At 43.5% G+C, this 144,179-nt stretch overlaps 4 protein-coding genes across 6 annotated transcripts; 2 read left to right on the top strand and 2 right to left on the bottom strand.

The window, feature by feature from the left end:
* Positions 1–24,663: 24,663 nt before the first annotated feature.
* Positions 24,664–43,904, bottom strand: LOC115164241 (patatin-like phospholipase domain-containing protein 7). Of its 2 annotated transcripts, none has more exons than XM_029716520.1 (35): positions 43,827–43,904; positions 41,557–41,609; positions 41,312–41,398; positions 40,938–41,034; positions 40,671–40,744; positions 40,237–40,334; positions 39,952–40,092; positions 39,474–39,633; positions 39,156–39,236; positions 38,779–38,907; positions 37,548–37,628; positions 37,291–37,417; positions 36,803–36,895; positions 36,471–36,574; positions 35,626–35,784; positions 35,131–35,208; positions 33,097–33,302; positions 32,771–32,902; positions 32,305–32,428; positions 31,885–32,074; positions 30,937–31,086; positions 30,715–30,778; positions 30,427–30,595; positions 29,710–29,892; positions 28,980–29,098; positions 28,291–28,447; positions 27,965–28,081; positions 27,629–27,698; positions 27,226–27,342; positions 26,887–27,035; positions 26,460–26,612; positions 26,126–26,242; positions 25,782–25,866; positions 25,556–25,680; positions 24,664–25,199 (listed from the first exon to the last, which is right to left on the bottom strand). In XM_029716520.1, the coding sequence occupies exons 1-35, from the start codon at positions 43,828–43,830 to the stop codon at positions 25,155–25,157; spliced, it is 4,038 nt and encodes a 1,345-aa protein (XP_029572380.1). In that variant the 5' UTR covers positions 43,831–43,904; the 3' UTR covers positions 24,664–25,154. The 2 variants fall into 2 exon arrangements, with proteins under 2 accessions (XP_029572380.1, XP_029572381.1); XM_029716521.1 differs by lacking the exon at positions 43,827–43,904 and adding an exon at positions 42,637–42,726.
* On the top strand, positions 42,766–44,493 carry LOC115164242 (39S ribosomal protein L41, mitochondrial). Its single transcript, XM_029716522.1, has 2 exons — positions 42,766–42,837; positions 43,849–44,493. Exon 2 carries the CDS (start codon positions 43,887–43,889, stop codon positions 44,292–44,294), a length of 408 nt encoding a protein of 135 aa, XP_029572382.1. The 5' UTR covers positions 42,766–42,837; positions 43,849–43,886; the 3' UTR covers positions 44,295–44,493.
* An 11,079-nt stretch (positions 44,494–55,572) lies between these two features.
* hsd17b3 (hydroxysteroid (17-beta) dehydrogenase 3) lies at positions 55,573–90,372 on the top strand. Of its 2 annotated transcripts, XM_029716518.1 has the most exons (12): positions 55,573–55,837; positions 81,301–81,347; positions 83,118–83,193; positions 83,629–83,736; positions 83,854–83,921; positions 86,054–86,104; positions 86,944–86,988; positions 88,601–88,635; positions 88,828–88,909; positions 89,044–89,109; positions 89,547–89,696; positions 89,924–90,372. In XM_029716518.1, the coding sequence occupies exons 1-12, from the start codon at positions 55,687–55,689 to the stop codon at positions 90,017–90,019; spliced, it is 975 nt and encodes a 324-aa protein (XP_029572378.1). In that variant the 5' UTR covers positions 55,573–55,686; the 3' UTR covers positions 90,020–90,372. The 2 variants fall into 2 exon arrangements, with proteins under 2 accessions (XP_029572378.1, XP_029572379.1); XM_029716519.1 differs by lacking the exon at positions 86,054–86,104 and having other exon boundaries at positions 55,574–55,837.
* A 21,062-nt stretch (positions 90,373–111,434) lies between these two features.
* ercc6l2 (excision repair cross-complementation group 6-like 2) lies at positions 111,435–129,958 on the bottom strand. The gene is made up of 20 exons (XM_029716516.1): positions 129,644–129,958; positions 126,980–127,298; positions 126,776–126,884; positions 126,532–126,648; positions 126,180–126,373; positions 125,880–126,041; positions 125,470–125,677; positions 125,048–125,188; positions 124,702–124,818; positions 124,490–124,609; positions 124,294–124,365; positions 122,197–122,342; positions 121,873–121,968; positions 120,366–120,465; positions 119,397–119,549; positions 119,198–119,275; positions 115,689–116,778; positions 115,320–115,474; positions 114,997–115,169; positions 111,435–113,063 (listed from the first exon to the last, which is right to left on the bottom strand). The coding sequence occupies exons 1-20, from the start codon at positions 129,675–129,677 to the stop codon at positions 111,902–111,904; spliced, it is 4,746 nt and encodes a 1,581-aa protein (XP_029572376.1). The 5' UTR covers positions 129,678–129,958; the 3' UTR covers positions 111,435–111,901.
* Between the last annotated feature and the right edge of the window lie 14,221 nt (positions 129,959–144,179).

Genomic DNA, 144,179 nt, shown 5'->3' with positions numbered 1-144,179 from the left:
CTGATTGGCCAGCGGTAGGCTTGTAGGTGCACTTGATTTGCTCTCTGGGCCTCCCGGGTAGGCGGAGTTCTACCTTTAGACACATAAAATGGTTCAAAATGTGAACACTTGCCTTCCCGGCAGGGATGCTGAATCAAGTAAAAAATGGAAGACTTGGCGATCACAATCGACAGGTTGGTGAACACTGAATTAGATCATGTTCTCTGGAAACTAGATGCTATTATTAGAACCAGCCAGTGCTTCATAATCAGATATCAAATGTATTTTTGTTGGCAAGGTGGGAAGTTTCCCAAAATTCCCAGGTTTTCCCAGAAATCCTGTTGGGAGGATTCCCAGATTTCATGCTTATTTCCTTCCTATTCCGGGAATCTTTCAACAAGGATTTATAGAAAACCTGGGAATTTTCTGGAGAGTTACCAGAATTTTGCAACCTTACTGCGAACCAACCAATCACTCAAAGGAATCAGGAGAACATAGCCCAGGGTTTATAAAGAGAGAGGTATTGATGTTGATTTGGGAGTAAAATGCAGGGATGCAACTTTCACTTGGGACGGGGGGACTTGACCCCCCATCACATTATAACATTTTATTTTTGTCCTCTCCAGTTTTATCATTGTACTGTGATACAAAACGCAGCACCGGTGTGTTTTAGGACCATGCGGATGCCTCAGAGCGGTCGGGTAGGATGTTTTCCGGTTTCATCTGACTGGATTCAGGGCCATATGAATACCACAGAGTGTGCAAACAGACTGTGTGAAGGCAAAGCTTCTGAAAGGCTTGTGTATAGGATCAACACTGGAAAGATGAGCAGAGGCAACTGCTGTCTGTGTGTGTTGAGCTTTTTCTCAGAGTTGTAAAAGCAAACAGAGCAGAAACTGGCTACTCTTTATTTGACTGATCTAGCTGGCAAGGTAACTGCTGTTTGACAGAAAAAAAGGTTGTATTCCTAGTGCTGAGCTAGGGGTGTAACTAACATGTTACGTTAGATAATGTTTCACCCCTCTCGACTGAAGTGAATGAACTACTAGCAGCTACTTAGCTAGCTAGTAGCTACCACACCCAGTTCATCTCTAGCTATCTATCTGTCAGGTAGCTGTTGTGTGTATGGAAATGTTTTGTAGCCTTTGTTTTGTCCTGTTTCAACAGAACTACATTTGATGATGTACCAGTGTACCATTAGCTAGAGCTAGCCAAAAATTGGCTAATGTTAGCTTGCTAACTAGCGCACTAACTTTAGCTATTATTTTCATCTTAATCATACTAAACCTGAATCAAACGATGTGTCAGACAGCCAGGGAAGACCAGTCTAAGGAGCGCAGGTTAATTTTGCAGTATATTATAATAATCAGTGTATGGATACAAAGTTCCATCTTGAGGTGATGGGTAGGCTACAGTCTGGGATCTGAGAAAAATGGTACTTTCAATTATTGAACCATTGATTCTATTCTTGGATTATATAATGTAGAAATGTACACCAAGGTAATTCTTTGACATGCCTCATCTGAGCAGGATCGGATGGTGACAGGTGTCCCTGCAGGGTCAGGCATCCAGGGAAGACCAGTCCGTTACGGCGCAGAGGTGAACTTTTGCAGATACAACACTTTATTATCTCTGTGCAGCAAACACTGGACAAGCAAGAAGCTTCTAAGATTGAAACTATTTCAAGGCAGTCTGATAAACCTCTAAAGTTGATTTCCAAACCGTATCAAGGGTTGATAGAGGCTTTTCCCAGTGACACAAAACATCTCAAACTAAAATAGGAGGAAGATCTGGGAGACGCTATTGACGACGACGGTGATGAATGGATACAGATATGTTAGAATGTCCAGTCATGTTCATATAATCTCAGACATAAATTACTGCCGTTTAAGAGCATCCACAGAACGTACTGTGAAACGCACTGTCATCTGCCAGTGAAACTGAATATCATGCACTCAGAAGTGTTATTCCTCTGCTGGAGGTGTAAAACAGAAAACAGGACATATTTGCATATGTTATGGTCTTGTGAAGGCTGGCTGAATTCTGGCAAAGAGTATGTTATTTTATCTCAGCATGTCTACAGATTCTCCCTTCTCCCTGTTTATGTTTGTTTGAAAATGTTGATACTGGAGACTGTTATCAGAAGAAACTGTGTAACCTAGCATTTATAGCGGCTAAGAAATGCATTGCCATTAATTGGAAGTTTGGTTACCCTCCCACAATGGATGGTAGAAATGTCAAGTAATGTATCACTAGATTTGATTTATTACAAGATTAAGGGTATACTGTGCAATTTCATAAGGTCTGGATGCCTTATATGGAATACTTTACGACAAAAGGAGTCTGTATTGAAAACATGCCCACGTCAGGGGAGATACCTATTAAGGCAATCCCTAGCTGCTGGGCTGCTCAGTCCTGGCCCCGGGGGTCTGCCGTACTGTTGGTCGTCACTCTGGCCTTGGCCTAACACACCTGCAACCAATAATGAACGTTTCACTAAGATCCTAAAGCTGAGTGGGGTGAGTTGGGGTGGGGCGCTGCAGGTCGGTGGACCGCTAGGGACAGGACAGGGTGACACAGCTATATTGTGTGCAAACAAAAGAGCTCTACAGTACTATTAGACATATGATATGAATTATATGGAGGATGTGCTGTTTCTATGTGTTAATTTTTAATAAACTTTTGTTTTCTAAACCTTTCCCTTGAGACATAAAAAAAAGTGGGAAGGAAATTGTGTTGGGGAGAGAGTTGAGCTATTGACTAGACTGGTGGGGGTCGGGCATCCAGGCGGCTCGGGCTGCATGACATGTTACATAAAGGATGTCTTAATAAAGACAATCTAAAGTTAAGTCTTTGTACTTTATTTGAAAGCGTTCTTCATTTGTTAGGCTATTGGTTAAAGGTGCAACACAATATTGATTATTGAATTACCTTTGATCTAGTTCAGTCTCACTTAAACATATTTAATATTGACCTCTTACTTCGCTTGATGACTGTGGGCATTTTTGCTTACTTTTTGTTGTTCTAAATAGAGATGGCTAAAAGGGCCATAGGTCATATTAGATTGTGTAGGAATGCAGGAAATGAGCTTCATATAAATAACAAATATTATGCGGGAGGACCCCAGACCCCCCGCCAGGTTATGTCCCCCCCCACACTTATAAAACCAAAGTTTCGCACTTAGTAAAATGTATGGCTGAGACACTCTTCAGCTTGGCAGACGGCCTATCTAATTAGCCATTCCAGTAATCCAGTTAACTGCCTACACATGATCTGCAGCCTAATCACTGTCTAACCCCCCAACGCAACACAGCCAATGCTGCCAAACATCACCTGATGATACTGACACTATTCCCTCTCCACCTCCTCTCTACCTCCTCTCATCACTCCCTCTATACCTCCTCCCCTGCATCTCTCAATCTCTCCTCTCCGTCTGTCTACTGCCTCTCCTTCATTGCTTCAACGTGCATGTCTTCTTCTCTCCTCCTTCGCTCTCTTCCAGCCCTCCTCCTCGTCCTCCCTCTTTCCTCCTCCTCCTCCTCCATCCCTTCACCTCTACCTCCACCCCTCATCTCCTCTTTCATCCCTCCTCCACCAGCTCACCATCCAATATCACCCCATGTGATCGTTAAACAGCAAAATAACTATCTCACCAGGACTGTCATCTCATTGGAGGCAGCTGAATGTTTGTATTGTCAGTCGCCCTCTGATGCCATATTTAAATGGCTTCTCATTACATTGCCGCTGGTGAATTATGGGAATCTTGCTATATATTTTGAGCAAGGTCGGAATACTAATGAGCAATATTGCAAACCTGCTTGAATGTGCAAATGATACGACAGCTTTGCAAAGTTATCATAATACCATATGGTAATTACCATAGTGGGCAGTAAATGGATTCAAGGTCAAGATTATACATGATTTATATTCTCCTATATATAACTGACAATGGTTAAAGTGAGTGTGCATGTGTATTTGTGCGTGTGATTGTATCTGTGCAATTTTTCTCTGTGTGTACGGTGCTGGTTTATTGGCTCTCCAGCGTGCGTTTGGCAGGCACGGACAGTGAGTCACAGAGCTGAGTCATGTCATTGCTGCTACTGTACACTGCCCTCCAACACACACACAAATAAAGTGTCAGTCCCCCAGAGTGCAATGACGGCTGCTCTGCTGATGTCAGACATTACTGTTAGGGTGATAGATGTGTGTGTGTGTCTTGGCTCATGTTGGACAGTGCTGTTAGCGTGATGGATGAACAGTAGCACATGTCCAATGGACACACTGGCTGCATGCTAAACAACACAGAGCCCGAGCCAGCCATAACGGAGGAGCTTATCTAGTATGCACACAGAGTACTGCCGGGGACTAATGTATACTAGACCTGTGTTCAAACACTCCTGGGAACCATTTCAAATACTTTAGCTGGGTTTGACTGGTGCAATGGAACGAATACAATAGTTGCTAAAACTGCAAACCCTGCACATCTGTCACTCCAGGCAGTCAAAATCAAATGCTAAAAGTATTTGAAAGATTTCAAATAGTGTTTGAACACTGGTCTGGTATGTAAAGAGAAAGCAGGGAGCAGATCATGTTCCATCCTACCTCTATTCTAATTGGGTCTGTCTCCATCCATCACCCCTGCTCATTACTGGTACTTACAACCTGTTGGGTGGCACACAAACCCTACTCAGTAACAGCTGACCAGCTGGTCAGCAGTATTACAGTATAATTGATCCTCAAAGTGCATTTCACAGCTAAACGTGTGGTACACTCACTGCTCTATCCTCAAGTTTTGAGGAAGTGTGCATTCTAGTGATGCACAAACAAACACTCTTATTGTTGTCGTTTAGTTTACTCCAATTAGGGGAGGGGTGGTAGAGTTATGGGAAAAAGAAGGAAAATCTGTTCAAAACAAATATTTAAAAAACATATATGGGGGATTGGAAATGACGCAGACAATTACATTGATATAATCCGCAATATATGTGCAATATTAAAGCTGATCTACCCTCTAAAAACAAAAAACACTAATGTACTTTTTGTGTATTGTGACCTGATCATGTGCTAGGTCTGTCAGTACAGTACAATATTGTCATACTTTTCGTTTACTGGAGTTATCTTCTCATCCACACGTGATGGAGATGGGCACATCTAGGCAGGCTTGCTAGCTTATGCATAGACCTCTTCTCATGGATATAAGATACTCACACGGAGACTTGGACCACTCACGACACAACAGTTTGGATTTCCGAACTCCCGGTTTAATCTCTGTAGTTATTGATTAAAGTTGTAGGTGTAGTCTAGCTCAGACCAGAAGGGGAATATCTTGACCGTCCTGACAAGCCAACTTAAGTGTGCATCATACAAACCTATAACAAACCGGATATTATACAATACATCCTTATATACTCTCGGCTAATAGGAAACGGTTACCAGTAACCATAGTAACCCAAACTAACCCTTGTTACAATGCTAAACACTACAGTAGGTCCGTCCTTTCCAACACAAACTGAAGACATTAAATCAGAATATAATTGAAATATTATTGAGAAGATAAAAATATAAATGAAAAGGAAACGTATATTTTCAAACTATGATCATTATTTCGTAAATCCTTAATCCTTCTCTGAAGGTGTAGAAGGTCCTTACGATTCCCCACTGCCCTAGAGGATTCCAAAGCTTGCCAAGGGGCATTGAAATGGAGCCATTTTCCCTTAAATGGCAGGTTTCTCGGAAAGAGAGGGTCACGGTCACCTCGACTCCACTGTATTCTGCAACAACTGAGGGGAAAAGGTAAACAAAAGTCATTCAGGTCTACGCATCTGTAGAATTTGATTGAATTCATTCTATCCGACATTGAAGTGAGTTCAGTTCCGGATGTATTTAAATGCACCTTTATAGTCACAAAGTGAGAGAGAGAAATAGGGATTCTGTAAACAAAAAAAGGAGAGGAACCAGAGAGCGTAACTTTATTGTTTATAAACTGTAGAATAACCTGCCAAAATGTCTTCGTCCCGTACATACATTTGAATGCTTGGATTACTGAGACGCAGTTCTGACTGCAGTATGAGTATTACACTCATTCTCCATTTCCAATGAAAGCATATGAGAAGGCATGAAGGACATTTCCCACAGCACACAACCTTGAGAGTGACAGGGAAGTTGTGGAGCCGCGGAGAGTACATAGGAGAGAGAGAATGTCAGCGGTGTGGAAGAAGGACACTGCAAATCAGCGTGAGAGACGGTGAGAAAGGACGGAGGAGAGGAGGAAGAGGAGCGCGAGGACGACACAGTATGACCTTTTGAACTTCCATCAAGACCCACGACAATGAATGTAGAGAAAACTAGCCATATGTTGAGATTTGTAAATGTCATGGATTGTGTCTCCTAAATGTCACCCTATTCGCTAGATAGTTCACTACTTTTGACAAGAGCACTATGGGCCTTGGTGTAAGGTAATGCACTATGAAGGGAATAGGGCATCATTTTGGACGCATCCAAAGAGAAATGTGAAGAAACGGCTGCAGGGTGCAATGAGGAGGAAGAGGATTCCTCCCGGCATATAGTGTAGATGTCTACATTACGTGCCATTGCCCACTAATCAGTATGAGGGTGAGTGTTCACTCATGTGTTGATCACATGGTCCAGTGGGTATATCACATCCTCTTCCCATCATTAAGCACAACGAGAGCACAACTTGGCCGTGTGCCATCACAGAACAGAATCCATCTAACCAGAAGAGAATCACATAAACACACACACATCTACACACACATACGCACACTGGAACACCATCACAGGGCAGAATGATCTCTCTACCATAACATAATCTATCAAACCAACCTTTCCAAACCATTCATCACTCAAACTAGGATATATTTCAGAACCTGTTCTATAAAATTGGTTCTGGGATTCTGAGATTAATAACACGCCAATCCCATATGGGCCTTTCTCGAAATTTAACACACATATTAAGCGCATTATCATAGGGGTTCCATCCTAATTATCTGTACTGTTGTGCGGTAGTATGCACATTGCTCATAGTTTTTACTGGACTTGTAGGGGTGTAAAGCTCAGCACCCTCCCGGAGTGCAAGAGCTGTTTTTAGAAGCTTCACTGCTTGCTGGCACACATCAGAGGTACATTAACATATACCCTACCACTCAGCAAACAGCAGCAGACAGAAATAGCTGCACAACGGAACTTATGTTTGCACAAAATGGCACGCTATTCCCTACATAGCGCACTACTTTTGACCAGAGCCCGACAGGCCCAGTCCAAAAGCAGTGCACTATATATAGAGAATAGGGTGCCATTCGGGATGCAGCCTCAGTAGGTGCTATTCTTACCTGCAGATCCCTCCATCATCACTCCCTAATACTGGACCAATCAGACCAGCTCCCTTACTGTCAACAAGAGGCCAAGGCTCAGGCCCAAATAGCAACCTACAGTTTTTAAGAAAAAAATGTGCTCTCTAGAACCTAAAAGGGTTGTTCGGCTGTTCCTTTAGGAGAACCCTTTGATGTAACTATTTTTGGTTCCAGGTAGAACCATTTTGGTTCCAGGTAGAATCATTTTGAGTTCCATGTAGAACCCTTTCCATAGAGGGTTCTATAGAGGTCTACCTTGAACCAAAAAGGGTTATCCTATGGGAACAGCCTAGGAACCCTTTTTTCTAAGAGTGTATTCCCTAGTGCACTACTTTTTACCAGGAAACTTAGTAAGTAGTGCGCTATATAGGGAATTAGGGTGCCGTTTCAGACACAGCCTCTCTGGCTCTAATTATAGTATCCAGCATCATCACCTGCCATAGCATTCCATCTGCACTCCATAACTAGAACATCTGCCTTTCATATTCTGGGAATGTATGTGTGTGGACACCTAATTCAAGGCTAAATCTCTATGAATGTATTTATTTCTATATACGGTATGGAAAATGCTGGATCAAAATGGATAATCAACTGCGCTTGCTTCGTATTCCCCAAGTCAAGTTCAATAATAGATATTTCAGATTGGTGTTGTCCTTGAACTCCTTATTGATTCTTGAAACATACGATTTTGTGTAGACGGTCCGCACTTAAAATCAAGTTTTCAAAAGGTCCTTAAATACTCCATCAAAGAAAAAACGTTTTCTTGGTCAAAAGTACTATGGAAAACACTCTTAGGTTATTTTACCTTTATTTAACTAGGCAAGTCAGTTAAGAACACATTCCCCTAACCCGGACGACGCTGGGCCAGTTGTGCGCCGCCCTTTGGGACTCCCGATCACGGCCGGGATCAAACCAGGGTCTCTAGTGACACCTCTAGCACTGAGGTGCAGTGCATTAGACCGCTGCGCCACTCGGGATCCGACTCGAGAGCCTCGGGAGCCCCTGAAACTACACCCTTAGAAGAAAAAGTTGCTATCTAGAACCTAAAAGGGTTCTTTGGCTGTCCCCATAGAAGAACACTTTGAATAACTATTTTTGATTCCAGGTAGAACCCATTTGGTTCCAGGTAGAGAGCTTTTTTGAGTTCCATGTGGAACCCTCTATGGTAAGGGTTCCTTTTATTCCTAAGAGTGTAGTTCTAAAACAAAGACTTTGTTGAAGGGCGTCCTTGTCCTCTCCTCCCTGGATGTCACTGAGAATCATTATGAGCAGCGTGGAAACATAAAACTGCACTTACGTAGAAAATAAAAAGATTGTAAGCTGACTCCATCGTAGCCCAAATTTGTTTTTGTTCATGTCTGAATTACCAACATGATCTCAAACATAAAAATTTAATTTGGGTCACAACAAAATCTCAAGAAGATTCCAACTTTGCCAACTTACACTCAAATTAACCCAACACATGAATTATCCATATGTAGCAGCAGACATGATAATTCATCAAATATAAACGTTCTATCCAACTATCTTGATTCCCACTATGCAATTTAGATTATCCTAATATTTTCATATTTGTTATTTAAAGGGGTAAGGGATTCAAAAACACAACAGAGCAGTCTGTTGTTTTTCGAATCCCAATCAAAACATTGTTTGATCTCGACATTTTCACTCATCAAAAACCCACTAAAGAGAGTTGAAGAATGATTCATCAGAGGTCCACAGGGTCCTCTCTCTTCCAATTGTTTAATATATCACATGTCAATCAACCAGCATGTGCACCGGGGTGAAATGTCTATCCCTAGTCAGTCTCAGAGGTGTCTGGCTCATTACTATGTAAATCCTCTTTATTGTCATAGATTCCCTCTTCCCCACTGTCTGCTTGAAATTCAAAACAACAACAGACTTCTACACATTCTGTAATGGCTCTCAATTCAACTCTAAAGAGAGCCCACATTGCTGTCTTTGCCGACAAGATCTTACAGTGCCCCTTCTAAATTGGATGTATTATGGATGAACGTCTATTTTTGATGCATTCATTCCGCGTGGTTACAGGGTTCATTCCGCGTGGTTACAGGGTTAAAACAGAAGCGACTCAAAGGTTAACAGTTTAGGTATTAATTCAGAGTGGTTAAGGTTAGGGCTATGGTTCGGGGATGGCTAAACACAATAAAAATGTTGTTTCCCTCAACTATCGTCAAGTATTCTCACGGCTTGTGACAGCACTGTGAATTGTGGTGGTACGGTAGTCTAAGCAGAACACTCCAGCTCTGAGCATAACAAGTTTGCGCCCGGTGCGGGGCAATCATTTAAATTTAATTTTTGTGAGTGCCAAGGAAGGCATATATCAATGTTTTCAGGACCTTTTTAAAACATCAGAAAATGTACATTTCTAGCGATCAGGCTGGTCTGTGCACTCTATTCATCATGTACAGGATTGCTCTACTTTCTACTTTTTATTTTTGGTTGAAATGACATGGAAACAACGTTGATTCAACCAGCAGAAGATGGCAGCTGGCTACACACAAGACTTAAGATCAGCCAACTCAGTGACACCTTCTCAATCTGGTGACCAAAATATAATTTATATTGTTAATTAAATATATACAAGATCAAGTCAAAAGACTGGTTGGAATGAATTCACCACGGTTCACCAAGTGTTAAGAAAGGTCACCTTGCTCTCACTGCACTCTATTCATCATCACAGTCTTTTGGCTTGATCTTGTATACATTTAATTAACAATATAAATCATATTTTGGTCACCAGATTGAGCAGGCGTCACTGAGTTGGCTGATCTTAAGTCTTGTGTGTAGCCAGCTGCCATCTTCTGCTGTTCACTCCAAGAAGCCAGGAAATCAAGGCTTCCTGCCTCTGAATAGGTCAACCCAGGTAGTATTAAAGGGGACACAATCACCTAACCAGATCTGCGTACCAGGCAGTAGAATGCACAGGCATTTATAAAGAAAAACCCAATTTTGCCGCTCAATCATTCTCGCTCTGATCCACCAACATGCCACCTGATGTCGTGTGTGTGTGTGTGTGTGTGTGTGTGTGTGTGTGTGTGTGTGCGCGCGGTGGCATGCTCAGCTGCCTCTCACTCTAACCTGCTGTCAGCGGGTTATTTTCCCCATCAACAAGGCTTTATTACTGAACTGTCCCCTAGCCGTCTGGGGACTTGGGCCCTGACCTAGGTGGATGTCATTATCATTACCCATAGACAGACACACACAGACACACACATGCACACGCATACACACACACACACACACACACACACACACACACAGTCCTACTGTATTCTCCTCCACATCGCACTGTTACACAGAGGACCTTACCATGTACAGCAGGTAGGAGACTGCCCCATACCTGAGAAAAGAATTACGTTTTACTGCGGGATGCATCCTAAATGGTACCCTATTCCCTATATAGTGCACTACTTTTGACCAGGGCCCATAGGGCTCAAAAGCATAGGAAATAGCGTTCCCTTTGAGATGCAAGCCTGCATGATTTATACAGTATCTGACACATTATGTCAACTTTGTGTGACCTGTCCAAAGTATTAGTTAGTTCAGAAAAGTGAGAAAATCTGGCAAGATGTGGGTGTGATGAATCTGTAATGCTGCACACTGAGTCAGGTCTTCACTGTTCATCATTCAGACAAAAGCGTTTTGAAGAAGAGACATAGATCAGCATTCATTACATCTATGATTTGAGTAATCAGTACATTGTGTTTTCTGCATACACTTGATTAGGTCAGTCTCTCAAATGGCATCCTATTCCCTATATAGTGCACTACTGTACTTTTGACCACAGAGGGCTCTGGTCAAAAGTAATGCACTATTAGGGAATAGGATGCCATTAGAGACACTGCATACCGTAACCTTGGCTCATTGATTTGATTGTGTGGCCTGATTGACTGAAGCATGATATGTTTTGAGAGACTAGTCAAGGATCATATCACCTCCACCCTACCTGACACCCTAGACCCACTCCAATTTGCTTACCGCCCCAATAGGTCCACAGACGACGCAATCGCAATCACACTGCACACTGCCCTAACCCATCTGGACAAGAGGAATACCTACGTAAGAATGCTGTTCATCGACTACAGCTCAGCATTTAACACCATAGTATCTTCCAAACTCGTCATTAAGCTGGGTCTCGACCCCGCCCTGTGCAACTGGGTCCTGGACTTCGTGACAGGCCGCCCCCAGGTGGTGAGGGTAGCTAACAACATCTCCACCCTGCTGATCCTCAACACTGGGGCCCCACAAGGGTGCGTTCTCAACCCTCTCCTGTACTCCCTGTTTACCCACGACTGCATGGCCACGCATGCCTCCAACTCAATCATCAAGTTTGCAGACGACACTATAGTGGTAGGCTTGATTACCAACAATGATGAGATGGCCTACAGGGAGGAAGTGAGGGCCCCCGGAGTGTAGTGCCAGGAAAATAACCTCACACTCAATGTCAACAAAACAAAGGAGATGATCGTGGACTTCAGGAATCAGCAGAGGGAGCAGCCCCCTATCCACATCGACGGGACAGTAGTGGAGAAGGTGGAAAGTTTTCAGTTCCTCCGCGTACACATCACGGACAAACTGAAATGGTCCACCCACACAGACAGCGTGGTGAAGAAGGCGCAGCAGCGCCTCTTCAACCTCAGGAGGCTGAAGAAATTCGGCTTGTCACCAAAAACATTCACAAACTTTTACAGATGCACAATCGAGAGCATCCTGTCGGGCTGTATCACCGCCTGGTACGGCAACTGCTCTGCCCATAACCATAAGGCTCTCCAGAGGGTAGTGAGGTCTGCACAACACATCACCGGGGACAAACTACCTGCCCTCCAGGACACCTACACCACCCGATATCACAGGAAGGCCAAATAGATCATCAAGGACAACAACCACCCGAGCCACTGCCTGTTCACTCTGCTATCATCCAGAAGGCGAGGTCAGTACAGGTGCATCAAAGCAGGGACCGGGAGACTGAAAAACAGCTTCTATCTCAAGGCCATCAGACTGTTAAACAGCCATCACTAACATTGAGTGGCTGCTGCCAACATACTGACTCAACTCCAGCCACTTTAATAATGAAAAAATGATGTAATAAATATATCACTAGCCACTTTAAACAATGGCACTTTATATAATGTTTACATACCCTACATTACTCATCTCATATGTATATACTGTACTCTATACCATCTACTGCATCTTGCCATCTTGATGTAATAAATGTATCACTAACCACTTTATACAATGCCACTTTATATAATGTTTACATACCCTACATTACTCATCCCATATGTATATACTGTACTGTATACAATCTACTGCATCTTGCCTATGCCGTTCGGCCATCGCTCATCCATATATTTTTATGTACATATTCTTATTAATTCCTTTACACTAGTGTGTATAAGGTAGTTGTTGTGAAATTGTTAGGTTAGGTTAGATTACTTGTTAGATATTACTGCATGGTCGGAACTAGAAGCACAAGTATTTCGCTACACTCACATTAACATCTGCTAACCATGTGTATGCGACAAATACAATTTGATTTGATTTGAGCAGCGTGCCACCGTCATCACCACATCTTAATTACTCAGGGGCCAATTGGCCATTTATGCTGCACATATCGCATGTGAGCCAGAGGGGCTCTCTGACTGGAGCTGCTTACCGCTGTGCTGTGACCCACATACCTGCCTGGCTGCCTGAGGGAACTGCTTTGTTTTCCCCTTAAAAATTTATGATATGGGAGGCTGTGATTTGGAGGAGAAGGTGGAGGAGGGACGGGGGATGAGGAAAAAGAGGAGAGTGCTGTGGTGAGTGAGGATGGGGGGGTGGCACATCAGATAAATAATCATTTGAAAATGGGAGGAAGGCGGGCCACAAAAAAAAAAAGTAATATTGCTAGCTATCGCTACTGCTCTCTCAATCATTATTTTTGACTTTCTCTACCAGGGGTTCTGTATGGACTTTATATACTTTATGATCGAGTGTGTTTCTCTTTCTTGTGAAGGCTGACATACAGTATTCACACCCCTTTTACTTTTTTCACATTTTGTGTCACAGATCTACAGAGATCTGATCCCGATGCAGCTGCATCTCAGTGCTATAGGCGTCACTACAGCCCCTGGTTCGGTCCCGGGCTGTATCACAACCGAATGTGAGAGGCTGGTCTGAGGGCTTGTAGGCCTGTTGTAAGGCAGGTCCTCACCAGACATCACCGGCAACAACGTTTTGTCTCACCAGGGGTGATGGTCGAATTTGCATTTATCGTCGAAGGAATGAGGGTTACACCGAGGCCTGTACTCTGGAGCGAGATCGATTTGGAGGTGGAGGGTCCGTCATGGTCTGGGGCGGTGTGTCACAGCATCATCGGACTGAGATTATTGTCATTAAAGGCAATCTCAATGCTGTGTGTTACAGGGAAGACATCCTCCTCCCTCATGTGGTACCCTTCCTGCAGGCTCATCCTGACATGACCCTCCAGCATGACAATGCCACCAGCCATACAAATCAAATCAAAGTTTATTTGTCACGTGCGCCGAATACAACAGTGAATTGCTTACTTACAAGCCCTAACCAACAAGTGACCTGTTGCACCCTCTATAACCACCTTGATTATCTATGAACGCTTGAACATCTTGGCCATGTACTCTTATAATCTCCACCCGGCACAGCCAGAAGAACACTGGCCACCTTTTAGAGCCTGGTTCCACTCTAGCTTTCTTCCTAGGTTCCTGCCTTCCTAGGGAGTTTTTCCTAGCCAGTGTGCTTCTACATCTGCATTGCTTTCTGTTTGGGGTTTTAAGATGGGTTTCTGTAGAAGCACTTTGTGACATCTGCTGATGTAAAAAGGGCTTTATAAATACATCTGATTTGAGTCAGTCTATGCCCTGGATAGAGAAGGTGCTCCTAATGTTATGTACACTCAGTGTATATATGCAGTTAAAGAAAATTACTTTTTACTCCAAACATTTTCCCTGACACCCAAAAGTACTCGTTACATTTTCAATGCTTAGCAAGACAGGAAAATGGTCCAATTCACGCACCTATCAAGAGAATATCCCTGGTCATCCCTACTGCCTCTGATCTGGCAGACTCACTAAACACAAATGCTTAGTTTGTAAATTATGTCTGAGTGTTGGCTGCCTGTAAATAAATAAAAACTAGAAAAATTGTGCCGTCTGGTTTGCTTAATATAAGGAATGTGAAATTATTTCTACTTGTACTTTGATACTTCAGTATATTTTAGCAATTCCATTTACTTTTGATACTTAAGTACATTTGAAACCAAATACTTTTAGACTTTCACTCAAGTAGTATTTTGCTAGGTGGCTCACTTTTACTTGAGTCATTTTCTATTAAAGTATCTTTACTTTTCCTCAAGTATGACAATTGGGTACTTCTTTCACCACTGGCAGCGTGTGGATTTACTTTTTGTTCAGAGAGAGACTATCAGGTCAGGTACCAGGCCTAGGGTGTGCATGAATACCTTTGTATTTTCTGTAATGTAACACGTACCGTAAGTGTTCTAATATATTATATATAATACAAACTACAACACCCCAGTGTGGTTAGATATTACTGCAACATAACTCAACAAAATTAAACAACTACATCAATGTGTCATGGGAAATAACAAAGGGCTGTTTGCAACAGTGGCTTACATTAAAACGTTAGATTAATGATAGGTAACACGTTGCTTATTAGAGTGCTTATTAGAAGTTGCATATAATAGGGCTAAATGATCCACGTGGGCCACCATACCTGAAGATCAGTGCAGCTGAGGGCTTCTCTCAGAGCATCAATATCCTCCACCAGTTTGAAGACGGACTGTGTAGTAATGGGGGCCGCGACGGTCTGCTGGGCTGCAGGAGGAGAACACAACACAGACACACATCATTTCAGCATCAATCCCAATGCTGAACATGGGGAAATAAAATGTGAGCACATGAAAACCGGCAACACGATGAACATGGATATCATTACATATTGCCTTTGCTCATGCAAAGTTATGTATGATTCAGAATACTACTGTCTTCAAGATAGAGTACTATTTGGACATCGGCGAACTGATATTTACTGTATTTATTTGAATACATAAGTGTCTGTGGTGTAAGATCATCTGATGTAATACCTCTGATAGGGGCTGTATCTTCAGCCAGTCCCTCTCTGGCAGACGACCCTCTCCAACCCTATAAAACAACAACACTCACTGACTGCAATAGGCATTTAAGTGTCCCTCTTGACTAACATGTTCACTTTCAATATTTTCTTACATTCTCCTGTTCTCTCGTTGTTTCCCACAGGTCCATCCCTCTCACTCTTTATGTGTCTCTCTCTCTTTCTCTTTCTTTCTTGTTCTATTTTGTAATAGCCCAGTTGTACATGCCAACTTGTATATAATATGCCAGTGTGTGTGTGTGTGTGTGTGTGTGTGTGTGTGTGTGTGTGTGTGTGTGTGTGTGTGTGTGTGTGTGTGTGTGTGTGTGTGTGTGTGTGTGTGTGTGTGTGTGTGTGTGTGTGTGTGTATATATAGAGTGTTGTGGAGTGAGAGAAGTGTCGACAGTGTACTCTGATAGAGCAGCACACCAGGCTGCAGTTTGCTGTCAGGGCCAAGGAGTCACAGCTGCTGGAGATGGAGCCGGATATGAAGGTCCTGGAGCTGGACTCCATAGCGGATGATGATGAGCAGCACTACGACCAGGTGACACTATATAGGGGACAGGGTGCCTTTTGCGACATCCCCTTTAAAGAGCTAGCTTCGCACAGACTCAATTGTCCCCAAAAACCTACTGTGGAAAATAGCAGTGTGAACTTTCAGGACCATGGACAGCACCACACACAGTTTTAACTGCTTAGTGGAGTTAGGGTGTGAATGGCCTTGTCCATGGTGCTGAAAGTTGACATTGAGTGACCTTGACTTATTACAAGACTCAAGTGAATGATGTCTAGGATCTAGGATCCAAGCTTTTAAACTGCTCAGTCTCAGTCTCAGACTGAGCAGTTTAAAAGCTTGGATCCTAGATCCTAGACATCATGTTTAAGGTTTTTCTTGTGTGTTGACGTTTCTGTGCTATTGTCCCTTGGTAGCGTGTGAGACAGCTGGAGAACAGCCTAGAAAAGATGACCATCAAAATCACAGAGGCTGAGAGGATAAAAAAAAACCTACCTGCGAGTCTGCGACCACCTACATCCCTCCCTATTTCTCTCTTCCTCCGTCTCCCCCTCTGTCTCTCCCTCCAGCTCCCCCTCCGTCTCTCTCTCCGTATCTTCCTCTCTCACCTGCTCTTTCAACTTCTGAGCTACTCTGCTGCTCCATCGCTCTCCCTCCCTCTCTCTCTCCAGCCGACCGTCTACCTCCTTCTCTTTCGCTCCCCTCCTTCCAGTCAACTCTTTCTCCATCATTCTGAGTTCCACCATTAGCTGCCTCTCCACATGAACCAGCTGACTCTGGTGGCGACAGACAGACAGACAGACAGACAGACAGACAGACAGACAGACAGACAGACAGACAGACAGACAGACAGACAGACAGACAGACAGACAGACAGACAGACAGACAGACAGACAGACAGACAGATCATACAATTGTAGTGGGAAAATACATACTAGAATTCATGATGAGTCATGGCTGGTATTCAGATGAGCCTGACCTTTTTTCTCTTATTATCTTCCCAATCATACAAAGACATGTAGCCAATGTGTGTAATAAAATTGATAGCACTTACAAGTAAACAACACACAATAGGCAAGTGGGAGCTAAAAGTTAACGGTCCCCCAGATTTGCCTTACCTTAGTGCAGTCCACTGCAGCCACTGCGATGTAAGGTGCACCACCTTTCCTAGCTCTGACTGCCCGCCGACCACTGAGTTCTGCAGCTGATCCAGAGCCATGGGCATCTCACACACCTCCTGAACCAGGAACAAATGACCCAAGCACGGGTCATAGTGGAACTAGATTTGTCTGCTTCCCAAATGGATTATATTCCCTATATAGTGCACTACTTTTGACCAGGGCTCATAGGGCTCTTGTCAATAGTAGAGGGGGCCCATTTGAGACACAACTCTGCCAGTCCTACGTAGTCACACTGACTGCAGCATATCTCCCAAGGGAGACTTGAATTCAATGTTGACAATTTAATTAGATTTAATGTGCGCAAAGAAGGGCTGATATCTGTTAATGTGTAAGTGTTACACACCCGATGTAGGTGGTCGCAGACTCGCAGGTAGGTTTTTTTGGATCCTCTCAGCCTCTGTGATTTTGATGGTCATCTTTTCTAGGCTGTTCTCCAGCTGTCTCACACGCTACCAAGGGACAATAGCACAGAAACGTCAAAACACAAGAAAAACCTTAAACATGATGTCTAGGATCTAGGATCCAAGCTTTTAAACTGCTCAGTCTGAGACTGAGACTGAGCAGTTTAAAAGCTTGGATCCTAGATCCTAGACATCATTCACTTGAGTCTTGTAATAAGTCAAGGTCACTCAATGTCAACTTTCAGCACCATGGACAAGGCCATTCACACCCTAACTCCACTAAGCAGTTAAAACTGTGTGTGGTGCTGTCCATGGTCCTGAAAGTTCACACTGCTATTTTCCACAGTAGGTTTTTGGGGACAATTGAGTCTGTGCGAAGCTAGCTCTTTAAAGGGGATGTCGCAAAAGGCACCCTGTCCCCTATATAGTGTCACCTGGTCGTAGTGCTGCTCATCATCATCCGCTATGGAGTCCAGCTCCAGGACCTTCATATCCGGCTCCATCTCCAGCAGCTGTGACTCCTTGGCCCTGACTGCAAACTGCAGCCTGGTGTGCTGCTCTATCAGAGTACAGTGTCGACGCTTCTCCCACTCTACACACACACACACACACACACACACACACACACACACACACACACACACACGCTGGCATATTATATACAAGTTGGCATGTACAATTGGGCTAAAACAAAATTAGATGCCTTCACAAAGCTAATATTGTCTATGCACGGGTCGCTACAAGCTTGCCACCTCTCTCTCTCTGCCTGAGCTCAAGTTATGTAGGCCTACCTCCATTGATGGTCCCGGCTTGGGCAGTGACCTGCCCAGGGTGCTTCCACCGTGTGGAGCTTTCTGATCATTCTCTAAGATCTCATTTGCAGCATTGTACTCTGCCTGGGTCTGCAGCTCTGAACCCGGGTGGATATCATGTACAGGGAAAAGTAATCAAACAACATACACAAGAGGGGTGATAAATACAATCACTGCAATCTATAGAGTATTTCATGGGCAATGGAGTACATTTTATGTATCATATATTCTGCAATACAATTATGTCAAGGTGGGACTGATAGCCATTCTCTCTCATATATATATACAGTTGAAGTCGGAAGTTTACATACACTTAGGTTGGAGTCATTTAAAATCGTTTTTCAACCACTCCACAAATCTCTTGTTAACAAACTATAGTTTTGCCAAGTCGGTTAGGACATCTACTTTGTGCATGACACAAGTCATTTCTCCAACAATTGTTTGCAGACAGATTATTTAATTTATAATTCACTATATCACAATTCCAGTGGGTCAGAAGTTCATATAAACTAAGTTGTCTGTGCCTTTAAACAGCTTGGAAAATTCCTGAAAAGGATGTAATGCCTTTAGAAGCTTCTGATAGGCTAATTGACATCATTTGAGTCAATTGGAGGTGTACCTGTGGATGTATTTCAAGGCCTACCTTCAAACTCAGTGCCTCTTTGCTTGACATCATGGGAAAATCAAAAGAAATCAGCCAAGACCTCAGAAAAACAATTGTAGACCTCCACAAGTCTGGTTCATCCTTGGGAGCAATTTCCAAACACCTGAAGGTACCACGTTCATCTGTACAAACAATAGTACGCAAGTATAAACGTCATGGGACCACGCAGCTGTTATACTGCTCAGGAAGGAGACGCGTTCTGTCTCCTAGAGATGAACGTACTTTGGTGCGAAAAGTGCAAATCAATCCCAGAACAACAGCAAAGGACCTTGTGAAGATGCTGAAGGAAACAGGTACAAAAGTATCTATATCCACAGTAAAACAAGTCCTATATCGACATAACCTGAAAGGCCACTCAGCAGGGGAAGAAGCCACTGCTCCAAAACCGCCATAAAAAAGCCATACTATGGTTTGCAACTGCACATGGGGACAAAGATCGCACTTTTTGGAGAAATGTCCTCTGGTCTGATGAAACAAAAATAAAACTGTTTGGCCATAATGACCTTCGTTATGGTTGGAGGGAAAAGGGGGAGGCTTGCAAGCCGAAGAACACCATCCCAACCGTGAAGCACAGGGGTGGCAGCATCATGTTGTGGGGGTGCTTTGCTGCAAGAGGCACTGGTGCCCTTCACAAAATAGATGGCATCATGAGGTAGGAAAATTATGTGGATATATTGAAGCAACATCTCAAGACATCAGTCAGGAAGTTAAAGCTTGGTCACAACTGGGTCTTCCAAATGGACAATGACCCCAAGTATACTTCCAAAGTTGTGGCAAATGGCTGAAGGACAACAAAGTCAAGGTATTGGAGTGGCCATCACAAAGCCCTGACCTCAGTCCTATAGAAAATGTGTGGGCAGAACTGAAAAAGCATGTGCGAGCAAGGAGGCCTACAAACTTGACTCAGTTACACCAGCTCTGTCAGGAGGAATGGGTGAAAATTCACCCAATTTATTGTGGGAAGCTTGTGGAAGGATACCGGAAACGTTTGACCCAAGTTAAACAATTTAAAGGCAATCCTACCAAATACTAATTGAGTGTATGTAAACTTCTGACCCACTGGGAATGTGATGAAAGAAATGAAAGCTGAAATAAATATTTCTCTCTATTATTATTCTGACATTTCACATTCTTAAATAAAGTGGTGATCCTAACTGACCTAAGACGGGCCATTTTTACTCAGACTAAATGTCAAGAATTGTGAAAAACTGAGTTTAATTGTATTTGGCAAAGGTGTATGTAAACTTCTGACTTCAACTGTATATATACACAATACCAGTCAAGGGTTTTTCTTTATTTGTACTATTTTCTACATAGTAGAATAATAGTGAAGACATCAAAACTATGAAATAACACATATGATATCATGTAGTAACCAAAATAGTGTTCAACAAATCAAAATATATTTTATATTTGAGATTCTTCAAAGTAGCCACCCTTTGCCTTGATGACAGCTTTGCACACTCTTGGCATTCTCTCAACCAGCTTCACCTGGAATGCTTTTCCAACAGTCTTGAAGGAGTTCCCACATATGCTGAGCACTTGTTAGCTGCTTTTCCTTCACTGTGCAGTCCAACTCATCACAAACCATCTCAATTGGGTTGAGGTCGGGTGATTGTGGAGGTCAGATCATCTGATGCAGCACTCCATCAATCTCCTTCTTGGTCAAATAGCCCTTACACAGCCTGGAGGTGTGTTGGGTCATTGTCCTGTTGAAAAACAAATGATAGTCCCACTAAGCGCAAACCAGATGGGATGGCGTATCACTGCAAAATGCTGTGGTTGCCATGCTGGTTAAGTGTGCCTTGAATTCTAAGTAAATCAGACAGTGTCACCAGCAAAGCACCCCCACACCATCACACCTCCTACTTCATGCTTCACGGTGGGAACCACGCATGCAGAGATTATCCGTTCACCTACTCTGCGTCTCACAAAGACACTGCAGTTAGAACCAAAAATCTCAAATTTGGACTCATCAGACCAAAGGACAGATTTCCATCAGTCTAATGTCCATTTCTCGTGTTTCTTAGCCCAAGCAAGTCTCTTATTATTGGTGTCCTTTAGTAGTGGTTTCTTTGCAGCAATTTGACCATTAAGTCCTGATTCACACAGTCTCCTCTGAACAGTTGATGTTGAAATGTGTCTATTACTTGAACTCTGTGAAGCATTTATTTGGGCTGCAATTTCTGAGGCTGGTAACTCTAATGAACTCATCCCTTGTAGCAGAGATAACTCTGGGTCTTCCTTTCCTGTGACGGTCCTCCTGAGAGCCAGTTTCATCATAGCACTTGATGGTTTTTGCAACTGCACTTGAGGAAACTTTAAAATTCTTGAAGTTTTCCGTATTGGCTCAACTGATTGGATCAAACACATTAAGAAGGAAAGCAATTCCACAAATTAACTTTTGCATTCCATGTGACTACCTCATGAAGCTGGTTGAGAGAATGCCAAGAGTGTGCAAAGCTGTCATCAAGGCAAAGGGTAGCTACTTTGAAGAATCTCAAATATAAAATATATTTCGATTTGTTTAACCCTTTTTTGGTTACTACATGATTCCATATGTGTTATTTCATAGTTTTGATGTCTTCATTATTATTCTACAATGTAGAAAATAGTAAAATAAAGAAAAAGCCTTGAATGAGTAGGTGTGTCCAAACTTTTGACGGGTACTGTATATATACAGTATTTAGGCTACAGTGGTTTGTGATAGGACTTCACGACTAGTAGAGTAGGCCTGTTATATTTTCAATGTGGAATATTACATTACTAATTATTCATTCTATTATATGTACACTAAACGTGTACATTTATAGAACTATTAGAAATACCGGTGGACATAACTAGCTTACCTAATTGTTGTACGCAGAGCCGCTGCGATTGCAGGGTCTGTATCTTTGCCTTTGTATCCGCCGACTGCAAACTGTCTTGCCTTTCGTTGTAATATGCATTTTTGTTTTATCGGCGCTTTTCAATAGATTTTTTGCCACGCATAGAATAACCCTGTCATAGATTGATATAATTCTATTTCGACGTCATAATAAAACAGAGATAAGGCAAGTGAGGTAATAATGTAAGGGAAACAGTAGACTATCTTTAAATTGTATTATTTATCAGCATGTGACTAAATCTTGAGCACTAATAGGAATCGGATAAGTAGAAGTCAGTGCAATTTATTAGTCATTACATATCTCACACATCAATACTAAATAGGCTACTGACCGCATAATCTCGTTCCCATACACCTTTTCCCAAATGCGCAATAGCCTGAGGACGAGGTTACTGACAGCATAACATAGTGAAAAGGCTTTACTGAGAAACAACAGCCTATCGGCCGACATATATTGTTAACTCATTTTTGTCGCTAATATATCAAGGTTTTATTATTAGTTAGTCTGTCTTGTACCCTTTCGCAGCTAAAAGCTGAATTGCAGTAGACAAAAAAAGGAGATAACAGTTATTTGAAGAAGAATATTAGGTCGCCCATTCAGTCAACAAGTAATTCATTCGTAATGTAATTCATTCAGAATCAAGTCATTATTATTTTAAATCGGTTTTCAAATCATAAAAGACAAAACCCACTGGTCACAGACGTCAATTCAACCTCTATTCCATGTTGTTTCAATATAATTTCAGTGAAATTACGTGGACATATTGTTGATTCAACCAGGGTGTGCTCAGTGGGAACAGTGTCAATAAAATAATATCAAAGTATGATCTATTTTCTGATACTCCTCCACCTTTTCTTCTTAGTAGTGTACCACAGATATTCCATAACCCTGACTAAAATCTCATTAAAACTTCTACCCTGCTAAGGGAAGGTAGTCTAAAAAAGCGAAGAAGAAAAAAACACATACAGTATGGTATCACTGACATCCCTGCTAATAAGGCGCTCAAGTTTCCTCCTAACAATGCAAATAGCAATACTTCTGCTACATTCCTTAAAGTGATAACTAGGGCTGTCAGAGTTAATCAGTTATAACTGATAACATTTACTAATCTAGTGCTTAAAGTGATGAGGACATACATACACTCTGAACAACAATGACATCATAATACTATACAATATGATTGTTTTGCAACCCACTCTAATGAGATTGATTGTAATAAGGAAATATGCAATCAAATCAATCACTATCAATCAGTCAGTCAAAAAAAGGAGCTGTTCTGTAAAAACCATACATTTGAAAGGCACATATGGCAACTGAAAAAAGAGAGTATAAAGATGCATTGATATGCTTGCGTGACAATGATAATCTGGACTTAGTTCATATAGTTTCATGATGTAACCACAGTATACTGAATGAAATGTAAATGCAATGACCTTGATCATAATACAACCTAACCATAACGGCTGAGAAATTATAAATAGTGTAGTGACCTTAACCCGACACCTAGAGGCTACCCCCGAATTCGCTACAATAGGGTTTTGATCAACAGCATGTTGGATCTGTGCAAATAGCAGCACATTAGAGAAGTGCTCTCACTGTGTATGTGCAGGTGAGTTTGTAAGGATTATTATGGTATAATACAGTTGAAGTAGGAAGTTTACATGCACTTAGGTTGGAGTCATTAAAACTAGTTTTTCAACCACAACAGACATTTCTTGTTAACAAACTATAGTTTTGGTAAGTTGGTTAGGACATAAAAAGAAAATGAGCCAAGACCACAGAAAACAAATTGTAGACCTCTACAAGTCTGGTTCATCCTTGGGAGCAATTTCCAAACGCCTGAAGGTACCACGTTCATCTGTACAAACAATAGTACGCAAGTATAATCAGCATGGGACCACGTAGCCATCATACCGCTCAGGAAGGAGACGCATTCTGAACAACAGCAAAGGACCTTGTAAAGATGCTGGAGGAAACAGGTACAAAAGTATCTATATCCACAGTAAAAGCAGTCCTATATTGACATAACCTGAAAGGCCGCTCAGCAAGAAAGAAGCCACTGCTCCAAAACCGCCATAAAAAAGTCAGACTACGGTTTGCAACTGCACATGGGGACAAAGATCGTACTTTTTCGAGAAATGTCCTCTGGTCTGATGAAACAAAAATAGAACTGTTTGGCCATAATGACCATCGTTATGTTTGGAGGAAAAAGGGGGAGGCTTGCAAGCCGAAGAACACCATCCCAACCGTGAAGCACGTGGGTGGCAGCATCATGTTGTGGGGGTGCTTTGCTGCAGGAGGGACTGGTGCACTTCACAATATAGATGGCATCATGAGAATGGAAAATTATGTAGATATATTGAAGCAACATCTCAAGACATCAGTAAGGAAGTTAAAGCTTGTTCGCAAATGGGTCTCCCAAATGGACAATGACCCCAAGCATACTTCCAAAGTTGTGGCAAAATGGCTTAAGGACAACAAAGTCAAGGTATTGGAGTGGCCATCACAAAGCCCTCACCTCAGTCCTATAAAACATTTGTGGGCAGAACTGAAAAAGCGTGTGCGAGCAAGGAAGTCTACAAACCTGACTCAGTTACACCAGTTTCTGTTTATATGAACTTCTGGTCCACTGAAATTGTGATACAGTGAATTATAAGTGAAATAATCTGTCTGTACACGATTGTTGGAAAAATTTATTGTTTCAAGCACAAAGTAGATGTCCTAACCGACTTGCCAAAACTATAGTTTGTTTACAAGAAATTTGTGGAGTGGTTGAAAAACAAGTTTTAAATGACTCCAACCTAAGTGTATGTAAACTTCCGACTTCAACTGTATGACTTGTGCTTATTTGGCTCCCTTACATGAACTCACAATTCACATTCCACACCTCCCCTCTGGGTGTGTATATGATACGATATTAGTGATATAATATAAATCTCTGCTCCCTGATTGGGAAAATCCTTTTTGATGTCAAAGAGGACAAAGTGTACATTTGTCCTTCATTCATGTTTGGACATACTGTAGAGCATCTCCTAAAATAATTTGAAAAAATAGTGCATTTTGAAAAGTCTAGACTGGCATTGAGGACCACTGCTAACCGGATGGAGAAACAGTGCGTCATGAATATGATGGATGTTATGCATCATCAACACTGTCTGGCGGTTTGGCGGTCATGCGGTTTGGTGACATCGGACCTTGATCTGAATCTCTTCATCCTGAGAAAGAAAGAGAAAGAGAGAGAGAGAAAGAGAGAGGTAGAAAGAGAGAGAGAGAGAGAGAGAGAGAGAGAGAGAGAGAGAGAGAGAGAGAGAGAGAGAGAGAAAAAGAGGTGAGTAGTTAAAGCAGCATGGTCTCTGTCTACTGTAGAAGATCAAACAACGCAAACATCGGTTGTGTAAAACTGATCTCTTGACTTTCGTTTTTTTTCATCTCTGGAAAATTCCTTGGTATATTGTTTATTTACTTGTTAGCATAATTTCCCTAAAGGCAATCCTGGATCCTGCTTCAGTGGGTATATGTGTGCGTCCCAAATGGGAATAGGGGGCCATTTGGACTTCAACCTTGTACATACTGTGTCTGCAGTCTCCTCCCCCTCTGTGTGTTCCGCTCCACTGTTGGGATTAGACATGTCAAAGTCAGAGAGAGCACTCTCTATAGCCTCCTCATCATAGTCTGTTTGGTATTCATCTGATAACTCTGAGGGAGAGAGGAAGACAGAGAAGGTGTAGAGAATAACACAGGAACCAGATAGGTACAGGAAGTGTGTGTGTGTGTGTGTGTGTGTGTGTCCCTCTCACCTTCCACCAGGACTGGTTTGACAGGCTCAATTCGAGAGACAATCTCTGCCAGGTCAGTGAAGGAGGCATTGGGACACGTGACCACCTGAAAAACACACACGCACACGCCAGTCAACAGTCTAAAGGGACATTTATTGGCAACTGTAAATTAGGAAACTGCCACAGTCCAGTTCATAACAGCTAGTATTGGAAGCAATCAGTCAAAAACGACACAAAAAAAAAATCATGAACCAGTGAGATGTGCAAACAAGGCTGAAGTGGGATTGGAATAGCTGCTGCAACATCTGAAATAGAAACAAGGTGTGGTGCAGTTAAGATCCGGTCTGTGTAACTAGGTAACTCACATTGCCGCTCTTCGTCTTATGAAATTCCTCTTGATGTCTGTCTTTCATCATCTTGTCCACAACCCCACTACGACTCCACATGTCAAACACTGTCTTACAGTGCTGGTAGCCCACTTCCTGAGACAGAGAGAGCGAGAGACAGAGGGAGAAGGGGGGGGATTAGGTGAGATTATGATGAGACGAGACAGATGGAGAGCCATGGAGACAGTGTCTGCGTCCCCAACGGCACCCTTTTCTCTATATAGCGCACCACTTTATGGGCTGTGGTCAAAAGCAGTGCACTTTATAGGGTGCCATTTGGGATGCAGCCGGTGAGAAACAGAGGGCGACTCACGGCGATCTCGTCGAACTTGCCAAACTCTAAGGTGCCGTAGTGATCAATGGGCGGCCGGATGTACTCGCAGTACTCGCTGTCTTTAACTAACTCCAGCTGACGAACGCAGCACACATAAGCAAGCCTGGTCTGGATCTCAGCCATGTTCAGGACCTTATAGAGGATTAGAAGAATACAGAAATAGATCTGAGTTCAGGTAGGCCTCCGTGCCTCAGCAAACAAAGGAAAGTAGCAGGGGTCCTCAACAACAATAGGCCTTATCCAGGAAAAACATCCAAAAAGGACTAATATGGTCAACAGGAGTTGGAGCACTCTAAAACAGGCTAGGTAGATCTGTTGTGATCAGCAGATATGAATCATTGTGAACTAAATGACCACAAGGTATTCTAGGTTGTGAGCATTATGTTTTTACATCCTCCTGACTCACCTGGACTTTCTCTGCCAGGGGGTTGAAGCGTTTCCATAGCAGCCACCAGCCAGACAGTGAGTCACCGTAGTTGGTGAGGTTAGTCTCGTCCTGGCTGCCCACATCGATGGCTATTACTACTTTGGCTCCCATGGAGCGAGCTACATCAGCTATACATATATATCAAGTGAAGGTGAGAGAGAGATAGAGAGTGACAAACACTGACCAATAGCCATGGCATCTACTGTGTACATCACATGCAAGGTAATGTCTCTAACTTGTACAGTATAACTATACATGTATGCTGATTTTTTACGTCATGTTTTATAGTTGTTTGAGACATGGCATATAAATACTGACCAGGTAGGTTATTTATGTAGCCACCGTCCATGAGTAAGTGTCCGTCTTTGGGGTCACAGAGAGGTGGCAGGTACCCAGACAGTGACATGCTGGCGCGCACATACCTCCATAGGGAACCTACAAGAGGAGGGCATGCTGAGGTTCAATACTTCAACAGAGTCAAAGGTCCCAAATGGCAACATATTCCCTACATTTGTAAGTCGCTCTGGATAAGAGCGTCTGCTAAATGACTTAAATGTAAAATGTACATAGTGCACTACTTTTGACCAGTATCAAATGGCCTCCTTTTCCCTGTATAGTACACTAGTTTTAACCTGAGCCCTATGGGCCCTGGTCAAAAGTAGTATACTATATATAGGGAATAGGGTGCCATTTTCCACAATGAGAATAAAGCCAGACAGACCGTCAGTGTGAACCCTCATGGACGAAGCAGTGATATCTGTTGTGATGTTGAAGTAGGGGATCCACAGGTCCTAGGAGAGTAGGAGGAGCACGCGGGGAAAAGAGAGAGGAGAAGAAATGTTTAGCTGATGAAAATAAAACTATTAGCTGACCTGGTATTGTCGAGATCATGTTAAATGGCTGTCATAAGCCAGCAGTCATAAGTATGGGTCAAATCTAGGGATGAATAAATAATCCAGATTTTAAACTTGATCATGGAGGCGTAATTTAAACCATCACTATTCGACAATGGGATCCTGTCAAGTGGAGTGTGGACTACAACCCCCTGTCCTCTCACCTCGATCTGTTTGCCCTTAAATACAGCGCTGACGCTGTTGTTAAAGGAAGCCCCAGAGAACATGGAGGTCACAGGGTACGTCAGGTCGAACACCTTCTTGAAGATGGACCTCATGTCCTGGTGTTGGAGAGAGGTGGAGAGATACCTTACGATCAATTTCTCTGGAGCCAAAGACAGCGGCTACGTCTTAAACCCTATCCCCTATTTAGTGAGCTACTTCTGACTAGTGGTCAAAAGTAGTGCACTATATGGGGAATAGGGTACCATTTGGGATTAGGACAACATCCTCTTATACACTGAGCTTCAGCCGTCCTGTATCTTCTCACCATGGCCCACTCGCGAGCGCGGACCCTCATACGGCTGTTGCTCTTCTCCTCAGCGTACAGCGCCCCCATCAGGGAGCCGATGGAGGTGCCGCCCACCATGTCCACAGGGATGCCCGCCTCATTGAGCGCCCGCAGGATGCCAACCTGACAGCAACCCCTGGAGGGACACGGACCACAGGTAGGTTACACACAGTCCAAAACATGACACTGGACAATAAGCACAGTCAGTGTGTGAGTAAAAGAGGGGGGACGTTTAGCCTAAGGAAGCGTTTTAGTGGACAGTCAGAGGGAGCAGTGTTGACGGGACTAGAGAATATACCCACCGTGACCCAGCTCCTGGACATGCCAGAGCAAAAGGGAACAAGAACAGAAAGCAGAAAAGAAAGACAGAAAAGCCATTATCGAAAGACAGAGGCCTCATAGCAAGGTAGACAGAGGAAAGAGGCAATGACACAAACAGCCATACACTCTCTATCCTAGAAATATTACAATTATTTAAAGTTGGGCAAAAAAACAGGAAAACCATAACCAGGGACTATAATCCTAAAAGAATGGTGTTTGAATAATTGCAGTTGTAAAAATCGCAATGTGACGACTACAGATGTCAGATCTAATCAGCTAAAAAAAGTACTACTGATAGCGCAGCATGCTACATTGGAGTGTGAGGTCTAGAAAGAGATTCGCAGTACCTTGCACCCCCTCCCCCCAGCACCAGGGCGATGGTGTTGCCTGTCAGGACTCTGGCCAGACGGCTGAAGTCAGAGTGGCGGTCTGGAAGCTTCTGGAACACACGCTGGTACATCTCTCTCTGAGGACAACCACAGCAGGGGCACAGGAGCACAGGAGCACAGCACCACAGGAGCACAGCACCACAGGAGCACCACAGCACCACAGGAGCACAGCACCACAGGAGCACAGCACCACAGGAGCACAGCACCACAGGAGCACAGCACCACAGGAGCACAGCACCACAGGAGCAGAGGTAGAGGGGAAGAGTCAGCAAAATGTGTGATTCGTTCCAATTGGCACCCTATTCCCTAGTGCCCTACTTTTGACCAGAGCGCTATACATTACATAGGAAATAGGGTGCCATTTGGGAAGCAGCCTAGGTCACGATTGTTTCCGGAAAGCTCAGTAATGTTATCTGAATGCTTCCTTCTGAGACGTGCATCATACGAGCAGTGAGGCAGAGTGAACCAAGCTGCAGGTCAAAAGCCAAGATTGAAAAAGTAGGTTGAATACTGTCTAGTCAGTGAGAGGAGCTATGACTATTCTGGCTGAGGTGTGTGTGTGTACTAGCATGGACAGGCTACTACTGGAAAATACCACATTTGGGCAGGACAGGGGTGTATGTGTATGTATGGGTGCCTTCCTGCCCACGTGTGTGCGTGCCTGTGTATGTGTGTGTATATAGGGTACCAGTTTGGGCAGGCTCCTCTTGGAGAAGACCCTGTGTGGACAGGAGAGGTGCAGGTGTCTGGAGATCCAGCTCCTCATGTTGAGCCACTCCACAGTGCCCTGAGGCGGGGGACCGTCCTCCCTGTGCAGCAGGATCAGCTGCTTCTGGGCCCGCACTGCACTGCCCTCCAGCATCCGCTCCAACTAGGGGACAGAGGCCACAGCACAGGGACAACAGCGTCACACCCACAGTGGAGGAGACCTAAGTTAAGGTGTGAGTCCCAAATGGCACGCTATTCTCAATGTAGGCCACTACTTTTGACCAGGGCCCATAGGTAGTAGTGGACTATAGAGGGAATAGGGTACCTTTAGGATGCATGCCAAATGATGTCCTATTTCTTATGTAATGTACAGTGCCTTGCGAAAGTATTCTGCCCTAATAAACTGTCTGACTAATACGGGTTCATCCTAGCAAAGCTAATTAAGAAGCCATTTCGACTTCACTAATCACCACATACACTTCATAGAGACTGCATAAAACAAAGTAAGCCCTCGACCTTCCTAATACCCATTAGGCAGATCGGGTTCTATAGGTATATGTTGTTTCTTATTGAGTTGCCCTTGTTGGCCAGGTCTCCCTTGTAAAAGAGGTCTCCTGACCTCAATGGGACTTCCCAGATGAAATAAAGGTTCAAGAAAAAAAGGCAGAGGTGTTGGTACGCATTTTTTCTTTTATACCTCGCCCACGGTCGGCTCGGCCTCTCCCAGTCCCACAATGATGATGCAGTCGGCCTGGCGGATGCAGCGCTGGGTCCAGGGGGTCAAGGTATCGTCTGATTGGTAGAGAACGATGCGGTGGATATCCTCCTGCTGCCCCAGCCAGCTGGACAGACGGTACTCATGCACACTACAGAGGAGAGGGTTGAGATGTGTGTATCCTGTAACTATGACAACCGGCTGATCTTGACACAAATATGCTAACGCAGACAAGAGCGCGCATGCCTGAAATGGTTACGTCATTCCTACCTGTCCAGTGCGGCAGCACCCAGTCGCTGTTTGATGATGTCACTGGTCAAGAGTAAGGTGGGACCTAAAAGTCCAACAGAAATAAAATGGTACATACTGAATGTAGACCAGCAAGCTATAGTGAAAAATAATGAGTAGTCGTAGTTCACTTTTAAGTTCGATGACATCTGCTGTTTGTGCCAACGGGAGTGGTGAAGCAGGACTAGTAGTAATGATATGTACCAATGGCACTGAGTGCATGCTGCAGCTCCAGTGTGAAGGCTGTAAGAGGCACCTCCTCTGACACAGGCAGGATGGTCACAGTGGACAGGTTAGAGGCCGGGCTCCCTGAATCCCACTTACTGCTGGGGGGTTGTAGCGTCAGACCACGGGCTACAACAGAGGAAGGAAGTCAGAGGCATCGCTGACACACACACACACACACACACACACACACACACACACACACACACACACACACACACACACACACACACACACACACACACACACACACACACACTCTATCCCCCTGACACATACATTTTAAATCTACACCACCGTTCAAAAGATTTGGGTCACTTAGAAGTGTCCTTGTTTTTGAAAGAAAAGTAAATTTTTTGTCCATTAAAATAACAGAAAATTGATCTGAAATACAGTGTAGACATTGTTAATGTTGTGAAGGACTATTGTAGCTGGACATAGCTGATTTTTATGGAATATCTACATAGGTGTACAGAGGCCCATTATCAGCAACCATCACTCCTGTGTTCCAATGGCACGTTGTGTTAGCTAATCTAAGTTTATCATTTTTAAAGACTAATTGATTATTAGAAAACCCTTTTTCAATTATGTTAGCACAGCTAAAAACTGTTGTTCTGATTAAAGAAGCGATAAAATTGTCCTTTAGACTAGTTAAGTATCTGGAGCATCAGCATTTGTGGGTTCAATTACAGGCTCAAAATTGCCAGAAACAAAGACCTTTCTTCTGAAACTCGTCAGTCTATTCTTGTTCTGAGAAATAAAGGCTATTCCATGCGAGAAATTGCCAAGAAACTGAAGATCTTGTAAAACGCTGTGTACTACTCCCTTCACAGAACAGTGCAAACTGGACAAAAAAATATGATTTTCTTTCCAAAACAAGGACATTTCCAAGTGACCCCAATCTTTTGAACGTTATTGTACACTAACCTGCCAAGGGTCCGTGAACCTGCTGCATATTTCCAAGGATCTTCTGTCCCAGCAGATGGATGAGTCTGGTCACTACCTGTGGATACCTCCTCTTGATGGAGCTGAGGGCCCCCTCAGGCAGCTTGGCTAGCTCAGAGTCCCTGATGGCGTGCACTGTAGTGGCTCGGTTCATGTGGGTCAGGGCCTCCACCTGAGGACACCACACAAGTTCTATGAATAACTTGTAATCAAGGGTTCCTTCTCTTTAAGTTAAATTAGCCTGGTCCCAGATTTGTTTGTGCTCTTCCCAACTCATTGTCACTCTTTGTCAAGCCATGACAATGGGTGACAAGGAATTGACATGATAGCACAAACATATCTGGGACCAGGCTAGAGTTAAATACATAAACCATAAAGAATATGGGATTATAGAGCACTTACCACCCCTATGAGGTCACCGCGACCATACTCTCCGGTCAACTCCTTCTTCCCATCATCCTTTGCGATGACAGAACGCAGGCGGCCACTGAGGACGATGAAGGTACTGTCCGACTTGTCTCCCTGCCTAGGAACGGTTGGATGCAGCAGTTAGACAGAGAAACAGATAGACCAGTGTATTCAAATCTTACCCTACGAGGTCCAGAGCCTGCTGGTTTTCTGTTCTACCTGATAATTAATTGCATCCACCTGGTATTCCAGGTCTAAAATCAGTCCCTCATTAGAGGGGAAGAATTTTTAAAAAGCAGTGGAACTGGTTTCGAGGTCCAGATTTGAATTTGAGGGAGATAGAGGATATGAGACCATTCAGCATAGAGATCCTATAATTCCCTGACCAAGATGGATGTTGCTAGGATGCCTATGTCCATTCTAGTGTTCTATATGTACTTCTATGCTATTCAGCAGGTACCTGTAGACAGTGCGGCCAGCCTCCACAGCCATCCAGTCCAGAGCAAAGTCTATCTGCCTGACGAAGCCTGACACTCTCTTCACCACGGTGTGAGCCACATTCAGCACCACCTTTGGCTCTTCGCGCATGATCCTACATAGACCCACATTCACATATTCAGACAGCAACTACTGTGCACAAAAACATGCACACCAACAGGGTGTGGGACAAATATGAGAATTACAGTAACAATACTGTCATCAGACGTCGAGTGTGTGTGTGCGTGTGTGTGTGTCTCTGTGCCTGCATCTGTGTGTCTGTGTCTATACACAAGGAAAATGGCATACTCATAGAAGGCAGCTTTAGAGATAGACAGGAAGGAGCAGTCCCTGTGTGCTCGGACGCTGAAGATGAGGGGTTCACCAGTCAGCACGGCCAGATGACCCACCATCTCCCCTGGGTGGGTCAGAAACAGCAGGGTGTCCTCCTCCCGGTCGATCGTCCGCTGGTACACATGGAGCGCCCCCGAGATCACAAACTGCACACTTGCATCCTACCAGAGGGAACAGACGGCACAGGGAGATACAGCTATGCAGTGAGAGGAAAAAGTATTTGATCCCCTGCTGATTTTGTACATTTGCCCACTGACAAATAAATGATCAGTCTATAATTTTAATGGTAGGTTTATTTGAACAGTGAGAGACAGAATAACAACAAACAAATCCAGAAAAACACATGTCAAAAATGTTATAAATTGATTTGCATTTTAATGAGGGAAATAAGTATTTGACCCCCTCTCAATCAGAAAGAATTCTGGCTCCCAGGTGTCTTTTATACAGGTAACGACCTGAGATTAGGAGCACACTCTTAAAGGGAGTGCTCCTAATCTCAGTTTGTTACCTGTATAGAAGACACCTGTCCACAGAAGCAATCAATCAATCAGATTCCAAACTCTCCACCATGGCCAAGACCAAAGAGCTCTCCAAGGATGTCAGGGACAAGATTGGAATGGGCTACAAGACCATCGCCAAGCAGCTTGGTGAGAATGTGACAACAGTTGGTGTGATTATTCGCAAATGGAAGAAACACAAAATAACTGTCAATCTCCCTCAGCCTGGGGCTCCATGCAAGATCTCACCTCGTGGAGTTGCAATGATCATGAGAACGGTGAGGAATCAGCCCAGAACTACACGGGAGGATCTTGTCAATGATCTCAAGGCAGCTGGGACCATAGTCATCAAGAAAACAATTGGTAACACACTACGCCGTGAAGGACTGAAATCCTGCAGCACCCGCAAGGTCCCCCTGCTCAAGAAAGCACATATACATGCCCGTCTGAAGTTTGCCAAAGAACATCTGAATGATTCAGAGGACAACTGGGTGAAAGTGTTGTGGTCAGATGAGACCAAAAACATGGAGGTGAAAACATTATGCTTTGGGGGTATTTTTCTGCTAAGGGGACAAGACAACTTCACCGCATCAAAGAGACGATGGACGGGGCCATGTACTGTCAAATCTTGGGTGAGAACCTCCTTCCCTCAGCAAGGGCATTGAAAATGGGTCGTGGATGGGTATTCCAGCATGACAATGACCCAAAACACACGGCCAAGGCAACAAAGGAGTGGCTCAAGAAGAAGCATATTAAGGTCCTGGAGTGGCCTAGCCAGTCTCCAGACCTTAATCCCATAGAAAATCTGTGGAGGGAGCTGAAGGTTCGAGTTGGCAAAAGTCAGCCTCGAAACCTTATTGACTTGGAGAAGATCTGTAAAGAGGAGTGGGACAAAATCCCTCCTGAGATGTGTGCAAACCTGGTGGTCAACTACAAGAAACGTCTGACCTCTGTGATTGCCAACAAGGGTTTTGCTACCAAGTACTATGTCATGTTTTGCAGAGGGGTCAAATACTTATTTCCCTCATTAAAATGCAAATCAATTTATAACATTTTTGACATGCGTTTTTCTGGATTTTTTTTGTGGTTATTCTGTCTCTCACTGTTCAAATAAACATACCATTAAAATTATAGACTGATCATTTCTTTGTCAGTGCGCAAACGTACAAAATCAGCAGGGGATCAAATACTTTTTTCCCCTCACTGTACATAATGTCAATGGGTGAGTCCCAAATGGCCCCCTACTCTCTATACAGTGCACTACGTTTGACTAGAGCCCTGGTCAGAAGCAGTCCACTCTATAGGGAATAGTGCCTTTTGACACACATCAATGAACCACTTGTAAAATGCAGTTATAAGACAAATGACGTTGACCGTTTCTGCCCGTGCTGCTGACAGAGAAGAAGCAGATGTTTTACTGAGGTGAGCTCTAGCCTCAGGGCTAAAGGCTATGTCTACCACTACCAGGCAGCATGCAGACAGACTGACTGACCTGGTCCCCCTGGCTGTTCAACACACAGCCAGCTTTGACCTGACGCAGAGTCACCCTGCCCTCCAACAGACTGGGGTCCTGACAGAAAGAGGGAGAGAGATAGGGAGGTAAGAGGGTCAGAAAATTTGGCAGGAATGTCCAAACTCCTGCAGTGTGTGCAGCTTCTGTTCCAGCCCAGTACTGTACTGTACTGTATGTGTGTTTATAGTTTTGTTTAATGTTGTGTTAGTGTGTGCAAGTTGTTTTGTCTGAAACGTTGTTCCCTCTGCTGCTATTGGACCAGGTCTCTCTTGGAAAAGAGATGTTATCTCAATGAGAAAAAAACCTGTATAAATAAAGGTAATTTAAAAAAATAATAATAATCTGGACTGTGATTAGTTGAATCAGGTGTTAGTTCTGGACTGAACAAAAGCCTGCACATACAGTGGCTCTCCGGGGCCAGCCTGCTGGATGTGTTCTAGTTTATACTGAGACCCAGAGAGAGCTATCCAGTACCTGTAGTTGTATGAGGCGCTGCAGGTCCTTCTTGGCAGCCTGGAAGATGGCGTTGACCTTGTTGTGGTGGATGTGACCTGACTGACCTCCTCCAGCCTCAGAGTAGTGAAACACAGCAGAGGGAGTGTGCACCATGGTCACACTCTTCTTCAGAATGGACTGAAGAATGAAAGGGAGAAAGGGGAGGGGGGAGAGAGAGGGGGGGGGTGAGTATGGCCTTGCTATCGAGAGAGGCTGCCATAGCCCATCTTCTCTTGAGAGCCAAGTCTGCCTATGTGCCCACTGCCCACACACTGATGTGGAAACTGAGCTGAACTTCCTAAGCTTCTGTCAAGTGTATGACCAGATTAGGCACACATATTTCCCTCAGATTACACAGACCCCCAAAGAATTTGAGGACAAATCCAATATTGATAAACTCCCATGTCTATTATGTGAAATAACACAGTTGTGCCACCATAGCAGCAAGATTTGTGACCTATAAATACATAAACTGTACGTATCTCCTTATTTATTGTTACAACACTGTTACATAGCCAATAATATAACGTTTGAAATGTCTATATTATTTGTAACTTTCGTGAGTTTAATGTTTACTGTTCATTTCTGATTAATTAATTTCCCTTGTGCATTTCCCTTTTGTTTAATTGTCTATTTCACTTGCTTCGGCAATGTAGACATTTTTTTCCCATACCAATAAAGCCCGTTGAATTGAACTGAATTGAGAGAGGGGGCGAGAGGAAGAGTCAGAGAGAGAGTCAGAGACATAACTAGGAATGTCTCTGACTATGTATCTTATGGACGTTGTTACACTGACATGTGTAAATCTGCAGTGCATCACAGACCTTGTGTGGGACCTGGGGGCTTGGTGGTGGTGTGTCTGCTTTAGCTGCTTCTTCTCTTATTCTGGCTCGCTGATATGCCATGTTGAGGTCAGCCGATGTGGCACCTCAAGAGTGTGAGGAGAGAGACAAAAAGCATTCAGACACACGGACCAGGGCGTGCCGGATTCACAAAACACTACTTACACAAAAACTTAAGAAGCTTCTTAAGAAAAAAAGTAAGTGCAATTCATCTACAATATCTTAAGATTTACAGTACAGTACAGGTCACTACTATGTGGTCTGACCTGTGTGTGTGTGTGTGTGTGTGTGTGTGTGTGGTAATGTATGCTTACTTGACACTGCCATAGGAGTGGACTGGGAGCGAGACCTTTTTCCTTTAGTGGTTGGGCTGCTGTTTGAAAGACAGGACTTCCTCTCTCCAATTTCTGAAACAACACCATACAGCTATACCATGAGCATGTCCTGCTTCCAGCAAGCCACCATTCTTCATAGTGACATAACATAACAACCTCCACACTTATCCATCTGGATTCATATTTTCATGATATGGTAATCCAAATTTAATCCAGACATAATGCAGACTAGAGTTGCACATTTCCAGTAACTTTCCCCAAATTGGCAGGTTTTCCAGAAACCCCACTTGGAGGATTCCCAGACATCCTGTTAATTCCCTCCTGATTCCAGGAATCTTCCAAATGGGATTTGTTTTTTGTGGAAAGTTAACAGAATGTTTGGAACCGCATGCAAAACCAAAACTAGAATTAACATTGTTTTCTATGCTGGCATTTACCAGTGAGATGACCATCCCATAATAACTGACCTGTGTCGCTGGGCCCCTTCTCATGGCCAGACTCATCAGACCGAGATTGATGTCTGTCTCGACCCCTGTTCGGGTTGGCTTCACCTATCACACTGTGCACTGCCACCAGAGGGATCGCCTGTCTCTCCTGAAAGACACACATGGAACACACACACAGAACCATCAGGAGTATACATCCCCTTCAAAGATGAAATACCCAGTCGTGTGTGTGTGTGTGTGTGTGTGTGTGTGTGTGTGTGTGTGTGTGTGTGTCATACCGCATTGAAGAGCTCGGTGGTAAGGCCTAGGTAGTTGTGAAGGGCTAGGAAGGTCACTCTCTGCAGGCGTACCATGATGATCTAGAAAGGACAATAACAAAAAAGCAACAAATGACTCTCCACTGTTTTAGTAAAGAGAGCAGAACCCTGAAAATGTCTGAAAATACAAAATCCTCAGTGATTTCGTTTTTGGGGTTTAGCTGTGTAACTACAGAATAATGTCACAGTTGTCTACAAACCAGGCAGGAGGTGTAATCTCCAGTATTTGAGTGATATTATATAATGGCTGATTTCCCTGTGTACAGACCACATCCTAAATGGCACTCTATTCCCTTTTTAGTACATTACTTTTGACCAGAACTATATGGGCCCTGGTCAAAATGTGTGCACTTTACAGTTCTTATAGAAAGTCTACACCCCCTTGAACTTTTTGCTGCCTTAAAATTCAATCTAAAAAGGGATTAAAACAGATTTATTTTCTACAGATCTACACAACCTACTGCAAGACAACACGGCAAATAAACAAACCTTTTGGTTTAAATTTAAAACTACAGGGTTGGGTCAAATCCAATATTGTGGTGGTGGCAGCAACATGTTATGGGTACGCTTGTCATGGGCAGGGGAGTTTGTTAGGATCAAAATAAATATGAAAGGAGAACAATTACACAAATTTGAATGCAAAAAATACACACCAGAATGGCTTTCCAAGAGGTGTTGAGTGATTAAGTCTCAGTCCTGAATTAAATCTGCTTAAAGAAAAAAATCAGAGACAAGGTTTGAATGTTACTGTCCATCAGTGATTCCCAACCAAATATTATGAGCTTCAGCAATTTCGACAAAAACAATGGATATATGTTGCCCTAAGAGTTGTGCAAAGTTGGCCAAATCTTATTCAAAATGATTCACAGATGTAATGGCTGCTTAAGGTGCATCAACCGAAGAAGTAACTCAGGGGGGCGGAGATTTATACAATTACGCCATTTCATTTATTTATTTTTTATCAATTTGAAAAAAATTCAATAACTTTCTTTCACTTTGAAAATGTGGAGTAAGTTGTGTAGATCTGTAAGAAAAAAATCGAATTGAATATGTTTTTAGATTACATTTTAAGGCAGCAAAATGTGAAGAGAAGAAGTTCAAGGGGGTCTAGACTTTCTATAGGCACTATACAGGGAATAGTGCGCTACTTGGGATGTATCCTAGGTCAGTCTGTCACTGACAGTACCAGTACCTGGATAACACGGACCAGGGTCTCTGGGTATTTCTCAAACACAGAGTGGAAGGCAGCAGCTGGAAGACGCAGGATGGTAGAAGGGGCTGCAGCTCTGGCAGATACAGTCTTGTAGGGGGCTGAGTGACCCTAGGATGCATAGGGGGGTAGAGGACGAGAAGTGGTGGCTGGTCTCACTTTAAATCGGAGGACAGGCTCATTGTAATGGCTGGAATGGAATGGTCTAAAAAACACATGGTTTTCCATTCCAGCCATTACTACGAATCGTCCGCCCCTCACCGGCCTCCTGTGTCTTAGGTACTTATCAGAGTGCAGTGGATACATAAACATGCGCTAGCTGAATCAGAGGGTAAATGAGAGTGGAAAGCGTAACGTACAGTGATGACATCCAGGATACTGAGCAGACTGTGGACACTGTCTCCTGGAAACACCTCCTTTACCACCACATCTGTCCCATCCTATAACAACAAAATACATGTTACTTGCATTTCACTATCAAACTTTAGGTACATAATACAAGTAGTTGTAAATGCAGCGTAATGGGTGAGACCACATCCCCTCATGATCTATGGGCAAAACTTTTGTCAAAGATGGAAAACAATTTCCTTTCTATCTGAGTGCGGACCTTCTTCATTTTCCTATTCATGATGAGGTTGCTTCAGCAACAGATAGATATAGCATGTAGGGGATCTTACACTCTCATGTATGCAGAGCTCCAGACGGCCATCTTGCACCACGTAGATGCTGTCGTCGATGTCCCCGGGACGAAAGAGTGTCTCCATCTCGTGGAGCTGCACAAACACCATGTGACGGCACAGCTCCAGGAACAGAGGCTTCTCAAAGTGGCCCAGGACCCTGGACACAGCACACAGACCATAGTGGGATGGATTACACAGGGCTTGCTAAAACAACTGTTGGTAATGCAGCGCCTTACAACATGACATCCCATCATTTACTCAGTCTAGGTGAGGGACGCTCAAATCTGAACCTCGGGTCCAGTTACACTTCTGGTTTTAGTTTTTACCTGGTAGTTAATTGCACTCACCAGGTACCCTGGGTCTAAATCAGTCCCTGACTAAAGGGTAAGAAGTAAAAATCATCAGTGGAACTAGACTGGAGGTCCATATTTGAGTGTCGCTAGTCTAGGTGTTTACGTGTTTGCGGTTCCCTTACCTGACGTTCTTAAGCATGTAGAGCACCTCAGAGGGCAGGTGAGAGTTCTGCACGTCAAACTCTGTGAGGTCAGCCTCCAACAAAGAGGGAGGGGGTTCCTTAGCCACCAGGGTGGGGGGCTCCCTCCTGATGCGCAGTATTCTGGGACACAAAGTGTTAGGGTTCGTGCACGGTGTTTAAACGTATCCTTAAAAGATGCAAAATTCGTACAAACTGTCCACCATCAGAAAAAGAGAGTTTATCACTACAGGTGTCATCGGAATACACAGTGTAGTCATGACTCACTTTCGCGCTATAGACAGGACTTTAGTTCTCTTCCTGATTCGCTGCTTCTGTGACTCTGTGGTAGAGGTAGGGGTTGAGGTAGAGGACAAGGTCTGCACCTGGTACGGTAAAAAACAGGGAGAGATGTTTTCATTTAAATCAATTCAGTATAGCTAGCCTTGTGATCTCGTGATAGCTCACATTCTAACAAGTGAAGTGAAATGAAACCTGTCTGCTTGAGTGGTCAGTCTGCTTGACCAGTGGTCGGTCTGCTTGACCAGTGGTCGGTCTGCTTAACCAGTGGTCGGTCTGCTTGACGAGGCTACAGTAGAGCCTAACATACAGGTAATTTACTGTATCTCTATGTGCTATTTATATTGAAAACGACACAAAACAATTATGGGAGACACTCTAGACAAAATGTGCGAGGGATTGCCTGATGGTGTGGGACTGACCTTTCTCATGATCTTTCTGCCATAAAACATAACTTTGTCTCTTTTCCTGAAGCGATAGTGAGGCTGCTGCTCCTCTGAAAAAAAAACATACAGCACATACTAGCATGAACACAAAGGCCTATAATGGCTATTAAAGCTACATTACTTTCTTTGTTTTATTACAACTTGAACAATGTTCACTATTTTACTGATTTGAAATATTTGCCTGTATATATTTTTATCAAATAGTTCTTCATTTATGAGAGAATGGAGGCAGGAAGTACTGACTGTACTGTTTGTATCTTCTGTAGAATAAAAAAACAACCATGCCGATGAGAGACACTGCCAACACAGCCAGTACAGCTACGACCAGCACACCAGTCCACTGGGAGGGCAAAAGAAAATGATTACTAGACGTGGACCAAACCACAGCCACACTGACATCTAATATATTGGCTAGGAGTTTGTCCCAGATGGCACCCTATTCCCTATATAATGCACTGCTTTGGACCAGAGCCTTAGTAGACCTACACTTTATAGGGAATAGAGTGCCATTTTGGATGCAGCCTCAGTAGGCTGCTGCCATGGTGATCTAAGAACAGTCACAACAGCACTGTTCACAGAGTCAGTGCTGGAGAGGAGAGTGCTGGGTAGCTACCTACCAATGGCAATGGTATAGCAGTCTCTGTTCTGTCCTCCATCCAATGTTGCATCCTGACCTTAATTTCACTGCCAAGTGGCAGCAGGCTCTACAAAACAAGCAGGAAACCAACATTCAACAGATGTCTATTCATGACCAGGCATCAAGAAGGTTAAGCCTAGGCAGAGAAATGGAATCGGACACTGTGTAATAGACAGGGTAGTAGACCTATTGAATTGGTGGGAGACTTAGAACTGGTTTTATTACCGGGTATATACTGCAGCTGTCCTCATCTTTGTCATCCACCTTGTCATCCATTCCTAGCCAAAAAAGGCAAACAGTGTACATGCATTTTCCAAGTCACAGTGGAAGAGACTGTAAAAAAATGAAATAAAGTATTCTTCACACGGTTTGAGAAAAGGAACCAGAGGGAAATGTCCTAATCATTCTGCACACTGATAGGCCTAATCAAAAGGAGCACTATGTGAAGTCTTCAAACCCTAAAACCATTATGCCAAAACATCCCCTAACAAAACAGACACAAATGAGAAGAAAAAAAAGATTACAAATGAGAACACTGGATCACTCACTGACTGTAGTCACAGAGTGTACTGCCAGTGTGTCTGTCTGCACCTGGTCTGCACTCTGTAACCAGAGACACCCACTGGCCACTGCACACGCATACTTGAATAGACTCACCCACAAGCAAGTAGAAAGTCTAGGCTACTACACTACATACCCTGAACCTGTATCTGTGCGCGTTAGAGACCTCTAGCACAGATACAAGTTCATACACACCCCAGTAAACAGATTGTTCATGACAGGAATCAAATAGGGCCTAGTATCCTGAGTATATCAAATTTGCCTGATCTAACCTAGATAATTAAATACTGAGCAGGTGCATGGCCGGCTTGATTTCAAGATCTGGATGTATGGTATTTCCCTCTAACTGTGCCCTTATATTGATAAACAAACCCATCACGGACAGACACACAGTCAATTCGCACAGGTATGACATTCTACTAACGTCGCCCTTGCCTTAAATAGCTATAATGTATCTACGACATAAATATGGAAGAATACGAACACATTTCCAATTAGTTACGTTTAATCCCAGTTATTAAATTGGTGCTCATAGGTTCAGGCAGTCGACGGTTATATGGCCAGATTTGTATCACTGTCACACAGAGCTAAATGGGCTGACAGGCAAACAGACAAAGTCCCGTTATGCCGACTTGCCCAATGCCCATTGACACCCCGTCTGTAGCCATGCAGTCAAATAAACACAAAATATTTACACTGCACTACATGGTTAAATGAAAATATTAGCTACAATAATATACTTACTGGCTCGTATTACCTAACGTTCCACTATCTCCACTGTCAAAGTTTTATGTACACATGTATGTCTTTCAATCCCCGATGACTCGCTGCCAGTATCTAGAATTCCAATTGGCTACCACTGACTCAATCAAACCAATCACAAAACGTTTTGTTCTGACATCTGGGTCTTCGAATGTGTCTGTCTTGCGGTTGGCGATGTTCAAGGTGAGTGTAAGCTATAGATTTGACACATATTATCGCTAAAGTGATATTAATCGCCATGTAGTGCTTATCTTGCTTTCAACTTCAACAATGACGGTACAGCTATTTAGAAACGGGGAGTCAAAGTGTCGTTGACCCGTGTGTTTTGCTAGCTAGCGAACTACTGTAGTGCTAGCAAAACACATGGGTCCAAAACCAAGCAAAATAACGTTAGCTAGCTAACAACAGCTACCAACAAAGCTATGCGTAGACAACAATGCCCAGACGTTTTTCGCAATGAATATGTCTTCAGGTAGCAACAATTACAATATGGAACGTGTTAATGTGTCATGTTTACAATACTGTTGTATATAAACCCTGGCTTGTTAATGCTATATATTGACCAGTAATAGGCTTTGAAATGACCGTATTGGTACTCTCCAGAAGAAGCCCATGTTGACTCCAATGCACCCTCCATAGGAATTAATGTAATTCAACAGTATTTCAATTAGTGGAAATATGTAATTTTTCGGTCGACCTGGTCAAATTTGCATAGACATTTTAGTTTTAGATCAATCATTCTACTTGAAAGCAAGTCTAAGAAGCGGTAAAGCTGTTCTATGTTCAGTATTTCTATGCTACCGTTAAGTTTTGTTTTTGCTCTTTTACTTTTGTAAACCAGCTTCAAACAGCTAAAACAATGTTTTTGGTTATGGAAACTACATTTCACAGCGGTTTAACTGGTACAATGATTATCTACACTGTACTAGTTTATGTCGTGATGTGTGTGTTGTCCAATATTTTTATACAAAAATATTTTAATCCGTACACAGGGGCTTCAAACGGTCAATAGTTAAAATGCTTATTTTAATCTGTTTCTTCATCCCAGTCTCATTTTACTTGATTTAAACTAATGTGAAAGAACTGATAGAGGTAGGTTCCTAGCAGTGAGGAAATAGTGAGTTAGCTATGTTTACTGTTGTTAGCTACCAAAGTACCCATTGTAATCTCACCCATTTCATTGACTCCATACAGATTTGCCCAACAGTTTGAGTCCAAAACTCTTCGATGCGATGGGCGTATTGAATGCTCTTCGACGGGGCATTGTGAGAGGAGCCGATCGTATGGCTGAATTCACCAGCAAACGTGGCTCAAGGACTCACTACAAAGGCAGAGGGGCACAGCCAACAGGAGTACTAACCTCCAGCAGAAAATTTGTTCCAGTACAGGCAATGATCCCCCAGTTTGTGGTGCCTGACTTGGAGGGATTCAGACTCGAGCCCTACGTGTCGTACCGCACCCCGGCTGGAACAGAGCCCGCTGTCACCCCTGAGGGTCTGTTCTCCGAGGCTGTGGCCCAGCAGATCCAGAAAGACTTTGAGGAAGGCTCCTTTGATAAGGAACAGCTGGAGAAATACGGATTTGAGCCCACGCAGGAGGGAAAGTTATTCAAACTATACCCAAAGAACTTTATACAATAAAAAAGGCCACCCAATCTGATCTATCTGGAACTCTGACTTAGTATCAAGGATCGTTAACTAATTTTGTTTGCGTTGGGAGGTCAAGTAGTTGCTAACCATTTGAGACCGCTGATCATATGTTTCTGGACCGTGGTGTATTGTGAATGTGCTTGCTGAAAGTACTAGTATGTGCTATTCTAATTAAAACAAATGTATTATATGGCGTTTTACTACTTTATTTATTATATCTTTATTTTTAAACAATCAATACACATGTTGGATACAGATTATTAGGATGGGTTTTGCACTAAGCAAAATCATTATGGTCACATCCAACTAAGCTTTGATGTCTACCAAATAGGCTTTCACAATGTTAACAGAACAAGAGAAGCCTGGTGATCCAAATACAGTAAATGTCTTGTTCAAAAATATATACAGTGCATTTGGAAAGTATTCAGACCACTTGACTTTTTACACATTTTGTTAAGTTACAGCCTGATTCTAAAATGGATGAAATAGTTTTTTCCCTCATCAATCTACACACAATACCTCATTATGGCAAAGCAAAAACAGGTTTTTTGATCATTTTACAAATTCATAAAAACATTTTAAAACAGAAATATAACGTTTACATAAGTATTCAGACCATTTACTTCAGGCTTGGAGAAAGGCTGGCCGAATACGGCCCGCGGAATCATGCTCTGATCACAAAATTCATTTGTCATGGTAATGTTTTGAAAAACACATTTGTTATTCAAATTAAAAGCCCAATTAATACTTGCCTTTGTGTAATGATTTAACTCCCACTGCTGTGGAGACATTTATTTTGAAGGCATGTAAAAATAACTGCACAAGGGACACAGTCACAGTTACAAATAGCTAGCTACAAATTGCACCAAAAATTGTTTTTCAAAGAAAATGAAAGTAGACAATGAATGTAGGGTGTTCCAGCAAGAGTTTGAAATGTCTTTATTTGAGGTATCAGGGAAAGCTGTGTGCTTACTGTGCAAAGAGAGCATCGCTGTCTTGAAAGACTACAACTTGTCCCGACACTTCCAGACGAAGCATGCAGAGAAATATAGGAATATGTCTTCTGAGCAGAGGGCGAGTGCATCGAAAGAGTTGCTTTCTCAGTTACAAAAGCAGCAAGGACTTTTCACAACACTGCATTCAGCAAACAACGGAATTGCGAGAGCTAGCTATGTACTGTCCCACAAAATTGCTAGACATAGCAAGCCATTCAATGAGGGCGAATTCATTAAAGAATGTTTAATTGACTGCAGCAATACTTTGCCCCGACAAGAAAGAGCGTGTTGAGGACATCGCAGAGAATATGGAACAACAGTTGAAAGACATGGTAAAGGATTTCACCTATTTCTCTTTGGCCCTGGATGAGAGCAATGATGCACATGACATGGAGTAGTCGATATTCTTACGAGGCATAACCCCAGACTTTGAAATTACAGAGGAGGTTGCCCAAACTTGACAGGAAAAAACATTGGCCTTTTGAAAAAGATACAAGATCAAGTAGCTGAGCTGAACCCAGATCAGAATATTTTTTTTCCTGCATAGCATTATTCATCAGGAGGTGCTCTATTAATGTGTTCTGAAAATGAGCCATGTTGTGGATACAGGCACTAAAGTTGTAAACTTCATTAGAAAAATCTTTTAACCACAGACAGTTTGTCTCACTGTTGGAAGAGACTGAGTCGGCTTATGCAGATCTCCTCTACTACACAAACGTGAGATGGCTGAGTTTGGGCAAGGTGCTTAAAAGAGTGGGGGACCTGAAGTCAGAGATTGCTGAGTTTTTGCAAAAAAATATGTGAATTTCCCTCAACTGCGAGATATTATTCGCTCAGGCCTGCTTCACTTAGTACTTTGTTGAAGCACCTTTGGCAGCGATTACAGCCTTGGGTCGTCTTGGGTATGACGCTACAAGCTTGGCACGCATGTATTTGGGGAGTTTCTCCCATTCTTCTCTGCAGATCCTCTCAAGTGCTGGCAGGTTGGACAGGGCTCGTCGCTGCTCAGCTATTTTCAGGTCTCCAGAGATGTTCGATCAGGTTTAAGTCCAGGCTCAAGGACATTCAGAGACTTGTCCCAAAGCCACTCCTGCGTTGTTTTGGCTGTATGCTTAGGGTTATTGTCCTGTTGGAAGGTGAACCTTCGTCCCCAGTCTAAGGTTCTGAGCACCCTGGAGAAGGTTTTCATCAAGGATCTCTCTGTACTTTTCTCCATTCATCTTTGCCTCGACCCTGACTAGTCTCCCAGTCCCTGCCGCTGAAAAACATCTCCACAGCATGATGCTGCCACCACCATGTTTCACTGCAGGGGTGGTGCCAGGTATCCTCCAGGCGTGATGCTTAGCATTCAGACCAAAGAATTCAATCTTAGTTTCATCAGACCAGAGAATCTTGTTTCTCATGGTCTGAGAGTCCTTTAAGTGCCTTTTGGCAAACTCCAAGCGGGCTGTCATGTGCCTTTTACTGAGGAGTGGCTTCCGTCTGGCCACTCTACCACTCCACAAAGGAACTCTGGAGCTCTGTCAGCTCTGTGACCATTGGGCTCCTCGTCACCTCCCTGACCAAGGCCCTTCTCCCCCGATTGCTCAGTTTGGCCGGGCGGCCGGTTCCAAACTTCTTCCATTTTAAGAATGATGGAGGCCACTGTGTTCTTGGAGACCTTCAATGCTGCAAAAATGTTTTGGTACCCTTCCCCAGATCTGTGCCTAGACACAATCCTGTCTCGAAGCGCTACCGACAATTCCTTCAACCTCTTGGCTTGATTTTTGCTCTGACATGCATTGGCAACTGTGGGACCTTTATATAGACAGGTGTTTGTGCCTTTCCAAATCATGTCCAATCAATTCACGACTGGACTGCCGATGTTATCTGCCCGAGGGAGTTATCCAACAGGCCCCTCCGTCGCGACGTAACCTGAACGCCAATCTGCGGCCCGCTAATCGTTAGCGGTCTTATCGGCTGCTATCTTAATAGGTCTATCGGACAATTTTCTTGGGCCACTATAACTATAACTATTTTGCCAATTGAACAGGTCCTCCCTACCACACGGAACCCCACTAATCTACAGACGGAAACGCACGAGGTGGCTAAAAACAGACCTCCCTCCATCTTCTGCCAGCTTGCTACCTATGGCCCGGCTAGCTGTCTGAATCTCACTTGGACATTTATGATCACTCGGCTAAGCATGCCTCTCCTTAATGTCAATATGCCTTGTCCATTGCTGTTCTGGTTAGTGTTTATTGGCTTATTTCACTGTAGAGCCTCTAGCCCTGCTCATTATACCTTATCCAACCTTTCAGTTCCACCACCCACACATGCTATGACATCTTCTGGTTTCAAGGATGTTTCTAGAGACAATATCTCTCTCATCATCACTCAATGCCTAGGTTTACCTCCACTGTATTCACATCCTACCATACCTTTGTCTGTACATTATACCTTGAAGCTATTTTATCGCCCCCCAGAAACCTACTTCTTTTACTCTCTATTCCGGACGTCATAAATGACCAATTCTCATAGCTTTTAGCCGTACCCTTATCCTACTCCTCCTCTATTCCTCTGGTGATGTAGCGGGTGAATCCAGGCCCTGCAGTACCTAGCTCCACTCCTATTCCCCAGGCGCTCTCTTTTGATGACTTCTGTAACCACAATAGCCTTGTTTTCATGCATGTTAACATTAGAAGACTCCTCCCTAAGTTTGTTTTATTCACTGCTTTAGCACACTCTGCCAACCCGGATGTCCTACCCGTGTCTGAATCCTGGCTGAGGAAGTCCACCAAAAACTCTGAAATATTCATCCCTAACTACAACATTTTCAGACAAGATAGAACATCCAAAGGGGGTGGTGTTGCAATCTACTGCAGAGTTCTGTCCTACTATCCAGGTCTGTACCCAAACAATTTGAACTTCTACTTTTAAAAATCCATCTCTCTAAAAACAAGTCTCTCACTGTTGCCGCCTGCTATAGACCACCCTCTGCCCCCAGCTGTGCTCTGGACACCATATGTGAACTGATTGCCCCCCATCTATCTTCAGAGCTCGTGCTGCTAGGTGACCTAAACTGGGACATGCTTAACACCCCAGTCATCCTACAATCTAAGCTTGATGCCCTCAAACTCACACAAATTATCAATGAACCTACCAGGTACCACCCCAAAGGCGTAAACACGGGCACCCTCATAGATATCATCCTAACCAACTTGCCCTCTAAATACACCTCTGCTGTTTTCAACCAAGATCTCAGCGATCACTGCCTCATTGCCTGCATCCGTAATAGGTCAGTGGTCAAATGACCTCCACTCATCACTGTCAAATGCTCCCTGAAACATTTCAGTGAGCAAGCCTTTCTAATCGACCTGGCCAGGGTATCCTGGAAGGATATTGACCTCATCCCGTCAGTAGAGGATGCCTGGTTATTTAAAAAAAATGCCTTCCTCACCATCTTAAATAAGCATGCCCCATTCAAGAAATGTAGAACCAGGAACAGATATAGCCCTTGGTTCTCTCCAGATCTGACTGCCCTTAACCAACACAAAAACATCCTGTGGTGTTCTGCATTAGCATCGAACAGCCCCCGTGACATACAACTTTTCAGGGAAGTTAGAAACTAATATACACAGGCAGTTAGAAAAGCCAAGGCTAGCTTTTTCAAGCAGAAATTTGCTTCCTGCAACACAAACTCAAAAAAGTTCTGGGACACTGTAAAGTCTATGGAGAATAAGAACACCTCCTCCCAGCTGCCCACTGCACTGAGGATAGGAAACTCTGTCACCTCTGATAAATCCACTATAATTGAGAATTTCAATAAGCATTTTTCTACAGCTGGCCATGCTTTCCACCTGGCTACCCCTACCGCGGTCAACAGCACTGCACCCCCCACAGATACTCGCCCAAGCCTTCCCCATTTCTCCTTCTCCCAAATCCAGCCAGCTGATGTTCTGAAAGAGCTGTAAAATCTGGACCCCTACAAATCAGCCGGGCTAGACATCTGGACCTTCTTTCTAAAATGATCTGCCGAAATTGTTGCTACCCCTATTACTAGCCTGTTCAACCTCTCTTTCGTGTCGTCTGAGATTCCAAAAGATGTGAAAGCAGCTGCTGTCATCCCCCCTCTTCAAAGGAGGGGACGCTCTTGACCCAAACTGCTACAGACCTATATCTATCCTACCCTGTCTTTCTAAGGTCTTCGAAAGCCAAGTTAACAAACAGATTACCGACCATTTCGAATCCCACCGCACCTTCTCCGCTATGCAATCTGGTTTCAGAGCTGGTCATGGGTGCACCTCAGCCACGCTCAAGGTCCTAAACGATATCGTAACCGCCATCGATAAGAAACAATACTGTGCTGCCATATTCATTGACCAGGCCAAGGCTTTCAACTCTGTCAATCACCACATCCTCATCGGCAGACTCAATAGCCTTGGTTTTTCAAATGATTGCCTCGCCTGGTTCACCAACTACTTCTCTGATAGAGTTCAATGTGTCAAATCGGATGGCCTGTTATCCAGGCCTCTGGTAGTCTCTATGGGGGTGCCACAGGGTTCAATTCTTGGGCCAACTCTTTTCTCCGTATACATCAATGATGTCGCTCTTGCTGCTGGTGAGTCTCTGATCCACCTCTACGCAGACGACACCATTCTGTATACTTCTGGCCCTTGTTTGGACACTGTGTTAACAACCCTCCGGACGAGCTTCGATGCCATACAACTCTTCTTCCATGGCCTCCAACTGCTCTTAAATACAAGTAAAACTAAATGCATGCTCTTCAACCGATCGCTGCCTGCACCTGCCCGCCCGTCCAGCATCAGTACTTTGGATGGTTCTGACTTAGAATATGTGGACAACTACAAATACCTAGGTGTCTGGTTAGACTGTAAGCTCTCCTTCCAGACTCACATCAAACATCTCCAATCCAAAGTTAAATCTAGAATTGGCTTCCTATTTCGCAACAAAGCATCCTTCACTCATGCTGCCAAACATACCCTCGTAAAACTGACCATCCTACCGATCCTCGACTTCGGCGATGTCATTTACAAAATAGCCTCCAATACCCTACTTAATAAACTGGATGCAGTCTATCACAGTGCCATCTGTTTTGTCACCAAAGCCCCATATACTACCCACCACTGCGACCTGTACCCTCTCGTTGGCTGGCCATTGCTTCATACTCGTCGCCAAACCCACTGGCTCCAGGTCATCTACAAGAACCTGCTAGGTAAAGTCCCCCCTTATCTCCACTCACTGGTCACCATAGCAGCACCCACCTGTAGCACGCGCTCCATCAGGTATATCCCTCTGGTCACCCCCAAAGCCAATTCCTCCTTTGGCCGTCTCTCCTTCCAGTTCTCTGCTGCCAATGACTGGAACGAACTCCAAAAATCTCTGAAACTGGAAACGCTTATCTCCCTCACTAGCTTTAAGCACCAGCTGTCAGAGCAGCTCACAGATCACTGCACCTGTACATAGTCCATCTATAATTTTGCCCAAACAACTACCGCTTCCCCTACTGTATTTATTTATGTATTTAGCTCCTTTGCACCCCATTATTTCAATTTCTACTTTGCACTTTCTTCCACTGCAAATCTACCATTCCAGTGTTTTACTTGCTATATTGTATTTACTTTGCCACCATGGCCTTTTTTGCCTTTACCTCCCTTATCTCACCTCATTTGCTCACATTGTATATAGACTTATTTTTCTACTGCATCATTGATTGCATGTTGTTTTACTCCATGTGTAACTCTGTGTTGTTGTATGTGTCGAACTGCTTTGCTTTATCTTGGCCAGGTCACAATTGTAAATGAGAACTTGTTCTCAACTTGCCTACCTGGTTAAATAAAGGTGAAATAAAAAAAGTACAAATTGAATTCACCACAGGTAGACTCCAAGTTGTAGAAACATCTCAATGATGATCAATGGGAACAGGATGCACCTGAACTCAATTTCGAGTCTCATAGCATACTTATGTAAATAAGAATTTTCTGTTTTTTATTTGTCATACATTTGCAAATATTTCAAAACCTGTTTTTGCTTTGTCGTTATGGGGTATTGTATGTAGATTGATGAGGAGAAAAATGTATTTAATCCATTTTAGAATAAGGCTGTAATGTAACAAAATGTGGAAAAAGGTAAGGAGGTCTGAATACTTTCCGAATACAAATGCTTTTCCTGGAACATAATTTCTCAGCACAACAGTTGTAACATATCCATGATGCACTCATCAGGGAAGCATAAGTTAAAGGGATAGTTCACTCAAACATATTTTAGTATTTTGTTCATTAGTCCACTGTTGATATGGTTGCCAACAATGGGGACATGTCGGAAGTAAAGTCTCCAAGATATAACACTTTCAGTAAAAATCTACATGTGAATATGTATTTTCATCACTCTTTGCTTTTTACCAAAAGTGTTCCATCTTGAAGATTTGACATTTTCAAAAAAGCCCCAAAAAAGAATTGGTGCTGGTTGTTTTGTGTTTTTTGTTTTGAACATTGAAATAAGTGAGGCAGGTACGGTCGTGTGAAATATAATATGCATTCCTTTGCCTCTGCCTCCAGAGGGATATACTACAAAATGGGATCAATGAGTTAGCCAGCTAACTTGAATAAATATTCTGAAATCACTTTTTATTTTTTGAAAACTAACTTGATATGGCCATGGTCTAATTGACCCATCCAAAAGCACATACAGTGCCGTCAAAGTATTCAGACCCCTTGACTTAGCCCACATTTTGTTGCCTTACAGCATGAATTATAGATTCATTAAATATATTTTTGTATCACCAATGTACACACAATAACCCATAATGAGAAAGTGAAAATATGTTTTTAGAAATGTTAGGAAATTTCTCGAAAAATAAATACAGAACTCTCATTTACATAAGTATTCACACCCGAGCCACTACTTTCTGGGTAAGTCTCTAAAGAGCTTTCCACACCTGGATTGTGCAACATTTGCCCGTTTGTTATTTAAAATTTCTTCAAGTGCTGTCAAGTTGGTTGTTGATCATTGCAAGACAACCATTTTAATTTCTTGGTAAACTGCTCCAGTGTAGATTTGGCCTTGTTTTTAGGTTATTGTCCTGCTGAAAGGTGAATTAATCTCCCAGTGTCTGATGGAAAACAGACCAGGTATTCGTCTAGGATTTTGCCTGTGCTTAACTTCATTCCGTTTCTTTTGTTATCATTAACGATTCCAAGCATTATTTGGGCTTGCCATAACAAAGGGGTTGAATACTGTTTACTTTGTAAAAACATAATTCTATATTGTGTTTGTGTAGGCCAGTGACAAAAACATCTACATTTAATACATTTTAAATTATGGCTGTAACACAACAAAATGTGGAAAAAGTCAAGGTGTGAACACTTTCTGAAGGCACTAAGTTTAACTTAATGAACCAGAAAATCGATGTTTGTCAAAGTTAGCTGGCTAACTCATTGATCCTGTGTTTATTATACCCCTTTGATTTTGTGGGCTTGACCAATGAAACAAAACAAGTCTCAAAATAAACCTGGTGGTGGTGCTCCTGTCTGGCAACCATCGCCCTCGTCCGTTGCTCCTCTCCCATCCCCTGGGCCTTCACGGTGCAGGCCACCTCCTTTTGGGGTCCAGTCCCAGCGCCATACATGAAGCATGTGGTCATAGAATGAGCAGCTGGCTATTAGGCAGGACACTGCAGTGCTGTCTTCTGAAGGGTTGGAATAAGGAGGTGGGCCTCCCACAGAGCTAGCAGGTGGCGGGGATAAGCGCCCAGGTATGTAACGTCCTGCGTCATCCTCCAAGGAGGTGTTAAAGCTGGTAGCTGGAGATTCATACCTAATCCTCATGGCTCTCTGTCTTTGCTCTGTGGTCTACAGATGGGAGCAGGGAGGAGGCTGTTCCAGGGACAAGTGGGACCAGTCTGCCCCATAGGCCAGGTAGTTGTGTAGGAGGCTAGGACGGAACATGCTCTTCCGCTGCCCTCTAAAGGAACAAGTGAAAAATACAGGTTTGACACAATGACAAAACATTACCAGCTCTTAAATTACAATTAGTACTATAAACCTTTTCTGTTGATTTTTAAAGGGGCAATCCAATCAGACATGGTAGTTGTAAAGGGTTAAGTTTTCATGTGAGCATCATGTCACTGTCTAGCCTCAGCTCTCACGCTTCGCTCGATTGTGTGGTGAAAGCCTGTGCAGGCTAGCCCCATTCAGACTCCCCAGGGCTTGCTTGCCTGGCAGTGAAGGATGTGGCAGTTGCCAGTGCTCATGGGTAGTATGCCACTTCAGTCACCACACTCCTCCACCCAGGGCATTCTCACTGAGAGGCTGGCACGTGTTCCTCTCATCCCACAGCAACACCTGCTTGTCATAGATAAAAAAAAAAAAAATGTAAAAAATGTTTACCTTTATTTATACAGGTTTTTTCTCATTGAGATAACATCTCTTTTCCAAGAGCGACCTGGTCCAATAGCTGGTGTTTTCGTCCGGGACCTTTCGCATGTCAAGCAAAGTGATTACCACTACACTACAGAAACTACCACTACACTAGATAGATACAGATACAAGATCATAGAGTACTATAAGCCCCCCGCCATCAGAACAGCCTGATTTCGTTGGGCCATGGAATCTACAAGGTGTCAAGAGTTCCACAAGGAAGCTAGCCCATGTTGACTGTATTGCTTCCCACAGTTGTGTCAAGATGACTGGATGTCCTTTGGGTGGTGGACCATTTTTTTGATACACACGGGAAACTGTTGAGTTTGGAAATACCCAGCAGTGTTGCACAAGGCGGTGTGCCTGGCTACCATACCCCGTCCAAAGGCACTTCAATCTTTTGTCTTGCCCATTCACCTTCTGAATGGCACATATACTCAATCCATGTCTCAAGGCTTATAAATCATTATTTAACCTGTTTCCTCCCCTTCATCTACACTGATTGAAGTGGATTTAACAAGTGACATCAATAAGGAAGCATACTGTAGCTTTCACCTGGATTCACCTGGTCAGTCTGTCATGGAAAGAGTGTTCTTAATGTTTTGTACACTCAGTGTATAGTTTCCTATAGGAATCCCATAGTGCTTTTTCGTAAGGGAAGTTGCATTTTGATGAAATAGCATATTTTGTTGCCACCAGCAGCTACCTTATGAATGAAGACAATAGTATTTAACCACAAGATTGAGATAATTAACTATTTCCCATTTTAGAAATACTGATATGTATTTTGCAAGTACAGTAATTAGTACTGCATGTACTTACCATCTTCAGTATAGAGTAGTGTAATTGTTTTATTGTTTGTTTTTTTGCCTACAAAAATACATTACAGGTGGGCTATTGTCAAAATGGTCCCTTACATTGATAAGACACAAGCACACAAACCCCAGCCACCTGGCTTGATCAAGCACTTCCCAACTCAAGTTCTCCCATTGACCTACCATACTCTGCCTTTTTATGAACTGTGGTTCAGGGTGACAAAATGCCACAATATTCCCTGTTATCCCTGGATAAAATGGTTCCACAAGGAAAGATGTCAAAAGATCAGTGAATCAACTGTCATATGATGTGATCTGTGTGGGAATGTTGGGAGAGTGTGTGAGAGTCAGAATAGATTATTCCCAGATGTTAGGTCACCTGTAAACTTATTTTCTTGTTTGTGTCTGCTGCATACAAGCACTTGCATTGGGCAAATGCGTGGGTTTGTCTCCATTTTTTTCCATTTACTATAGTCTCCTTGATGCATTCTTAAGAAGGCCAACATGCATTTTCGAACAGTACAAATAAAAAAGTTCAAGTCTGTGCCTGTGCACAGCAGTGTGTCTTCTTCAATGTGCTGGTGAAACTGAGTCTCCAAGACACCTAGCACAGAATATTGCATCCATTAGACTCGTCTTATACCCAGTTGTGATTCCTGGCAGTCATGGCTGTTTTATTTTTGTGTAACTCATGTCAAAATATCTTAGATACAGTCCCTACCATATGGGTAGCACTAAGGCTTTTCCCAGAAAGTTGTCTTGATTCAGCAAGAAGGCAGCTGGTAGGAAATGCACAAGAGCCTTTCTACACTAACTCAGTAATCGGAGTTTGATACAGAGAGGCAGAGACTACATCTGACAAATTGCATGCTTGGTACTAAACTGAAAGGGGAGGTGTAGCTTGATTTGATGTGTGTATGTGTGTGTGTGTGTGTGTGTGTGTGTGTGTGTGTTTGGTTTGTGTAGCCTACAGGAGAGGTGGGGGGGGGGGGGGGGGGGGGGAGTGGCTATGGATTGTCTATTCCCCCTGACACTACCCAGTGTGTATGTCTGGGCTGAGGAATTGTGTTGGGGTCAGAGCAGACATACACATTCTCACACACAGGCCGAGTTTGTTGTTGCAGCCAGACAATCTTAAAGAGCCAGTGGGTCTGCCATGGATTTAATAGAGCTGTTCTTTGTCTGCCTTGGTGCTGCAGTCGTAGTCTTTTATGGAGTGAAAATGGTCTGCTTCGCTAAGATGCTTTACCCCAGAGTTTGCTTTCCGCAGCCAGATTCCTTCTTTACATCAATGGGAGAGTGGGCAGGTGAGCTCTCGCTGTGTGTGTATGTGTGTGTGTGTGTGTGTGTGTGTGTGTTTACCCAGAATAAATAACTGACATGCGCTGAAGTTACATTACTGATTATAAGTAACTTATTAGGAAGACAAATCTGTAAACACGTTTCATGAGGTTTTAAAAAACAAATTATGTAAATTCAGTCTTTGTATGAGCACTACATGACCAAGTCCTACTTCAGTCCCTGTTCCACTTGTGGTCTCAACTTGCTTCTAAGGTATTGTACTGGATGTAATGAAATGTGGCAACTTGTGACCCCACTGTGCAAATTATACTGAAGAACAAAGAATTCCATCTGGAATGGGATTAAAGCCCATTATTAGATTTTTCTCCAGATCTTTAAATGTCTGGGAAACACTCTATAAGGTCACTCACAGCTAGGTGGATCAGTAAGGAGGCTTTATAGAATATAGGTGGGCAAATGAAGGTTGTTTTTTTACACCACAGCTATCAATGCCATTTTATTATCACGTCGATGTCATGTTGACACATTGTATTATCTGGTGGGGATGAAGTGTGTCATCTGACAGGGTCACCTGGGGGAGATTATCGGGCTGACTGACATGGAGCCCAGGAAAAACAAGCATGACGTCTACACACTGTTTAGATACTTTAAACTAAGTGTAAACGGTGTATGGCAGGGGTCTTCAACCTTTTCCTACCCAGGCAAACCGGCGATCCAGGGACCCCCATCATATTATCCGGTGAATGATGATGACAAGTAATCGATATTTTAAAATGAAATTGGTCATTAGTTTTTCATTATTTTGACCTGCCCACATTAACATTGAAAGAAGTGTAAACTCTAACATACCCTATTAGCTAGAAAGGTAATTCCAAACTAGGGCTGTGATGATTATGGATTTTTGGGTAATGCTTAATTGTCATGTAAATGCAACAACAACAAAAAAATATGGAGCTTGTAATGCATCTTTGAAAGACATACCTAATGAATACAACACAGCTTTGGTGACACCCCTGTCTCAAAAAAGGAATGGTTTGGACTGTTTATAGAACTTTTGGAAATGAAGCTTCTCCTTCAACTGTATGTAAAAATGAAAAACTGCTATTGGGTAAACGATATCTACTTGAATATAATGTTGAATCTCCCTTCTCCTAAAATTCATGTATTAAGATAATTATTATACAATAATTGTGCCAGCTCTACTCCAAACACGTTCGCTAATTGCAGCTGTTTAGCTGGTTTAACAAAGGTTAGCAATATGTTGGCAAACATGTAATTCCAAGTCAAGAAAGAGTGCCAGCAGACAGTGTAATTTGCCATGACTGGTACTCACGGGTACTTTTTCAAAGCCTATGTCAGATACTCCAGTGAGTGTAATTTGCTCAATATTAGGAGGTGAAACAAAGCTAACATCATTAGAAAGAAGATATTCCCCTCCTTTCTACTGTTGGCAGAGAGGAATAGGCGAAGGGAGAGGTTTCACTCTCGCCAAAATCTGTCCAAAATAAACCCAATGTGTTTTTATGGGCTTATTTTGGACCTAATCTTGTAGTCTGTCTTTCCGACAATGACTCTCATTGTTAGGGTGGAGGCATAAGCATCTCGCCATTATATTATACTTTTTTTATGTATACAGTACCAGTCAAAGGTTTGGACACCTACTCATTCAAGGGGTTTTCTACATTGTAGGATAATAGTGAAGACAAACTATGAAATAACACATATGGAATCATGTAGTAGCCAAAAAAAGTGTAAGACAAATCAAAATATATTTTACAAATGACAGATTTCCACCGGTCTAATGTCCATTGCTCGTGTTTCTTGGGCCAAGCAAGTCTTCTTTTAATTGGGGTCCCTTTTAGTAGTGGTTTCTTTGCAGCAATTCAACCATGAAGGCCTGATTCACCTAGTCTCCTCTGAACAGTTGATGTTGTCCTAAAACATTAGGATCACCTTCCTACTATTGAGTCGCACCCCCTATTACCCTCAAAACAGCCTCAATTCATTTGGGGCAAGGACTACAAGGTGTCGAAAGCGTTCCACAGGGATGCTGGCCCATGTTGACTCCAATGCTTCCCACAGTTGAGTCAAGTTGGCACAAGAAACTGTTGAACGTGAAAAACCTAGCAGCGTTGCCGTTCCTGACACACTCAAACCAGTGCGCCTGGCACCTACTACCATATCCCGGTCAAAGGCAGTGAAATCTTTTGTCTTGCCCGTTCACCCTCTGAATGGTACACATACACAATCCATGTCTTAATTGGCTCTCGGCTTAAAAACCCTTATTTAACCTGTCTTCTCTCCTTCATCTACACTGATTGAAGTGGATTTAACCGGTGACATCAATAAGGAAATCATAGCTTTCACCTGGATTCACCTGGTCAGTCTATGTCATGGAAAGAGCATGTTCCTAATGTTTTGTACACTCAGTGTATATTTTCGCAGACCCCCTGCAGGATCCCCGGCTGAATACCCCTGGTGTATTGTCCTTTCCTATCACATGTAATTGTATACTGTATACCCTATATCCCTCAAATTCAAATCTGGACCTCGAAACCAGTCCGACTGCTTTTTGTCATTCTTCCCCTCCAAGGAATGGATCGAAATTTACAGAATGGTTACCTAGAGGAAAATGGGGGAGGGTTAGTAGGCTATAATATTAAGTGTGCCCGATGCCACCCCTCATCTCTGATTCTGGCGGCTCCGGGCTGGCGGGCGACCCTGGCGGCTCCGGGCTGGCGGGCGACCCTGGCGGCTCCGGGCTGGCAGGTGACCCTGGGGCGACCCTGGGGGCTCCGGGCTGGCGGGCGGCTCTGGCCCAGGATTCACCAGGCTGGGGAGACATGTAGGAAGCCTGGCCCTGGGCGCAGGCACAGGAGTCACCAGGCTGGGGAGACATGAAGGAGGCCTGGCCCTGGGCGCAGGCACAGGACTCACCAGGCTGGCGGGCGGCTCTGGCAGTTCCGGACAGGCGGGCGGCTCTGGCGGCTCCGGACAGGCGGGCGGCTCTGGCGGCTCCGGACAGGCGGGCGGCTCTGGCGGCTCCGGACAGGCGGGCGGCTCTGGCGGCTCCGGACAGGCGGGCGGCTCTGGCGGCTCCGGACAGGCGGGCGGCTCTGGCGGCTCCGGACTGGCGGGCGGCTCTGGCGGCTCCGGACTGGCGGGCGGCTCTGGCGGCTCCGGACTGGCGGGTGGCTCTGGCGGCTCCGGACTGGCGGGCGGCTCCGGACTGGCGAGACCCACTGGAGGCCTGGTCCTAGGAGGAGGCACATGACGGACCAGGATGGGGAGACCCACTGGAGGCCTGGTCCTAGGAGGAGGCACAGGACGGACCAGGATGGGGAGACCCACTGGAGGCCTGGACCGAGGTGGCACAGGATAAACCGGGCTGTGGGGGAGCACTGGAGTTCTGGTACTTAGGCTATTTACCCACACTCCAGGCTGAATGCCCACTTTGGCCCGGCACGGGCGGAGCGCAGGCATTGGGCGAACTGGACCCTCCCAGCGCCCTGGAGACACAGTGCGCAGAGCCGGTGCAGGATAACCTGGACCGAAAAGGCGCACTGGTGACCAGACGCGCTGAGCCGGCACAATCCGTCCTGGCTCGATGCCTGCACTCGCATGGCACTTGCGAGAGGCTGGCCTATAGCGCACCGGGCTATGCACGCGCACTGGAGACACCGTGCGCTTCACAGCGTAACACGGTGCCTTACCAGTACCACGCTGCCTGCCGTAAGCATGGGGAGTTGGCCCAGAATTCCTTCCTGGTTCCGCCACACTCCCCGTGTGCCCCCTGCCTCTCGTGCCTGTTGCGCTCCCTCGCTTCGTACCAGCGCCTCTCAGCTATCGCCGCCTCGATCTCCCACTGCGGGCGGCGATACTCCCCAGCCTGAGCCCACCTCCGTTGAGCAATTCCTCCCATCTCCAGGAATCCTGAACGCACCTCTCCTGGCGCTTCTCCTTCCTCCGCTGCTTGGTCCGTTGTTGGTGGGTGATTCTGTAACGGCTGTCTGAAGAGAGAGTAGACCAAGGTGCAGCGGAGTTAGTGTTCATCTTCAGGAATTTATTAATGACGAAAGAACACTATATAAAAAAACAAGAAAACCGACAGCCAAAAAGTACTGTCAGGTGCAAACACGAACGAGACAGAAAACAATCACCCACAAAACCCAAAGGAAAAATAGGCTACTTATGTGTGACTCCCAATCAGCAACAACGAACTTCAGCTGGGCCTGATTGGGAGCCACACACGGACCAAAACAAAGAAATACAAAACATAGAAAAATTAACATAGAACGCCCACCCAATGTAACACCCTGGCCTAACCAAAAATAAAGAACAAAAACCCCTCTCTATGGCCAGGGCGTTACAGTAACTTACATTGTGCTGCTGAAACTTGAAGCAGCAGCCGCGGCACAATCAATCAGAAATGGACAGCTCATGGTGCTGAAAGTAGGTAAATTCAAGTATGCATAATTCATTTAAACCATCTTCATTTTAATTAGACTTTACTAACAACAACAGGCCTTTGTGTTGGAGCCTATTTCTTCCTATTTAAAAAAGAAGAGGTAGGCCTACCTGTTTGACAGATGAAATTAGGGCTGTTAAATTAAAACCAAGACTCAAATTCAAATAAAATGTTATTTGTCACTTGCGCCAAATACAAAAGGTGATTTTTTTACCGTGAAATGCTTACTTACAAGACCTTAACCAACAATGCAGTTCAAGAAGTAGAGTTAAGAAAATATTTACTAAATAAACTAAAGTGAAAAAAATAAACAAAATAAAAAAGTAACAACAAAATTACACAACAATAACTAGGCTAAATATAGGGGGTACCGGTACAGAGGCAATGTGCGGAGGTATAGGCTAGTCGAGGTAATTTGTAAAGTGACTATGCATAGATAATAAACAGTGAGTAGCAGCAGTGTAAAAACAAGGGGGGGGGTCAATGTAAATAGTCCAGGTGGCCATTTGATTCATTGTTCAGCAGTCTTATGGCTTGGGAGCCCTTTGGTCCTAGACTTGGTGCTCCGGTACTGCTTGCCGTGCAGTAGCAGAGAGTCTATGACTTGGGTGACTGGAGTCTTCGACAATTTTTTGGGCCTTCCTCTGACACCGCCTAGTATATACGTAGGTCCTGGATGTCAGGAAGCTTGGCCCAATGTACTGGGCCGTACACAATAGCCTCTGTAGCGCTTTACGGTCAGATGCCGAGCAGTTGCCACACCAGGCGGTGATGCAACCGGTCAGGATGCTCTTGATGGTGCAACTGTGAAGCTTTTTGAGGATCTGGGGACCCATGCCAAATCTTGAGGGGGCATGAGAGGGTATGCCATAGGCCTACCATTTTATTAAAGAAAAGGACACAAAGCACAGGCCTACCCCTTGTTAGCTTAACATTTTGAAGAAAATAAAACAGATCTGATTATATAAAGTGATCTATGACATTGCTCTGGTCCGCAATGCTTTATGCTAGAAACAAGCTGTAAAATACTTGGGAAAGACGTGACTGATGCATATGGGGATATCATTGTTTTGTTCTTTGACATTCAGAGGCTGAGCTACAACCTTCTATAGCCGGGAGACAAAAAGCGTACTTAGCTTGGAAGTTAAATAATTCTGTCACCTATCAATCGATTAAGCTATTCATTTTCTGTACAATATAAGATGTTTAAACCCAGACCGCTTTTGGGGAAACACTTTTCTCATTGGGTTAAGCAACGGAGAAGAGTAGCCAGCAGTTAAAGCTTACATTTCCCTGCGTCAGTAGGTCTACTCTGTCTGGGGTGGAAAGGTAGCCCTACATTTTTAAAGTACCATGCTCGGATTCCTAACTAAGTCTCAGATTGAATTATTTGCCAACTGGGACAGTTTCATTGCAAACAAGACACACTGATTTGGCATTAGAGAAATATGTTAAGATGAACACACAGGCCTATCTCTCTGTTCATTCTTAGCCTGTAATTTCTGTAATTTGTGTGGTATTAAAAAAAAATCTGTAAATATGTAAAATTATGGAGAATGGCATGAAATGTTTATAAAAGGCTATTTTATCTCAGACCTGCAAACACAATGATAGATTCATGCAATGCTTTAACGATAAAGGCGATATTTCCACCCCTACTCTTGTCCATGGTGGTCTGTGAACCCACAACCTAATGACTCGCAGCCCTGTGCACTATAAAAATTCCTGCGTTGCCATGTAAGGCTTACAGGACGAAGAACAGTTTCTAAAACTGCCTATCTAAGTCTGTCCAAGAAGTGAGGGTAAATGGTAGGCATGTTCTCTGCTATCCACTGTTTTAATTATTATTTTGGGTATAGGGGAGGGTCATTTATTTTTTTCTCTCCACCATTTAGGGAGCGTTTAGATCAAATATATTTTGCTGAAGGGAGGGCCATCCATTATCATTTCAGAGAGGTCTGATTTTCTCCCTTATTATAAATAACGTTCACTCCCTAATTTAGACCTGGAACACCAGGTGTGTGCCATTAATTATAGGTAGAACAGAAAACCAGCAGTACTCCGGACTTCATAAGGTTTTAATACCCCTGCCGTGTAGCCTACGTGTGACATTTTCTGTATCAAATAAAATAAATTCACATTTTAGAAGTCACATGCGCCGAATACAACAGGTGTAGGTAGACCTTACAGTGAAATGCTTACTTATGAGCCCCTAACCAACAATGCAGTTTAAAAAAAATATAGATAAAAGTTACAAGTAATTAAAGAGCAGCAGTAAAATAACAATAGCAAGACTATATACAGGGGGGTACCGATACAGAGTCAATATTTTTATTTTTATTTTTTATTTCACCTTTATTTAACCAGGTAGGCAAGTTGAGAACAAGTTCTCATTTACAATTGCGACCTGGCCAAGATAAAGCAAAGCAGTTCGACAACATACAAAAACACAGAGTTACACATGGAGTAAAACAACATACAATCAATGATGCAGTAGAAAAAAATAAGACTATATACAATGTGAGCAAATGATGTGAGATAATGGAGGTAAAGGCAAAAAAAATGCCATGGTGGCAAATTAAATAAAGTATGGCAAGAAAAACACTGGAATGGTAGATTTGTAGTTTGAAGAAAGTTAAAAGTTAAAATATAAATAATATGGTGCAAAGGAGCAAAATAAATAAAATAAATAAATACAGTAGGGGAAAAGGTAGTAGTTTGGGCTCAATTAAAGATGGGCTATGTACAGGTGCAGAGATCTGTGAGCTGCTCTGACAGCTGGTGCTTAAAGCTAGTGAGGGAGATAAGTGTTTCCAGTTTTAGAGATTTTTGTAGTTCGTTCCAGTCATTGGCAGCTGAGAACTGGAAGGAGAGACGACCAAAGGAGGAGTTGGCTTTAGGGGTGACCAGAGAGATATACCTGCTGGAGCGCGTGCTACAGGTGGGAGCTGCTATGGTGACCAGTGAGCGGAGATAAGGGGGGACTTTACCTAGCAGGGTCTTGTAGATGACCTGGAGCCAATGTGTTTGGCGACGATTATGAAGTGAAGGCCAGCCAACGAGAGCATACAGGTCGCAGTGGTGGGTTGTATATGGGGCTTTGGTGCCAAAACGGATGGCACTGTGATAGACTGCATCCAGCTTGTTGAGTAGGGTATTGGAGGCTATTTTGTAAATGACATCGCCGAAGTCGAGGATTGGTAGGATGGTCAGTTTTACGAGGGTATGTTTGGCAGCATGAGTGAAGGATGCTTTGTTGCGAAATAGGAAGCCAATTCTAGATTTCACTTTGGATTGGAGATGATTGATGTGAGTCTGGAAGGAGAGTTTACAGTCTAACCAGACACCAAGGTATTTGTAGTTGTCCACAAATTCTAAGTTAGAACCGTCCAGAGAAGTTATGCTGGATGGGCGGGCAGGTGCAGGCAGCGATCGGTTGAAGAGCATGCATTTAGTTTTACTTGTGTTTAGGAGCAGTTGGAGACCACGGAAGGAGAGTTGAATGGCATTGAAGCTCGTCTGGAGGGTTGTTAACACAGTGTCCAAAGAAGGGCCAGAAGTATACAGAATGGTGTCGTCTGCGTAGAGGTGGATCAGAGATTCACCAGCAGCAAGAGCGACATCATTTATGTATACAGAGAAAAGAGTTGGCCCAAGAATTGAACCCTGTGGTACCCCCATAGAGACTGCCAGAGGTCCAGACAGTAGGCCCTCCAATTTGACACACTGAACTCTGTCAGAGAAGTAGTTGGTGAACCAGGCGACGCAATCGTTTGAGAAACCAAGGCTACTAAGTCTGCCGATGAGGATGTGGTGATTAACAGAGTCAAAAGCTTTGGCCAGGTCAATGAATACGGCAGCACAGTAATGTTTCTTATCGATGGCGGTTACGATGTCGTTTAGGACCTTGAGCGTGGCTGAGGTGCACCCATGACCAGCTCATATGTATGCGGGGGAACCGGTGAGTTGAGGTAATATGTACATGTAGGTAGAGTTATTAAAGTGACTATGCATAGATGATAACAACAGAGAGTAGCAGCAGTGTAAAAGAGGGGGAGGGGGGGCAATGCAAATAGTCTGGGTAGCCATTTGACTAGATGTTCAGGAGTCTTATGGCTTGGGGGTAGAAGCTGTTTAGAAGCCTCTTGGACCTAGACTTGGCGCTCCGGTACCTCTTGTCATACAGTAGCAGAGAGAACAGTTGCCATACCAGGCAGTGATGTTGACACACCAGCATGACATTTAAACCGAGGTCATCAATGATGGCCAGCCCTCTATGGGAGGCTGAAAGCACAGATAAATGTGAAGCATGCGCTTAGCGTTTCCACTCACTAACAAATATGGTATTGAAAGGAAGCCCTCTGGCCGGCATTGGGAGAAGATGGAACGAGATGGATTTTTGCTGACATTCTGCACATTTTCTCATCAATAAAACATTTGATTTCAATAAAATGTGTTATGAACATAGTGGACTAAGTTTTGTAGACTTTAACCTTTGCGAAAGTTTTTAAAAATAGCGTTGCACAGGCGAAATGCACAGGTGATTTGAGTTATTGCACACACCGCACTTCAGAGTAGGTGTTCCCTAACGGAAATATGCAGATGTATGCTAGAATGTGCCAATAGGATCTCGCTAGCTCGTGCTTGGATCTGCCCACCTTCTTGCTTGTTCTGCCCACTATGACTAATTTGTTCCCATTGGATACAACAGACTGTGGTCAATCTTGGTTTAGTTATACAAGTCTTTACTAAAAAATCTCTGAGTCAGTTCCCTAACAGATCATCTTCTGGGCAACACAAACAAAACGCAGACACGGACACAAACACACACTGAAGGCTACGCAAACATAAACACAGACTGAAGGTTAAACAAACACACATCAACTTCCTGTGTTCCTGAGGCAGCAGTCTCCCGGTGTTACTAGGCCGTCTTCTCCTCTGAGCCGTTCCGCCTCCCACAGTGCTAGCTAATGCTGTGGTGTTCTCTTTCACCATAAAGGATCAACAATACCCAGCCTAACGGCCTCCTTTTTTCCCAAGCTCCACTTTCATTCCATTCCAATCAAGTACATGGGGAAAAAAGCCTTTAGAACAGTATGTTCCAGGGTGAATTATTCCTTTCTTTCCCCTTAACTTGGAGGAGTCTTTCCAGCTCATTGGAAATCAAATGAACATGAGTGTGTTTCTCTTTCCTTTCACCATCAAGCCTTTTTCAGTGTTAGGTTGGAGTGTGTGTAGCCTTCAGTCTGTGTGTGTGTGTGTGTGTGTGTGTGTGTGTGTATTTGGTTTGTGTTGTGTCCCATACCGTGTGATTTCTAATTTGACTGTGGGAGGTTTCTGGTGTGCTTTGCATCTGTTCTTACTTCAGCTCTCTGCCCTGAAGCGATGCAGGAGAAGACTAGCGTAAAGAGGAGAAGGACAGACATTCCTAACACTATACAGTCAGAGGCTAGATAACCACATCTTGCTATTGAGGGAGAAAGAGACACCGGCTAGCTTGGATAGCCCTGAGACCACTAGGCTCTAGCCAAACACCACAGCTTTCAGATGCTGCTGTCTTTGTTATAATAGGGTCACTAACCAAACGCTCCCTTCAACACCCCTCCCTTCCCCTCAGAGAAGAACATTCCGGGCTTTCGTGTTCCATTCGGTTCCATCTCGAAGGTTGTTATTCTGAACTTTTATGTTCACTATCCACTATCCTATGTGAAGTTAACCATGCGGTTGGCAGTGGATGCTGCTGAGGGGAGAACGGTTCATAATAATAGCTGGAACTGAGCATATGGAATGGCATCAAACACCTTGAAACCATTCCATAGCATTCAGTCATTACCTCAAGCCCATTCTCCCCGATTTAGGTGCAATCAACCCCCTGTGGCGGTTTGATTTTAACAGTGACGAGGCAAGAATGCAAAATGTTTTTTTTCTTACCAGAGTGAGGCTAAACAGCCGGCGAATTGTACAATTATTTACAAAAGAAAAGAAACTGGACTGAGCAACGGAACATAAACTGAATTAAAAAAATGGGTTCAAAAGAAAAGCCAGGCTCAATCATGCCTGAAAAACCTGTCAGCATACCAACCCGTTCCCGGTCCTGTCTCTCAAACAAAGAAATGACAAGGATTAAATAGAACCCATCATGCATCAGCCAGTGAGAACAAGCCATTTGACATCATGATCAATTGGGCCAGTTCATTTTGCATGGCCCAGTGCCCCAGGTGGGCGGAGATTTCACTTAATGACCAATGGAATGGCACCAGGCCATGGAAAACTGGCCTGGTCTCATTTACTAGACGTAACATAGTAAAAGTAAATTAAGTGCACTCAAATTAGTATATGTTAAGCGTGGTATGGTTACATAAAACAGAAGGTTACTTAAGGAAAAAATGAAAGAAGGGTCAGGCGTATAACTTGAATGTCTTGCAACCAAAATGTTGCGTGTTCGAATTTCATCACTGACAACATTAGAGGGAGGGGGAAGGGTGGGGGGGGGATTATTCTATGAATATAATTGTTTTTTTTCCCCTACCATACCTTTCCTGATTGGATAAACTAATGGACAACAATCTACGGTACCTGTAGTTAAATAATTATACATATATTCCTAATTTCTTCAAGTGCTGGATTTTCACCCACAGCGGCCAATCCACCATTCATTCTGATCTTAACTCCAACCCTCTGATGTTCACAGATTCACCCATCTTTCCCAGTATAATGTCATTTTGCTATTTCCATTTGCAATACAGCCCTCCATTTCACTTTGATGTCTTATGAGGGTCCTGAACCTCCCTAATTGTAGCATTTCTACTAATATTGCTCTATAAATAAATACTTTACCCAAGAGTATAATAATATTTCCCATTGACGGATCGTGGTTTTTCAGATCCCGTAACAATACAGTCTGCAGGTTGATCTGAACCCTGATATAATGACATAACATCCATGCCTGGACCTGACTCCAAAAGCGAGCCACCGATTGACAGTACTAGAAAATATGTTATATTGATTCGGTTTCCTCGTGGCAGAATCAATATAAAGTAAATTATAGAAAGTAAATGTAAATCATGCACACTGAAATTAGTATGATATGTTACGTTTGGTATGGTTACAGTGCATTCTGGGAAAGTATTCAGACCCCTTGACTGTTTCCACATTTTGTTACGTTACAGCCTTATTCTAAAATGGATCCAAAAATACAAAAATCATCAATCTGCACACTACCCCATAATGATAAAGCAAAAACAGGTTTTTAGAAATGTTATTAAAAATATAAAAACTGAAATCACATTTACATAAGTATTCAGGTCCCCTGTGCTCAGTACTTAGTTGAAGCACCTTTGGCAGCGATTACAGCCTCAAGTCTTCTTGGGTATGATGCTACAAGCTTGGCACGCCTGTATTTGGGGAGTTTCTCCCATTTCTTCTCTGCAGATCCTCTAAAGCTCTGTCAGGTTGGATGGGGATTGTCGCTGCACAGCTATTTTAAGGTCTCTCCAGAGATATTTGATCGGGTTCAAGTCCGGGATCTGGCTGGGCCACTCAAGGACATTCAGAGTATCGTGACACAAGGCGAGACCCAGATGCTGACACAGGAGGCAAATGGTTGGAGTCTTACAATGTTTATTAATCCAAAAGGAGTAGGCAAGAGAATGGTCGTGGACAGGCAAAAGGTCAAAACCAAATCAGAGTCCAGGAGGTACAGAGTGGCAGACAGGCTCGTGGTCAAGGCAGGCAGAATGGTCAGGCAGGCAGGTACAAAGTCCAGAAACAGGCAAGGGTCAAAACCGGGAGGACTAGAAAAAGGAGAAATGCAAAAAGCTGGAGAACGGGAAAAACGCTGGTTGACTTGGAACATACAAGACGAACTGGCACAGAGAGACAGGAAACACAGGGATAAATACACTGGGGAAAATGAGCAACACCTGGAGGGAGTGGAGACCATCACAAGGACAGGTGAAAACAGATCAGGGCGTGACACAGAGTCTTGTCCCGAAGCCACTCCTGTGTTGTCTTGGTTGTGTGCATAGGGTCGCTGTCATTTTGGAAGGTGAACTTTCGCCCCAGTCTGACTCCAAGCGGATGTCATGTGCCTTTTACTAAGGAGTGGCTTCCGTCTGGCCACTCTACCGTAAACACCTGATTGGTGGAGTGTTGCAGAGACGGTTGTCCTTCCTGAAGGTTCTCCTATCTCCACAGAAGAACTCTAGAGCTCTGTCAGAGTGACCATTGGGTTCTTGGTCACCTCCCTGACCAAGGCCCTTCTCCCCCAATTGCTCAGTTGGGCCAGGCGGCCAGCTCTAGGAAGAGTTTTGTTGCTTCCAAACTTCTTCCATTTAAGAATGATGGAGGCCACTGTGTTCTTGGATGTTCAATGCTGCAGAAATGTTTTGGTACCCTTCCCCAGATCTGAGCCTCGACACAATCCTGTCTCGGCACTCTACAGACAATTCCTTCGACCTCATTGCTCTGACATGCACTTTCAACTGTGGGACCTTATATAGACAGGTTACCACAGGTGGACTCCAATCAAATTGTAGAAACATCTCAAGGATGATCAATGGAAACAGGATGCACCTGAGCTTAATTTCGAGTCTCCTAGCGAAGGGACTGAATACTTATGTAAATACGTTATTTCAGTTTTTTATTTGTAATACATTTGCAAACATTTCTAAAAACCTGTTTCCACTTTGTCATTTTTAAATTTATTTTACCTTTATTTAACTAGGCAAGTCAGTTAATAACAAATTCTTATTTTCAATGACGGCGTAGGAACAGTGGGTTAACTGCCTTGATCAAGGGCTAATTATAATGGGGTATTATGTGTAGAGTGATGATTTTTTATTTTTTTAATCAATTTCAGAATAAGGCTGTAACTTAATAAAATGTGGAAAAAGGGATGGGGTCTGAATACTTTCCGAATGCACTGTACATAAGACAGAAGGTTACCTAAGGTGAAAGTAGGGTGGTTGGTGGGCGATTAACATAAATGTCTTTGTAGCAAGTATTTAATATAATACCTTAAATTGAAAGAAATGGATTGATGTGTCAATTGTTTTATATGTCAGGTCATAGACCCGATGCCAAGGTATTGAGACATCAAAAACATGTTCCCAACTGACTTGAATTGCATACAGTATTGCTGTCAAACCTTTTGACTTTAAGTGAAACGACTCCGGGATGCTGGCCACCTAGGCAGATTTGCAAAGAAAAAGCCATATCTCAGACTGGCCAAAAAAAAGAAAAGATTAAGATGGGCAAAAGAACACAATCATTGGACAGAGGAACTCTGCCTAGAATGCCAGCATCCCGGAGTCGCCTCTTCGCTGTTGACGTTGAGACTGGTGTTTTGCGGGTACTATTTAATGAAGCTGCCAGTTGAGGACTTGTGAGAGGTCTGTTTCTGAAACTAGACACTAATGTACTTGTCCTCTTGCTCAGTTGTGCACCGGGGCCTCCCACTCCTCTTTCTATTCTGGTTAGAGACAGTTTGCGCTGTTCTGTGAAGGGAGTAGTACACAGCGTTGTACGAGATCTTCAGTTTCTTCACAATTTCTTGCATGGAATAGCCTTCATTTCTCAGAACAAGAATAGACTGACGAGTTTCAGAAGAAAGTTCTTTGTTTCTGGCCATTTTGAGCCTGTAATCGAACCCACAAATGCTGATGCTCCAGTTACTCAACTAGTCTAAAGAAGGCCAGATTTATTGCTTCTTTAATTAGCACAACCGTTTTCAGCTGTGCTAACATAATTGCAAAAGGGTATTCTAATGATCAATTATACTTTTATAATTATAAACTTGTATTAGCTAACACAACGTGCCATTGGAATACAGGAGTGATGGTTGCTGATAATGGGCCTCTGTACGCCTATGTAGATATTCCATAAAAAAATCATCAATTTCTAGCTACAATAGCCATTTACAATATTAACAATGTCTACACTGTATTTCTGAACAATTTTATGTTATTTTAATGGACAAAAAAAATAGCTTTTCTTTCAAAAACAAGCACATTTCTAAGTGACCCCAAACTTTTGAACGGTAGTGTATATATTTTTTTTATCTGGAGACGCCCGACAAATTGTTTGGGCGTCAAACCAATTGCTGGTGCGCCCAACTCAAACTAACCAAAGAACATCGCTAAACCACATTATTATCAATAAATAAATGTGCTTCTCATAAACCGTAAATAATGTCTGGTCATTTATAATAGGCAATTATAGACTTGGGTGCGTTCAAGACGACTAGAAACTCGGAAAAAACTAGCTCTTACTGGGAAAAAATTGTTTTGAACAGTCATCCAACTCAGAATTCCAAGTCGGAAACTCGGGCATCTTTCTAAAGCTCCGACTTTCTGACCTGAAGATCACTGATGTCATGATTTTGTTTATTTTTTGGAGCTCCCAGTTGTCTTTTGAAAGCACTTTGTGTGTGTGTGTGTCTGTGTGTGTGTGTGTGTCACCCTCATCAATCAAATTTGAGTCAAACACAAAGAACAATAAAAATGTTCTGACCTGTTGAATTGGCGAGGCAAGGTGAAGCCAAACATCTTTCATCCACATTTTGTGTTTTAGTTTGATCTCTAAGCCAGGCACTGACTCATGCTCAGAATGTATGGCTGAGTTTGTTATTTAGGACCATAGAGAAATAAATCAAATCAAATTTTGTTTTATTGGTCACATACACATGGTTAGCAGATGTTATTGCGAGTGTAGCGAAATGCAAATATCGCAGCAATATGAAAAACACTCCAAATGAGTTCTGTTGTTTATTAAAATAATGTATTTGTCTTTTGCTAGCATGACACTGCTAGCATGACACTGTATAAAATAAAAAATGTAAATATTGAATTATAGTGTTTTGCTTAGTAGCCCAATAAAATCCACCCTGGATTCTAGAGAGAGTTCTACAGTCAGACATCTGATAGTGCTATAAAACACACAATTATTGGAATTATTACATGTATGTGTGCGCATGCATCTGAAGTATGACTCATCAGGTCAAAGGTCAAATTAAACAGAGAAGGAGAAGGAGAGAGATCTCTTGTTGGTTCTCTGTACTTGCGGTTCTTTTATCAGAACTGAGGAACACTGTGTGAGTATGAGCACACTGTGTTAGAACAGGATAACACAAACAAGCACAGAAGACAAATTTCATTCTGATTGACTACAGGAGAGGAGAGAGTAGAGGGAACTTCCAAGTAGAGCTCATTCTCAGCCCGAACCCGACAGCCTCAATTGGGGGGGGGGGGGGGGGGGGGGGGGGTGATGCTGTGTGTTTCCCCTATGATGTGACGTGCTAAAACTTTTCAGTCTACGTAATTTTTCAGGGCTGGGTTTTATTTTAATGTTACCATTCACTAACATAGCATTGTTTATTAAACATACACATCTGCAAAGTTCATCCTCTTCCTGAGTCGCGACTAAGACAAACTGCTTTTCACTGTAGCCTACACTTGGCTGCCTGAGTCATGGAGCAAATTAAACGAATTAAACAGATTTATGTTTTCCCAGAACATTTACATAATCCAATGGATCATTTGTCAGTTTGCACTTATTTTTTAGCTGGTCTGTATAAAAAAAATATATAGATATGACCATTTTATAAAGTGGTATAATTGCGGGATATGATTGCATTTTGAAACCCTGCACCCCTAGCCGTGTTGTTACATGTCATTTGCGACGTGCATCATGAGCAAAGTCATTGTAGCCTATAAGTTCACTTCCCCTTTGAGAACCATGAGCACGGGATGACTTGGCTTTGCCGTACCGCAGCCAAAGCCTGCCTGCAGCCTACCAACCAAAGGTTGCACCTTGTCCATTACAAAAACATGTTTCTTATGAAAGATACCACAACTTTGGAGATAACAATAGATTGCAAAGTCAAAGATACTGGTTTCCATCTGTGGCGAAGTTTTCCCTATTATGCTTATGACAAATCCAGCTCCAGAACCAGCTAGCCTGGCTAATCTTTTGAATATGGTGCAGTAAAAAAAAAACCAGCAACAACAGATAACTTTAGCTAACTAGATAAGGTTAGCGAGACTACACTGACAGCTGTCAGTTTCCTGTTTGTTGATGTTTCTCCGGTCCATGTGGAAATCACCAGGACATTCTTTCCCACTCCCAATTTGGGAATATGTATAAGTAGCTAGTGTTGCCAACTACTATTCAGTGAGAATCGCTACTGGTTCCTTGATTTATTGCTAGAGGTCGCTAGATTACGTTTTACCATTGCCTAGACGACGTCACAGCACCAACTTGCCTTGCTGTTGCACAACTGCGGTCCCCGACCAAGTGTTTTTAAACCCTCTCCCACCGCACACCCCCTTCCCTTGTGTTTCTCTGCCAGTGTGAGCACTGTTTCTGTGACTTCTTTTGCACAGACAACTTCTCCCACTCGTTTACAGCAGCATTGAGTGGGAAAAGTCGCTAAATGCTATCAAAACCATAGAAATCCTCAGTGTCAAAACTCCCCAAAGGCAGCCTGAAAATAAGCTGAATCTGTCGCTAGAGTTTTTTTTACCAATAAAAGTCACTGGAGAGGTCTGAAAAACCTTGCTAAATAGAGTGACAAAGTCGCTAAATCAGCAAAACAGTAAGTTGCTTGCGTCTTTCTTCGGAGGTAGAACCTAAACAAGCAAAGAAAATATGAGAATTTTCACACCAGTGGTGTGTTTCCACCAAACAAATGGATAATCGGATAATGTACTTTTTCGATTAACTTTTCATGTACGTAATATAAATCTAATGTTCAATGTGTTTGAAACGCATTTTCAACACTACCAATAGTTTTGTCACAAAAACGGTTGCGGTAAATAGCAAATGTGCCTAATCTGGTCTTGGCACATACACCCAGTGCTTCCCAAACTGTGGAACTAGGGGTGCAAGTTTTTAAATTTTTTATGTCAATGAACTCACTCCAGCTTTCATCTTACTCTTGAAAGTTGTAATAGTAGAATGCACAAGGTGCCATTTTTAAATTGGGTAGTGCATCATCAGTTTTCCTCTTGTCATGTCAGTCATTGCATACCTTAGAGAGCTATTTATAATTTGTCAGAAATAGCCCATGTCAGCTATCTTTTAGCTGTAGCCCATGTCGGCTATAGCTGTAGCTCATGTCGGCTATATTTTAGCTAAGTTTTTATTAGCTCACAGATTTTGTTGTAATGTTTTAGTCACATTAAACATGGCAAAATGTATATAATTGCAAGAAAATTTGCTTTGAAACTACAAAATTATAAAGTGTAGAATTATAGGAAATAACCTTTAATCCTGCAAAATGTTCCCTCTGCCAATAAGAGGGGTCTGAACAGTTTGTGTCATGAACAGTGTTTGTGCCCATAGAAATAGACGTGGCGCGCATGCGCACGGTGTTCCCTACATGTATCCCAAAAGGGTTCTTCAAAGGGTTATCCTATGGGGAGAGTCGAAAAACCCCTTTAAGGTTCTAGATAGCACCTTTTTTTCTAAGAGTGTAGTTTACATGATGATATAATTATTTTTATTTGTCAAACGGCAGTCAAGCATTGATCATCATGTCACCGGATAAGACCCTAGATATTTATTGGAAAGGAGCATCAAGCTCATCACTGTGCACTTTCACCACCCTGTGAAGTTCATTCACTTATTTCATCTGTAGCCTAATAAACTGCATTGTTTCCCAAGTCGTAGTGGAAGGACCACACCATGTCATCCACAGTTTATATGTGAGTAAAGTCATGCCGTATAAAAAAAAATCAAGACAGCTGTTAGACATGGTGGGATCATTTTGTGTTGGTAAAAATAATTATGCGAGAAATGGCGATGGAAATGCCTTTATGCACAAATATTTATATAGGGTACTATGGTGTAACTAGATCTAGTTTGCATGACACAAGTAATTTTTCCAACAATTGTTTACAGACAGATGATTTCACTTATAATTCGCTGTATCACAAATCCAATGGGTCAGAAGTTTACATACACTAAGTTGACTGTGCCTTTAAACAGCTTGGAAAATTCCAGAAAATGATCTCATGGCTTTAGAAGCTTCTGATAGGCTAATTGACATCATTTTAGTCAATTGGAGGTGTACCTGTAGATGTATTTCAAGGCCTACCTTTAAACTCTGTGCCTCTTTGCTTGACATCATGGGAAAATCTAAAGAAATCAGCCAAGACCTCAGAAAAACAATTGTACACCTCCACAAGTCTGGTTCATCCTTGGGAGCAATTTCCAAACGCCTGAAGGTACCACGTTCATCTGTACAAACAGTAGTATGCAAGTATAAACACCATGGGACAACACAGCCAACATACCGCTCAGGAAGGAGACATGTTCTGTCTCCTAGAGATGAGCGTACTTTGGTGCGAAAAGTGCAAATCAATCCCAGAACAATAGTAAAGGACCTTGTGAAGATGCCCGAGGAAACAGGTACAAAAGTATCTATATCCACAGTAAAACGAGTCCTATATCGACATAACCTGAAAGGACGATCAGCAAGGAAGAAGCCACTGCTCCAAAACCGCCATAAAAATGGTTTGCAACTGCACATTGGGACAGAGATCTGACTTTTTGGAGAAATGTCCTCTGGTCTGATGAAACAAAAATAGAACTGTTTGGCCATAATGACCATCATTATGTTTGGAGGAAAAAGGGGGAGGCTTGCAAGCCGAAGAACACCATCCCAACCGTGAAGCACAGGGGTGGCAGCATCATGTTGTAGGGGTGCTTTGCTGCAGGAGGGACTGGTGCACTTCACAAAATAGATGGCATCATAAGGATGGAAAATTATGTGGATATATTGAAGCAACAGCTCAATACATCAGTCAGAAAGTTAAAGCTTGGTCACAAATGAGTCTTCCAAATGGACAATGACCCCAAGCATACTTCCAAAGTTGTGGCAAAATGGCTGAAGGACAACAAAGTCAAAGTATTGGAGTGGCCATCACAAAGCTCTGACCTCAAGCCTATAGAAAATTTGTGGGCAGAACTGAAAAAGCGTGTGCGCCTACAAACCTGACTCAGTTACACCAGCTCTGTCAGGAGGAATGGGCCAAAATTCACCCAACATATTGTGAGAAGCTAGTGGAAGGCTACCCGAAACGTTTGACCCATGTTAAACAATTTAAAGGCAATGCTACCAAATACTAATTGAGTGTATGTAAACTTCTGACCCACTGGGAATGTGATGAAAGAAATAAAAGCTTAAATAAATCATTCTCTTTACTATTATTCTGACATTTCACATTCTTAAATAAAGTGGTGATCTTAACTGACCTAAGACAGGGAAGTTTTACTACGATTAAATGTCAGGAATTGTGAAAAACTGAGTTTCAATGCATTTGGCTAAGGTGTATGTAAACTTCCGACTTCAAATGAAGGTACTGTATCCCCAGTAAAATTGGAGCACAACTCATGAGCTCACCTCCTGCACTGTTCACACCTAATCCAGTCCCCACCTGAGATTGAAAACAGCTCCTCACAGAAAAGACACTCCGCATCCCCTTCTTTGGTGGCTGATGTGGCTTGTTGGAAGAACCTGCTTCGTTTTCTTACCCTCTCTCTTTTCTTCTTTTTGATGTTTCTGTCGAGCCTTTTCCTCCAGCAACCTTTTGTACGGTGAGGCTGTCATTTCAGCCGCAGACTCAGCCTTTCTCTTCCTCAGCCTCGCCTCCTGGAGCGTCGGCCTCGGTGACAACTCCAATAGAACTGCTCCAGCCGTTGGTTGTTGGTTTAAGCAAAAACAAACCAGGGTGGTGGTGGTAGTGCTAGTGGCAGTAGTGCCAGTGGTGGTAGTGCTCGTCGTGGTGGCTGTAGTGCTAGTGGCGGTAGAGGTGGATGTGGTAGAGCTAGTGGTAGTGGAGGTAGAGCTAGTGGTGGTGGAGGTAGAGCTAGTGGTGGTGGAGGTAGAGCTAGTGGAGGTAGAGCTAGTGGTAGTGGAGGTAGAGCTAGTGGTAGTGGAGGTAGAGCTAGTGGTAGTGGAGGTAGAGCTAGTGGTAGTGGAGGTAGAGCTAGTGGTAGTGGCGGTAGAGCTAGTGGTAGTGGCGGTAGAGCTAGTGGTAGTGGCGGTAGAGCTAGTGGTAGTGGCGGTAGAGCTAGTGGTGGTGACGGTGGAGGTGGTGGTGGTGGTAGTGCTAGTGGTGGTGGCGGTAGAGGTGGTGGCAGTAGAGCTGGTGGAGGTGGTTGCAGTGTTAGTGGTGGTGGTGGTAGAGTTGGCAGCGGTAGAGCTGGTGACGGTAGTGCTAGTGGTGGTGGAGGTAGTGCTAGTGGCGGTAGAGGTGCTGGCGGTAGTGCTAGAGGTGGTGGCGGTAGTGCTAGTAGTGGTGGCGGTAGAGCTGGTGACGGTAGTGCTAGTGGTGGTGGAGGTAGTGCTAGTGGCGGTAGAGGTGCTGGCGGTAGTGCTAGAGGTGGTGGCGGTAGTGCTAGTAGTGGTGGCGGTAGAGGTGGTGGCGGTAGTGCTAGTACTGGTGGCGGTAGAGATGGTGGCGGTAGTGCTAGTGGTGCTGGCGGGTGGGGGTGCGGGCGGTAGTGCTAGAGGTGCTGGCGGTAGTGCTAGAGGTGCTGGCGGTAGTACTAGTAGGGGTGGCGGTAGTGCTAGTAGTGGTGGTGGTAGTGCTAGTAGTGGTGGCGGTAGAGGTGGTGGAGTAGGTGCTAGAGGTATTGGTGGTGTTGGCGGTAGTGTTGTATTTTGAGACAGGCTTGAATAAGGTAAGTAGCCAATAGGCAGAGGGTAGCATAATTTGTCTGATTCTCTAATAATGGTATGGGAATAATAATGTATTATTATGTAGGCCTACATTGAATGCCACACATTGGCTGCTACTGTAGACTGAATGATAGATAGCTATTTCCATGTTAAAATGTTATGGGATACATTTTCTCCATTGTTTTTGGTGATAGGCCACTCTGGAAAGTCGATATTATGATCAAATAGCCACAGTAGCCTACTTGAACACTGTCTGGAACTGTAACTTAAAACAGGTACAGCCTCAGTGTTCACAGTAAACACATGCTGGAAGTTACAAAGAATTGTAGGGAACATTGCCTGAAGCTGTTTGAAACATCTTTGTAGGCTGTAAAAAACTGGTCAACCTTAGGCTTATTAAAGCCCACGGCCCTCGCAAGACTGGTTGCTTGCGGTACTTGAACTGAAAGTTGAGTGTTGCGCTTAAGCCTCTGAACCAATCCACCCCTCCATGCCCCTTTCCTTTCTTGAACCTGTGCTTGATTCCCATCCTCTCTGCCAGATCGAAGGCGAGTCTTCTCACGTCCCATGATGTTATGCCAAATAGGTTTATTTCCATTTGTTGAATGTGGTTGAGGTCACTTTCATATGTGGAAGAGAAGACTGGCACCCGCCCATTTGGCTGAAGCCTGGGTTTTTCACCTCCTTTCCTTTGTGTTGCCGTAGTGTTCTTGATGGAATGTTGTACACCCTGGCAGCTCCCTTTCAGATCTGCCCATTTTCCATTACCTTCAGTGCATGCTGTGTTGACTCAGGGCCATAGCTTCCATTGCTTCAGTCTGTTTTCTTCTTGTATGTTCTCATCTGAAAATAAAAACATTGAATTATATTAGTAACTGTAAGGAACTGACCCTTAACCTGACCCCTAATCTAACAAATGCCCCCTAAACCCTAACCCTTACACCTAACCTCTAATCTAACAGATGGCCCTTAACCCTAACTACCCCACACAGGACTAACCCGTTTCTTTCAAACCACATGACTTAAAGTATTATTATTGACCTACAGAGGGAGAGGTGCCAATTTAAAAGCTCTCTCTTAAAAACGTAGCTAGCTATCTAGCTATATGACATACAATGCTGTGTAAAATAACTAAATGGCTTTAAAGTAACATTAACTGTAAAGCTTTCTGTCACATTTACAACTGCAATTACGATATCTTATTGAATGTATTTTACCTCAGATGATCTGGTAGTAAGGTTATACGTAGCTAGCTATCTAGCGAACGTTATATGACATAAAATGCTGTGTAAAGCAACTAAAAGACTATAAAGTAACATTAACTGTAAAGCTATCAGTCACTAGTGGAAACATTTACAACTGCAATTAATGTATCTTTTTTAATGTATTTTACCTCAGACGATCGGGTAGTAAGGTTGCTAGCTAGCTCTGCTAGCAGTTTATGCTAACTAGCTAGCTGGCTAGCATTTACTGCCAGTAAGGTTGCTAGCTATAAAATGAGCATAAACTACCACTAACTGGGATAGTCATTGTCTAAATGACAAGTAGAAACACATTCAGAACCATAAAACTAGCCCCCAGGGGCCAGTTAACCCCAACAAGGTGGAGGCGAGTTGCCCCCAACACACTCATCCAACATTTTACTAACTTACTTTACGGAAAAATTATCTAAACGTTTCTCTCTAAACAAGTGGATTATTTATCTTAAGGCGTTCCTACTTCTACATCTAACTTCATTGGAATATATCTACAACTTGTTCACTTACAGAGCAGTGGCAGCCAGGGAAAGTGTTTGGTGACATCTTGTGTTGGGGGGGGCTAGTTAACCTCAGGGACTAGTTACCACCTAGTAATGGGGCAGCAGGTAGCCTAGTGGTTAGGCCATTAACCGAAATGTTGCTAGATCAAATCCCCGAGCTGACAAGGTTAAATCTGTCATTCTGCCCGTTCCTAGGCCCTCATTGTAAATAAGAATTTGTTCTTAACTGACTTCCCTGGTTAAATAAAAAAAAAGCATCATACTGAAGTACACTTGGAGTCAGTGATGATGTGGTGTGTTGTCCTTTAGAACTACACACACAACCTCATATATAGACGACTTTTATATCTGTCATTTCCATTACACATGTTGCAATTATTTTTCTTGCGACATTGCTTTTGTCGAATAAAACTGGGTCAATGGAAGCCTGCCTATTAATTGATTTATCAAGACAACTCCACGCTTGTCTCGAAGCAGCGCGATGGCGCTGTTCCAATCAAAGCGGTGCTGAAATTATCATCTAGGTGACATGACTATTGCTTTAAATTACAGTTAACACTTGGATATGACTTTGGGAGTTTCAGTATAAAACAGCAATTTGATACATGCCTTCAATTGCATTAGCCTACTTTATTCCAATATTTTCATCATTCAGTTGATCAAAATTTAGGTGAGTTTTCCAGGGGCGAAAATCTGATATCAACTTTGGAGGGGACAATTACATGAAATTTTCTCAAGAGCAATTCCTGAGGGGGACACCAAAAGTAGTGCTGTAACACATAGCCTACGTTGTAATATGGTAAATGTATATTGAGGAACCAAAGAAATAAGGTGTTTGCTGTACTCCTAACTACCGGTACCCAAAACTACACAACTAATCACAACAGCAATACCATTGCCTTTAACAAATCTTAGTTCAGTCACCAGTTTAAGTTGAGTGGGGGTATCCATGGCATTTTCCAGTTATGTTCCTATTTTACATGTCAAAAAAAATTGAGAACCTTTCATAATGCTGCCAAACAAAGACTCAACAAACTTACCTGAGACTCCCTGTCTCTGCCAGTCTGTCCCTGCATATCTGTCCCCAACTCTGCTGTCTGTGTGCCATCTGTTGCCTGCTCTGCCTAATGACATCATTGTGAAACATTTCCATTAGCATTTCACTTCTTTCTTATGAACATTTTATCAACTAGTCTGAGATATTAGGCTACTAGGGTTCTTACTTTGCGTTTTGGTGTACTGAAAAATACTCTGACGTCCGTCTTTTTTCTGCCATTTTTCTACCTGGCTGGCTACACACACACAGTATGTAGGTTATTTACAGTAGGGCTTCTATCATCTTATCTTCTATCATTCTATATGGGCTTCGTTCTAAAAGGTAGCTAGCAAATGTGAAACGGATTGCAGTGACAAGAGTTGACAGCTGTATGAGTTCACCATTTACACAACATATGCTGCAACCTTTTGTAATTTTAATCGTTTGCTTCATATTGGCTGGCTTCCAACAATAGCTGAATTTGCAAAGCTAGCGAGCACCAATTCAGTGGTGTTTGCTATAATCTTTGCTACCCGGGTTAAATAAAGGTGAAATAAAATAAATAAGTAAAAGTTCCCTTGCGACAATTTAGCTTTTGCAACGAGACCATTAAATATATTTAAAACAATGGTAGAAGAGAGTGTAGTTCTGTTCAGTTTATTGCTAACCTTATCACAGGGACTTTGAAGCACTAACTTACATGCATGCTGATCTTGGAATAAATTGACGATAGCAAAGATTCCATCTTTGACGACGCCACATAAATGGAATAGGTACTAGCTAGCTTAATAGTTAATATTTGCACGCTAGCTCTGCAAATTCAGCTAGGGTGTGTGTGAACCCTGGCGCGATTGACTGGATTAACTTCACGTCAGTTACGTGCATTGAGTGCCTTTCAGACAGTAGATACTAACAATCTGTTACATTGACATCTAAGGAACTGGCAGTGGATCAAACCATTGTGAGGCAAAGGGCGGGGGGGTCGCAATCTTTTGAAACTTAAAAACACGCTATCAAGTGTCTATAATCAGCACAATTGCTTTCATTGCGTATTATTAATATTATTTAAATTACAGTTATGTTTACAGTGATATATTGGGGGGGACAAATCATATTTTTCCCAGGATGGGGGGGTCGTGTCTCCCCCGTCCCCCCTGGGATTTCCGCCCCTGGAGTTTTCCAGTCTCTGCCGCCCGCCTCTTCTGCATTGTTCTCAGCACCAGTTTAAATCAATATACTGTTTTCTAGAAATATGGCTCCTTTTCGGGTTAAAGCTCACTTAATTTCTGTGATATTGGACTGGGCCTGGGCTCGGGTTTCAGTTTACCGGGCTTGGATCAGACTTGGCTCTAACTTTCAGGCCCGATGAAAACTATACTTACCAGTGGAGCAGTCCACCCATGCTGTGGTGCATGAAGCCTCTAGTGGTGGGAAATAGTACTGCCTGGATACTTCTATCAGTAGCAATGTGTAAATATATTTTGCAGTGACATCCTATCCCATCTTGCTCTGTTGCAGTGGTCACTGGTGGGTCAGACGGGATAGGGAAGGCTTACGCCTTTGAGGTAAGTTACCATTGCTGTCTCTGAATGTGACTGTGGCTGTTCATGACATACTATCTGTCCATCACTAACTCCTGTGGTTCTATCCCACCTGTCCATCACTAACTCCATGTGGTTCTATCCCCCCTGTCCATCACTAACTCCATGTGGTTCTATCCCACCTGTCCATCACTAACTCCATGTGGTTCTATCCCACCTGTCCATCACTAACTCCAGTGGTTCTATCCCCCCTGTGCAACACTAACTCCAGTGGTTCTATCCCACCTGTCCATCACTAACTCCAGTGGTTCTATCCCCCCTGTGCAACACTAACTCCAGTGGTTCTATCCCCACCTGTCCATCACTAACTCCATGTGGTTCTATCCCCCCTGTGCATCACTAACTCCAGTGGTTCTATCCCCCCCTGTCCATCACTAACTCCAGTGGTTCTATCCCCCCTGTCCATCACTAACTCCAGTGGTTCTATCCCCCCTGTCCATCACTAACTCCAGTGGTTCTATCCCCCCTGTGCAACACTAACTCCAGTGGTTCTATCCCCCCTGTGCAACACTAACTCCAGTGGTTCTATCCCCCCTGTGCAACACTAACTCCAGTGGTTCTATCCCCCTGTGCAACACTAACTCCAGTGGTTCTATCCCCCCTGTGCAACACTAACTCCAGTGGTTCTATCCCACCTGTCCATCACTAACTCCAGTGGTTCTATCCCACCTGTCCATCACTAACTCCAGTGGTTCTATCCCCACCTGTCCATCACTAACTCCAGTGGTTCTATCCCCACCTGTCCATCACTAAATCCAGTGGTTCTATCCCCCCTGTCCATCACTAACTCCAGTGGTTCTATCCCACCTGTCCATCACTAACTCCAGTGGTTCTATCCCCCCTGTGCATCACTAACTCCAGTGGTTCTATCCCCCCTGTCCATCACTAACTCCAGTGGTTCTATCCCCCCTGTCCATCACTAACTCTAGTGGTTCTATCCCCCCTGTGCAAGACTAACTCCAGTGGTTCTATCCCCCCTGTGCAACACTAACTCCAGTGGTTCTATCTCACCTGTCCATCACTAACTCCAGTGGTTCTATCTCACCTGTCCATCACTAACTCCAGTGGTTCTATCCCACCTGTCCATCACTAACTCCAGTGGTTCTATCCCCACCTGTCCATCACTAAATCCAGTGGTTCTATCCCCCCTGTCCATCACTAACTCCAGTGGTTCTATCCCACCTGTCCATCACTAACTCCAGTGGTTCTATCCCCCCTGTGCAACACTAACTCCAGTGGTTCTATTCACCCTGTCCATCACTAACTCCAGTGGTTCTATCCCACCTGTCCATCACTAACTCCAGTGGTTCTATCCCCCTGTCCATCACTAACTCCAGTGGTTCTATCCCCCCTGTCCATCACTAACTCCAGTGGTTCTATCCCCCCTGTCCATCACTAACTCCAGTGGTTCTATTCACCCTGTCCATCACTAACTCCAGTGGTTCTATCCCACCTGTCCATCACTAACTCCAGTGGTTCTATCCCCCTGTCCATCACTAACTCCAGTGGTTCTATCCCCCCTGTCCATCACTAACTCCAGTGGTTCTATCCCCCCTGTCCATCACTAACTCCAGTGGTTCTATCCCCACCTGTCCATCACTAACTCCAGTGGTTCTATCCCCCTGTCCATCACTAACTCCAGTGGTTCTATCCCCACCTGTCCATCACTAACTCCAGTGGTTCTATCCCACCTGTCCATCTCTAACTCCATATGGGTCTGTCCTACCTGTGCAGCTGGCAGGACGTGGGCTGAACGTGGTGATCCTGAGCAGAACCAAGGACAAACTGGACCGGGTAGCACTGGAGATAGGTGGGAGGAATTAACGTCCTTCTCCTGGAATGAGCAACATTGTCTTTGAGGGTTAAGATCAGGAGTGTCAAACATACTGCCCGCAGGGGTTCAGTCCATCCCGAGGGTGGTTTGTGTAAAAAAAAAAATCTATATTATTTTTTGAAATTATAATGGACCTACATTTATAGAGTTTCTTGACTGTTTCCAGCTCTCTAATAATCACGGAAATTAAAGCTACACCGTCAGGGTCAAATTATCTAAAACTATGGATATAGGACTATTTTTGCACCATTTGACAGCGAGGAAATATAACACACATTCGGTGCAGCCCTCCGGACCTCGATGAAGACCATATACTACGCCCCCCGGTGCATAATGAGTTTGACACCCCTGGTTTAGATGTTAGGTCAATGTATCTCTTGAACTTCATTTTGTGACGTTTCTCTTTCACAGGAGAAACCACGGGTCAGAAAGTGAAAGTGATCGTCGCCGATTTCACTGAGGATGACATGTATGAACACATTGAGGAGAACCTGAAAGGCTTAAATATCAGTGTATTAGGTGCGCAGTGTCCTTCATTATTACTCCTTGTTATATTTACTGATCTCTAAAAATGTTCTACCTATCCCAATGACAGCTGCCGAGTGGCATTAACCTGGTCTTATCCAATTCATGCAGTGAACAATGTGGGGATTCTGCCTAGTCATATTCCCTGCAAGTTCCTGCAGACTAAGGACCTGGAACAGGTGAGAGGAAACATACAATATTGGTTCACCTACAGATGTAGGATCTTAATTTGAGCCAGTTTGCTACAGCAGGAAAATAATCCTGCAGCAACAGGAAATGTGAATTATTTTGTGTATTATAATTAATATACATTTTTGTAGGGGCTGATGCGTTTGACGTTAGGGCAAATCAAGTCTGAAATGTTCAATTGGAAATTACAAACTTTAGAAGCCTTTTCAACCTTGAATACACTACAAGTTTGGAATTCCTGCTATGCACAAATTTTATTTTCAACAAAAGAGTGATCAAATTAAGATCCCGTCCTCATACCTCACCTGTCCTCTTACCTGTTCCTCACACTCCCCTTTCCTCTCTCACCTCACCTTTATCCAACACGCTGCGTGACACAGTGGAGGCTGCTGAGGGGAGGATGGCTCATAATAATGTCTGGAATGGAGTCAATGGAATGGTATCAATGACATGGAGTTCACGTGTTTGATACCGTTCCATTAACTCCATTCCAGACATTATTATGAGCTGTCCTCCTTTCAGCAGCTTCCACTGCTGGAATGGAATAAATGGAACGGTATTCAACAGATCAAACATGGAAACCACGTTTGACTCCATTCCTTTGATTTCATTCCAGCCATTACAATGAGCCCGTCCTCCTATAGCTCCTCCCACCAGGCTCCACTGGTGTGATGTCATAATATGCCAGTTGTTACGTTGATGTTGATCTACCTCAAGAATTGCACTTACATTTGGCGAAAGGCTCGTGACACACATACTCAGGCTGACTGGCTCTCGTTCAGGCAAATGAAAAATAAGTGCATTCAGGCAATCAGGAAGGCCAAAGTTAGTTACTTTAAGGAGCAGTTCTCTCTCTGTGGGTCTAACCCCAAGAAGTTCTGGAAATGGTTAAAGACCTGGAGAATAAACCCTCCTCCTTACTGCTGCCTATGTCCCTTAATGTTGATGATGTGGTTGTTACTGACAAGAAGCACATGGCTGAGCTCTTTAATCACCACTTCATTAAATCAGGATTCCTAATTGACTCAGCCATGCCTCATTGCCCATCCAACATTTCCTCATCTCCCACCGCTTCTAATGTGACTAGCCCCGACGCTCCTCCCTCTTTTTCCCCTGCCCTGCTACAAAGTTTCTCCCTGCAGCCGGTCACTGAGTCCGAGGTGCTAAAGGAGCTCCTAAACTTGACCCCCAAAAAACATCTGGGTCAGATGGTTAAGACGCTTTCTATCATCGCCAAGCCTATCTCTGAACTTTTTAACCTGTCTCTCCTCTCTGGGGAGGTTCCCATTGCTTGGAAGGCAGCCACAGTCCGTCCTTTATTTAAGGGGGTGATCAAGCTGATCCTAACTGTTATAGGCCTATTTCTATTTTGCCCTGTTTATCAAAAGTGTTGGAAAAACTTGTCAATAATCAACTGACTGGCTTTCTTGATATCTATAGTATTCTCTCTGGTATGAAATCTGGTTTCCGCTCAGGTTATGGATGTGTCACTGCAACCTTCAAGATCCTCAATGATGACACCATTGCCCTTGATTCTAGGCAATGTTGTGCGGCCAAAGATTTTGATATGGTAGATCATTCCATTCTTCTGGGCTGGCTAAGGAGTATTGGTGTCTCTGAGGGGTCTTTGGCCTGGTTTGCTAACTACCTCTCTCAAAGAGTGCAGTGTATAAAGCCAGAACATCTTCTGCCTCAGCCACTGCCTGTCACCAAGGGAGTACCCCAAGGGAGTACCCCAAGGCTCGATCCTAGGCCCCACGCTCTTCTCAATTTACATCAACAACATAGCTCAGGCAGTAGGAAGCTCTCTCATCCATTTAGCTACAGTCTTCTACTCAGCTGGCCCCTCCCTGGATTTTGTGTTAAACGCTCTACAACAAAGCTTTCTTAGTGTCCAACAAGCTTTCTCTGCCCTTAACCTTGCTCTGAACACCTCCAAAACAAAGGTCATGATTACAGGTGTGATTACTACCTCTGAGGGCTTAGAGCTTGAGGTAGTTAACTCATACAAGCACTTGGGAGTATGGCTAGACGGTACACTGTCAGCACATATCAAAGCTGCAGGCGGAAGTTAAATCTAGACTTGGTTTCCTCTATTGTAATCGCTCCTCTTTCACACCAGCTGCCAACTAACCCTGAATCAGATGACCATGCTAAATTACGGAGACGGCAGGTAAGGCTGCTCTTGAGCGGCTAGATGTTCTTTATCATTCGGCCATCAGATTTGCCACCAATGCTCCTTATAGGACATATCACTGCACTCTATACGCCTCTGTAAACTGGTCATCTCCGTATACTCGTCGCAAGACCCACTGGTTGATGCTTATTTCTAAAACCCTCTTAGGCCTCACTCCCCCCTATCTGAGATATCTACTGCAGCCCTCATCCTCCACATACAACACCCGTTCTGCCAGTCACATTCTGTTAAAGGTCCCCAAAGTACACACATCCCTGGGTCGCTCCTCTTTTCAGTTCGCTGCAGCTAGCAACTGGAACGAGCTGCAACAAACACTCAAGCTGGACAGTTTTATCTCCATCTCTTCATTCAAAGACTCAATCATGGACACTCATACTGACAGTTGTGGCTGCTTTGCGTAATGTATTGTTGTCTCTACCTTCTTGCCCTTTGTGCTGTTGTCTGTGCCCAATAATGTTTGTACCATGTTTTGTGCTGCTACCATTTTGTGCTGCTACCATGTTGTTGTCATGTCGTGTTGCTACCATGCTTTGTTGCCATGTGTTGCTGCCTTGATATGCTGTTGTCTTAGGTATCTCTTTATGTAGTGTTGTGTTATCTCTCGTTGTGATGTGTGTTTTGTCCTATATTTTTATTTGATTTATTTTACTTTGAATCCCAGCCTCCATCCCCGCGGGAGGCCTTTTGCTTTTTGGTAGGCCGTCATTGTAAATAAGAATTTGTTCTTAACTGACTTGCCTAGTTAAATAAAAATGTTACCTGTGGAAAACAAGGAAGGAGGAACACACTTCACTATTGTTTTTCTTCCCTTCCAGAGAATTACAAAAGTGATCAACTGCAATGTGAAAGCCTTGGTCAAGGTGGGTAGATATTGAAGCCCATCGGTGGAGTTTATGCTTAAAAGGATACTTTGGGATTTTGGCAATGAGGCCCTTTATCTACTTCTGCAGAGTCTGATGAACTCATGGATATCATTTAATGTCTCTGTACACAGTTTGAAGGAAGTTGCTGACTAGGGTTAGCACAATTACTAACTAACACTTTACTGAGAACACATTCATTTACAGCAACAACCTGGGGAATAATTACAGGGGAGATGATGAACAAGCCATTTGTAAACTGGGGATGATTATGTGACCCAGATTGGAAATTTAGCCAGGACACCAGGATTAACACCACTGTGCCATGGGATCTTTCATGTGACCAAGGAGAGTCAGGACACCCATTTAACATCCCATCTGAAAGATAGCATCCTACACAGGGAATTTTTTTGAAACGAGAGGAAAGGTTGCCTCCTACTGGCCCTCCAACACCACTTCCAGCAGCATCTGGTCTCCCATCCAGGACCAACCCTGCTTAGCTTCAGAAGCAAGCCAGCAACAGGATGCAGGGTGGTATGCTGCTGGCATACCACCCTGCATCCCACGTTAGTGCAATGACTGGAAGTCTATGGTAACTGCTAGCATGTGGTAACTGCTTGCATGCTAGTAGATACCATAGACTTCCAGTCATTGTGCTAACGCTAGTTAGCATTGGCTCGCGAAACTACTTCCTTCATACTAAACACAGAGATTTGTGGAGTTTCTCCCATTCTTCTCTGCAGATCCTTAAAAAAGTATTTAATCCACTTTAGAATAAGGCTGTAACTGTGGAACAAGTCAAGGGGTCTGAATACTTTCTGGATGCACTGTACATGGGGTTACATATTGTAAGACAGAAGGGCGCTGTTATAGTCGATCGGAAGCCAGAACTGCGCACTGCCCACGCCACCACCAAATTAAATGGCGAGACAGGAGAGAGGATGGCACCGGTTGAAATAGAACAAGCAGGTAACAATTTTACGGGCGTTTATCAGCACAAAATCACTGAGGGAGCAGGTCTTACATCTCAAGCAAAATAATAAAATCATCAACGCACTCAACAGCTTTCGTTGTTTAGGCTATGCGACATGGACATGTGCCGACTGATTGCCAACTGCCAATTGACTTTTTGACTGCTTGCATATCAACCCATATTCATATTGTCATTATTGCTTATGTGATGATTTTCACTATTACCAAGCACACTTGCCGCTTGTAATGATGTTTAGGCTACTGATGTTTTCGTCATTTGACCATGCATCTTGCTGACCTTGCTCTTGGTGGTTGGCCTAGTTCTTTTTATTTTGTCGCTATAAAAAGAAGCTTATACCGGGTTCCAACACCAATGCTTAATGTTAATAGTTGTAACAAAGGCACTCCACGAATACAATTTATTGAACACTTAATATTATAAGAAACAAATAAAAAATGACAGTCTACATCCAAATAGGAGGTCCCGTAGAAAAACAACTTTCCCCTCTATGGAAATCACATGCCTGTCCAATGGATTTTTTTTCTGGCGCCGGCCCTGCATCTGACTCATTGCCAAAATCCCGAAGTATCCCTTTAATTAAGTGTCTTTGTTTTTAACTGACTTGTCTTTGTTCCACAGATGTGCCAAATAGTCCTGCCAGGGATGGAGAAGAGGTGTTTTTGGAGAGGTTTTCCTCAAGCCAATATTTGAGACTTCACATTGTCAATTAATCAAAAGTCCAATTTATTTATACTGAAACGAGAATTAGTCCAATCTAAAGTCCTGTTAATTACTGGATGAACATATGTTGATGAATGTCAGGAGAGGAGAACCTGAGTAATCCTGACTGTCTAATTCCTCTGCAGAGGGAAGGGAGTGATCGTGAACATCTCCTCTGGTGTTGCCAGTGTTCCCTCCCCCATGTACACCATGTACTGCGCATCAAAGGCTAGTACAGAACTGCTATCTCTTTCTAAGCACAGGATGATCGGTCAGTTGTACGCGATGCTTCTGGAATTAGTAGTTTGTGTAACAAATAATCAAAGTGATTTCAATGTTTCTGTCTTGCTGTCTTTGTACAGGTTTTTGTGGAGAGGTTCTCTCAAGGTCTGCAGGCTGAATATAAAGCAAAAAGAATCATGATACAGGTGCAGTGATACATCCAAGCATCAGTGTGCATGGATCTATTTTACATTCATATAAAAGGGGGAGGGCACTCAAATTGTTTGTACATGTACTGACGGTGCATATTGGCTTATTCACCCCCCCCCCCCCCCTCCTCTCACCTGTAACTATTCCCCAGGTTGTTGCTGTAAATCAGAATGTTCTCAGTCAACTTACCTGGTAAAATAAGGGTAAAATAAATAAATACAAATTGTATTCATTGGTTTGTACAGCAACGTGAATGTGAATTCAGGAGGTGAGCTAAATCAAGAATTGAAAAATCGTAAGGGAAATAAATGGGATTTTTCTATTCTTGAATTTTAAGGTAAATTCACTTCCCCACTTGACTGAATTTAAATGGAACTGGCCTCAACACTGTCTACTCTATGTCTATGTTTCTTCCCTGTGTCTCTGTGTCCAGGCAGTGGCTCCATTTGGGGTGTCCACCCCCATGACGGGCTACCAGAAGTCCAACATGGTGACCCTGACAGCGGAGGACTTTGTCAGGACATCCCTGGAGTACCTCCAAGCCGGGGACAAGACCTACGGCAGCATCTGTCACACAGTACTGGTAAATCACATCAGAACATTTACACATATGGAAAGTAGGAGTATTTACCTTGTTTTTAGTCATTGAAACAGGTGTGTGTGTGTGTGTGTGTGTGTGTGTGTGTGTGTGTGTGTGTGTGTGTGTGTGTGTGTGTGTGTGTGTGTGTGTGTGTGTGTGTGTGTGTGTGTGTGTGTGTGTGTGTGTGTGTGTGTGTGTGTGTGTGTGTGCGCTGTGTGTTGTCTTTACAGGGTTGGATGGTACAGGCTGTTCCTCAGCAGATCCTCCACAGTGAGACCATGCAGGACAGTCTACTGGAGTATGTGAAGAAAAGAGTGGGGACATAGGTCATAGGAGATCAACTGCAATACATGCACTATTTTATCATCATGTACTGTATGCATGTCTGTAAAATAAGATATGATGCCTTTTAAATAACTTTTTCACATGTATGTTTTTCTAAAACAAGAGGACTGTACAGGCATTTTTAACTCATACTTCTAGTAAGTTGAACTCAAAATCAATGTTTTTGTGATACTGACTCAAAATGAGAAGTCACTCCAACCTTTCCCAGCATGCTCTGCTACAGGTTGATTTTTTTGGAATCTGTGTTTTTTAATGTACATTGAGTGATTGATTGATTAATCTTATACTACACAAAGATAAATAACATACATTTTTATAAAAACTAATCCAATAATTTAGTTTGAATTTTGAACTTCTTACTGAAATGGTTGTTCCAGTTTAAATGGCTTAGGCGGTCTCATCCCATTGTTCCTAACCCTGGCAGTCATTATCAGGTTGCGCGTGAATACAAATTTAAACTGTTGGATAGCCTAACAGCCTGGATTCCAATAGAAATTACAGCATAATGTGATTTGCAGGTAGAGGACAAAATGCAGGTAAATTTTCCCCTTTGGAAGATTCCTGGAAATCCTTCAACCAGGATTTTTTACAAATCTGGGAATTTTGGGAAAGATACCAGAATTCTGCAACCCTACTTGAAGGACTGATGTGGCCTGTAAACCATGAGTTTCAGACCACTGTATAAGGGTATATAAAATAAGGTCTTATAAGATATGTAATGTATTGTCATACAAAGTTTAATTATTATCATAACATTTGCCTAGGAATTCAACAACCATGTCTCTGTCACTAACAAATACAGTCATGGGTGGTAACTCTACAATTCATTTGAAAAGACCAGGCACACTAGGAAATTATATTTAACATTTTCAAGCTGATACAACTTAAATCTGGACCCCCTACAGGGTCACAGTGACTCTATCGGTTTGAATAATTACTACAAATTCACTTTATGTAACTATACTCATATATTTAGTGCAACAGGTTTCCTCAAAAGTTTTACAGTGAAGGAAGAGAGGGCCGGTGGCACTGTTGTCTTACTGGGCCAATCAACTACGTAAACGTGTGTCTCATGTTTCAACCGCTCTCGGAGCTCTAGGCTAAAGCCAACACAGGAAGACAGAACGCTTCTGAACTTTTGCTTTTTGAGTGTAGTTAACTAACTGTTTTGTATTTACTGATTATATTTGACCTGTTACGGCTAGACGTTCCCTCGACAACATCCGGTGAAATTGCAGAGCGCAAAATTCAAATGAAATTAGAAATATTTAACTTTCATAAAATCACAAGTGCAATACACCAAAATAAAGCTTAATTTCTTGTTAATCCAACCGCCATGTCAGATTTCAAAAAGGCTTTACGGCGAAAGCAAACCATGCGATTATCTGAGGACAGCGCCCCATCATACAAATGCATGACAAACATATTTCATCCAGGGAGGTGCGACACGAAAGTCAGAAATAATGATATAATTCATGCCTTACCTTTGAAGATCTTCTTCTGTTGGCACTCCAAAATGTCCCAGAAACATCACAAAAGGTATTTTTGTTTGATAAATTCCTTCTTTATATCCCCAAAATATCCATTTATTTGGCGCGTTTGATTCAGAAATACACCGGTTCCAACTCGCCCAACATGACTACAAATGATCTAATAAGTTACCTGTAAACTTGGTCCAAACATTTCAAACAACTTTCCTAATCCAACCTTAGGTATCCTAAAATGTAAATAATTTATCAAATTTAAGACGGAATATACTGTGTTCAATAGCGGATAAAATCAACGTGGAGTGAGCTCCAGGTCGCGCGCAACAAACAATAGAGTCCACTTGGCTTGACACTCACACTGAACAGCCCTACTTCTTCATTTCTCAAAAGAAAAATATCAACCAATCTCTAAAGACTGTTGACATCTAGTGGAAGCCACAGGAACTGCAACCAGGTGCCTCATAAATATAGTTTCCCATAGAAACCAAATTGAAAACACAGTGACCTCAAAAAAACTTTCCTGGATGGTTTGTCCTCGGGGTTTCGCCTGCCAAATAAGTTCTGTTATACTCACATACATTATTTTAACAGTTTTAGAAACTATAGAGTGTTTTCTATCCAAATCTACCAATTATATGCATATCTTAGCTTCTGGGCCTGAGTAACAGGTAGTTTACTTTGGGCACGCTTTTCATCCGGACGTGAAAATAGTGCCCCCTAGCCCAAAGAGGCTAATTGATCAAATTGAGGTAATCAGTTTCCCCCTCAAAAAAATCTGTCAATTTACAGTTACATTTGAGTAATGGTAAATTATAGTTTCTAAGTAAGGTGGGCTTTGCTAAACGCAAACATTTCAAGTATTGCAACTTATACTTATTGACTTTGACTTTAGGCCTCCCGAGCGGCGCAGTGGTCTAAGGCACTGCATCGCTGTGCTACAGGCGTCACTACAGAACAGGGTTTGATCCCAGGCTGTGATGCAGCCGGCCACGACCGGGAGACCCATGAGGTGGCGCACAATTGGCCCAGTGTCGTCCGGGTTAGGGGAGAGTTTGGCCGGCCGGGATGTCCTTGTCCCATTGTGCTCTAGCGACTACCTGTGGCGGGCCAGGCAGATGCATGCTGTCACCGGTTGTACTGTGTTTTCTCTGACACATTGGTGCAGCTGGGTTAAGTGAGCAGTGTGTCAAGAAGCAGTGCAGCTTGGCACGTTCGTGTTTCGGGGGACACATGGCTCTCGACCTTTGTCTCTACCGAGTTCGTACAGGAGTTGCAGCGATGGAACAAGACTGTAACTACCAATTGGGGAGAAAATAAAAGTGACTGAGTTTAAAAGATTATGTAGTGCTCACTTCCCCATATTGACTACATTTAACTAGTGTTTTTATGTATAGAGAAATCAAAATAACTATTGTAAGTTGACTTACATGAAAAATGTAAGTACACCTTACTCAAAAAACTGTATTTGAATTACTCATATGATGTTGTACTCCACACTTCAGCTATTTAAGTTTCTTAACTAAATTGTTTTAAGGTAATCAGTTTCCTAAAAATGTTTAAGTAGCCAGAACTTATCCGGTTTTACAGTGCAGGAAATGTACACTATTCTGAGAATATTTCAGCAAAATGGCAATAAGACATTCAATACCTGCCAAACAACCATGGGCTTTTAGATTCTGTCTCTACTGTATTCTGAAATAAACTTAGAAAGTATTGGCATATATTTGAAAACACTAACATACATACACTCACTCACTCTAGTCAGAACTAAGAAACTCAGAAATGTTCAACTTGCTAACTGGCTGTAGTTATACACGTGCCGTGTTCAACCAGTTAGCAAGTCAAACATTTCAGAGTTTCCTATTTCCGACTAGCATGTGAACACGGCATTCACCCAGGTATTTGAATATAGTATTTCAAATACGTATTTGTAGGGGATCATTTCCCAATTGGGAGACGGTGGTGTGTGTGTGTGTGTGTGTGTGTGTGTGTGTGTGTGTGTGTGTGTGTGTGTGTGTGTGTGTGTGTGTGTGTGTGTGTGTGTGTGTGTGTGTGTGTGTGTGTGTGTGTGTGTGTGTGTGTGTGTGTGTAGAGAAAATAGGAACTTGTCCTTCATGGTGTGTGGAGGCCTACAGAACACCCATTGAAGAAGAGTGTGAGGATATCTCTACGGATACACACAAACACGCACGGCGTGTGTCTGCAACTCTCATCAAACACGCACAGCGCAACTCTCATCAGTGTAGTCTCCTCCAGGGTGCGAGACAGACAGGGAGCGCAGTTCAGCATGGTGGGGAGTAGATGGCCAGACAGCCAGGCCGTTGTTTCTGTCTGTCTGTCTACACTCTACAGTAAATCACTAAAACTGATGCTTTTAACCCTCACATACAGTTGAAGTCAGAAGTTTACATAGACCTTAGGCAAATAGATTTAAACTCAGTTTATCACAATTCCTGACATTTAATCCTGTTAAAAATACCTTGTCTTAGGTCAGTTAGGATCACCACTTTATTTTAAGAATGTGAAATGTCAGAATAATAGTAGAGAGAATGATTTATTTCAGCTTTTATTTCTTTCATCACATTCCCACATTCCCGGGTCAGAAGTTTACATACACTCAGTTAGTATTTGGTAGCACTGCCTTTAAATTGTTTAACTTGGGTCTGTTTCAGGTAGCCTTCCACAAGCTTCCCACAATAAGTTGGGTGCATTTTGGCCCATTCCTCCTGACAGAGCTGGTGAAACTGAGTCAGGTTTGTAGGCCTCCTTGCTCACACACGCTTTTTCAGTTCTGCCCACAATTTTTCTATAGGATTGAGGTCAGGGCTTTGTGATGGCCACTCCAATACCTTGACTTTGTTGTCCTTAAGCAAATTTGCCACAACTTTGGAAGTATGCTTGGGGTCATTGTCCATTTGGACGACCCATTTACGACCAAGCTTTAACTTTCTGACTGATGTCTTGAGATGTTGCTTCAATATATCCACATAATTTTCCATCCTCATGATGCCATCTATTTTGTGAAGTGCACCAGTCCCTCCTGCAGCAAAGCAAGCTTCACGGTTGCGATTGTGTTCTTCGGCTTGCAAGCCTCCCCCTTTTTCCTCCAAACATAATGATGGTCATTATGGCCAAACAGTTCTATTTTTGTTTCATCAGACCAGAGGACATTTCTCCAAAAAGTGCGATCTTTGTCCCCATGTGCAGTTGAAAACCATAGTCTGGCTTTTTTATGGCGGTTTTGGAGCAGTGGCTTCTTCCTTGCTGAGCGGCCTTTCAGGTTATGTCGATATAGGACTCGTTTTACTGTGGCTATAGATACATTTGTACCTGTTTCCTCCAGCATCTTCACAAGGTCCTTTGCTGTTGTTCTGGGATTGATTTGCACTTTTCGCACCAAAGTACGTTCATCTCTAGGAGACAGAACGCGTCTCCTTCCTGAGTGGTATGACGGCTGCGGGGTCCCCTGGTGTTTATACTTGCGTACTATTGTCTGTACAGATGAACGTGGCACATTCAGGCGTTTGGAAATTGCTACCATGGATGAACCAGACTTGTGGAGGTCTACAACTTTTTTTCTGAGGTCTTGGCTGATTTCTTTTGATTTTCCCATGATGTCAAGCAAAGAGTCACTGAGTTTGAAGGACGGCCTTGAAATACATCCACAGGTACACCGCCAATTGACTCAAATTATGTCAATTAGCCTATCAGAAGCTTCTAAAGCCATGACATCATTTTCTGGAATTTTCCAAGCTGTTTAAAGGCACAGACAACCTAGTGTATGTAAACTTCTGACACACTGGAATTGTGATACAGTGAATTATAAGTGAAATAATCTGTCTGTAAATATTGTTGGAAGAATTACCTGTATCATGCACAAAGTAGATGTCCTATCCGACTTTCCAAAACTATAGTTTCTTAAAAATAAATTTGTGGAGTGGTTGAAAAACGAGTTTTAATGACTCCAACCTAAGTATATGTAAACTTCCGACTTCAACTGTATACAGTAAGCCTCAATTATGGGCTGATGGGAAAATCAGCAAACCAACAGGGCAACATATAATAAATTATAAGAAGCACTGATAACTTTTCATCCCACTTACCATAGCTGATGTTGTGCCAGCTTGTCAGAGCAGGTTGACTGGCTAACCAATGGGTGACTGGAGGGATGGACTGTCATAATGAATTATCTTCCTATGGTAAGGGAGAAAAGGGGGAATAGATTAGGAGAGGGTCAATTATACCGTAGTTAGAGGAAAAGAGGTGGAAATGAGGGATGGAGAGGGAGAGACAGATAGATGTTAACAAGGGGGTCAGATTTACCTATACCATAATCTTTCTTTGTTCTGCATATTACCGTTGGAGTCCCTCCAAGGCAGAGAAAGAGAGAGATTGAGCAATTATTAACACACAGCAAGATATAGGGGAGACAGACTGGCAGACAGAATAATACACAACACACACACAGGCAAAAGAAGGCAGACAAGGACACACGTATACACGTACACACACACACACACACACACACACCGATCCCAACATTGTCCAGCATGTCTTGTGCGTCTCACTGATAAACCAGTGTCATGGGAGCATATTAGGTTGGCTGACATTTATCCAGAGAATGTAATGTGTAACAAAGAATGTAACATGCCAACATGTAAAATATTTTCAGTCTATGTCACCATCTAGTGGGAGTTTATGGTCATCACAAGCAGAAAAAGGAAGTTGGGAGTCTGTTATTTGTTATTATTAGCAGTAGTTAAATTGAGCCGGAGCTTCCCAGAACCTGGCTCCTGCACCTTACAGGTCCCAAAGAGGAGTAGGATAGAAAGTAGGATAAAAGACTTAACCCTAACCGTAAAATAGTAATACATTGTATTTACAGCCATAATTCAGCTAGGCCTAACCCTTCCCAGTTAACAACAAACATTCCCATAACTTTAGAGAACGTTCCCTTATAAGTCTCATAAGTCAACTAACGTTTTTATAGGAATGTGCTTGGAATTTTTCCAAGAGAACATTCCCTTAATTTCAAATAGAATGTCTCATAATTTAACATATTCATGTTCTAGAACTTCTCATAATTTCACATATAGACACGTTTTATGGGATGTTGCAAGAATATTCATGTGTCCAGTTTTCTGTGGGTTAGGACAATATTCCATTAACGTCCCACCAAACATACACAGCACATTGCTGCCATGTTCTCAGAACATAAGATATTAATGTTCTAGACATGTTTCATGAGACATTGCGAGAACATTTGTGTCCCCAAAAACATCAATTAGACATCTCATTACTCTTGCCAAGCCAAGCCAGTTTTGTCTGTTGGCAAGGGATACTCACATACAGTTTTTTCAACTTACATATTTGACACACATGATTACATTGAGCAGGTTCATTTATAAAGAAATTATTATTCAACATGTTCTCACTCGGCAAGTGGCACCGGAGCGCCAAGTCTAGGATCAAAAGGCTCCTTAACAGCTTCTACTCCCAAGCCATACGTCTGCTGAACAATTTATCAAATGACCCCCGAACTATTTACATTGACTGACCCCCCCCCCCCCCCCCCCCTGTTGTTTTTACACTTCTGCTACTCGCTGTTTATTATCTATGTATAGTCACTTTACCCCTACCTACATGTACAAAATAACTTGACTAACCTGTACCCCTGCACATTGACTCGGTACCGGTACCCCCTGTATATAGCCTCGTTATTTTTGTGTTACTTTTTATTTGACTATTTTTACTTCTGTTTATGTAGTAAATATTTTCTTATCTCTATTTCTTGAACTGCATTGTTGGTTAAAGGCTTGCAAGTAAGCATTTCACAGGAAGGTCTACTACACCTGTTGTATTTGGAGCATGTGACAAATGTTATTTTATTAGAATTCACATCTGCTGGTTCTACAGCACTCTGATCTTCCTGCTATGCCATCATGTCAATGTCCTGTATCAGTTATTTAATCTGACTATTCTCTCATCATTGATTTTATTTGCATATTTCAGCAATTTAAGGGCTTTCCGTATAGTTGTCTAACGTTGGTGGGCATGTTAACCTGTTTCAATGATACTCCTGAATCACTATGATCAATAAAATATTTCCTTGAGTGTACTTTTAACAGAGCTGAGATTTACTTTAAAGTGCATTCACCTTATTGCTTACACCTATCAAGTTTATTTAAAATCTACACAAGTGCCTAAGGAGAAGGGATTTGGGTTTCTTCTAGACAGGGCTTAACTATACTAGCTCAATAAGAAAATAGATATTCCTTATTGGCGCAGTGGTTAAGGTGTTTGTCCTTGTTGCGGGTGGCCTAGACCTGGTAGACCTGCTAGGGGAGTCACCCTACTCTATAGGTCTTCACGGATCCACCTGTGTCCCGTGGTCTGGGCCGGTTCTGATATGATTATCTTGGGTATGTGTGATTGTAACTGACTTGTCTGGAAGTGCCCGTACAGACCCCAACGCGACTGCTGCAGTATAGAGCGAGAGAGATAAATTGTATAATTTAAGCTGCTGCTCTTGCTTTTCACAACAGTGGAGTGTGGCCTGTGTTGCTTGTTGTTGTTGGTCAATCATAAGTCATCAAAGTGGCAATAGGCTACAGTCATAGAGCCTCCATGTGTGGCAAAAGTTAGGAGATGTCTAATCAATGGAAGATTAAATTAAAATGACGAAATTAAATGTTAAAAGAGAAGAATAGGCTACAACGACCAAGAGTCAATAGGTAGGCTGCTACTTAATATTCTGAATGGAGTTGTTGTTATTGTAACTGTAGGAAGAGAAAGCGCATGCACTGCAGCCTCAATTAGCTAGCTAGCTAAGGTTCCCATGAAACGTGTCTATAACATTAATATCTTACATTCTGAGAACATGGCAACCATGTTCTGTGTATGTTTTGGTGGGATGTTGATAGAATGTTCTCCTAACCCTCAGAAAACTGGACACTCAAGCATTAGGGGAACATTACAGTTAACATTACAAAAATGTTTTCTCACCCTAGAAATTGTTAGCTGGGTAGCATTATGTCCACACCAAGGTTCAATCTTCGCCCAAGCCCTAACCTGTTGATAAGTAATCTATGGATGTTTGGGATTTAATTGTCTTGAGCATTAAAAATAATTCTGACTTATCCTAGAACCATGGTTACAATTCAATGACTGAACAGAATCAACTGATGAAGGAAGCACAGATTTGTAACTGACCTATCACTCATAATAAAACAGAGTCCTATTTATCAGTGCACACTGTAGCAAAACTTTTCACAATGGAAAAGAAAAGCAAGTATTTCTTACTGGAAAAGTTCAGGTAGTCCCTCCCCATTTGATACTGTTTCATTCCGAGTGAATACGACCCAGCACTTGGGGTTCTGTCTCTATGAGTTTCATGACAGACTGCTATGGCCACTATAGCCAGAAGAGAGCACTAAATATACACCTTTCATTGCAGTTCCAATGGCACAATTACGCCCGATTCATTCCGATGTCAGACTCCATTGCATTATTACTGAGAAATAATAGATACCTGTAAGGGATGCTTTTAATCAGCATTTTATCTCTGCAGGCTCTTTAATAAATGGTGGTTTAATTGATCCTGGTCAGCCAGTCGACTGCCTGCCCCTCTCCCAGCCTCTAGTTGTTTCGATGGAAGTTCCATCAATTTATAGTGAATCTTTATTTTCATTTCAACAACTTTCTACTTGTGATGTGCTAAACGCCTTGCGCAAGATTGATGTAAAAACAAATCCACTTGGACTGATTTGCTTGACCCTTTCTTGCTGCAGCTTTCTGCTCCTCTGATTGCAGAATCTTTAACACATATTTTTAACCGTATAATTATTTCTCGTACCATCCCCAGGGTCTGGAAGGCGGCCCATATATACTCCCCCTTCAAAAAGGTGGTGACCCATGTGACCTAAATAATTATCGCCCCATTTGCAAACTCTCTTCCCTGGCAACAATTCGAAAAGCTATGTTTCAAAAAGCATGTTGATGAGTAAATTAAGAAATTAAGAATTAAAATAGCCTTCTATAGGAACAGGTTATGTCTTTAGTTAAATAGCAGAAAACAAGTAATTCAGTCAACATTCATTCCGGTTATTTACAACGGCAATATCATCTATATGAATGCAGCTGTCACTGTTTGAAGCCATTGTGCGCAGTTTATCATAGCGCATTGCGCTTTATTACAAGCGAAAGGTTCAGTAGACATCATTGCATTTTGTATCAGAAAGTAGGCTGGCCGTCCTTGAAGTCTCGTATATCGATGCATTGCACTCTTTTTGTTTATAAAGCCCTCTTGCATAAACTTCCACCATACCTTACCTCATTGTTAACCTTCAGACGAATAAATGACCAGACCTGGTCTAAGGGATGGCTAACCCTGGAGATCGCTTCAATCTCCACCAAGTTAGGTTCATCTACTTTTTGTTTTTTTGCACCTCTCATGTGAAATGATCTCCAAAACTCCTTAAACTTGGTGGAGTTGGTGCATCTACGGAATGTGTTCCCAACCCTTTTTGGCCCACAACCCCATTTTGATATCAGAAAATTCTCACGATCCCAACCGTGTGAAAAAGATGATGTAATTAACAGCCAGTGTTTATTTATTTTATTTGGGGCTATGGCAGTCAATTGAAAAACAGTACTACTGATTTTCTTCTCAACTTACCATCACATACTTTGAATGTGGGGCTATGACAATCCATTGCAAATTAGTCTGACATAATGTATCTTATCTCACCACCGGTACTCAGGGGCGTTGTCAACAGTGCGCACCTCATCTCTGCTGTAACATCCAAACTGGATTGATATTTGGTTATAATGCAGATAAAAGCGCTGAATGCAGCTTTATGGTGCTTTGAAAACAACTAGAAACTCTGAAAAACGTGAGGTCAAATCATAAGGTCAGTGATCTTCATGTCGGAAATTCTGAGCTCTAGAAAGAGGCCCAGAGTTCCCAAATTGGATTACAGTTCAAAAATATTTCTCCCAGTCGGAACTCGTTGCCAGTTGTCTTGAACACACTGAAGTCGAACGCCGGAGATTTCCGAGTCCACAGTTGTTTTGAACGCGGCATTAATGCTCTGAGGCAGGGTAGGTTATTCCCATTGAGTCAGGAGCCAAAATTAATCCGTAGTGACCTGTGAATGCATTCGGTCAGATGACAGCTCGATCAGGTGTTCGATTTCACTTACCGGCATGTCAACTGAGCCAGGACCACATTCAAACGGATTGGGAAGTAGGCCCCAAAGTGCTCTTCCAAGCGGTGGAGGTGAGCAGCCATCACTCATGTGGGAAACTTACTGATGCTGTTTGCTATTAGAAACATGCACAGCTGAGGGAAAGCATTCTACTCATCTGTAGAATGCTTTTGTATTTCCCCTGCATGCTTGCATTCAGTTCGTTCAGTTTTACAAAGGCAATGAGACACATTTTATTTTCATTACACAGGAAAGTCAAGCAAGTCAGTTTTTACATTACTGGGAATGACAACAGTTCCTCTCAATGCAATTTTTTTTTACAACACTGCCCCTCGATAACCAACAAGTCTTGGTATGAAATAGAACATTGTCATGCTCTGATCCCATATTTACACATAGTTTTGCTAACAGGCGTGCATGCAGTAAATGTGGTTTGATGTAGTGTACAATCGAAGTTACCTGCTGCAGTATATTTTCACGTTCTGTGCCACCAGTTGCTCTTGGGGATCATACAATACATCCATCTGGCAGAGGGAGACACATTCATAACTACAGTCCAGAGGCCTGCCCTCTGTCCCGCCATAGATGGAGCACCATCTGTGCAAAAGCCCACCATTCCAGGTGAAGCTGGTTAAGAGAATGCCAAGAGTGTGCAAAGATGTCATCAAGGCAAAGGGTGGTTATTCTAAGAATCTCAAATATAAAATATATTTTGATTTGTTTAACACATGATTCCATATGTGTTATTTCATCCTTTTGATGTCTTCACTATTATTCTACAATGTAGAAAATAGTAAAAATAAAGGAAAACCCTTGAATGAGTAGGTGTTGTAAAACTTTTGACTGGTAGTGTATATACTGAACAAAAAATATAAATGCAACATGCAACAATATCAAAGATTTTACAGGGGTATAGTTCATAGAAGGAAATCAGTCAGTTGAAATAAATTCATTAGGCCCTAATCTATGGATTTCACAGGTCCACCCAATCAGAATACGTTTTCCCCCAGAAAATATCATTATTACAGACAGAAATACTCCTCAGCACCCCCATCCTCCTCAGACGATCCCACAGGTGATTAAGCCGGATGTGGCTGTCCTGGGCTGGCGTGGTTACACGTGGTATGCGGTTTGTGAGGCCGGTTGGACGTACTGCCAAATTCTCTAAAACAACGTTGGAGGCGGCTTATGGTAGAGAAATGTACATTCATTTCTCTGGCAACAGCTCTGGTGGACTTTCCTGCAGTCAGCATGCCAATTGCACGCTCCCTCAAAACCTGAGACATCTGTGGTATTGTGTTGTGTGACAAAACTTAAAATTTTAGGAGTGGCCTTTTATTGTCCCCAGCACAAGGTGCACCTGTGTAATTATCATGCTGTTTAATCAGCTTCTTGATATGCCACACCTGTCAGGTGGATGCATTATCTTGGCAAAGGAGAAATGTTCACTAACAGGGATGTAAACAAATTTGTGCACAATGTTTTTTGAGAAATAAGCTTTTCGTGGATGTCGAACATTTCTGGGATCATCTATTTCAGCTCATGAAACATGGGACCAACACTTTAATGTTACGTTTTTATATTTTTTCAGTATAGATACACTATCGTTCAAAAGTTTGAAGTCACTTAGAAATGTCCTTGTTTTTGAAAGAAAAGCACATTTTTTTGGTCCATTAAAATAACATCAAATTGATCAGAAATACAGTGTAGACATTGTTAATGTTGTAAATGACTATTGTAGCAGGAAACGGAAGATTTTTTTAATGGAATATCTACATACGGTTGAAGTCGGATGTTAACATACACTAAGGTTGGAGTCATTAAAACTTGTTTTTCAACTACTCCACAAATATCTTGTTATTAACAAACTATAGTTTTGGCAAGTCGGTTAGGACATCTACTGTGTGCATGAAACAAGTAATTTATCCAACAAGTGTTTACAGACAGATTATTTCACTTATTATTCACTGTATCACAATTCCAGTGGGTCAGAAGTTTACATACACTAAGTTTATTGTGCCTTTAAACAGCTTGGAAATGTTCAGAAAATTATGTCATGGCTTTAGAAGCTTCTGATAGGCTAATTGACATCATTTGAGTCAATTGGAGGTGTACCTGTGGATGTATTTCAAGGCCGTCCTTCAAACTCACTGCCTCTTTGCTTGACATCATGGGAAAATCAAAAGAAATCAGCCAAGACCTCAGAAAAACAATTGTAGACCTCCACAAGTCTGTTTCATCCTGGGGAGCAATTTCCAAACGCCTGAAGGTACCACGTTAATCTGTACAAACAATAGTACGCAAGTATAAACAACATGGGACCACGCAGCTGTCATACCGCTCAGGAAGGAGACGCGTTCTGTCTCCTAGAGATGAACGTACTTTGGTGCGAAAAGTGCAATTAAATCCCAGAACAACCTTGTGAAGATGCTGGAAGAAACAGGTACAAAAGTATCTATATCCACAGTAAAAACGAGTCCTATATCGACATAACCTGAAAGGCCGCTCAGCAAGGAAGAAGCCACTGCTCCAAAACCGCCATAATAAAACAGACTACGGTTTGCAACTGCACATGGGGCAAAGGTCGTACTTTTTGGAGAAATATCCTCTGATCTGATGAAACAAAAATAGAACTGTTTGGCCATAATGACCATCGTTATGTTTGGAGGAAAAGGGGGGAGGCTTGCAAGCCGAAGAACATCATCCCAACCGTGAAACACAGGGGTGGCAGCATCATGTTGTGGGGGTGCTTTGATGCAAAACGGACTGGTGCACTTCACAAAATAGATGGCATTATGAGGTGGGAAAATTGTGTGGTTATATTGAAGCAACATCTCAAGACATCGGTCAGGAAGTTAAAGCTTGGTCGCAAATGGGTCTTCCAAATGGTCAATGACCCCAAGCATACTTCCAAAGTTGTGGCAAAATGGCTTAAGGACAACAGTCAAGGTATTGGACTGGCCATCACAAAGCCCTGACCTCAATCCTATAGAAAATCTGTGGGCAGAACTGAAAAAGCGTGTGCGAGCAAGGAGGCCCCCAAACCTGACTCCGTTACACCAGCTCTGTCAGGAGGAATGGGCCAAAATTCACCCAACTTATTGTGGGAAGCTTGTGGAAGGCTACCTGAAATGTTTGACCCAAGTTAAACAATTTAAAGGTAATGCTACCAAATACAAATTGAGTGTATGTAAACTTCTGTCCCACTGGGAATGTGATGAAAGCGTAGAAGGCCAGCATCCCGGAGTTGCCTCTTCACTGTTGACGTTGTGACAGGTGTTTTGCTGGTTCTATTTAATGAAGCTGCCAGTTGAGGACTTGTGTGGCGTTTGTTTATCAAACTGGACACTCTAATGTACTTGTCTTCTTGCTCAGTTGTGTACCGGGGCCTCCCACTCCTCTTTCTATTCTGGTTAGAGACAGTTTGCGCTGTTCTGTGAAGGGAGTAGTACACAGCGTTGTATGAGATCTTCAGTGTCTTGGCAATTTCTCACATGGAATAGCCTTCATTTCTCAGAACAAGAATAGACTGACGAGTTTCAGAAGAAAGTGCTTTGTTTCTGGACATTTTGAGCCTGTAATCAAACCCACAAATGCTGATGCTCCAGATGCTCAATTAGTCTAAAGAAGGCCCGTTTTATTGCTTCTTTAATCAGAAACAACAGTTTTCAGCTATGCTAACATAATTGCAATAGGGTTTTCTAATGATCAATTAACCTTTTAAAATGATAAACTTAGATTAGCTAACACAACGTGCCATTGGAACACAGGAGTGATGGTTGCTGATAATGGGCCTCTGTAGATATGTACGCCTATGTAGATATTCCATAAAAACAATCTGCCGTTTCCTGCTACAATAATCATTTACAACATTATCAATGTCTACACTGTATTTCTGATCAATTTGATGTTATTTTAAATGGGCAAATTTTTTTTGCTTTCCGTTCAAAAACAAGCACATCTCTAAGTGACTCCAAACTTTTGAATGGTAGTGTGTATATATAGAGTAATTGTTGTTTATTGATGTTTTCATGCAGGGCTTATCTGCAAAATAGGCCGTGGTCTCAGCATGACTCCTTGGCTATAGCAAATTAAAAAATCGCAGGGAATTTCCACTGATAGATCTCTTTGATATAGACTAGTAGTTACTCAGGCTATTGTGCGTTCTGCTTCCAACCAACAGTTTGAACGATGAATATCACTTTCAGCTGAAATAAAAAAATGTTTTTCTTTTCTTCACAGATGGGACTTTCCACACCTGATTTACAAGGTAATTATGTGGTGGGGCCTTGAACATGTTAAATACCCCCTTTCAATGTTCTATTTCAAAGCCCTTTCATGGATCAAATGATATGGGGATGAGTCAATTGAACCCTTGTCACATTGGAAGAATCAGCTTTTAAAACGGAATGTTTGATGGGGAGCGCAAAAACAGGTGAGTGACGTGAGAGAGAATGAGAGACAGACAAAGAGAGATAGATAGACATAGCCAAGGGGAAGTAAGGGTGCTGAGGGTGCTGCAGCCCCCCCTGATGAATCAAAACAATATATACAGTATATATTTGAACATTTAAAATAATATTTTAAATATAATTTTCCACCAAACTAATGCATTGGGCCTTTATTAGTCCTGTAAACGTCGACAGCAAATTATATCAATCTCTCTCTCTCCCTCCTTCCTTCCTCACAGTTCTCAGACATCATTGATCTGGGTGGCTTGGAGAAAGCCCCATGAAAACTGTAGCTCTCACCTAATATTGTCCATTCAGTGATTTACACAAGGAGGGGAGGAAAACATGTAATATAGTGGTCCTGTGTGGGTGGGCAAGAGGACAGAACTAAAAGCCTAGCAGTCTTTGAAGATGTGTCCTTCGTGACGGCCCTCCACTCTGAACGCTGAGTGCTTGTTGTTTCAGTAAACAGAGGAAAGGGTCAGAGGAGCATCCAAAACAAGCCTGACAGCCACCACGGCCCACCCAACACGCATGGTTTGGAACCAGGCCGGACCACTCACCTCAACACACAGGCAGGCCCATGACAAGATATTATTTTTATTTTTTTACTATAGCTTTCATATGGCTGGTTTCTCAATCAGAGGAATGTGCTGAGCTTGTCAGTTTGACACACCAGAATAAATATTCTAATATATACATTCTCTGACATATGTATTTCTGTGACATAATTACCACCTTGTCCCTCAACTTTAGTTTTTGTGAACATCAACGATTTTCACCGCGTTTCAAGGCCTAATTATTTCTCCCCGAAGTAATATCACTTCTCTCCTCGACCCAGATCTTTGAAACTCAGAGTATAATTCCTACCCTTCATCTCCTCCTAAACAGAATGCTGTCAAGGAGAAGGTGAACTGTCAGCAAGCAGGCGGGGAGAGGGAAAGACAGAGGCAGAGAGAGAGAGGACCCCAAATTACAGGAAGAGATGGAAAGACAAAAAGGGAGAGAACGTGAGTGCGCACACAAGAGAGAACAGAGCGCACTTTACTCCACTCACATATGGCGGGGCTTTGCTTTTGTAGCCCTGCAAAAATAAACACAGGAGAGGCTACAGCTGGGGGGAGAGGAGAGGGGCCAGCGAGCCGCTTGCTTACCGAGCCCCCCGTTCACTAAACAATGGATCAGATGAAGCAGGCCCCTTTGGCAGTGCTAGACACGGCCCAGAAATGCCTTTCTTCTCTACGATTAGATCTCCCTACTCCAAATATTTACTCTACAGAAACGCACAATTTTCCATTGCATTTGTTCTGTTTGAAAGGAGAGACCTCCCTCGCTATCGGTCTCACCTTTTACAGTTTGACATGAGGGGGTTCAGTGTGTAGATGCATCTCTTATCCAGAGAAACAGGATGACACTGACCTTATTTTACAAATCTATCATAGATCCACACATTTACTATTTCAGTCATTCCATCTAGGTGTGGAGAATGAGGTTTCAAGGAGATCGGAGTTCATTTTAGTTGTCTCACCAGTGGATCATTAATATTCAGGCAGGGGACTTACACTCTTTTTTTTAGGAACCAGAAACTAAACAGGAGGATTATTCCTGTGTGTGTGTATCCAGTCTACCTCTTTTATGATGTAGAACAATAAGGAGAGGAAGGGCCCAGGAGCTAGTAAATTAGACTCAGTTACAGCTAACGGGTCTCCTAGGAAACCAAGACAGGAATGGTTGACCAATTGTGTGTAATTTCCTAATGAAATGAGAGAGGGGAATGTTTTTTTTAAATTCAGAGACCTTGGAGCGTTACCGTAACAACTGTGGGATATCCCCCACCCCCCTTGATGGAGTTGTTTGCTTGCTGAGTCACCTTGCTTGCTGAGTCACCTATCTTGGGGCAGCAGGTAGCCTAGTGATTAGAGCGTTGAGCAAGTAACTGAAAGGTTGCTAGATCGAATCCCCAAGCTGACAAGGTAAAAATCTGTTGTTCTGCACCTTATCAGTTAACCAACTTTTCCTAGGCTGTCATTGTAAATATGAATTTGTTCTTAACTGACTTGCCTAGTTAAATGAAGGAAAAATTTAAAAGAAATTGCCCCATAGGCCTTAATTAGACTTATATACACTCACTACATATTTACTGTATGCCGATGAATACCTGTGTAATGAACATAAACTCAGCAAAAACAGAAACGTCCTCTCACTGTCAACTGCGTTTATTTTCAGCAAACTTAACATGTGTAAATATTTGTATGAACATAACAAGATTCAACAACGGACATAAACTGAACAAGTTCCACAGACATGTGACTATAGAATAATGTGTCCCTGAACAAAAAGGGGGGGGGGGGTCAAAATCAAAAGTAACAGTCAGTATCTGGTGTGGCCACCAGCTGCATTAAGTACTGCAGTGCACCTCCTCCTCATGGACTGCACCAGATTTGCCAGTTTTTGCTATGAGATGTTACCCCACTCTTCCACCAAGGCACCTGCAAGTTCCCGGACATTTCTGGGGAGAATGGCCCTAGCCCTCACCCTTCGATCCAACAGGTCCCAGACGTGCTCAATGGGATTGAGATCCGGGCTCCTCGCTGGCCATGGCAGAACACTGATATTCCTGTGTTGCAGTAAATCATGCACAGAACGAGCAGTATGGCTGGTGGCATTGTCATGCTGAAGGGTCATGTCAGGATGAACCTGCAGGAAGGGTACCACATGAGGGAGGAGGATGTTTTCCCTGTAACGCAGTGCGTTGAGATTGCCTGCAATGACAACAAGCTCAGTCCGATGATGCTGTGACACACCGCCCCAGACCCTCCACCTCCAAATCGATCCCGCTCCAGAGTACAGGCCTCGGTGTAACATTCATTCCTTCAACGATAAACACGAACCCGACCATCACCCCTGGTGAGACAAAACCGCGACTCGTCAGTGAAGAGAACTTTTTGCCAGTTCTGTCTGGTCCAGTGACGGTTGGTTTGTGCCCATAGACGACGTTGTTGCTGGTGATGTCTGGTGAGGACCTGCCTCACAACAGGCCTACAAGCCCTCAGTCCAGCCTCTCTCAGCCTATTGCGGACAGTCTGAGCACTGATGGTCGGATTGTGCGTTCCTGGTGTAACTCGGCAGTTGTTGTTGCCATCCTGTACCTGTCCCGCAGGTGTGATGTTCAGATTTACCGATCCTGTGCAGGTGTTTTTACACCTGGTCTACCACTGCGAGGATGATCAGCTGTTCGTCCTGTCTCCCTGTAGCTCTGTCTTAGGCGTCTCACAGTACAGACATTGCAATTTATTGCCGTGGCCACATCTGCTGTCCTCATGCCTCCTTGCAGCATGCCTAAGGCACGTTCACGCAGATGAGCAGGGACCCCGGGCATCTTTCTTTTGGTGTTTTTTAGAGTCAGTAGAAAGGCCTCTTTGGTGTCCTAAGTTTTCATAACTGTGACCTTAATTTCCTACCGTCTGTAAGCTGTTAGTGTCTTAATGAACATGCACCTGTGGAACGGTTGTTAATTGTTTATGGTTCATTGAACAAGCATGGAAAACAGTGTTTAAACCCTTTACAATGAAGACCTGTGAAGTTTTGGGGATTTTTACGAATTATCTTTGGAAGACGGGGTCCTGAAAAAGGGACGTTTCTTTTTTTGCTGAGTTTAGTAGTACTAAACGTAGTACATACACAGTAACACTATAGTATAGAATAGCCACTTACACACACAGACACACATGATTTTGAGTAACATTTTCAACCAAAAAGGGAAAGGATAAGATGGTAAACACTATGGCAAGCAAAAAGATATAGAGGACTGAGAAAGGGAGGCATAAGGAGGGAAATGTAAGTGGGTGAGGGGATAAGGGAAAAGAACTGAAATCGCTGAATGAATACGACAATAATGAGAAAGGAGGAATGGTTGGATGGACAGACAGACGATGAATAGATGGTTTTAGGAATATCTATTTTTTTTGGGGGGGGGGGGGCTAATAGCAGCTGATGCATTATTTAAATGACTTATACATCCACATGCAAAATACATGTGGCAAAAATACCACATTCTGCCAAGGTTACCATCGCCTTCTTTTCTCAAATTCTTAGTTCCTCATGAAGAGCTGCGAGTTCCAATACAGCAGACGGACAGGTAACTGCCAAAATAAAACAACCACCAACATAAAGTGTCTTAATAGGGCATTGGGCCACCACGAGGTGCCAGAACTGCTTCAAGGCATCTTGGCATAGATTCTACAAGCGTATGGAACTCTATTGGAGAATGCGACACCATTCTTCCACAAGAAATTCCATCATTTGGTGTTTTGTTGATGGTGTTGGAAAACGCTGTCTCCGGCGCCCCTCCAGAATTTCCAACAAGTTTTCAATTGGGTTGAGATCTAGTGACTATCACACACACCCGTTAAACCCCCTATGCTCCTTTGCCACCCCACGTTCCGAGATCTCTTCTTCTAGCCATGGTAGCCAAAATCATGGGCAACTGGGCATTTTTATACATGACCCTAAGCATGACAGGATGTTAATTGCTTAATTAACTCAGGAACTAAACCTGTGTGGAAGCACCTGCTTTCAATATATTTTCCATCCCCCATTTACTCAAGTGTTTCCTTTATTTTGGCAGTTACTTGTCGTTTCTATCTCTGTAGAAACCTATTAGGGTCTCCATTGGCCTTTCTTTCACCAATCAAACCACACGCTCTGTCTCTCCCTGACTTCTGCAAGTAAACCCAGCCAGCCAGATGGATGGACAGACTCTTGGGTAATTGCGACAGGGAATCCAGAAAGTCCTCTCCCCGTCCTGACACACAGAGAAAAGACCCTAATAGGGAAGTTAGAAAAAGCCAGCAGTCCATTTTTAGTCAAAGGCGATGCCCAAAATAGGGAACAAAATACAGCAAAACAGAGAGAAAAGATGGTAGACACAAGTGGACCCATAATCCAGTGAACACAAACAACTCTTTGACTCTTGTACTTGTGTCTTTTAGTCCTCAGTGCTTCTTGCTAAACATGTTCCACCTGTTTTTTTTATTGACATCCATCCAGAGGACAGAACAGCACTCGGTTTGCATTTCTCACATCACTGAAGAGCTGGAATCCTTTTAGATAGCTTTTAGACAAGACAACATTGGGAATCATTGGGGCATGATGTACTGTAGAGGTGTCCAATTCTTTACAATCATTTAGTGCATTTGTACATTTCTAAAACCTTAAGCCTGACTGTCATTGCACTTGAACCAGACTGAGCAAAGAGGGGAGGGGAGGTAGATGGGAATCTGTTCGTGGCGTGAGTTTGAGGAGGAAAGAGACATAGAAAGGGCTTTATTATTGTCATCAGTCTCGGATTTGAACAGGCGTGGCAGATGTGTGGTCTGTCTGTGTGCACCTCCTACCACCCAGAAGGGCTACACACACAGCTTTGGCAGCGGAGCAGTGTTCTGTTGAGGCACGTATTAGTCTTGTTGTTTATTGATAGCTATCAGCACTTTCTCATTTCAGCTAAACAAAACACATTAACAGAGCTGCACCCTTTGGGGCTCTGCTTACCTCAGCTGAGAGGTCAAACAGCTGGCTTTCTCTCTCTCTCGCACACACACCTCTATACAGTAACTATCAGAGATGGTATACAGCAGTCGCCCCCAAAATGGTGGGCCAGGACCCACAGATGGGGCACATCCAAATTCTACTGGTTCTCTATATGCAAAAGACTGTAGGTGCACAACTACACTGCACATCTGCAATAGTCAGTGGATGACAGCCTGTGAGGTGAAGGGAAGCATCAGTCTGATGGTTTGTGGGCCCGTTCAAAACGGTACCCCTGTTCCCTATATAGTGCCTACGGGTGATGGTTAAAACTAGTACGCTATATAGGGAATAGGGTGCCTTTTGGAAGGTGCCTGTGGTGGGATGAGGGTAATGGGCGGGGGGGGGGGGGGGGGGGGGGGGGGGTTCAGCAGCTCTTTTACCTCGTTAATGCTGTAATGGTGCAGCAGTGGCCTCCACTCTGAGGTCATTAGAAGCAGAGCTGAGCCCAACCACAGCCTGTCATTTTGCAGAGTACTGATGCGGGAAGGAGCGCCCAGACATGCACCCACCACAGGCTCTGCCCCCAGACAGCCCCTGGCCCACTTCCCATACACACCGTCTATTGAGAAAGAATATATAGGAAAAGACAGAGACACAGATAAAGTGAGTGTGAGTGAACAAGGGGGGGGGGGGGATTTGGGCTCGAAATGACAGGTCTAATTTAAAAGGGAGATTTTTATTAGGACCACCAAGGGTCCTGCCATGTAAGTGGCCAGACATGAGATTCTCAGGCTGGTGGTCACTAATTAGTTCAGCAGGAAACTCGGGTTACCACCACTGACACAGTCAGACCATGTCTGGCCCAAGTCAATTGCACATGGCATTAATGTTCTGGATTACAATGTACATTTCCAAACTGCACAAACATACATGAGCACGCACACACATGGTTTTGTCTACACGGTTGACTTACACACACACACACACACACACACACACACACACACACACACACACACACACACACACACACACACACACACACACACACACACGTACTTATCTATCTATAATTTCAGGATAGGTTACAATAACTAAAACGATTACATTTTTTGTTTAAAAAAAGCATCATAATAATAAAAGTCGAACGCAAAACACATTTTCATGTCGAATTGTCTCCCCCAGAATCACTTCTTCCACAGGAACTTGTCGTTCCTCTTCCAGAGTGACGTATTCCCTTTCTCCTCTCCTCCTCCTGTTCCTCCTCTGGCCCTGATGCTAGCACTCTCACACACCCTCTCTACCTCCGACGGGTCCGTCAGTTTGTTGATCCTCTCCTCGTTACCCTCCTCCAAAATGTCCCAGAAGTCTCTGTGGCTGTTCTTTGACCTCTCAGGGGCTAGAGAGAAAAGTGGTGTAATGGGGTGTGTGAGGGGTGTGGTGACGGATCGAGAGGGGGGAGTAGTAGTAGAAGAAGGGCCTGGGATGGATTTTGTCAGGGGCCGAGGGTGGGGTGTGCTGGGCGGTTTGGGAGGCGTTGTAGGGTGACAGGAGGCAGGTGTGGCAGAGTGAGATGTGGGTATAAAGACAGCCCGTGAGGTAGGGGTTTTTGGGAAGCCCCTCTGAGGCTCTGAGGAGGCCTTGCTTCTGGGTCGCAGCAGGTCGTCCAGGATGGAGGTGTCTCCTAGCAGCTCTGTGAGGAGGACCTGCTGGCTGGGGGGAGAGGAAGGCTGAGCTCTGTACCGCTGCCTCCCCACAGCCTCACTCTTCCTGGGGGAGGACAGCAGGCTGCTCCTCCCTCTCTGGGGGCTGGCTGTGGGCTTAGCCTGGGGATGGCTGAGAGCTGAAGAAGAGGAGGAGGAAACGGGTTGAGCTCCAGAGGCCCCTGGTCCCAGAGGACTACTCCTACTATTGTCCAGGTCTGAGCTGGAGTACTGAGCAGCTCTCGATATTCTACTATTACCACTCTTCTTCTTCTCTCCTCTGGCGTTCCGGACCCTCTGCTCCTCAGAAGAGGGAACATCCCTCTGGGGTTCTGGGAGGGACCTATGTGGGGTTCTAGGTTCTGCTTGGGGTTCTAGAGCAACTCTTTGGTTCCTTTTGGAGCTGGGTCTGTGTTTGGTTGTAGAGGAGGAGGAAGGCTTTGAGGCTGTCCTGTCAACTTTGGGCTGGGCTGTGTGTGGTTCTGCGAAGTTCTCCCTGATGATGGAAGCCACCTCAGGGCCCTGGTCAGTGTAGTACTGTCGTAGCTGAGCCAGTCTCTGGGCAGAGGTACTCCTCAGAACCTCCTCAGCAAACTGTCTCAATGAACCGGATCCAAATACACACGCCATCTCCTCCAGCTGCTGCCTACATGAGGAACACACACACACACACAGGATTCGGCTCAGAGAGCGTAGGAAAGTTGCGTGATAACATATTAGAAACTACTAGAAAATAGGAAAATGTTGGCTTGAAAGTAGGTGAGCTTGATGCTTCGTTGATAAACACTATATATACAAAAGTGCGTGGTCACCCTTTCAAATGAGTGGATTTGGCTATTTCAGCCACACCAGTTGCTGACAGGTGTATTAAAATCGAGCACACAGCCATGCAATCTGCATAGACAAACATTGGCAGTAGAATGGCCTTACTGATGAGCTCAGTGACTTTCAACGTGGCACGGTCATAGGATGCCACCTTTCCAAGAAGTCAGTTCGTCAAATTTCTGCCCTGCTAGAGCTGCCCTAGTCAAACATAAGTGCTGTTATTGTGAAGTGGAAACGTCTAGGAGCAACAACGACTCAGCCGTGAAGTGGTAGGCCACACAAGCTCATAGAAAATAGTCGGTCCTCGGTTGCAACACTCACTAACAAGTTCCAAACTGCCTCTGGAAGCAACTTCAGCACAAGAACTGTTCGTCGGGAGCTTTATGAAATGGGTTTCCATGGCCGTGCAGCCACACACAAGCCTAAGATCACCATGCGCAATGCCAAGCGTCGGCTGAAGTTGTGTAAAGCGCGTCGCCATTGGACTCTGGAGCAGTGGAAACGCATTCTCTGGAGTGATGAATCACGCTTCACCATCTGGCAGTCTGACGGACGAATCTGGGTTTGGAGGATGCCAGGAGAACGCTACCTGCTGTAATGCATACTGTCAACTGCGATGGAGGAGGATTAATGGTCTGGGGCTGATTTTCATGGTTGGGGCTAGGGCCCTTAGTTCCAGTGAAGGGAAATCTTAACACTACAGCATACAATGATCTTCTAGGCTATTCTGTGCTTCCAACTTTGTGGCAACAGTTTGGGGAAGGCCCTTTCCTGTTTCAGCATGAGAATGCCCCAGTGCACAAAGAGAGATCCATACAGAAATGGTTTGTCAAGATCAGTGTGAAAGAACTTGATTGGCCTGCATAGAGCCCTGACCTCAACCCCATTGAACACATTTGGGATGAATTGGAGCGCGAACTGCGAGCCAAGCCTAAATGCCCAACATCAGTGCCGACCTCACTAATGCTCTTGTGGCTGAATGGAAGCAAGTCCCCGCAGCAATGTTCCAACATCTAGTGGAAAGCCTTCCTAGAAGAGTGGAGGCTGTAATAGCAGCAAAAGGGGGGATCAACTCCATATTAATGCCCATGATTTTGGAATGAGATGTTCAACGAGCAGGTGTCCACATACTTTTGGTCATGTAGTGTATATTTAGGGTACATTTCTGATAGTCATGGAATGATATAGGGTCCTTTTTCTAAGACAGGCACAACTGTCCCCAAAACAACACGGACTAACCATATTCTGTCACAGCCATTAAAACAGAAACTAACCATATTCTGTCACAGCCATTAAAACAGAAACTAACCATATTCTGTCACAGCCATTAAAACAGAAACTAACCATATTCTGTCACAGCCATTAAAACAGAAACTAACCATATTCTGTCACAGCCATTAAAACAGAAACTAACCATATTCTGTCACAGCCATTAAAACAGAAACTAACCATATTCTGTCACAGCCATTAAAACAGAGACTAACCATATTCTGGGAGTCTCAGGATAACTGTGGTATTGGAGGGGAAAGGCAGTACTGTGGAGCCTGAACACAACTGGCTAATCTTTGGCAAGGTTCTGGGAAATGGTTGAGAGGGTTAGCTCAGAGGTGGTCTCACACACACACACACACACACACACACACACACACACACACACACACGAAAGAGAACCCCTTTCTACCAGTTGAGGGCGCTGCACACCATAACGGTGGTTAGATTTGGCTCTCTGCCCTGCCCTACTAGGAATAACTCACCTTCGGATGGTTCCGGGGGTCTCTCCGATAATGACAGTGGTGTGTTGGGTGGGGTGGTGGACGCTTCTGATGGTGTGAGTGACTGGGTGGTCCACACTGGGTCTGTGCGCTGCTCCCACCCAACCAACATCATTATGGGAAGTACGGAATGGTGGAGTGTGTTCAGGCTGGGTCTGTAATATACGCACAGATTTGATACGTTCCTTCTAACCACACTGACAAGTAAGGGACAAGGGAAAGGGGTTAGGGAGTTGATTTGGAATAGGACACTAGACTATCGACTCGTTGGGTGGTTTGGGCTTCACCAGGTAGTGGGTGTGTACCTCCTGTGTGTCCCGGAGTTCATTGGCTGGAAGCTGGGAGAACTTCCTGCGCTCAAACACGTGTCTGAGAGCGACTCTGCTGATTCGCTCCTCGGCCTTGCTCCCGCCCACCACATGTTGGTTAGAGTGGGTGTAAACCACCTCTCGTACACCACCTACAACACACACACGAATAGGAGATATAAGTCTGTACTTCTAGGCAAATTCTACTCTCCCTCTTGGTACAGAATTGGGCCCGTATCCAAGCGGCATCTCAGAGTAGCAGTCCTGATCTACTCCGAGATGCTTTATGAATACAAGCCCCTGATGTTTGCTGACACACATGATACGACGGGTTTTTTTTATTTGAAAATCCCACTTTGACCTTACCTAACACATTGTCAATCGTTCCACAGGACGGTCCTTTGGCAGAAGGGACAGTCTGGTTCGCTTTTGGGTTTTTCAGACCTGTAAACGCCCCCGCTCCGTGTTGGTCTGTCTGTGGGTCTGGGCCATGATTGAGGTTCTGTGGGACTGTAACAGATCGGACTCTTACGACTGGAGTGTGGTTTTCGTCTGAGGAGGTAAAAGTCTCAATGTCCTCTGCTTGTCTGGTTCTTCTACTCTGGTCTACTGGTCTGTTGCTGGTCTCTCTCTTACTACCACCATCTCTCCCCATCTCCCTCCTTCTCAGGTGTGCTGGGGGTCTCTTAAGCACATGAGTTTGTGCACAAGGTCTGATTAGCTCCTCAATGTCTATGTCAATGTCCTCAGACTCAGAGTCAAACACCACCTGGTGCATTCTGGAAACTGGAGTTTTAGTGTTAGGTCGTTTGCCTCCGCCGGAGGGGGGTGAATCATCATCACTGTCCTCCTCCACCCTCCTCTTCCTCCTTATTCCTTGTTTCAGATTTTGTATTTTTCTCGCCATGTCATCACTCTCTCCTGACAGTGTAACAGGATCATGGTCTCGCCCCCTCTGTCCATCCCCTCTCCCTCCATTCCTTTCTTCCTCTCTCTCAGAGCCACTGGAGATGTCCCAGTCGTTCTTCAGAGGAGCTGCATCCAGGTGGTTCCCACCCTTGGGGGCCAATGTAGGGGTCTGGGGGCCCCCACTCCCTGCGGTGCTGAGGCCCTTTGGTGCCATGGCAGAAGTGTCTTCATCACTGTCCTCCTCAGAATCACTCCTTCCCCCCTCACTCTGGCTATGCTCCCCTGATTCTGACCCTGACCCAGCCCTGACCCCTGACCTCTGGAGCAACCTGGAGAAGCCATGCTGTAGGAGACTGAGTCGGCCAGGAAGGGTAGTGTTCCCCTTCTCCACCTTACTCCTGCCCTCCCGTCCCCCCTCCTCCTCCTCACTGCTGAAGTCCAGTACCCCCCTGGTTGTTCCCCTGGGGATCCTTGAGGCCCCTACACTGCCGATCGCCCCTCCATTGCCCAGTTCACAGTGGTCCCTTGCGGAAACCTCCCCAGCCTCCTGCAACACAAGGTCAACAGAGTCTTTATATTTAAAAATATATATATAAACTATTTTAAAACCCGTGCGCCAGGATTGGTAATTTACAGGTGTTATTATGAGCTCGCTTTTGCTAAGGTGGGAGGGGTGGCAATATCTGAGGTTTGTCGTTAAAAACATCGGCCAACGTGCCAATTTCAGGCAGCGCTGGTGGGGATATTTAAACCAACTGAAGGCTGGTCTTAGAGCTAACGCGGTTGGTTAAGGCATGGATTTGAACAGCGGAAGAGCAGCCTATCCAGCAGTGATGCACAGTTCCCATATGCACATGGAACAAGAGAGAGGTGATTTTCTTTTGTCCATACACCTCGTATTTAGAAATATAAAAAAAGTCATGTTTTTTTTGTTTAATTTGATAAAATCAAATCAAGCACATGCTCCCCTCCTCTCCTCTCAATGAAGGCTGCTTTTTTTTTGTCCTGACCAAAGCGTTCGCTAAGTAGTCAAGACTATTGATAAAGGGTTTGGCTCGTGAGACCGCTTCAAAATAAATCATCACCAAACCTTTATTTAAAGACCAAGTTTAGGAGCAGCAAAACGGTGAGTGGACATCCCCTTTAATCTATGTGTTGTACATTATTTTAGCTAGCTCCTGTTATTGTTTGTTATGTGCGTAAAAACCCCTTCATGTAGGCTACATGTTCATATGCCCATCATGGAACGAGAGATGAGATGTTGCCGGTGACCCTCGTATTTAGAAACATTTAAGTTAATTTCCTGTAAAAGTGGCTTGTTTTCCGTTTAATTTTTTATTTAATTTTTTAACTCAGCAGGCTACCATTACCCTACTATAACGAAAGCTGGTTCAACAGCAACGCGTCTGGTATCTTATCCTTGCCATGCATTAGCTTATTCATAAAAATGTACTTAAAAATGGTCTACTCGTGAGGCTTTTAGCCATCGTGCCTTTCGTTATTCACAATTCACCTGCAGTGCATGCTCTCCATTTCGGCTTGTATTCGTCTCCATTTCCAAAGAGCGCCTCTTGTCCGGTCACCAAAGACGTGCTCCTCATAACATATTCATATTCTTCAGTCCTATAACGCCATATCAACGGTAGGCATAGGTTAGATCTTGTTTATTGAGAACGTGCCTCACGCATTCAATACAATTTACAGGAGCCTAGTATTTTTTGAGAAGTGCGATGCTTAAAGACATGTAGGCCTATACTCGTTTTAGCCAATTACAACAATGTTGACTGTCAACACTCCAAACATATTGAGAAAACATGGCTGTTTAAAAAAATATATATATATGGATATTACTCGTTAGGCTACTGTAGTCTATGCTATTTCATAAACTGTAGTATTAATCCACAATTGACTAGAACGAGAATGTTCCGTGGCCCCAGACGAATTGGAGTTGATGACCACGCAAAGATCGTGAGACGACATGCAATATTAAGCCATGAAACACGGCGACTGGGCAGTGAGCCAGCTATTACGCTCACAATTCCCGCTGTGAAAATAGCTAAAAAATGTAGGACAAACAAAAAGACGTATAGCTCTACCGCCAGTGCTAAGATTTACCGCTGCGTTAGGTCTGGTAGGAAAGCGGCACTAATGAGATCGACAAAGCTCCAGTCTTCTGTATGTTGTATTTGGTTGTGACCTGGGGCTGATGGCATCACCAGGCTACAGAACAGGATTGGTCATTCATAAAGAATTTAGCAGTGCTAGGTAATGCAAAGATGCTTGTAACAATAAATCATCCATACATAAATGTGACATGCCATGAGTCATGAATACGAAACAATAGGATACATTGTAGCTTTTATAGCATGCATGGGAGTTATGCGAGGGCCTTTATGAGTGGGACCACCTACAGCGATACTAATCTTATGGTTTTTGCCAACCAGATGATTCTTCTGTAGTGTGTGTGTGTGTGTGTGTGTGTGTGTGTGTGTGTGTGTGTGTGTGTGTTTTACTATACCCTGGTGTATTGTGTATGGCTGTTAAAGTCTGAACGTCCCCCAGTACATACCCGGCCTACTAAAAAGGGACAGTTGTGTTGGGTCTTAGCTGGGAACTGTCACAGTAGATAGAGGCCAAACTATTGGGTAAATAAATACCACACAACAGAACAGACGGCCTTCAGTGTGGTCTGGTCCTGTCATTACAGAGGGATAATTATGTCCATCTGTTGGGACACTATCACAGAGAGAGCGCGAAAGAGAGATGAGGGGGAAAAGGGGGAGAGAGGAAGGAGAGAGAGAAGAGTAAGAAGGGGCCGGTGAAGGAGAGACAGGAAGTCGCACGTGTGAGGAATCGTCTCTTTCACGTGGGAATGGAGGGATGAGAGGGCCGCCTGGGAAAGGAGAGGGAGTTAGAGATGGGAAAGACGTGCCCGTTACGGGTCCCTGAGAAAGGCATTTACTCACGCTCTCGCTCTTCCTCTCCTCCTCTTCCCCTGTGTGGGTGCTGGCCGTCATTACTCCTACCTCCACTCGTCCCTCCCGCTGAGAGGAACACGCGCACACACACACTTGAGCATACATGTACATAAACAGAGATAGAAATACACACAAACATGTAACACAAAGTACCAGGGTTGTCCACTCAGGCTGTTTGACTTCTGACCTCCAGTATTCTCCTGGTGAGGCAGGTCCCCTGGGTCTGCAGCCTGAAGAGGTTCTGTATCCCAAACAGCTCCCCCTTCTGGTCGTCGGACCCCTGCACTGCATCAAAGTACCGCCGGGCACTCTCCTTACCCACCACAGAAGACTGCAACTGCTGCAGAGTCACAGACAGGGATGTAGGAAGAGAACATTAGATGGTTGGTTTCCCCATCTAAATACCAATATTTTCTGGGTCGTTCCATTTCAGCAAGCCATTGTTTTGAATTGGTTTCTGTAGTTAAGAACATATCGGATAAGCATTCCTGCAACAGTATTTTTGTTGAAATATAATTTGATCTGAGAAACTAAGCTAATTGATTGCACCCAAATTGGCCATTTCAATGTATAGGATTCATCTAATATTCAATAAATATAGTATCCAACATCCGATTTGGACCAAACCTCTTAAAACCGATTAAGGGAGGAATCCAAATAAAATGGTCAAAAGTCAACCACAGAACTCCCAAAGCTCACACCAACATCCAGTATATAGTATCAGTTCTCTATGTTTGACAAGTAGTATGAAGTTGCGTATTGGAGTATTGTTTATTCATACTATGTAATATATTCTCAGTGAATTTGGTGATGTGTTTTCCCCTTGTTCAGAGAAATTTGCCATTAAAGTATCTTGCATTTTCCCCCATAAATTAGTGTGAAAGTACCAGGCTTTGCCCACAAGATATCGCTGTTCCTGCTACCGCCACACCCTTTTATCCATTTTGCTGGTCTCTTGTGTTTAATAAATGGATCACAACATTTTCTTTGCAACTTTGGGTAGAAAACTAATAGCTTTTGCTCATGATGAAAATACATTGTGTGGTTATCCACACAATTCAAGCCAATCCTCCATGAAAGCAATTTAGAAATCCTCAAACACAATAATTGTATGTGCAGACAGCATACTGTGATGAAAGGCTTAGGATGACTGTACCTGTTTGTAGACCTGGCGCAGGTAGATGACCTCCTCCACTGTTCCCAGAGAGATGAGTCTGAACACTGTCACGTCCCTGCACTGGCCTATACGATACGCCCTGAGGAGAGGTCACACACTGTCAAGTCCCTGCACTGGCCTATACGATACGCCCTGAGGAGAGGTCACACACTGTCACGTCCCTGCACTGGCCTATAGGATACGCCCTGAGGAGAGGTCACACACTGTCAAGTCCCTGCACTGGCCTATACGATACGCCCTGAGGAGAGGTCACACACTGTCAAGTCCCTGCACTGGCCTATACGATACGCCCTGAGGAGAGGTCACACACTGTCACGTCCCTGCACTGGCCTATACGATACGCCCTGAGGAGAGGTCACACACTGTCAAGTCCCTGCACTGGCCTATACGATACGCCCTGAGGAGAGGTCACACACTGTCAAGTCCCTGCACTGGCCTATACGATACGCCCTGAGGAGAGGTCACACACTGTCAAGTCCCTGCACTGGCCTATACGATACGCCCTGAGGAGAGGTCACACACTGTCAAGTCCCTGCACTGGCCTATACGATACGCCCTGAGGAGAGGTCACACACTGTCAAGTCCCTGCACTGGCCTATACGATACGCCCTGAGGAGAGGTCACACACTGTCAAGTCCCTGCACTGGCCTATACAATATGTCCTGAGGACAGGTCACATCATGGAAATAAAAAGGAATAGAAGAGGGGTCCCCATTCAGGTCAATAAGCCATAAAGGGTGACCTATGGGTCCCACACCAGCACAGAGATCACTGTTGTTAACACTGGCATTGTGTATACAGACATAGAATATGAGACTGAAAAGATTTGGCATGGGTCCCCAGATCCTCAAAAAGTTCTACAGCTGCACCATCGAGAGCATCCTGACCGGTTGCATCACCGCCTGGTATGGCAACTGCTCGACATCTGACCGTAAGGCACACCAGAGGGTAGTGCGTACGGCCCAGTACATCACTGGGTCCAAGCATCCAGTAATAGGCGGTGTCAGAGGAAAGCCCATAAAATTGTCAGAGACTCTAGTCACCCAAGTCATAGACTGTTTTCTCTGCTACCGCACCGCAAGCAGTACCGGAGCGCCAAGTCTAGGTCCCACTCAATTTATTTTGTACACTGCTGCTACTTGATGTTTTATCACTTCACCCCTACCTACATGTACAAATTACCTCAACTAACCTGTACCCCCGCACACTGACTCAGTACCCCTTGTATATAGGTTCGTTATTGTTATTTTGTTAATTATACGTTTTTACTTTAGTTTATTTGGTAAATATTTTCTTAACTCTTCTTGAACTGCGCTGTTGATTAAGGGCTTGTAAGTAAGCATTTCACAGTAAGGTCTACACTTGTATTCGGCGCATGTGACAAATAAAGTTGGATTTTATACAACAAATTGGAAAGAACCCTGTAAGGTTCTATGACTATGTACTTCTATGTAAGTACATGGTATGTATGGATATTGCAGCATACCTGTCAATTGCCTGCAGGTCATTGGCAGGGTTCCAGGTGGGATCAAACAGGACCACAATGTTGGCCCCCACAAAGTTCAGACCCAGACCCCCTGCCCTGGGGGGGTAGAAACAGACAAGCGAACCTACAGTCAGTGGTCCATTCATTTCAAACATAGCCTGTGTCCCAACTGGCACTCTATTCCCTATATAGTGCACTACTTTTGAGCAGCGCCGTGCACTATGTAGGGAATAGGGTGCCATTTGGGGCACAAACATCCAACACAATCATATTGTTGTGCTCTGTTAAAGCAGAGCTATGAGGGGTGGTGGGAGTGGCACTGACATGGTGGAGACCAGGCAGAGGTTGATGTCAGGGCAGCTGTTGAACTCTTTGACGATCTTCAGCCTCTCTCTGGGCTTGGTGTTGCCATCCAGTCTGCTATACTCCAGCCCATCTGCCATGCAGTAGCTCTCCAGCACGTCCAGCAGCTAAAGGGTTAACACAACATATTGAGAACACTTCCTTCTGGTGACGTGGCGTGTTATCACAAGTATACACTGCATTCGGAAAGTATTCAGACCCATTCCCCTTTTTCCACATTTTGTTACGTTACAGCCTTATTCCAGAATAGATTAAATAAAACATGTTCCTCATCAATCTACACACAATATCCCATAATGACAAAGCAAAAACAGCTTTTAGAAATGTTTGCAAAATGTATTATGTATTCAAAATAAAAAACAGAAATACCATATTTACATAAGTATTCAGATCCTTTGCTATGAGACTTGAAATTGAGCTCAGGTGCATCCTGTTTCCATTGACCATCCTTGAGATGTTTCTACAACTTGGAGTCCACCTGTGGTAAATTCAATTGATTGGACATAATTTGGAAAGGCACACACCTGTCTATATAAAGGTACCACAATTGAAAGTGCATGTCAGAGCAAAAACCAAGCCATGAGGTCGAAAGAATTGTCAGATCTAGGGAATGGTACCAAAACATTTCTGCAGCATTGAAGGCCCCTAAGAACCCCACGTCTCCATCAATCTTAAATGGAAGAAGTTTACAACCACCAAGACTCTTCCTAAAGCTGGCCGACCGGCCAAACTGAGCAAACGGGGGAGAAGGGCCTTGGTCTGGGAGGTGACCAAGAACCCCATGGTCACTGACAGAGCTCCAGTTCTTCTGTGGAGATGGGAGAACCTTCCAGAACGACAACTATATCTGCAGCACTCCACCAATCAGGTCTTTATGGTAGAGTGACCAGACGGATGCCACTAATCAGTAAAAGGCACATGACAGGCCGCTTGGAGTTTGCCAAAAGGCATCTAAAGGACTCAGACCATAAGCAACAAGATTGTCTGGTCTGATGAAACCAAGATTGAGTTTTTTGGCCTGAATGCCAAGCATCACATCTGGATGAAACCTGGCACCATCCCTACAGAGAAACATAGTGGTGGCAGCATCATGCTGTGGAGACTAGTAAGGATCAAGGCAAAGAGGAACGAAGCAAAGTACAGAGATCCTTGATGAAAACCTGCTCCAGAGCGCTCAGGACCATAGACTTGGGCAAAGCTTCACCTTCCAACAGGACAACGACCCTAAGCACACAGCCAAAACAACGCAGGAGGTTCTTCGGGACAAGTCTCTGAATGTTCTTGAGTGATCCAGACAGAGCCCGGACTTGAACCCGATCAAACATCTCTGGACAGACCTGAAAATAGCTATGCAGCGACCCTTCCCATCCAACCTGACAGAGCTTGAGAGGATCTGCAGAGAAGAAATGGGAGAAACTCCCCAAAGACAGGTGTTCCAAGCTTGTAGCGTCATACCCAAGAAGAATCGAGGCTATAATCGCTGCCAAAGGTGCTTCAACAAAGTAAAAGGTAATTCAAGAATTTATTTATTTATTTAAATAATTATTTATTTTTACTATTTTCTACATTGTAGAAAATACATTTTAATACATTTGCAAAAAAATATCTAAACCTGTTTTTGCTTTGTCATTATGGGTTAATGCGTGGAGATTTATGAAGAAAAAAAACTACTTCATTCATTTTAGAATAAGGCTAAAACGTAACAAAATTTGGAAAACGTCATGGGGTCTGAATACTTTGAATGCACTGTACGCTTAAAGGGATAGTTTTCTCATCGTGTAAGCAGTCTATGGACAAAGTAAGTAAGACAGCAATCCATGCTTTGGTTGTGTCTGAACTAGAGCTCTGACACCATCTAAAGCCCAGTACATGATCTCACCATCATCTACCACAGCCATTTTCCTACACACACACACGCTAACACCCCTACAGATCCCCCCCAACTCTCACACATGACATCTACATTACATACACACAAACACAGAGACACACAAATACAAACAGTTAGACACCAATGACAGAATCCCTGTGGCTACAAACACAATGAAAACGTTTTACCTTAGTGGAGAGGGAGAATAATAGTACTTTGTCTTTTCTCTGCACGTAATGTTTCAACAACCTCTGTAGAACCTATGACAGGGTGTAGAGGAGAAGGGATATCAACCAAGGATCCAAATGAGACAAATACTTCTCTTAAAAACTGACTGCCTTTGCCATTCACGTGACATGACTTTTGTCCTCGTGACCCACCTACCTTCATCTTTCCGCTGTACATGGGGTCTGACATGGCCTCAAATGCTGCCTGCTTGCATTTCTCTGTGAAGTCAGGAAACTTCTGGAACACCTTCTCACAGATCTCATTCACATACTGCTCCTGAGAGAGCACAGTATGTCCAGATGTTAAACCAAACAGAACTTGTCACGTTCAGTAAAATAATAACCAGGTCTTTACTTGTGAGAGCGTACCTGCTTTTTGCTGGTGTTCCACTTGGACTGCAGTAAAGCCACGTGGTTGGCCACCTTCCTGAGAATAGCCAAGTAACTGAAGTACAGGTCTGTCACACGCACACCCCGAGCATTCACCTGTAGTTTACAAGAGGCCAAACATTTACATCACCTCACAGGGAAGGCCTATCACAATAAAGTCAACATTGTGACCATTGCTTAGTCTAGGTGACCTACAAAGATCAAACAATGATTCAAACCTTGAGTGATGTTTACTGAACTAAAGAGTGCAAAACAGTTAATAACAGATTTCTTCATAGCGGGTCAAATAGAGGTTATAACACAACTGTTCCAGTTAAAAGCCGACCTTATAGCAGCACTTCCTGCGGGAGCGTCCACTCTGACAGTCACACTTCTCTGAGGAGCGCAAGAGCAGGGTGACGTCCTCCGTGTCCAGTACCGCCTGGTACACAGTCTGCTGGAATGACGTCAGCGAACAGTACACCACCTGGCCAGAGATGGAGGAGCCATTCACTTAGTGAGATGTTTGAAACCACCTGCTAGACCAGAGATATTCGCATTCAAGGCCAGAGAATTCATTCAATTAGGGTTGTAAAATTCCAGTAACTTTCCCAAAATTCCCAGGTTTTCCATGAATCCCTGTTGGAAAATTCCTGAAATCAGCAGAGAATAAGCAGGAATACTCCCAACTAGGATTTCTGGAAAAGTTACCAGAATTGCACAACCCTACTTCATGAACATGAACCCTGTGTGGAAGTCTCCACTCACCCTGTCGTCTTTTTTGGGCAGCTGCTCTCTGATAAGAGCCTTGGTCCTCCGGAGAAACCATTGGGAGAGCTTCCCAGCCAGGGCCTGGACCGCCCTCCTGCCCGTCGCTAGGGCCCGCTTAGTTACGCTGTGCTTCTGCCCCAGTTCGATGGGGTCCGAAAACATATTCTTGAAGTTACCCAGGCTGCCAAGGCAACGAGGGATGGCCCTGAAGTACACAAAGGAAGAAGGTCAATCCCAAGAGAAAGAGTGGTTTAGAAGGAAATGGTGGTACTGAGTATTGGGAGTTTTTTGGGGTAACCTCTTGACTCTACATCATTGCACTAATACGTGTCTAAATAAGGGTAATCAGCCGTACTGTAGCAGCAGTGATAGAAACAGTAGTAGTTATATTGCCAGTGTAGACCCACCAGTCCATGACACACCAGAGCTCGTCCAGGTTGTTCTGCAGGATTGTGCCAGTGAGGCCCACTCTGACCAGACACCTCAGCTCCTTCATTGCCCCAGTGATCTGGGAGTTGGGGTTCTTGATCTTGTGGGCCTCGTCCACTATCACAGCAGACCAGTCAATGCTGGAATTGAAGACCGGCCACACAGTCAAAATGCGTGGCAGGCTTATAGGTGAAGTTTCACGATAGGATTATGAAACAGGTCTACTAAGGTTTCAGGCTACACACGCCAACACACCTAATTATCTTAGCTAACGTTACCTGTTAAACTGCTCCAGACAGAGGCGTAGGGTCTCGTAGGTGGTGAGGGCGATCTCAGAGCGTCCCCTCTGGATGCGAGCCAGCTCCTCCTCTTTCCTCAGACCGTGGACCACCACGGTCAGGAAGTAACCCCACGTCTCCAGCTCCTCTTTCCAGTTGTACAGCACCGACAGAGGGGCCACAATCAGGAACACCTGGGCACAACCATGGATAACATTACAACACCTACACAGGACCCTAACAGAGAGCATGGGCATGCACATGTGGGTTTTAACATTTTTTGTAACTATCAGTCAGTTTATCAGCCACAAAGAGTACTACCCTTGTGGGAAATCTATAGCTCAATATCTACCTTTCGGGGTTTGCTTCGCTGTGTGGGGATCTGAGTGCGAAGAAACTGAGGCCTGTTGTTCTCAATGTCTTCCCATGTCCCTGTTTTACCCAGCACAGCAGCCAGGAAACCAATGACCTGTTGACAGACACACACGTCAGTCATGAACAGCAGGTCTTTCTTCACATGGTAACTCCAATAGTGCTAATACTCTAGCTACATGCAGTCAACAATCAGGTTTCTGCAGAGACAGTCTAGTCTTTACCTGAATGGTCTTGCCCAGGCCCATGTCATCTCCCAGGATACATCCTCTGGACTGGGCGTAGTTGTCATAGATGAACTGGATCCCTTCCTTCTGGTAGTACCTCAGGTACCTGTTGATGGCATCTGATTAAGGACCCATTCATACAGCAAAAACAACCTGGGAAGCCCAGCAAAATCCCAGCGTCATAGTTAACAGCTCACGTACCTGTTGATGGTATATGGGACTGCCACACCACTCTGTGACAACACCAAGGGCTCTGATGGACCGGGGGGGATCTGGCTGCAGAGGAATAGAGGCTTCTCCTGGGCAGACACTACACCGGTGGACGACTGGTTTGTGTCTGGTCTCTGGAGTTTACAGACTGGAAAGACTGCCTCCTCTTCCTCATCATGTTGATCTGTGAACTTCACCAGTGCCATGTCCTCGCCATGAGAAGTGGAAGGGAGTTTCTGGATTGTCCCCTCTCGTAGTAGGGTGCCATCTCTGGGGCTGGGAGCGAGGCATCTGTCGCCCTCATGCCACACTGTTTATGGGAGGGAGGTAAAATCATTGCTTGGTTAGTTATGTCAGGTTAGCTATATAAATACCTAGACAGCAAGCAGCGTTGGGGAGTAGTGAACTACATGTAATTTAACTACATTTTGCAGTCGTTATGGGAGGGAGGGAGTAGTTAGCTAATTACTTGTTTTGCCATGTAGCGGTGTAGGTAACTACTGGAACTACACACTGCTTTCTTTGAAAAAATACATGAAAAAATGGGTGAAGTAGGCAAGAATGTACTTTATTTTCGGCATCAGACCTGCTGAATGCTCACTTGAAACAGTTTTGGTTTTTAATAGGCTAAATTACCAGTGGTGACCCATCATTCAGGGCAGGTTTTGAGCCCCACCTGTTAAGCTAAACAAATAAAATATATATATTTTTTGTTGCCTGTTTTGCATGTTATTCTGGCATGAATACGCGTCACATTTCAGTTTGCAAACAATGTAAAAAAAAAATATATATATATATATTGAGTTAATAAAGCCGCATACAAACATGGTCTTTTAACGTTTTTGAGTACGGCAGCTCCAAAATGCAGGTGTTTCAGCCTAGCTCAGTGCTTTCTGTGGTGGTGGGGCAGCCAGTAGAAAATACGGAGCGTATAGGTTGGTAATGTTCTCTAGTTGCGCCGTGAATGGCTCAGTGTTCTGTCACTCATGGGGACACTACGTTGCCGCAAACTCTACGGGGAGAGTTGAAAATTCAAGCCCCTTGGGTGCTGCCATAGAGTTACATTAGAAGTGCCCATCCAAGAAAGCTCAAGATCATTGGCCACAGATAAAATGTCAAATCACGTTATATCTACCGTAGCTTTGATTGGACTGCACATGTCAACATCATACCTTCAAAATCTTACCTAGTAAGTTAGACAAGCAGTCATCATCATGAATCACGTTGACAATCTACTGGCAAAGCCTTTTCAATCTTCGTCATATGAAGAGAAATTATAGATAACAACGTATCGGTGCTCATCGGCCACTGGACATAAACATTACAGCAAGTTGGAAATTGCAAATTTGACAATGAGTGGTTTTGAAGGAAACAGTGGCTAACTGCAAGCGTTGAAAAGCAATCACTAGCCTGCTATTCAGTGGAGTGGGTGTGTGGTCCAAGTCTGGGTTGAAGGGTCTATTTTCAAGCTTAAAATTCTAAACATTAATGCTGTCAATTCAGCATGACTTCTGCCGAGTTCAAAACAACCGGAAACTCAGAAATCTCAGAATACAGTGAGTTCAAGACAACTGGGAACTCAGACAAAAACGAGCTCTGACTGGGAAAATACATTTTGAATGGCCATCCGACTCGGAATTCCAATTCGGGAACTCTGGCCTCTTTCTAGAGTTCCGATCTGAAGATCGCGGACGTCATGATTCAACCTTGTTTGTTTTCCGAGTTCTCAATTGTCTTGAAAGCGCCATAAATCCAGAGAATGCCAGACTTTGATGACTAAATTTACCCACAAGGACTGCCGCGTCACCTTCCTGTTTAATTGAGCACAGCACAACAAGGTGAGTCCAAAAATGTATTGTATACTGCTGCACAAATTATGTAATAATGCCAGGGAGATATGTATACTGTAGCTAAGACAGTAATTCTAAGTGTATGTAGTGTAGTAAGCTGTTAGTAGCCCATGTGTCTCACCCTAATAATTTGGTCTCTTTCCCCCTCATAACTTAACCTACTCTTCTGACTTGGTGGTGCACATGTAGACTATAGTCTGTTTTAGAGAAATGTAATCATCTAATATTGTAAGCTTATGCCTGCTTATATGCCCCCTTTATTTATCCTACAATTCTGACTTGGTGTACAGGGAGAATACTGTAAGAACATAGTTTGTACATATCCATTATAAGTAGAAACCACATTTGTTTATGCAAGTCAGCCATACATTTTTTTTTAAAGTCAGCAAATGAGGCTCAATGAACTGTTTCGTTGACTGCCAGGTGTAGCATTGGTAACAGGGATTCACTCCATGGTGTTGAAAAGAAAGCTCTGCTGTTGGGACAGCTTTATGTAGGCCCTAACCGTTTCTGGGCACCGTTTGTCACCTTTATAGTGATATTCATGTATGTGCTGTGTAGTGGCTTTGTTGGAATCCATCTAAAAACATTTTGGGGAGTTTGCCCCACCAAGATTTAACGTTACATGCTAAAATCGCCACCATAAATTACACATTCTCGTTAACATCCGACTCAAGACAGTGTGAGCTTAACAGTTAACAACTTCTGCTAGTAGCTAGCTAGCTGGCTATGTGACTGTTTTGAGAAACAAACTTTTAAAGCTTAACTAGCTAATGATCTCCCATTAAGCGTCTGCGTAACAAACCTTTTATGTCAGCTGTGGAAGTTGAAGCCATCATCAAAAAGCATTGTGGCAAGCTGTATCTAGCTAAAGTATAAGCAGACAAGCTAACGTTAACTAGTAAGACAAGTCTCTTCACTGTCTGGCTCAGACAGTAAATTAGCGTTTAGCTAGTTAGCAAAATTTACACTAGATAGCTAAATTATTTAGTATTTTCACGGGACAGTAATATGCATAGTTAAAAAAGTATAGCTAGCTTGCTAGATCTTTGAGACATATCCTGCCCGTACTTGTCAGCGTCGCTAGCTAGCAAGAGTTCAGCTGTTTATCTAGCTTAAGCATTCGGTGTCGCACTTTCAACAATCACCCTGGCTGACAAAACACTAATTGTCAATTTAAACGAAACTAATAATAAAACCAAAATATAATTAAAAGTGTTCTTTATTTTTTCTCCAAATATCTCAAAGTGAACATTTATAATTGATTCAAGATGTTAATAGAAAGTGCTACCTGTTGTGCAATTTAGGCCCAGCGGAAGGGGAACGCTGACGCAACCAAATCAAACCAAGTCTACACTTGTTGTATTCGGCGATTTTTGGTTTATATCCAAATGTATTAATAGTGAGTGTGTTACTACAGATATTTGTACTACTCCCCTCACAGACCATAGGGCCATTTACATTGATATCAAAATATTTACCCCTGATACTAACCTTGGTAGAGCATCCTACTGGAAGCTAAATAGATCATTATTAAATAATAATATAGTTAAGTTTGAGGTTAAAGATCTGCTGTCACACTTTTGGGAAAGGGCTTGTGAAGAAAAATCTTATTGCAAGAACTGGGAGCTCTTTAAATTTGAGGTGTCCAAATACCTTAGAAAATATGGTAGTAATGTTGCTAAGACCAGAAGAGCTGAGGAGGAAAAGGTGATCATTAAGATAACTTCCCTTTCTCAGAGGTCCCCAGCTGGCCTCTGGGGGGAGGAGAAGATGGAACTAATTGAGTTACAAAATAAACTGGATAATATGTATAGATTAAAAGCAGAAAGAGCCTTTATTATATCTAGGAAAAAAATGGATTGAGGAGGGAGAACAGAATTCATCCTATTTCTTTAGACTTGAGAAATTTCACTCTACAAATAACACTATCCATAAGTTAAACATTGATGGTGTTATTACAGATGACCAAAAATGAATCGCTAAATACTGTAGCAATTTTTACAGGAAATTGTATAGCTCTACGTACTGTCAGGAATCCACAGATATGTTTTTTGACTCACTGAATAATGTTCACTCTATCAGTGATATAGAATCTAAACAGTGTGATGAACCCATCAAAGTTGAAGAGATTATAGAGTCTATCAAACATCTAAAGAACAATAAATCACCAGGTGTTGATAGAATATTACAAATTATTTTCTGAACAAGTAGCTCCCTTCCTATTTGAAGTCTTTTTAGAGAGTAATAAAAATAATGTTCTCCCTCCTACAATAAGTCAGGGGTTAATAACACTGATACCTAAGCCTAAAAAAGAAGTGCTGTTCATCGATATCTGCCATCCAATTTGTCTTCTTAATAATGACTAGAAGATATTAGCCTTACTACTTGCAAAAATAATTAAAGAAGTCTGGCTTTATGAGGAACAGACATATTTCTAACAATGTCAGACTAGTATTAGACATACTTGAATACTCAGAGCTAATAACCGAGGATAGCTTCATATTATTTTTAGATGTTTATAAAGCATTTGACACAGTAGAAAATCAGTTCCTCTTCCACTCCCTTGAGAGACTTGGCTTTGGGGATTTTTTTCTGTAAGGCTATTAAGACTCTCTATACAAATGGTAACAGCTCTATCCAATTGAAATATGGCACCTCACCTAGACTTGAGTAAAGAGAGGTTTAGGCAAGGTTGTCCTATCTCTCCATACCTCGTTTTATTAATCACCCAACTTCTTACAAATCCTTTAAATAATAGTCCTGGTCAAGGTATTTCCATAGCTGGTAAATAAATTATTATAAGCCAGCTGGCTGACAATGCTACACTTTTTCTGAAAGATGCTAACCATGTTCCTATATCGATCAATGTGATACAATCCTTTTCCAAAGCGTCTGGTCTATATCTTAACATTAATAATACTTTTAAGATCAATTGGATAAAACAATTCCTAAGAAGACCCACTTCTATGTGGAATTGTATTCCTCATCATGTCTTCTCTACTTTTGGTGGCCTTAACTTCATGTTGGTTTGCAATTATAATATTGACAAAGTTCCAGAGAAACCTTCTGCTTTTCATCGGCAGGTTTTCTTGTCATGGTCCTTAATTTATAAGCATCATTTTTCTCCACACAGATATTATATATGGAATAATCGGGATATATTGTATATAAATACTTCTTTGTTTTTGGAATATTGGTTCCGAAATAATATCCTATTGGTGAGCCAACTGGTTAATGCAAGAGGGTATTTTACTTAGTTATAAGGAATTCTTATCACTTTAGGTCCCTGTAACACCTAAAGATTTTGCAATAGTTTTAGATGCCATTCCCTCAGGTGTTGCTTTATTATTCAGGAACGTGTCAAGACCCTCAGAGCCTACCTTCCGTTGACCCTGTTGACTCATCAGTAGGAAAGATTTGTTTCTCTTTTGGTCCATTCAACAACAGAGCGATACGAACCTTGTTTCAGCAGGGTTCGTTTCAGCAGGATGTTATATCTATACCTTATGTCGTGCCTTATTGGAATGGATGTATTGATAATATCTGTTGGGAAAAAGTTTGGATGTTGCCACACACATACCTACTTGTTAACAAAATTAAGGAAGTTTCCTTTAAAATTATTCATAAATATTATCTTGCCAACCACTATATGAAGAAGTTTAAGGAAAACATCAACTCAAATTTCTCCTTTTGTAAGGACCACCCAGAAACAATGTTACATCTTTTTTGGCATTGTATTCATGTAAGAAAACTGTGGCAAGACATCAGTAGATTTATAATTGAACACATTTATGAAGATCTTACACTATTGTGGAGAGATGTACTGCTTGGATTCTTTACCTATGATAGAAATAAGCTGACATTTTTTTATGTAATTAATTTCATTATTCTTTTGGCCAAATTTCATATTCATAAATGTAAATTTTTACAAACAAAAAAAACACATTTTCTTACCTTACAAAATAAATTGAACTGTATTTTAAAACAATTAAATACTCTACTAACAAAAGCTGTTGGAATAATAAGTGTATGTATGTCCCTTAAGGTCCTTGTGTAATGTGATTTTGTACCCCTTAGCCCAATTGTCCATTGTATATTATTAATATATACTTGTGTTCCCACATGTACTTACTGTATTGATTTGTTGTTAATAACAAAACAAAACAAAATTAAAAATAAAAATAATAATAATTGTTGTATTTGGCGCATGACAAATCACATGCGCCAAATACAACAGGTGTAGACTTTACTGTGAAACGCAAATTTACAACCTCTTTCCCAACGATGTAGAGTTAAAAATAAGAAAATAAAAACACAAGAGGAATAATATACACAGTAATTAACATACAGGGAGTACCAGTACCATATTTATGTGGAGGGATATGAGGTAGTTGAGGTAGATATCAAGATATATAATCTAAAGTAGCAGCAGCGTATATGATGAGTCATCTCTGTATACACATCGCAAGACCCACTGGTTGATGCTTATTTATAATGCACTCCCCTCTATCTGAGATGCCTACTGCAGCCTTCATCCTCCACATACATCAACTGTTCTGCGAGTCACATTCTGTTCAAGGTCCCCAAAGCACACACATCCCTGGGTCGCTCCTCTTTTCAGTCTGGTGCAGCTAGCGACTGGAACGAGCTGCAACAAACACTCAAACTGGACAGTTTCATCTCAATCTCTTCATTCAAAGACTCAATCACGGACACTCTTACTGACAGTTGTGGCTGCTTTGCGTGATGTATTGTTGTCTCTACCTTCTTGTCCTTTGTGCTGTTGTCTGTGCCCAATAATTGTTTGTACCATGTTTTGTGCTGCTACCATGTTGTGCTGCTGCAATGTTGTGTTGCTACCATGTTGTTGTCATGTTGTGTTGCTACCATGCTGTGTTTTCATGTGTTGCTGCCATGCTATGTTGTTGTCTTAGATCTCTCTTTATGTAGTGTTATGGTATCTCTCTTGTCGTGATGTGTGTTTTGTCCTATATTTTTATTTTATTTTACATTTTTAATCCCATCCCCGTCCCCACAGGAGTCCTTTTGCCTTCTGGTAGGCCGTCATTGTAAATAATAATTTGTTGTTAACTGACTTGCCTAGATAAATAAACAAAAATGTGTGTGTGTTTGAAAGTGTATGTATGTGTGTGGGTGTGTGTTATGTGTGTGTGTGTAATGTATATGTACCCAGCTAATAAGGGAGAGAGAAAGTTAATGTTCCCCTAATGTTTTAGTGTCCCGTTTTCCGTTAGTTAGTGGAATATTCTATCTATGTTAGCAAAAACCTCCTGAGAACCTTTTTAACATGTTTTGGCATTAGAGTTAGGAGAACATTCCCTTAATGTCAAACATAACATACCCAGAACGTGGTCGCCACGTTCTCAGAATATCCCATATTAACGTTTCATGGGACGTTGCAAGGACATTCATGTCTCCAGTTTTCTGTGGGTTAGGAGAATATTTCATCAGCGTCCACCAAACATACACAGTGCAGTTTAAGATCAGAGATGACCATTTTTTTTCATGAGCATGGCATTATTTCCATTACAGCATATTGGATGACTGTCATTCATATTCAAGTCTCACAGCTCAATGTTACAGGGATAGGCTTAGGCTACTACATGATACTAGAATTTTCCCTATACCTATCAAGAGGTTACTACAACCTAGCCTATGAAGGGAAGTTTACAACGTAGGTGCACAGGTTGAGAGAAACATTTGAGTAATCAAGGTGACAGACAGTGACACATTCAATACTGCCTTGAGAGTTTATATTGGACAAATTCAGGTATGTTTATCCTGGTTTCATTCTGTTTGCTTGCATTTAAGAAATGTTTTTCAACAGAATCGGTGGAATGAATAAACCCGTTCACCTGTAAACACAGTTCACTTTCATAGCAGCCACATACAAACAGTGTGATCAGTTTGCTCGTTGTATAATTCCTTCTTGCATCTACGCGCTCTCCTCCTCTCACCTTTTCCCTTCGCTTGTGGACTTCAATGCACAACACAACAGCTGTCTGTGACTAGGTGAAAAAACCTTTCCAAGCAAAACCTTCATACCATAACTGCTAACCGCTACACACAGCCTGCATCATTGTCACCATATTAGCTAACGTTATAGTCAACATAGCTACTAGAACTAACACATTAGTAAACCCGCTACAATCATGCAGTACAGTGTACAGCAAGCAGTTTAGCAGTTACACTGGCTGGCCCCAGTGGCAATAAATTAATAAAGCCAAAAGCTTACCATGACTTGGAAGAGTTCCAGTGTTGGATAGCCATAGACAGGTAGGTAGCATAGCATCCCTCTCTGTTTGAGAAATATGGTTTTCTCTCTCCTTCGTATGGTTGCCATGTTCTCAGAACATAACATATTAATGTTCTAGACACACTTCAAGAACATTTCTGTGTATCAGTTGTCAGGACATCAACTGATGGTCCCAAAGAAACAAGCTCTTTGCTTGTTGGCAAGGTTAGGGATACTTAAAGTGTTTTCAACTTACATATGTGATTACATTGTGCCTGTTCATTTACACAGTAATTATAATTCAACATATCCTCACCTGGGATTTGAACTCACAATCTCGTTTCACAGTACTCCGATATTCCTGCTATGCCACCTTGTCCCTGTCATGTATTAGTTAATCTGACTTTTCTCCTAATTGATTTGAGTGAGGCCTCCTTATTTCAGCAATTTAAGGGCTTTCAGTATAGTTGTCTGATGTTGGTGGGGCATGTTAACCTGTTTTAATGATACTCCTGAATCACTATGATCAATAAAAGTTTTTCTTGAGATGTACTTTTAACAGAGCTGAGATTTACCTCAAAGTGCTTTTACCCTATTGCTCACAGCCTTACACCTACCAAGTTGTTTCAGATCTACACTGGTGCTTATAGAGGAGGGGGTAGGGTTTCTTCTGGACAGGACAGTGGTTAGGACATTTTTTAATTGGTGCTGGTGACCTGGGTTCTGGACCCACTAAGGCAATCACCCTACTCTCAAATACTAAGCAAAATATGTTAATGCCATTATATGGCAACAGTTACAACACACCTATCTGATTTAATTAAAATGAGTTTCTCATTGAAAGACGGGAATCTGTAGGATTTCCCCTCAAGCATGAATTTTGACCACATTTCCACTACCTCATAAATTATCCGTTTTTATTAGTTCTGTATAGCTGAGCATCTCTATCGTCTTTTTTAAATCTACGCCACATTTAAACAAACGTGTCATTGAGAAACTCATTTTAAGAAGAAACCCTAACCCCTCCTCCTTAGGCACTTATGTAGATGAAATAACTTCATAGGCGTAAGCAATAGGCTGAATGCACTTTGAACTAAATCTCAGCTCTGTTAATAAAATAAAAGAAAAACTATTTTGTTGATCGTAGTGATTCAGCAGTATCATTAAAAAAACGGTTAACATGACCAACCAACATTAGACAACTATACAGAAAGCCCTTCAATTGCTGAAATAAGTTAATCAAATCAACGATGAGAAGAGTCAGATTAACCAATACCTGACATGGACATGGTGTTATAGCAGGAAGATCAGAATACCAATACCATGAGTTCAACTTCCATTTGAGGACATGTTGAATAAAAAAATGCAATCATGTATGTTAAAAGCACTGTGTCAATATTCTTAACCTTGCCAACAGACAAAGAGCTATGAAGTGGTTCACCAATCAGGGCCTTGATAGTGATGTGTAATGACTTTTTCTTTGGACACATGAATGTCCTTGCAACATTCCCATGAAACGTGTCTAGAAAATTCATATCTTACTGTAAGTTCTGAGAACATGGCAACCACGCAAGTTCTACTTGACATTAAGGGAATGGTCGCTTGGAAAAATTCCTTGCACATCATGAGAACATTCCTATGAAAACTTTAGTTAATGACCTAATGAGACTCTTAAGGGAACGTTCTCTAAAGATGTGGGAACGTTTGTTGTTAGCTGAGTAAAAGCCTCATTCTTTCCTTTATCTGTAAAACCCCTTTCAATGTGAACCAACGGCTGAGATTCTTTGTTTTTACTTTCAACATACATTTCAAAGTTTCCCAGTTCTGACTAGCACGTGAACGCGACTTTAACCTATCCGCCTCCGTCTCTGGAGGGCAGTAACTCTTGGAGGGCAGTGGAAGTTGATAAGAGTTTAATTTATGTTAAAAGTAAAAACAAAGCGTCTCAGCTCTTGGTTTATCACCGTTCACATCATCACGATGATGCAAAATGCATCATATTGTGCATTTTGCATCATCATGATGATGTGGCCGGTGACACTGCTTCTTGAAAGTCCGATTTCTTGAAAACTTGACTGCTGACATGCAAAACATTTTCGGAGTGTATCAACAGGTGTCTGTAATTATCTCTGGCCCTCTGGGTGGCCTTATCACATGTAAAAGGTATACATCATTAAATAAGATGATTACCAAATAAAACAAAAGCTGTAAAACATGATCAACTTAGTGAGTACTATTGGTGTTTAATATCACACTATCTTTTTCACACTTTGTTGACTTTTTTCATTAATTAGGCTATTTTCTCTTAAACCTAAAAATGTATATTATATATTAATATTATTTTTTCAAGTATAAATGACCAAAGTTACAATAGGTTGCCATAGATGTTCTGTTAATAATCCCGTAACTTTGGTAAACTACCGGTAGCTTTGCAACCTTAAGCCTATCACAGATGTAAAAAGAGGAGAATAAACAGTCCATCATCTTTGAGTCCATTGAGTCCATCCAATGATTGAAAGGGTTAATGATCTTGACATATGGTATGGAGTTGTAGGCTACATGCTGCACCATGGATGCGTGCTTTTTTAATTTAAGGTAAGGTACAAGTTAAGTACAATCTTGCCTAATACATCAAACGGTGACATCGGCACACACCCACGCAGACACAGACCCATTGAGTATGCTGTTGTGTTGCAGCCCTTTGACGTGGCTCAGGTCCTGACTGGCGGATGCCATGGCCTCTCCAGGACATACATACACTGGCAGGAAGAGCTGCATCGGACCACTACTCAGTTGAGACAGAGAGAGAGAGAGAGCACAGAAGAATACTAGAAAGCAACCGGTAACCAAAATATCCAAACACTCTTAGATAACTTTCTGGATACCACATTCACTCACAGTAAAGAAGGCATCAATCTAGCAGTAAAAACCATCAACTATATATTCAGGCAAAAGAATCACAATTGAAATTGATAAACTAAACAAAGATCACAGATGACAACTGGTTTGATACAGATTGTAAAACTATAAGGAAAAAACTTAGAACACTATCCAACCAAAAGAACAGAGACCCAAATAATGGTGAATTACGCCTTCATTACTGTGAGACTTTAAAACTCTATAAACGTACACTGAGAACCAATAAAGCACCGTACAACAGCAAGCAGCTGACACTAATTGAGGAGTCCATAAACACAAACAACTTGTAGCAAAATTTGAAAAAAACAAAAAAATCTAAACGAGGAATTAGCGATACAAAATGGTGACATATGGACAACCCATTTTAAAACACTCTACAACACCGTTCAAATTGACACAAAAGCAGAACAATGCCAAATTCATGAGAAGTTGAATGGATTAGAAAAAGCTATAAAGGATAATCAAAATCCATTGGACTCCCCAATTACTGACCAGGAGCTCTATAAGAAACTTCAGGCTCTCAAATGTAAAAAAGCATGCAGACCTGATGGCATCCTAAATGAGATGCTAAAAATCACTAGTGCAAAATTTCAATTGGCTATATTAAAACTGTTTAATTTGATCCTGAGTGTAGGATATTTCCCTAACATCTGGACTCATAACCCCAATCTTTAAGAATGAAGACAAATTTTGACCCTAACAATTACAGAGGCATTTGTGTGAACAGTAACATGGGCAAGGTTTCTGTAGTATTATCCAAATGTAAGAGTGTCAGGCGGTGGGTGTAGCTGGTGCATGAAGTCAGGCTGTCTAGTCCTGACCATAGTAAGATGTTATTTTCTATGGTAGAGTAGGTCAGGGCGTGACAGGGGGTGTTTTGTGTTTTTCTATGTTTTCTATATCTATGTTTAGTTCTAGTTTTCTATTTCTATGTTGTTGTTTTTGGGATGATCTCCAATTAGAGGCAGCTGGTCCTCGTTGTCTCTAATTGGAGATCATACTTAAGTAGGGTTTTTTTTCCCACCTGTGTTGATGGCAGTTGTATTCTGTTTAGTCTATGTACCTGACAGAACTGTGAGCTGATCGTTTTCGCTTTTGTTATTTTCTTTAGTGTTCTGTGTTAAAATACATTTCATCATGAGCACTCAATACGCTGCGCTTTGGTCCCCTCTCTACGACAGTCTTTGCACAGGCGCAGGAGAGCAGAGATGAGTGAACAACGCACTTTACTTGAGAAAATAGCACATAGTAACAAAACATATGTGCGAACAATAATGGTTGCCATACAACCCGGAACAAACCAGCCGGAAACGTACCGACCTTAACAATAAACAATCATACACAAAGACATGTGGGAAACAGAGGGTTAAATACATGACCAGTAATTGTGAAATGAAAACCAGGTGTGTAGGAAACATAGACAAAAGAAATGAAAAGTGGATCGGCGATGGCTAGAAGACCGTCGACCGCCGAGCGCTGCCTGAACAAGGAGAGGAACCGACTTCGGTGGAAGTCGTGACAGTACCCCCCCTTGACGCGCGGCTCCAGCAGCACACCGACGCCGGCCTCGGGGATGACCTGGAGGGCGAGACGTAGGGCGATCCGGACAGAGACGGTGGAACTCTCGCAGCATTGAAGGGTCCAACATGTCCTCCACCGGAACCCAGCATCTCTCTTCCGGGCCGTACCCCTCCCACTCTACGAGGTACTAAAGGCCCCTTGCCCGACGCCTTGAGTCCAGTATAGATCGAACTGAATACGCCGGGGCCCCCTCGATGTCCAAAGGGTGCGGAGGAACCTCCTGCTCCTGGAGCGGACCAGCCACCACCGACCTGAGGAGAGACACATGGAACGAGGGGTTAATACAGTAATCGGGGGGAAGCTGTAACCTGCAACCTGTAACAGACCTCGTTCAGTCTCCTCAGGACTTTAAATGGCCCCACAAATCGCGGACCCAGTTTCCAGCAGGGCAGGAGGAGGGGCAGGTTTCGGGTCGAGAGCCAGACCCGGTCCCCCGGTGCGAACACCGGGGCCTCACTGCGGTGATGGTCTGCGCTGGATTTCTGGCGCAGCACGGCCCGCTGAAGGTGAACATGAGCAGCGTCCCATGTCTCCTCCGCGCGCCTGAACCAGTCATCCACCGCCTTGATCTGGCTCTGATGCCAAGGCGCCAGAACCGGCTGGTACCCCAGTACGCACTGGAAGGGGGAGAGGTTTGTGGAGGAGTGGCGGAGTGGCGGAGCGAGTTCTGGGCCATCACTGCCGAAGGCACAAACGCCGCCCACTCCCCCGGCCGGTCCTGGCAATAAGACCTCAGAAACCTACCCACATCCTGGTTCACTCTCTCCACCTGCCCGTTCCTCTCGGGGTGTAAAACCCAAGGTAAGGCTGACCGAGACCGCCAGACGTTCCATGAACACCCTCCAGACCCTCGACGTGAACTGGGGACCCCGATCAGACACTATATCCTCAGGCACCTCGTAGTGCCGGAAGACATGTGTAAACAGGGCCTCCGCAGCCTGTAGGGCCGTAGGGAGACCGGGCAAAGGGAGGAGACGACCGGACTTAGAAAAACTATCCACAACGACCAGGATCGTGGTGTTACCCTGTGAGGTAGGAAGATCGGTCAGGAAATCTACCGACAGGTGCGACCACGGCCATTGTGGAATGGGTAAGGGTTGTAACTTACCTCTGGGCAGGTGCCTAGGAGCCTTGCAATGGGCGCACACCGAGCAGGAGGAAACATAAACCCTCACGTCCAAAGTGGGCCACCAGTACTTCCCACTAAGACAGCGCACCTTCCGACCGATACCAGGATGACCAGAGGAGGGTGACATGTGGGCCCAATAGCTCAGCCAGTCGCAGACAGCAGACGGAACGTACAGACGCCCAGCTGGACACTGGAGGGGAGCGGGCTCTGTACGCAACGCCTGCTCAATGTCCGCGTCCAGCTCCCACGCGACCGGCACTACCAGGCAGGAGGCCGGGAGTATGATCCATGAGCCACTCCTCTGTGTCATACAGCCGGGACAGTGCGTCTGCCTTCACATTTTGGGAACCTGGTCTGTAGGACAGGGTAAACACAAAACGGGTAAAAAACATGGCCCACCTGCCTGACGAGGATTCAGTCTCCTCGCTGCCCGGATGTACTCCAGGTTGCGGTGGTCAGTCCAGATGAGGAAAGGGTGCTTAGCCACCTTAAGCCAATGTCTCCACGCCTTCAAGGCTTGCACCACAGCCAACAACTCCCGGTCCCCCACATCATAGTTCCACTCCGCCAGGCTGAGCTTCTTCGAGAAGAAAGCACAGGGGCGGAGCTTCGGTGGCGTGCCCGAGCACTGAGAGAGCATGGCTCCTATCCCAGCCTCGGACGTGTCCACCTCCACTGGGAATGCCAAAGAAGGATCCGGATGGGCCAGCACGGGAGCCGAGGTAAACAGAGCCCTTAGGTGAACAAAAGCCCTTGTCCGCCTCAGCCGACCACTGCAAACGTACAGGACCCCCCTTCAGTAGTGAGGTAATGGGAGCCGCCACCTGGCCAAAACCCCGGATAAACCTCCGGTAGTAATTGGCAAACCCTAAAAACTGCTGCACCTCCTTTACCGTGGTTGGAGTCGGCCAATTACGCACGGCTGAAATGCAGTCACTCTCCATCTCCACCCCTGATGTGGAAATGCGGTACCCTAGAAAGGAGACGGCCTGCTGGAAGAACAGGCATTTCTTAGCCTTGACGTACAGGTCATGCTCCAACAATCGTCCAAGCACCCTGCACACCAGGGACACATGCTCGGCGCGTGTAGCGGAGTATATCAGAATGTCATCAATATACACCACTACACCCTGCCCATGCAGGTCCCTGAAAATCTCATAAATTCCCGGAGGTGGTACTGAACGCCGTCTTCCACTCGTCTCCCTCCCAGATATGCATCAGGTTGTACGTGCTCCTGAGATCTAGTTTCGTGAAGAAGCGCGCCCTGTGCATTGCCTCAATCGCCGTGGCGATGAGAGGTAGCGGGTAACTGTACCTCGCCGTGATTTGATTAAGACCTCAATAGTCAATGCACGGGCGCAGACCTCCCTCCTTCTTCTTCACAAAAAAAAACTCGATGAGGCGGTTGAAGTGGAAGACCGAATGTACCCCTGACGCAGGGTTTCAGAGATGTATGTCTCCATAGCCGCCGTCTCCGCTTGTGACAGGGGATACACGTGACTCCTGGGAAGTGCGGCATTAGCAGGAGATTTATCGCACAATCCCCTTGTCGATGGGGTGGTAATTGAGTCGCCTTCTTCTTACAGAATGCGAGAGCCAAATCGACATATTCAGGGGGAATGCGCACGGTAGAGACCTGGTCTGGACTTTCGAACCGTAGTAGAACCAACGGAAACCCCTAAACACCTCCCCGAGCAGGAGAATCAATAAGGAAGAGACTGATTCTCTCCTTATGACCAGTTCACCATGCCTAGGGGCGCGGTGACCTCCCTAATCAACCCGGACCCTAATGGTCGACTGTCTAGGGTGTGAACTGGGAAGGGCATATCCACTGGAACAATGGGGATCCCTAATCTATGGGGAGATGATCTGTCAATGAAATTCCCAGCTGCGCCTGAATCGATGATCGCCTTATGCTGGGAATGCGGGGAAAACTCAGGAAAAGTAACGTTCAAAAACATGTGCGCAACAGAAAGCTCTGGGTGAGCTCTCGACTCCCAGAGGAATCTCCCTAGCACCGACCGGCAGTGTGCCCTCTGCGGCCACAAATGGTGCATGAAACGGAACCTCCTAAGTGTCTCCCTAAGTGCAGCACCTCCCAGCTCCATGGGCGTCGGAGCAGTGATGCTGGAGGATGGAACCGACAGACACCGATCTGGACGTCCAAAGGTAGCCAGCAGGTTATTCATCCGAATGGACAGGTCCACCAGCTAAACGAAAGTGAGGGTGGTGTCCCTGCAGGCCAACTTCCGACGGACGTCCTCGCGCAAGCTGTAACGATAGTGGTCGATCAGGGCGCTGTTGTTCCATCCCACGCCAGCGGCCAGGGTCCGGAAGTCCAGAGGGAACTCCTGGACACTCCTCGTCCCCTGCCTCAGATGTACGAGACGTTCACCCGCCGCTCTACCCTCAGGCGTGGTTGAAGACTGCCCGGAAGCGGCGGGTGAAATATTCGAAGTGGTCCAGCGCCGCATCTCCTTCTCCCCACACGGCATTGGCCCACTCCAGGGACCGGTTGAAAGAGGGGCGAGTAGTGGAGACCTTGATTGCACTGGCGGAGGTGCTGGAGGACCTCCCATTCTCTCCCAGTGATCCATAGTCTGTAGGACGCGATCCATGGTGGTGGCAAGATGATGGAGCATTGCCGCTTGCTCCTGGACGCGCTCCTCAACCCCAATAACAGGGGTACTTGCTCCTGCTGACTCCATGACGACTGGTGTGTGATTCTGTCAGGCGGTGGGTGTAGCTGGTGCATGAAGTCAGGCGCAGGAGAGCAGAGATGAGTGAACAACGCCCTTTACTTGAGAAAATAGCACAAAGTAACAAAACATATGTGCGAACAATAATGGTTGCCATACAACACGGGTGAACACAGCACCCGGAACAAACCAGCCGGAAACGTACCAACCTTAACAATAAACAATCACACACAAAGACATGGGGGAAATGAGGGTTAAATACATGACTAGTAATTGTGAAATGAAAACCAGGTGTGTAGGAAACATAGACAAAACCAATGAAAAATGAAAAGTGGATCGGCGATGGCTAGAAGACCGGCGACGTCGACCGCCGAGCGTCGCCCGAACAAGGAGAGGAACCGACTTTGGCAGAAGTCGTGACAAAGAGTTCTCAATTTCCTTAATATGCACAAATTCTTGAGTAAAAGTCAAATTGGATTTATACCAAAACGTCGCACGACCTATCATATTTACACCCTACACACCCTGATAAGCATGTCCACTAAAATAATACCAAAATGTATGCTTGCTTTATCGACTTCCAAAAAGCATTTGATTATATTTGGCATACAGGACTGTTCTACAAAGTTATTGAAAGTGGTGTAGGGGGTAAAACATATGACATAATTAAATCAATCTATGGCAATACGTGCAGCATCAAATTATTTAACCAGGGGCAGGGCCTTCGCCAGGGTTGCAGTCTGAGCCCTGCACT

Source organism: Salmo trutta, chromosome 27 (assembly GCF_901001165.1).
Source record: "Salmo trutta chromosome 27, fSalTru1.1, whole genome shotgun sequence".
Lineage (NCBI taxonomy): Eukaryota > Metazoa > Chordata > Actinopteri > Salmoniformes > Salmonidae > Salmo > Salmo trutta.
Note: the sequence above shows the minus strand (reverse complement) of the source record. Positions and strands in the feature narration are given on the sequence as shown.

What these genes read in the sequence shown, in the direction of transcription:
- LOC115164241 (XM_029716520.1), bottom strand. An exon ending in GAAGGGGCCCAGCGACACAG is followed by an intron (nt 36,896 to 37,290) that starts GTCAGTTATTAT and finishes GTGTTGTTTCAG; the next exon opens with AAATTGGAGAGAGGAAGTCC. An exon ending in GCATGCACTCAGTGCCATTG is followed by an intron (nt 30,779 to 30,936) that starts GTACATATCATT and finishes TTGGACTTTTAG; the next exon opens with GTCCCACCTTACTCTTGACC.
- hsd17b3 (XM_029716518.1), top strand. Translation starts at nt 55,687, where the DNA reads ATGGATTTAATAGAGCTGTTCTTTGTCTGCCTTGGTGCTGCAGTCGTA. An exon ending in CCGGGTAGCACTGGAGATAG is followed by an intron (nt 83,194 to 83,628) that starts GTGGGAGGAATT and finishes TCTCTTTCACAG; the next exon opens with GAGAAACCACGGGTCAGAAA. An exon ending in GCATCTGTCACACAGTACTG is followed by an intron (nt 89,697 to 89,923) that starts GTAAATCACATC and finishes TTGTCTTTACAG; the next exon opens with GGTTGGATGGTACAGGCTGT.
- ercc6l2 (XM_029716516.1), bottom strand. Translation starts at nt 129,677, where the DNA reads ATGATGGCTTCAACTTCCACAGCTGACATAAAAG. An exon ending in GTCCCATATACCATCAACAG is followed by an intron (nt 126,885 to 126,979) that starts GTACGTGAGCTG and finishes TGCCATCAACAG; the next exon opens with GTACCTGAGGTACTACCAGA. An exon ending in AACTCCGGGACACACAGGAG is followed by an intron (nt 115,170 to 115,319) that starts GTACACACCCAC and finishes CGTATATTACAG; the next exon opens with ACCCAGCCTGAACACACTCC.
- LOC115164242 (XM_029716522.1), top strand. Translation starts at nt 43,887, where the DNA reads ATGGGCGTATTGAATGCTCTTCGACGGGGCATTGTGAGAGGAGCCGAT.